This window comes from Solanum dulcamara, chromosome 4 (assembly GCF_947179165.1).
Source record: "Solanum dulcamara chromosome 4, daSolDulc1.2, whole genome shotgun sequence".
Classification (NCBI taxonomy): domain Eukaryota; kingdom Viridiplantae; phylum Streptophyta; class Magnoliopsida; order Solanales; family Solanaceae; genus Solanum; species Solanum dulcamara.
Genome location: NC_077240.1, coordinates 9,859,311 through 10,000,238, shown reverse-complemented (window position 1 = coordinate 10,000,238; position 140,928 = coordinate 9,859,311). Strand labels below are relative to the sequence as shown.

The 140,928-nt window shown below is 33.9% G+C and overlaps 17 protein-coding genes, 3 non-coding genes and 1 pseudogene across 31 annotated transcripts in view; 12 read left to right on the top strand and 9 right to left on the bottom strand.

The window, feature by feature from the left end:
- The window catches only part of LOC129886105 (uncharacterized), a 7,573-nt gene extending 4,033 nt beyond the window's left edge, over window positions 1-3,540 (top strand). For 3 of the 6 annotated variants that reach the window (XM_055960644.1, XM_055960643.1, XM_055960645.1), the window contains exons 7-8: window positions 2,947-3,045; window positions 3,206-3,540. In XM_055960644.1, the coding sequence (XP_055816619.1) occupies window positions 2,947-3,045; window positions 3,206-3,256 (150 nt within the window). In that variant the 3' untranslated portion in view covers window positions 3,257-3,540. Of the gene's footprint in view, window positions 1-2,940; window positions 3,046-3,205 lie in introns of those variants that run through there. The other 3 variants (XM_055960648.1, XM_055960646.1, XM_055960647.1) reach the window with 2 other exon arrangements.
- A 5,881-nt stretch (window positions 3,541-9,421) lies between these two features.
- LOC129886104 (uncharacterized) lies at window positions 9,422-21,064 on the top strand. 6 transcript variants are annotated; one of them, XM_055960639.1, is made up of 14 exons: window positions 9,422-9,686; window positions 9,847-9,887; window positions 12,159-12,250; window positions 12,855-12,909; window positions 14,297-14,476; window positions 15,799-16,477; window positions 16,563-16,647; window positions 17,055-17,142; window positions 17,602-17,786; window positions 19,452-19,584; window positions 19,866-20,002; window positions 20,179-20,253; window positions 20,532-20,651; window positions 20,790-21,064. In XM_055960639.1, exons 3-14 carry the CDS (start codon window positions 12,164-12,166, stop codon window positions 20,913-20,915), a joined length of 1,950 nt encoding a protein of 649 aa, XP_055816614.1. In that variant the 5' UTR covers window positions 9,422-9,686; window positions 9,847-9,887; window positions 12,159-12,163; the 3' UTR covers window positions 20,916-21,064. The 6 variants fall into 6 exon arrangements, with proteins under 6 accessions (XP_055816614.1, XP_055816613.1, XP_055816611.1 ...); XM_055960638.1 differs by having other exon boundaries at window positions 9,777-9,887; XM_055960636.1 differs by having other exon boundaries at window positions 9,757-9,887.
- Window positions 21,065-28,092: 7,028 nt separating this feature from the next.
- Window positions 28,093-34,134, top strand: LOC129886103 (ATP-dependent DNA helicase Q-like 1). Its single transcript, XM_055960635.1, has 10 exons — window positions 28,093-28,312; window positions 28,691-29,088; window positions 29,455-29,715; window positions 30,865-31,028; window positions 31,768-31,864; window positions 31,975-32,018; window positions 32,351-32,465; window positions 32,544-32,897; window positions 33,255-33,479; window positions 33,620-34,134. The coding sequence occupies exons 1-10, from the start codon at window positions 28,123-28,125 to the stop codon at window positions 33,728-33,730; spliced, it is 1,959 nt and encodes a 652-aa protein (XP_055816610.1). The 5' UTR covers window positions 28,093-28,122; the 3' UTR covers window positions 33,731-34,134.
- Window positions 34,135-38,666: 4,532 nt separating this feature from the next.
- LOC129886101 (uncharacterized) lies at window positions 38,667-47,287 on the top strand. 2 transcript variants are annotated; one of them, XM_055960633.1, is made up of 6 exons: window positions 38,667-38,903; window positions 40,136-40,300; window positions 40,408-40,466; window positions 40,586-42,328; window positions 44,272-44,428; window positions 46,201-47,287. In XM_055960633.1, exons 2-6 carry the CDS (start codon window positions 40,198-40,200, stop codon window positions 46,863-46,865), a joined length of 2,727 nt encoding a protein of 908 aa, XP_055816608.1. In that variant the 5' UTR covers window positions 38,667-38,903; window positions 40,136-40,197; the 3' UTR covers window positions 46,866-47,287. The 2 variants fall into 2 exon arrangements, with proteins under 2 accessions (XP_055816608.1, XP_055816609.1); XM_055960634.1 differs by having other exon boundaries at window positions 40,117-40,300.
- An 8,217-nt stretch (window positions 47,288-55,504) lies between these two features.
- On the top strand, window positions 55,505-56,996 carry LOC129884648 (uncharacterized). The gene has a single exon (XM_055958935.1). It carries the CDS (start codon window positions 55,548-55,550, stop codon window positions 56,712-56,714), a length of 1,167 nt encoding a protein of 388 aa, XP_055814910.1. The 5' UTR covers window positions 55,505-55,547; the 3' UTR covers window positions 56,715-56,996.
- Window positions 56,997-62,292: 5,296 nt separating this feature from the next.
- Window positions 62,293-68,586, bottom strand: LOC129886100 (protein disulfide-isomerase like 2-1). The gene is made up of 11 exons (XM_055960632.1): window positions 68,332-68,586; window positions 67,621-67,705; window positions 66,493-66,590; window positions 66,340-66,395; window positions 64,849-64,966; window positions 64,673-64,700; window positions 64,493-64,584; window positions 63,517-63,673; window positions 63,299-63,423; window positions 63,008-63,107; window positions 62,293-62,621 (listed from the first exon to the last, which is right to left on the bottom strand). The coding sequence occupies exons 1-11, from the start codon at window positions 68,484-68,486 to the stop codon at window positions 62,556-62,558; spliced, it is 1,080 nt and encodes a 359-aa protein (XP_055816607.1). The 5' UTR covers window positions 68,487-68,586; the 3' UTR covers window positions 62,293-62,555.
- Window positions 68,587-71,514: 2,928 nt separating this feature from the next.
- Window positions 71,515-81,270, top strand: LOC129886099 (uncharacterized). The gene is made up of 10 exons (XM_055960631.1): window positions 71,515-71,845; window positions 71,948-72,028; window positions 72,127-72,151; window positions 72,547-72,629; window positions 77,486-77,518; window positions 78,279-78,357; window positions 78,479-78,531; window positions 80,258-80,318; window positions 80,526-80,608; window positions 80,780-81,270. The coding sequence occupies exons 1-10, from the start codon at window positions 71,825-71,827 to the stop codon at window positions 80,867-80,869; spliced, it is 609 nt and encodes a 202-aa protein (XP_055816606.1). The 5' UTR covers window positions 71,515-71,824; the 3' UTR covers window positions 80,870-81,270.
- Window positions 71,525-71,596, bottom strand: TRNAP-CGG (transfer RNA proline (anticodon CGG)). Its single transcript has one exon. It is a non-coding gene; the product is annotated as a tRNA-Pro (tRNA).
- Window positions 81,271-81,662: 392 nt separating the features above from the next.
- Window positions 81,663-83,558, top strand: LOC129884647 (pentatricopeptide repeat-containing protein At1g09190). The gene has a single exon (XM_055958934.1). It carries the CDS (start codon window positions 81,902-81,904, stop codon window positions 83,450-83,452), a length of 1,551 nt encoding a protein of 516 aa, XP_055814909.1. The 5' UTR covers window positions 81,663-81,901; the 3' UTR covers window positions 83,453-83,558.
- Window positions 83,559-83,931: 373 nt separating this feature from the next.
- On the bottom strand, window positions 83,932-84,004 carry TRNAA-AGC (transfer RNA alanine (anticodon AGC)). The gene has a single exon. It is a non-coding gene; the product is annotated as a tRNA-Ala (tRNA).
- Window positions 84,005-84,831: 827 nt separating this feature from the next.
- On the bottom strand, window positions 84,832-87,563 carry LOC129886098 (GTP-binding protein SAR1A-like). Its single transcript, XM_055960630.1, has 3 exons — window positions 87,267-87,563; window positions 86,840-86,971; window positions 84,832-85,334 (listed from the first exon to the last, which is right to left on the bottom strand). The coding sequence occupies exons 1-3, from the start codon at window positions 87,393-87,395 to the stop codon at window positions 85,014-85,016; spliced, it is 582 nt and encodes a 193-aa protein (XP_055816605.1). The 5' UTR covers window positions 87,396-87,563; the 3' UTR covers window positions 84,832-85,013.
- Window positions 86,196-86,316, bottom strand: LOC129888177 (small nucleolar RNA snoR83). Its single transcript, XR_008766599.1, has one exon. It is a non-coding gene; the product is annotated as a small nucleolar RNA snoR83 (small nucleolar RNA).
- Window positions 87,564-89,571: 2,008 nt separating the features above from the next.
- Window positions 89,572-97,404, bottom strand: LOC129886097 (dihydrolipoyl dehydrogenase 2, chloroplastic-like). Its single transcript, XM_055960629.1, has 15 exons — window positions 96,838-97,404; window positions 95,905-96,051; window positions 94,636-94,770; window positions 94,438-94,540; window positions 93,327-93,451; window positions 93,096-93,221; window positions 92,942-93,022; window positions 92,237-92,299; window positions 92,088-92,162; window positions 91,935-92,013; window positions 91,744-91,844; window positions 91,177-91,290; window positions 90,898-91,011; window positions 90,536-90,607; window positions 89,572-90,010 (listed from the first exon to the last, which is right to left on the bottom strand). The coding sequence occupies exons 1-15, from the start codon at window positions 97,174-97,176 to the stop codon at window positions 89,963-89,965; spliced, it is 1,722 nt and encodes a 573-aa protein (XP_055816604.1). The 5' UTR covers window positions 97,177-97,404; the 3' UTR covers window positions 89,572-89,962.
- Window positions 97,405-102,098: 4,694 nt separating this feature from the next.
- On the top strand, window positions 102,099-103,543 carry LOC129884646 (universal stress protein A-like protein). Its single transcript, XM_055958933.1, has 4 exons — window positions 102,099-102,339; window positions 102,443-102,549; window positions 102,644-102,762; window positions 103,272-103,543. The coding sequence occupies exons 1-4, from the start codon at window positions 102,162-102,164 to the stop codon at window positions 103,366-103,368; spliced, it is 501 nt and encodes a 166-aa protein (XP_055814908.1). The 5' UTR covers window positions 102,099-102,161; the 3' UTR covers window positions 103,369-103,543.
- Window positions 103,544-104,494: 951 nt separating this feature from the next.
- On the top strand, window positions 104,495-109,815 carry LOC129886096 (histidine kinase CKI1-like). The gene is made up of 6 exons (XM_055960628.1): window positions 104,495-104,815; window positions 104,994-105,689; window positions 106,327-106,702; window positions 107,347-107,923; window positions 108,145-109,141; window positions 109,259-109,815. The coding sequence occupies exons 2-4, from the start codon at window positions 105,648-105,650 to the stop codon at window positions 107,565-107,567; spliced, it is 639 nt and encodes a 212-aa protein (XP_055816603.1). The 5' UTR covers window positions 104,495-104,815; window positions 104,994-105,647; the 3' UTR covers window positions 107,568-107,923; window positions 108,145-109,141; window positions 109,259-109,815.
- On the top strand, window positions 107,777-109,456 carry LOC129888034 (histidine kinase CKI1-like). The gene is made up of 4 exons (XM_055963288.1): window positions 107,777-107,927; window positions 108,245-108,591; window positions 108,929-109,141; window positions 109,259-109,456. The coding sequence occupies exons 1-4, from the start codon at window positions 107,777-107,779 to the stop codon at window positions 109,454-109,456; spliced, it is 909 nt and encodes a 302-aa protein (XP_055819263.1).
- Window positions 109,816-110,500: 685 nt separating the features above from the next.
- On the bottom strand, window positions 110,501-114,227 carry LOC129886095 (calreticulin). Its single transcript, XM_055960627.1, has 14 exons — window positions 114,082-114,227; window positions 113,113-113,220; window positions 112,833-113,025; window positions 112,466-112,724; window positions 112,324-112,380; window positions 112,206-112,253; window positions 112,024-112,110; window positions 111,886-111,943; window positions 111,726-111,793; window positions 111,526-111,621; window positions 111,396-111,443; window positions 111,081-111,110; window positions 110,899-110,979; window positions 110,501-110,800 (listed from the first exon to the last, which is right to left on the bottom strand). The coding sequence occupies exons 1-14, from the start codon at window positions 114,188-114,190 to the stop codon at window positions 110,789-110,791; spliced, it is 1,254 nt and encodes a 417-aa protein (XP_055816602.1). The 5' UTR covers window positions 114,191-114,227; the 3' UTR covers window positions 110,501-110,788.
- Window positions 114,228-118,617: 4,390 nt separating this feature from the next.
- LOC129884645 (pyrophosphate-energized vacuolar membrane proton pump 1-like) lies at window positions 118,618-121,088 on the bottom strand (annotated as a pseudogene).
- An 895-nt stretch (window positions 121,089-121,983) lies between these two features.
- On the bottom strand, window positions 121,984-124,654 carry LOC129886094 (RNA pseudouridine synthase 1). Its single transcript, XM_055960625.1, has 3 exons — window positions 124,242-124,654; window positions 123,048-123,763; window positions 121,984-122,865 (listed from the first exon to the last, which is right to left on the bottom strand). Exons 1-2 carry the CDS (start codon window positions 124,588-124,590, stop codon window positions 123,096-123,098), a joined length of 1,017 nt encoding a protein of 338 aa, XP_055816600.1. The 5' UTR covers window positions 124,591-124,654; the 3' UTR covers window positions 121,984-122,865; window positions 123,048-123,095.
- A 5,667-nt stretch (window positions 124,655-130,321) lies between these two features.
- Window positions 130,322-137,239, top strand: LOC129886093 (iron-sulfur assembly protein IscA-like 2, mitochondrial). Its single transcript, XM_055960624.1, has 4 exons — window positions 130,322-130,677; window positions 131,130-131,254; window positions 131,667-131,775; window positions 136,805-137,239. Exons 1-4 carry the CDS (start codon window positions 130,489-130,491, stop codon window positions 136,868-136,870), a joined length of 489 nt encoding a protein of 162 aa, XP_055816599.1. The 5' UTR covers window positions 130,322-130,488; the 3' UTR covers window positions 136,871-137,239.
- A 1,823-nt stretch (window positions 137,240-139,062) lies between these two features.
- The window catches only part of LOC129886092 (peptide chain release factor PrfB2, chloroplastic), a 4,383-nt gene continuing 2,517 nt past the window's right edge, over window positions 139,063-140,928 (top strand). Inside the window, exons 1-2 of the mRNA XM_055960623.1 lie at window positions 139,063-139,573; window positions 140,205-140,417. Coding sequence (XP_055816598.1) covers window positions 139,169-139,573; window positions 140,205-140,417 — 618 coding nt within the window. The 5' untranslated portion in view covers window positions 139,063-139,168. The remainder of the gene's footprint in view (window positions 139,574-140,204; window positions 140,418-140,928) is intronic.

Genomic DNA, 140,928 nt, shown 5'->3' with positions numbered 1-140,928 from the left:
AGTTTTTAGTGTTGAATTCATTATATTTCTGAAGTTATGGGTTTAACCTACTATTTGTTGCAATTTAGTGCATGTTTTGCACAACAAATTTATGCTCTGTGTTGAAAGTACAGGATTAGATCATTAGATGTACCCGGTGCCGCTATGTTGTCTCCACCACTGCTTCTTAATGCTATTGAAAGAGGCGAATATGCTTCTGGCATTTTATCATGTATTATATTTGCTGCATCTTGTACTTTGATTATTGTATTATTTTGTTTTAGTCACCGTTCAAATTGATTTGTCATGCTTTCCATAGTATTTTTTCATGACTTTTTCATTTTCGTTATTTTCGTTATTTTCGTTTTTGTACTGCTTAGAACTGTTTTTCCTTGAGTCCAGTGTCTATCGGAAATAACATCTCTACCTCCAAGGTAGGAGTATGGGATTACACTAGGTATGTTGTTGTTATATCTTTGGTTGTATCTTTTGTTTTCCTTCCTGCAGCAACAAGGTCCATTGTCTTCTGAAAATACATAATATGTTTGGTTTATTGGTTCGCATTTTCTGCTCTTATTGTTATGATAGATCTCGCCAGTTTTTGATTGTGATAATTGCAATTCTCAAATATTACTTGAGGTGGAATTTTCCTTCTGAAGGATAATTCTGATTTTATTATCAAGTGATGAAGAACTGTTCTTGAGGAGACATGACTGGTTTAGATGATTAGACCATTTGACAGATATTCTCTACTATATCTTGGTAAACTATAATATGAAGTAAAGGAAGAAGAAACCATCATCATCAACATCCTGATACGAAGATAGGCACATAATAAATTATATCTACCTAATCAATTGGGCTGCACAACTACTATTGACTGCCTCCATTTGTCTAGGATGAAAATTTGGGACCCATGGTGTTCCCAAGCACCTCTGATTCAGCTAATTCAAAACCAACCCCTGGAAGAGACCAAGATTTGCATTATGGACAATTGGACTGAAAAGATCAATTACATCTCATTGCGTTCTTGCATGATCATACTCTTTCATCCCATAAGATAATAATTTTCTCCTCTTCTCAATCTGCCTGGAGATCTGTGTATTCTATCTATTTTTTGCCCATATTTTATGCATGAGTATTTGTGACCACTCTATTTTGGTTTCCTGCAGACATTAGATGTCTGCTCTCCTACTATGGATCGACATATTTTACTTTTGTCATTTAGGCCCCTGACATATTAACTTATATTTTTGGTTTCATTTCTCCATGATCTAGTTAATCCTGTCTTTCCCTCTGCTTCCTCTTCCCCATAAATAATGTAAAAATCTATATTTTTTCAACTCTCTAACCCCTTCTTGAACTGGTTGTCCTAAGTGGTCCCCTTCTTCTTCTCTCCTTGGTTCTCAATTTTCTGAACATCGCTAGGTTTCTCCCTCAAGACACTTAGATAATGCCTCCAGCTGCTTACTCAACATTTTGCATTTCTCATAATTGGAAAATTCTGCATCTATGGAGCTATTTGGTGGAGCTTCACCTCTGTTCCGCTTCATACCATGGTAACATAAGAGCTTCACATAGGTTTCCACCAGATACACCACCAACAAGGATAGGTCGATATTTCCTTCCAACTTGGAAGTATTGAGTTTTGGTGGTAAATAACTCCAAACATTCACTAACCAATATCTTCTCTTCATGCTCACTGTCCATCTCTGCCATGTTTTTTTTTTCCCATGCTCATTTTTGTCTCAAGCAGTTTCCTTTCTGATGAAGTCTGTCTAAAGCAGTTTAACTTATCCCCAAAAAAAAAGTTTGAGAGAGAAAGTAGATATGTCTACATCTACTATTAATGGAAGTGACGTTTGTCTTCTTGCCAACAGCTCACTCTGAGTTGTAGGGATAAAAGACCAACACACCCATGGTTGTTGAGGCAGTTTTTTTGTTGGGCTTAAATTTCTGGCTCCGCTTCGAATGGTCTCTCCGAGGTATGACTCTCTGGGAGTTTTGTTGTGCCTCATTTAATAAAATTTCTCCTTAAGTGGCCCCTTTCCAGATCTCTACCAATCGTCTTGTTACATTTTTCCTTTTCTCCTCCTATGCATGTCTAGAATGACTATGAGATTGGAATTTTGGAAAATTGCTCCTTACTCCGCTTGTCTAACTTTCCCCCTAATACCTGTTGCTACATTGTCGGGCTTTGGAGTGTCTGTCAAGGGCGCTAGCGCATACCCCGGGGTGATCATCACCACCTGCACCTCATATCTCGGCACAGTGGCATGTATAACCCGTCTGCTGTTCCATTCAACTACATTTGTTCCTGCGAGGGGCAACCCAGGAGTATTTAGCTTTGCAAGGTGATCCTTGTTGTTCACACGGGATTCCACAGCCCCATGCTACTCGGATCAGAGCCTAAGCTAGTGAGCTTTTGGCTCCTTGACCAGCTGTGATCTTTCCTCCTGTTGGTTTGCTTACTTAAATATATGCATCCTTAGAGTCGGTCAGAAGAGGAGAGCAAGATGCCCATCGGAGATCTTTGTTGTGATGGTGATACTTAATGTTGATAGATAGGTTCTCTTTTCTGTTCATTATTTTGGCGTTAAATACTTTATTGGGTCCAACTCTGTTTAGCCCCCTCTTACTCAAGTTTAGTTAAGCCTGCACCATTTCACTTAGATGGCCAAGGGGTATGTTCACCTCACTAGAAGATTGTATAAATGTAATTGAAAGGGAGGTAAAAGAGGTACTGAGTATTGCGCTTCCCATCCCAAGTTCAGTTTAGGCTTGGACAAATATTAGATTATTAATTGTTTGTAGAAGTAAATGCATATTTCTCTTCCTGCCATTCTCTTGGGAGGAAACATGCATCAATCTTGTAGCTCATTAGCTAACAGATATATAAGTAGCTTTCTTGTATGTACAAGTTCAAATATTTGCATTGTCATGGCATTTACACCACAAAAGCTGTAGGTACTTGAAGCAGGAAATCTGCCCTCCCCTGGTAATTTGCTGCCATCGGTGGAAGACTTTGAGGAAGAGCTTGGTAAAGAGTTGGAACACTTCAGAATGGTAATGGTTTTGCAGTGATGCCACACCAGCATACATTTTCTGCAGCCTATGCCAGTATTCTTAATGGAATCATGCCATATATTCATTATTCTCTTTTTTCATTTTTCTATAGGTTGTCATGCCTTATATTCATTATATCACATGTTATACATTTTGATAGGTGTTCCAGGAAAGATTGTCAATTGCTGTCACTTCAAGCACTTCATCATAATCTGGAAGAGCTGCGAGGAATTGTGAGATGCCTATTCTGGGTTTGCTTGTAAAATGATGGTAAAATCTTGTATTCTGTAAAAGCAACGCTTTAATGCATGTCATACACAAACACTTCAACTGTTACAAGTAAACAGTAAGCAGCATCGTCTTGTCTCACAAGAAGCTAATTCCAGTGTATTCTGTAAAACCCATACTGTAATGCATGTTAGTTATACACACACACATACACGCACTTCAACTGTTACAAGTTACATTAAGCAGCATCGTCCTGTCACACAAGAAGCTTATTCCGGTAGATCCTTACAGTATTCTAGTGAATAGTTGCTGAAATTGTTCTCTAGCAAGGCCGTTGAAACGTAATGTTATTATCTTTTATTTTTCAATTATTTTGCTCAAATGTAATTTTCCTATGTAAAACTAGAAATTGTGTCTGTTATTATCAGTTTACAACTTATGCAGTTAATTTTTGCTGATTAATAAATTGAAGAACAATTGATTGTCCAGAACAATAGCTTGGTCTGATTTCCTAATGAAAGTCTTAAAGAGCCTCGTAACACTTACCTGCCTAAATCAAGCAAGATTCAAGAAGAAATCCATTACCAGCAAGATACGATATGGCTCAGCCAAAAAAGGTGAGCGCCTAGCGTGAGCCTTATTTATTAGTTTAGTAATGGCGAAGATATCGTATAATAAGAAAAGGCTGACTTTTCAGAGTGATCTTTCTCGATTTCGGAACGAAAAGGCTTGGTTGAAGGAAAAATTCGGTGTACTCTAAAACAGCAGCATCAATCTTGCTGATGCATTTTGTCCCTAGAAGTTTGTTTTACTGGATTATGGACCAGTTTTCAAGTTAAATTGTTGAAAACAGAGCGTAGGTAGTAAGTATGCTACTACAGCTTACACACTATAAACGCACTGAATAATATTGTTGTCTGAATTGAGAGGGTAAAATCTGGATAAAGGGCAAGTGAAGCTAGTAAAAAGTAACAGTTAAAATAAAGATAAAGATGGGAAAACCAAATGTTCTAAGGACATCCAGGAATAGCAAATCCTAATATGAATAGTTTATTTAGTTAATAATAGAAACATCATGTATTGAGTTTTTATTGGACCTCTCTGATCAGCTTCATGTTGAATAATGTTAGCATCTTTCTTGTGAAAAGGACAACAGCAGAAAATGACAATCAACCTCAATAGCATTTCCTTTGAGACAAAAAAGTTGGGGTGCAAAATTGAATCGATCAATAAATTGAATTTTAAAAAATATTATTGGGTTGTTGTTATTGAGTTATTGAATTAACGGATTTTTATTGGTTTTATAAAAAAAATTATCGAGTTATCAGTTTAGTGTCAATTTTTAGTATTGGGTTATTGGATAAATCGATAACGTATTAAGACAGTAGTAATGTACTATCATGGAGCACTTAAACTATACCTATTACACACCTAAAAGTGAAATTATTACATACCTGAACGCATAACATCACTCTTATAGTATGTGGTGTATTACACTTGCTGCCCATGTCATAGCCATGTCAGAAATTATATTTTTTTATATTTTTTTTCTTTTCTTTTCTTTTCTTTATTAATTAACTTTTCTTTTATTAACTATATTTTATACTAATTAACTCCTAATTAATTATTAACCACCCATTCGAAACCCCCCCCCCCAAAACCCTAATCGTCTTCTTCACCAAAATGGGGAGAATAATTCTTCTTCTTCTTAATGAATTTTGAAAGAAAAAAAATCAAGATTCAAAATGGGGAGTAAATAAATGTGGTGTAAAGAAGAAGAGGGTAGGTGGGTGTGAAGAAGAAAGGGTGTGGGGGTGATTTATTTTTATTTTTAGTTTTTACTTTAATGAGTTTAAAAAAAAATAAAAAATGAGGCTATTCGGGACAAGGTAGGAGTGGCCTCGGTGGAAGACAAGATGCGGAAAATACGACTGAGATGGTTTGGGCATGTGAAGAGGAGAGACACAGATGCCCCAGTGCGGAGGTGTGAGAGGTTAGCCATGGATGGTTTCAGAAGAGGTAGGGGTAGGCCGAAGAAGTATTGGGAAGAGGTGATTAGACAGGACATGGCGCAGTTACAACTTAACGAGGACATGACCTTAGATAGGAGAGTGTGGAAGACTCACATTAGGGTAAAAAGCTAGTTCATAGTCTCGTTATTGTTCGTTATTAGTAGGCGTATTAGCGCACTATAATTTCCTATGGTCTGATGTCTGTTATTATTTATTACTTTCATTACTTTCTGTATTTTGATTGCTCTATCTTATCTGGGCTGCTTTCGTTGCTTGCTTTTGCTTTTGCTTTTCCATATTGCTTTGAACTTCTTATTCTTATCTGACTTCTTTTTTTATTTTACTGAGCCGAAGGTCTTTCGGAAACAGTCGTCCTACCTTGGTAGGAGTCAGGTCTGCGTACACTTTACCCTCCCCAGACCCTACGTTGTGGGATTTCACTGGGTCGTTGTTGTTGTTGAGTTTTGAAAGAAAAAAAAATCAAGATTCAAAATGAGAGTAAATGGAGGTGGATGCGAAGAAGAAGAGGGTAGGTGGATGTGAAGAAAAATGGATGTGGGGGTGGGGTGATTTTATTTTTAATTTTTTTTTACTTTACAGAATCTGACGCGCTTTCTCGCAGTTTGCATGCACAGAAAAAATGAACCAGGAAGTGTCACCTCCTTAATGATGTCTAACCAAAATTTGTAGGTCTTCTAAAGATTATGGTGCCTCTATAATCACTCATTATTCATATTTTTATATCGTTTTCGATATGCTTGGTTCTATCTGATTTTGGTTTTGGTTCTTGTTTCTTCTCTCTTGTTCTTCTCTCTTAAGTCGATGATCTTTCGGAAACAGCCGTCCTACCTTTCAAGGTGGGGGTTAGGTCTGCGTACACTCTACCCTCCCCAGACCCCCACATGGTGGGACTATGCCGGGCTTGTTGTTGTTGTTGTTGTTGTCAGTTATAGGGGGGTAATAATTTCACTTTTAAGTAGTTTAGGTGTGTAATAGGTCGCCATAATAGTTTAAGTGTGTAACTGACTTTTCAGTACAACTTTAGGGGGGTCTTTATGCCTTTTTCCTAATAATTTAACATAACATTATATCAGTACGCTGCAGTCTTCACATTACTTCTACTTCACTCTAGACCACTTTAGTCTTTATTCAAAACCTAAAGATTAAAGTAAGAACTACGAATTGTTCATGATTGTTTTGTTCTACTGCTTGGTTTTAGTTTTAGTTTTACTTTGTAATTGTAGTTTTTGCAAGTTCGTAAACGTCTGTAATTTGATTAACATTAAAATTTCATATTATGTTTTGGATGTGACATGTAATTGTAGCCTTTGTACTACATTTGCACTTATTGATGCAATTTCTCATTATCTTTCTTGTTTCAGTATATCAAAGCATTTACATGCTTATAGCTTGCTTGTTTACTGTATCGCGCCAAATTGATAGAAAGTGAGAAGTCATATATTTATTGTATGAGCATTTTCTTATTGGGTAAATCGAAAACCGAACTATTAATCGATAAAAAATATTTTATTAATTTATTATTGATTTAACATATTTAAAAATCAAAAACTGATAAATCGAACTGATCCGACCGATGTACACCCTACAAAAATGGTCTTGACTTTACGTGAGTTTGAAAGCCTTTTGTCTAATTCTTCTTGCTCAATGTCATCCAATTATTAGCGACTAAATTAATTAATAAGCCACATCAATAATCCTATTAGTGACATATTTATACATGAATATACCCCCAAAATGCTTTCTCAAATAATGTTGTTGAAATTGAAGGAAAGAAAAAAGAAGCCATTCTAATTGTCGTAAGGCCAACATGTAGTGTCCTCCTCTTTCCATGCATAAACTAATGAGTATGATGATCAATCAATTTACTCTTATCTGTTCCTTGGACCTTTCAAATGAAAAGACTACGACAAAGACATTTTGCTTAAAATTTAAATAGTAATTCTACAACCATTTGACTTAGAAATCTTTCAACCACGTATAATTAATGGAGCTAAAGACTGTTGGCAGTTGTTGCTTACCTCTATCGACGCTACTCTTTGGGTGCAAATATATTGGACTCGCAAATCATTGATATGTAAGTTACATTAGGCAAGTTTGGTGTGATGAACTCGATTGAGAAGATGTCGATAGAACAGGGGTGACTCTTGCTTACAAAAAATTAATGCATATGTCTTAGCCCCCAATTTTAGGGGGCTCAAATTTTTATCAAAAATAAATTGTGTGTTATTTTTAAAAAAAAAAATAATAATTATTTATTACAAAAATATATTTTTAAAATAATATTATATTGTTTTATTCTCCTAACCCCGTTCAAATAGAAGAAATCAAGAAAACGTTGTTTTGACTTCTTACCTTCTCTCCGCTAACACTCACATTATTTATCCCTTTTGGACTCTATTTCTTTAAATCTTTGATAAGTTGGAATAATACTCTGTTAAAAATAAAAATCAATAGTTGAAAAGTCTTGACTGTGATTTTTTTAAAAAAATTCCTCTTTAATTTTCAATTATTATAACAAACATATTAAAGTATGGTATACCAAGTTATCAACTTCTTGAATGAATTTCTATGATTCTATCTCATCTTTAAATAAAGTTTGTCAACTTATCACGTATAAAATTATGTTAACAATTCATATAATAATTATCTAAGTGAAAGAATGTTTTTCAACGTTGAATCGATAAATTCTTATGTAAAACCAATAATTTTAAAAAGGTATTCAAAGAAATGAGTTATAAAAAAAAATAGAAGTAATATTTTGCACATAAAAAGTTAGAAAAATAAATTTTAAACAAATACATACGAAGCTTATTTAGATTTCAGGCCTCAAATTGTGAATTCACTTTAGGCCTCCAATTATGTTGAGACGCCTTGTCACAAAAAATCAATCCACAACCTTCCTTAGTTCCTTATGAATAACACTTGTTGCACCGACTCACCATCCCTACATTATCGTCATTGCTAAAGAGGCATAATTATCACATTTTTGAAAGAAAAAAAATTGTTGTTAAATCTCGCAATTATTATTCAAAATATCTAACAAAGAATTATGCCTATAAATAAAAGATATTTAGATTTTAAAAGAATACTGATTAATTTTTTGAAAATAAAAAAGAAAATTAATCACCACTAAGAGTTTGTTTGATAAGAAGGAAAATGATTTCAATGTATATTTTCTATTTTGTTTTCCTGTTTACTCGGGATTACTAGTGCGTTTTTTTCGTAATTGTTATGCTTTTTCTCCACAAAAAGTATGGTCAATGTTCAAGGATTATTGTAATCTAATAAATAAGCATGAATTCAAATAGTAATGTAGTAATAAACAATATTAGTGTATCCATATATATCCTAGAGAAATAAAGGTGTTATTTTATTAGAATAAATGAATAAAGGGAAAATTACATAAATTTGACCCATTAAGCAAATTATTTATTTAAATTGGATTCAACTCAAATTATTTATTCGGGACCACAGTCTAAACTATTTATCCGTCCGCCCCTTATTCTATTCACTGAACCACTACTTCTTCATCTTTGATACCATTGGAGTATATATATACTGCAATGGTATCAAATAGTAAATGCGAATTAACAATTAAAAACAGGGGGTATAAAAGTAAGGAGCTAGCTGCTTATAAATAGTTTTCAGTTAAAAACGAAGGGAGGGTTATGAAAGTAAAAAATATATCTTTAAAGACGTCACATGGTATAATAAAAATGAGGACATAAAACTTAATAGTCTAAAAATAAATATATATCCAAAGTTAGATGGCAAGATAAATATATTAAAAAAATATGACAAAGGTAACTATAGTTTTTTTTCTAAAGATGAAGGATAAATATAATTAAAAGAGCAAATACGATCCTTTTTCTCTTTGACTATGTATAATAATATTTCCTATTTTGTTCTAACATTTTAATTTTTTACTTGAAGGGAGGAAATCAAGAACTGTGTACTATTCAACTAACGGTCAGGATGATCCGGTTAATTTTCGGCCCAAAATTACACGTCATTCGAAAAGATGCACCTTATATCGAAAACAAGAACAATGAAAAGTCGAAAATAACCCCCCTCCCTTCATTCTCCACGTTATCTGTTACTAGTTGTACCTTACCTCCAGTACAGTCACGTATCCTGCGCATAATTGCGCTACCAGTCAATAGACAGGGACTGCTACAAAAACTAGAATAAACACATTTGATTTCTGCCATTTTTATTCCATTCCATTTATCTTCAATGGCCTTTGCCTAGGGTTTTATGAATTTTTTCTAAAGTTACAAAATCTCAAACTGTAGTATTGCTTCTTTTCTTTTTACTCCGGAAAATACACCGCCATTGTTCTTATTCCGCGTCTCTCTCTATATAGAGAGAGAAATCAGGGTAAAGAGACTGAACTCTGTTTCTTGCTTGCTTGTTTTTCATTTCTTTTACAGAGTAATCTATGAAACAGTGCAATAATTTTGGCTGTAGTGGAGGTTCCTATTGAACCATTGCTGAGACGACAATATAAAGAAGTTGACTCGCTTTGGTGAAATTGTAGGTTCTTTTTCTGCTTGTTGATTAAACGGGAATTCTGAACCGGTGAGTCATGATTAGTTTCATCAATGTCATTTGCTTTTTATTTTTTAAAGAATTTTTTTCTTTTTTTGTTTGATTGGTTACTTGTTTGATGGAACGTATAGAGAGATTTTCATTTGAACTGTTTCACATATGTGTATAAAATTATTCAGCTCTGCTTCAATGCTTGATAAGTATGGGTGAATCCCTTACAATGATTATTTATGTGCGGATGAGTTTTACCAGGACTGATGTTGTTAACTCAGTTTAATTCTTGCTGTTTTTTATTATTATCCTAGTTTGGATCCTAAAACTGCTAAAGGAAAATAAAAGTCAGAAGAAAAGAAAAATATTATGTTGGAATCATGGTTTGGGTGGTTACATGATTTGGGGGGGGGGGGTTGTGTAGGGAAAGCTCCACCTTGAACAAGTTCTGGAAAATGAGCTTATCTAGATAAATTAGATTGATTTAGTGGAAGAAAAGGTAAGCGAAGTGCTTCTTTGAACCAGTTCTTGAAAATGCTCTTATCTAGATAAATTAGATTGAAATCAATGTTTACATGTCTACTTGGTGACCTTCTCCAGTTTCACAATGACTTTATTGTTCTTTATGGTTCCTATCAATTGGGTGAGGTAAAGGAAGCAGATGAGGAGTCAAAAAGGGAAAACAAAAAACTGAAACAAAAAGGCAAAAATACGATTCTCTAGACATTAGGTACCAATCAGGAATTTAAGGGAAGAAAGTTCAGGTACAACTTTGCAAGCTAGGAATACCCATTGGATGATGTCTGCTGAAGAGTATAAAAAAAAGAATGAAGAGAAGAAAAGAAGATGTAACTCTCTTAGTGCTTGTTTGGCTTAACTTATTTTAAGCAACTTATAACAGCTTATAAGCTAAAAAAAAATAACTTGGGCTACCCCAACTTATTTTTTTGGCTTATATGCTGTTTTCAGCTTATAAGCTCCTTTAGATAAGCTAAGTCAAACAAAACCAATTATTTTTTTGGGCTTATTTTAAGCACAAAATGGCTGGCTCTAAGTTGGCGAGCCAAATACTCAAAAAAGCTGAAAACAACTTATAAGTTAATCCAAACGGCTCACTTGTCTTGGTTATAATTGGCTAAATGTAGGCGGGAGAAGAAGAGTGAACAAAACTAAATGTGACACTCTCTAAGTTTTGGGCACCAACTGAGGAGGTGAAAGAATACTAAGACTTGGATTCTTATTAGCAAAGTAGTCATATATATGGGAAATGCAGTTGGACGCTTTCACATGTGTTAGGTAATCTTAGGTATTGTTCCATATCAGAGACTGGCTGCTGCCTGCTACAATAAAGATGCTTAGGATAGTGTAACTTTTTCCTGTCGTATATAAGATCTTCAAACTCCTATTCGTCTTTTAGAAAAGGTAAGAACATTTTTTCTTCATTGGATGTATTGGGTTGGCTGGTTGGGTAGGAGGTCAGCATGAATTTATCAAAACATTTTTTCCCCTTTTTTCTTTAGCTTGTCCTAAAGCTTCTTGTAATTGAGCAAAGGGATCATTCTATATAACTCAGGGTCATTTGAATGAAAAAGGTAATTAGTTACTTATAAAAAAAAACTAAAAAGGTACCTGTTCTGCAAAACTTACACGCGTGATATTCGGCAAATCTGCCAAATATTTAACATTGGGTTTGAGCGAACTCTTCCATGTCAGCATGAACAGAAAAGGTCAATGTAGTGCCACACTATGTACTCAACATCGCCTCAAAGAATCCAAGCAAGGGGAATCCAGAATCACTGTTCGATGAGGTCCACACCATGTATATTTCTAATATACAGTGAACTATGAAATCAACTTACCACTAGACATGAAAGGGTTGGCAGAGAAATGTAATGAACATGTTAGTCTGGTCTTTTATAACATGATGTAGTCATTTTGAACAATGAAAAACAGTTGTCCATGTTTTTCTTACTCAGCAGTCTGTCCAATGTAATTATCAAGAACCAATAAGGAAAACAAAATAGAAGAAAACAGTCTAATAGCTCCTTTAGTTGAATCGTTGCTTAATGATAAAACTTCAAATACACAGAATTAAATTTGCTCTTTTTGTTTAAGGTATACAATGCCAATTTTGTCTGTGTTAAAACATTGAATATGCAACACCAAAACTAAATTTATATATACTTAAAATTTGGCTTATGGAGTAGTTTCAAAATATATCGTACAATTTTTTCATGCAATAAATGTTAAAACTTCCATAAGCTTTGTAAAGATGCACAAGGTTCACTGTTCATGGGTTTTGGCATGAAGGGGTGATGAAGTGTCTTCTTTGGTCCATTCCGTGCGCTTACTTGCCTTGCAAATTGGATCCTCACCATGATGCTTCTAGAAAGCTTAGAAAGGTTGGTACTTTTCCCCGTGTACATAAATTGAAGCATAAAAAGCATTAAAAAAACTTATACTTTTCTTTTTACCGAACGCTTTTGCTCAAACTCTTTTTCAAAAAACCACCTTCCCATTGGGCTAAATTGTCTGAGAGGCCCTTTTGATCTTTTTATTGCTAGATAGATGACTAACATAAACGAAAATGTGAAAGCCTAAAAACATAACATGGACAAAGATCCCTGCTCCCATTGCCAAAGTCATTTTTTTCTCAATTTCATGGGAAGCAGGGTTCTAGGGAGATCGATGATTCAATTATTATGTTTCTTCTTTCTCTCATTTTATTGGCTCAATTAGCCTTTTAAGAGAAGAAATCATGGAAGAGGACATATGGCATTCTTCTAAAAGTTTAGACTAAATGAGCTCCCAGAAATAGTTTGAGATAAGAGTTTTATAGTAAAATAGTTCAAGAGGTTATAGTGCAACTCTAAATATACGTATTTACCCCCAAAAGTGGCTTGATAATTAGAGTTCATGTAGTGTAATTCGGCTATATGACTAACAACTTTTTCTTTTCATCTTCTACGTCTCCCATGACATGCTTTTGTTGATTTGAAAATATAGCTCTCAAACTCAAGACTAGCAAATCCTCTGCTCCAGCTCCTATGCCCAAGTCCAGGTACTCAGATAACAAATAAGGCCCCCAACCATACAATGTAAAGTCAAACCACCGAGCTCATTGAACATGTTCCTCGTTTATTCTACCTGCATATTCTAAGTATATTGAAGCTTTTATTCTCAAATTTCTGATGCTTATAATATCTAGGCTTAATAGAGTTAGAAAAAATTACTACTTGCTCCTAATGGATTAATTAGAGAGTACGACAGATTATTATTGATCTTATTTGCAAAACCTGTGCTTGTTGTCTTTTTTACATGGGTTTATCCAAGAATTTAGTCTAATTTGAAGCTAGAGAGATAACCTATTGAAGTTTTTGGATTTAACTACAAAAATAAAAATAAAATAGAAACAAAAATAGAAGGGTGTGGATATATGACAGCCAATGGTGCTGCAAAATTGACTAGCGGGAAAGTAGTTTTTTAAAGTCCTTAACTATATGGATATACTTCAGAAATTTTCCAGGTTATTGATTTGGCATGAAACATCATATAAAACAAATTTAAATGTTTGTTGCGTATATAGGAAGTCAATGTCTAGGTGATGAATCTACAACTACGACAATTCATTGGAAAAAATAGTTCAAAAGCTACCCCACCATCTTTCTGTTATTTAAATTTGTTTTGACAATGGCCAAGGTTAGCCTATTCGTCATTTAGGTCTGAGTCATCTTTGGTCTATGTCACATGTATGCTTCAACTTCTTTATAGATACTTCAATATACATACAAAGATTGCATATATGTTACATAGCCATAGTTGATGCTAGGACCATGTTCCAGCTAATCTCAACCACTTTACCCATATACTCCAAATATGAGTTTACTAGAGATTTTGCAAACTTGAACACATAATTGATTAGATTTTAATGTTTGAGATAGTGAGAAGCTATATATCAGCTTGTAGCAGCTCCAGTTAACACCAAATGCTTAATGTTGAAGCTTTGTCATCAAATAATGTTGTCATCTGATCTATTTGGCTAGACAATTAAGACCCAAATAAGTTGTCTATAAAATTGGTTGAGCATCAGTTTCTCAACTGTGGAAAAATTGGTTTAGAAAGAACTTGCAAGATTGGGAGGTTACAAAATCTCAAAGCTTGATTGGGATAAAGTTCGAATGTATTGCATGTTATGTATTACTATAGTATTATTTTGATTGCTTACCCGTCCTCAGTGTCCACAATTATTTGAAGAGTTGGTTCTCTTAACTTAAGGTCATCTAAATACGGATTGCTAGTTTCTTTTGGATTGATTTTTCGTTTGTTCCAAAGTCACTTTCTTGCACAAAAGCAATTATATTTATAGGAATTGGGACATTGTGGTGTCCAGCTTACAGTAGGCAATGCTATTTGAGAATATTAATTCTGTGCTTTATTCAAATATGCAGGTTTTTTCTACTTCTGGTTTCTTCAACTTTCTACCATGGGTGTGAATGAAAAACTTTTACACCTGCACAATCAAAATAAAGTTCGACATCCCTTGGCTGTATCCAGGCATGCTTTGTGCGATCTATCCAATGTTTCTCCAGTGGTTTTCCTCTACCTCTTAAAGGAATGCTATGTCTACGGTAAAGTTCTTCCCCACATTTTTTCTCTTCTTAAAAAAATTGCTGTCTGGCTTAGTTTTGATCATTCCATAAGTTTTAGAAACTTTTTTCCTTAAACATTTTACTATTAGATATCTGATTTCTTTTGGTTATTTCTTTGTTTTCTTGCCCAAATGACAGTTGGAACTTTTTTCAGTATAATGATCAATTGATTAGGAATTGATAATCATTTGTTGGGTGCTTAATATCTTTTTTCAAGAATTTGAATCATAACAAGGAGGGACATGTGTTAAATCCTTATATGGTAAAGAATGAAGAACTGTCATCCTACCTCTACTCCTCTGGTCAATGACATTTTCTCTATGCCTAAATAACCACACTGTCTCATGACCATTTAAACATTTCAAACTCCAAACTGGAAGAAAAAGAAAATGAGCCTGACCCATGAATTTTTGTCGTCTTTATTTGAAGTTCTAGTCTAAGAAAACGTGAGATATGTTTATCAGCCACTGGTCCACCTTGTTGATTTAACCACCCTAATGATGTGGATTGGTAATAACTAGTTAGAACTACATTTGGGGCTGAAGTGAGGCAATAGGTACGTTATATCAGCAGAGTGACAGTGCCAGAACATTGTGTTGCACTGCTTCTTTCTTGTAGGCGAAGTCATGAATGATTGAGGCATTGATCCAAAATGATGATTGTGAATACATTATTGGATAAAGATAGGAGAGCTGTAGATATTAAATTAACCATTTTCCCTCCAATGTCATTTGAACAACGTGATGATTTTAAGTGGACTATGCTAGATTATGTATCTGTAGAATTTGATAATCTACAAAAAAGAAATTGTTGAGTTTTTTTCTTCAACACCTTTGGCAATATGAACTATGAAAGATCTAGGTGTGATTTTCGTGTTCATACGTATGACGAAGACTTTACTCCTTTCCTTCATCCAAAAAGGAGTCGAGTCTACGAGTACTATTACTATCTTCTGTGTGTAGGAAGTTCATAGAATAGTTTCTGAGATGAATTAGCAGGTTTATGCTGCTAGAGAACAAAAGCTACATGTTAGTCAAAGAGTCACGGGCTTATTTCTTATGTTAACAATCATTGACTAGTGACTCATTTAGCAGTCATTGCGAAATTGTTGGTAATCTCTCAAGTTTCATTTGGTAAACCTAAAGCATGAAATCTTAGGGCAATGAAAAGGATCATCAATAGCTCTTGAAATAAAAGAAGTGGAAGTAATTTTTGTTTCCCTCTATGGTTGATAATGGTGTAGCTCAATTTGGTAATATTTGATCATTATATATTTTCCCACAAGTTTTTATTCTTAATAGGAACATGCAAGGCGACTGCCAAGTTTCGAGTTCTGCAACAGCAAGCATATGGGTTTTTGCACAATGATCCTCAACCTGGAGCAGCCATCTTTGTTGCGCAGTGCCTGTATGTGTTACCTATATTTGAGTCACACTGTGAAGGATTCAGTCATTTGATAATATCTGCTCTTCGTCATTTCCTGAAAGTGGGAAATGGCATGAATGGTATATACAAAGCTAAACTTTTGGCTGCCAAATTATTTCTTGCCATTGTTGATGGTACTCTGCATCATGAAGAAAGAGTCCTAGTCAAAATCCTTGAAGTTTTTGATGTCAGTCTGTCAAACATAGAAAAAGCTATGTATGACACAGATGAGAAGGGTCACACATGCCAGATGGCTAAGGTATTGGTTGAACAATATATTTCTAGGTTAGTAGAATCCCAGTCTTACATGACTGCTGTTTCATTGTTGGAACACTTCTCTATCCGGGAATCTGGTGAATCTTTTCTACTTAAAATGTTGGATAGCAACGAATACAGAGCGGCAGAAAAGTGGGCAACTTTTATGGGGAAGCCAATCTTATGCACTCTTGTCCGAGAATACGTCAACAGAAAACTGCAAAAGCACGCATTTGATGTTATAAGGCAAAACAATCTTCGGGAGGAGTTCCCAGAAATATATCATCAATACAAAGAAAGGCAAGTGGATTCCAGCCACTTTTGTGTTACTTCACCAGCTAATTTTTATGAAGAGTGCTGACTGAATGACAGTATTAGCTTACAGCAAACTGAAGAAGCTAGCAGAAAAGGGTTGCTGGGATGTTGCTGAGGCAAGGATAAATGATGATCGACAACTTCTTGAGTACCTGGCAAGTACACAGCTATTTTGACTTTGTCAATTGCTAATTGATTTTAGTGCCATTGAATTCGTTGTCAATTGCTAGCTCATTCTTGTGCTATTGAATTGTTGTCAAGATTTAAGTTGTTAGTACTCTTGAGAGGTGCTGTACATAGGCGTCAGAGACATTTAAGCTTCAGATTCATCTAATAAGTATATTATTCCTGGTCATTTTCTTGGTCTGATGAAAGGATGTGGTTGAACATATTCCTTAGAAATTTGAGTTCTTTTTATGTTATTGGGCTGATACTTCAAAGATTAATGTTCATGAGAGACAAGTTAAAAGTACCTTCTGGCTTTTGCAATATGTGAATATGCAGTATCACTTGGGAAAAAATTACATGTGTTGTATTTAATAACCTTTTTTCATGATAAAAGGTATATTTGGCTATGGAAGCTGGTTACATGGAGAAGGTTGAGGAACTCTGCGAACGGTATTCCCTTGAAGGTTTCATAAATGTCAAAGGTACATTGGATTCCTCTGCGTCGTGTTAAGTATCCAGTCTAAGCACTTTTTAAAGTTTTTAGATCTAAAGCACTAATGAGCTATATTTACTGACCTCTCCAAAAAGTGTCAATCTGCAAATGTTGAATCGGTATGAACTACAGGAACTTTGAGTCTGCTAAGATTGTTCTTTGACTATGTTTTCTCATGCTGCAATCCGTGCATTAAATCTTTGATGAGATTCTCTTGGTACAAAGAAGTGTATGCTTTTGTTCTATGATCAACTATTCTGAGATCCACCGAGTATGGCTATTCTGAAATGATGCGGTTTTCATTATGCTGCCTTTTATGTTGCTAGGACTTGGTTGATTATGTTTTTTCCTTCTTTTACTTATTTCTGGATGTTGGCTTGTGGTTTATTTCAGTAGTCAGCTCGAGCAAATTGCTTTTTGTCAGCTTAATTTTTTCTTACTTCTATAGAGCTTGAGGAAAGTATTCCAACACACCGATACTTGGAGCTTGATGAATTGTCAATAAAGGATGTAGTCTGGGTAGATGAAGCGAATGGCTTGCTTGATGCTACATACGACATTGAAGAATGTAAAGTTGTGGGCATTGACTGTGAGTGGAAGCCTAATTACGAAAAGGGAAGCCCACCTAACAAGGTGATTTTTGGATAACAGCTACTTTTTATAAGTAATAGTTCTTCCCACCTCAGTATCTTGCTCTTTTGTTCTTAAAGAGATGGTGGTAAAAAAGTGTGTTTCCTTGTTTCTCACGATCTGAAATCTGAATTTATGACTGATGAAATGTATTGGACTACCTCACAATCAGCTTATTCTATCCTGAAAAGTGAAGATATTTGTGTTGATATATACAGACAACAGAGTAATTACTCTTCCCTGAAATATATTGGACTTTGCTTCTCAGTCATCTTCCTCTCCCTCCACTATATATTTTTTTTGTTGGTGTTGAAGTGGTAAGTTTTTATTCATAAACGGCATTAAAAATGTGTTGGAATTATGTACATTGTGCTAAATGTGTGAAGACAGAAGTATACCCTATCTAAATCTGTAGGGATTCTAGTGGCTCTAAAATAGATTCAACTTCATTTACAAGTTCAATTCTACACTAGAAGTAAAACAAAAAATTGGCTGTTGGCCTTTATCCTCTGGATGTGATTGTGTTTATCATTCTTCTCTTTAAACCTGCCCTGATTCAGCTTCTCAAAAAATCAGCAGTGTTGTTTGGCATGGACCATTTGATTCCGACAAGTTCCAAAATAGTTGCCAAATCTGATCTGTAATTGGACAGTGAAAACAAAGTTGCTTATTGCTTTCTATATCTCCTCCACATTAGTAACACCTATTGCATAGCAAAATACCTCTTTTGTTATCATGGGTCAAAACAGATTATTTGGCAACCAGCCATGTGAAACATGAAACTTCATAAGGAGCTCTTGATCTTTAGATCTGCTTCCATAGCCAAGGCTATGGCATCATCTGCTGCTCGTCTCTGGTAATAATAGCCCAGTAATATGAGTTAACAGCGTAGATGTCTCTCTTTCTCCCTCCATTATGAAGAGGGTTGATAAGAAAATGAGCCTAGAACCCCAATGATCTGTTTGTAATAAGTTTAGCTTTCATGGATTCACCTCAAGTGACAAAGGAAGAATGCATGTGAGTATATCCCATTTTATTCTCTATTCTTTTTGTTTGAATCTATTATTTACTCATATAACTCTGTGGTCATTATTACTTATAAGTCATGGATAGGTTCTGCGCTAATCCTAGTCCCTTTTTTGGTCAATTTCACTCCCTCTGTGATCAGGCATAGTACATAATTAGGTGTTTTATCCATCTCTTTATTTTGTCTTTGATAGAAGGTTCCGAGTCTTCCGTTGAACTGAGTTTAAAAAACCCTTGCTAATATGGAAGTATTTGAGAATGTTAACTTTTTGTCTCTCGTGATGAACAAAGGGGTTTGTCTAGTAAGTAGCCTTTCAATGCTTTTCTGTGCAATGTATCTCATTTTTTTGCAATGTGCTCGGCGAGACAATTTTGGAGCTAGAGGATATTCGCCTTCTGTGAGATTGAATAAAGATATGATGTTTCCTACCAATCTCTTTTTTTGTATAGTCTGGTTTGTTGCCTTTCTGTGCAATAACCTTTCATCCCTTCATATCAAAATGAATAAGCTTTATATTCTTTGAATTGATTGTCCTTATTGTTGGGCACGATGGAGAATACATTTAAAATGAACCGACTTCTGGGGAGTAAAGCAAATGCATGTTTAACAGTATAATACCTTTCTATCTCCCCGTGGGACAGGTTTCCATCATTCAGATTGCTTCAGACTACAAAGTTTATATACTAGATCTCATAAAGTTATATGGAGATGCTCCAGATGTACTGGATGACTGCTTAACCCGCATATTGCATTCTCCAAGAGTACTGAAGCTTGGTAAGAGAGAACATTCTTTTAATCTGTGGGCATTTTCCTGTTTATAAGTCTATTACACCTTTTCTGCTCCAAGAAAGAAAACTAGTTGATTTTCATGGCTTCCTTTCAGTCTTTGCACTACTTATATCGAACAGTATGTGTCCATTAAGGGGGACCACTGATATACCGAGATATTTTTGTATGGAACACATTCCTGCTTTTCTTTGGTATACCAGTATATTTTCGATCGGTATACTCTATTTGCAGACAAAATTCTGCTGTAATAATCTGGTATTTTTCAGGCTACAACTTCCAGTGTGATGTGAAGCAGCTTGCTTTATCTTATGGGAAGTTGCAATGCTTCAAGCACTATGACATGCTGCTCGATATCCAGAATGTGTTCAAAGAACCAAGAGGTGGTCTCTCTGGTCTGGCAAAGGTAATTCGTACATGTATTCTGCATTCCTGTTTGTCGTTGCATGTTTAGTGTTTTCGTATCAATATGCAGAGTATAAATTCTTGTTGGTTTTGTAGTGAAAAGAGATGCAATATTAATAATAAGAACGGTGAATGAATTTTAGTTCTTGCTTTTATTTGATTTCTTTCTTGATACAGAAAATATTGGGTACTGGATTGAATAAAACAAGAAGGAATAGCAACTGGGAGCAACGGCCTTTAACTCAGTTTCAGGTATGTGTACTAAATGATGTACCCTTTATAGTATCACAGATAAAGGGTAGTACTAGTATGTGGAATAGCTTCCCGCATGTATTCATATCTAGTATGGGGATTGCTGTATAAAGTTATACTTGTTGTAGTATGTGGATTGCTGTATTTTTGTAAAGTAACGAGATTAAGAAGCTAGTGGATTTGTCCTTGTGAATAATATGATATGGTCCTTGTGAATTATTGTGGTTTTGGCGCTGTAGTTATTGATAGTAATACCTCTTATTTTTACTGTTATGCAGCTAGAATATGCTGCTCTTGATGCTGCTGTTCTTATCCACATATTTCGTCATGTTCGTGGCTACACACAATCTAGTGGTGACCAGGATGGGCATTCCAAAATTGAGTGGAAGTCTCACATTGTATGAATAGAGTACCTCTTCTTGTTTTTTCCTCTTAAGACGTCTATTTTTCGTCAGGCTCACTATTCTTTTGCTGTGTATTACTTCTATGAATAAATTTTTGTATAATCACTTTAACTTGTGCTGGGTGTTTTGCAGGCTTCCCACACTGATAATTCGAAGATCTCCAAAAAAGAAGCTAAAAGGCGAAAGGCCATGGCCAAGGCCAAAACTGATAAAGCTCCACAAAGCGTCGAGACTAAGGAGCTTACCGAACAAACTTGAACTTAAAGTTTGGAAATAAAGTTGTTATGATACACCATAGTTTTACTCACATGTAAGTATTTTTCTTGTGAGAGACATTTACAGTTTAAAGCCTTAAAACGGTTGCAAGTTTGTGAGTTTCTATAGAACAGCAAAGTTTCAGTTACTAATTTGGTTAAATTAGTTTTGCTTGGTTTTTTAGAATTCTAATTTATTTTTTCTCCTTGGGCCAAAGTATAATTGAAAAGCTATCTAATTTTTATTATTTAAGTGGGGGACGAATATGGAAAAGATTAAATGGAACACTTCAAACTCCCTTTTAGAGATATATATTAAAATTTTACCGACTTTTCACATCTCCAATTTTGGATTTATAAATAACATTGAGATAATTTTATTGTTGCTCCAAGATTCCTCTCAAAATTCCTAACTATTGGCAAATAATATCAAATCAGGGAGATAATTTTATTGTTACTTCAAGACTTTCCTCAAAATTCCTAATTATTGGGAAATAATATCAAACCAGGGACTTGCTGCATTATGTCACTGTATGAATTGAGAACGTCGATTGCTAGGTTCAAAACTATAAAAACTTGGAATCTGTTTAATTATCATTGTTTTTTTTATGCATCGCATTGTAAGAGCGTAATAAAACTTGCCATCAACCTTGATTATTATATTGGTATATACACCAGGTGCAAATAAGTTTTACTCGTCAAATTTCCTTCGCACTCACTTTAATTTGCCATTATTTGTTTTGTTATTCTTTGTCTATCCATGGTCAATCTTTACCCCTGAATGAGACTAAATTTTAGTTTTTATTTTATACACTTTTACCCCCTTAATTAGTCATCAGTGTATTTTCAACCTTCCGTTTATAGAGTCCTCTATATATTTGCAGTCCTAACATGCATTTCTAAAGCCTTAATCTTCTCTCCTCCATTCCTCTCTGTCTCTCTACCACAAAACCATCACAAATTAGTCAGAGAGAGAGAGAGAGAACGAGGAAAGAAGAAACTAATGGAAGATTTCACGTTTGCTCATCGGAGATATGTCAACAGCGGGCAAAGAATGGGAATCATCGATGATAAAGCCTATGCAGTTAATAACGTCTACGTTATTCATGCACACAATAATAATAATAATAATTTTGGGACGATGGATATGATGCGACCATATTCTCAGAAGAATAAGAACGAAATCGCAAAGTCGAGTTATAAAAAAGGAGGAGGAGAGAGTAGTCGGACATGGTACTCGAACCCAGAGTTTAATAGAAAGAAGAGGGTGGCCAAATATAAGATATATTCCATGGAAGGAAAAGTTAAGACATCTTTCAAAAATGGTTATCGTTGGTTCAAAAATACTTGTTCTAGAATCATTCATGGCTTCTAGGCATGTAACTAAATTGTTTCCCTTTCTGTTTATGTAATATTCATCTTGTTGTATTTCTTCATACTCTTCATCTTGTTCATATTTTGGTTATTTTTTTCTCCAAAACGTAATTCCTTTTGTGTAAAATATGGGATGGATTGTGTAATTTTTAATTAGTTTCTATCGATCTTTCACTCATTTAATTATTTTCTTTTGTTGTGTATAGAGATTTTCAATGATATTGTTAAGACAATAAGTTTTTATAGTATATTAAATCAATAATAGAGCGTTTTTAGGATTCTTTTTTGTTTTTATTTTATGAATGAGCACTTCAACGTCTATATTCTTATTCACTTTTTAGCGTTTTTTTTTTTTTTTTTAAATATTTAGATTAATCTAAATGACGAGATCTGTTTCAATCGAGGTTAAAAAATTGGTTTTATATTTATGGAGGTTAGAAGTAGAAAGGGTAGTTGAGATATACTTATATTTGGTATACATATATTAATGCCTCTTATAACAACTAGGACATCAATTCATGATTCATTTGCCTTATGGAAATAAAATGTTTAAGTTCGAAAGCTGCAACTAAAAGTTATGAGAATGAAATATACAAATTATTAAGATGGCCCTAACAATGATGATTATTTGGGTTCTAAACATGATTCAACATTTCCTTTTTCCTGTTCATGTATTTAATTATGTAAATTTTGTTAGCCATACTATTTATTCTTCTTGCCTGTTTCAAAATTATGTCAAAGGGTTGAGTGTAGCATCCTTCAGAAACGACACAACTTTTTTATCTTCACAAGGTAGGGGTAAGATTTGTGTACACTTTTCCTCATCAAATTTCACTTATAAGATTACACGGTGTATGTTATAGTTGTAATACTCTGGAGAGAGGAGAGAAAACACTGATATACATAAGCAACGAAAATATTTTGTGGAGCATAAAACGGATGAGGACATTCAACATCGCCCTCTTAGGGCTATTATTGAAGACTATAGTTATTTGTTGAATGTCAACAAGATAGCTATTAAACATATCTAGAGAGAAGCAAACTAATGTGCCGATCTTTTAGCAAATGAAGAACACAAGCATGATAAGGAATTTGATAATATGAGAAAATGCGCTTAAGAATATGAAGTTTTTTCTCATGATACACGCCTCGCCTATGCGACAATTGCTTTTGAAACATTGCAAATCTTTAATGTTTAATCTAATTAATTATGAACTGGTGGTTAATTAGATGAAGTGATTACCGGGGTCTGTTTGTAATCATTGGTAAATCCTCACCTTTGACTTTGAGGGTAGATAAGTGTGTGATTAGTTTAGGAACGGTTGGTACAACAAATGGAACTGCTTAATTAAGGACTATTAGAGTATTATTATTTTCTTATGGTCACATCATATATATAATTTAAATTCTACTGTGCGAATGCATATTTTTCTAAGTATTATTTACTTTATTACTAGCATAAATTGAAATGCCCAAAAAAAATTGATCGACTATTTTATCCTTCCTACTTAAGTTTGCTGAAGAAAAAAATACTAAAAACAGAAAACCATATCGACAACAAATAAAAAAATTTAATTAATAATTATGTATAATCATAGGTAGTAAGAGTTGATCCGAGTAAGTTAATGATGATAGTGCTCAAAATAAACCACTCGCCTTTCATAAATATCAACATCATTGGATTTTATTGATGGATGAAAGTCATGTCAATTTCATAAAAATTATAGTGGAAATCAGAGTGATCAATTTTAACAAATATTCTTATCGTATTTATTTTAAAAGTGTTCCGGATAAAATGTACGCAAAAATAAAAATGTAATTTTTACTTTTTTTATCAGATTATTGATTAATTTGTTAAAGAAAGTGATCAAACTGAAATTAAAATCAATAATTCGATAATCGTTATAAAACCGACAAACCAATAGAATCATTAATCCAATAACCTTATTATCAATTGGGAAACTAACATAGATATAATAATAATATTTTTTTCACTGGATACTTATAATACAATTATAATACAGTTTTAATATATATTTCAGAGAATAATTTATAAAACACATATAATATACATTTTATTCATAAATAATACATTTATCACACTCTTTAATACACTTGTAGTATACTTTGTCAATTTCTTACAAAACAAACATAATATATTTTAAAACACCTACAATACATTTATATTGTATGCATAATTCACTTTTAATACATAGTAGATTTATCATAATATTGTTATGTATTACTATAGATGGTAATAAATAAAAAATTTGCTAAAATCAGTAATTATTTATTAAAAAATACTCACCCAATTAATTTTTCCTTATCAATTTGCTATTAATTGGAAAAATTATCCATTTACACATGTTACATTACCATATTTACTAATACTCCCAACTAGTTGGAAAAATATCAAAAATCCTTATTTTTTTAACTCTCTCACTCTTTCACTGATACATCACTTTTACCTTATATCAGTTACCTAAATTCACGCCTATTCTTCAGCCTCCTCGATGGCATTTTTTTTTTCAATTTTAGTCCATCTATTACTCAATTTCAAGCATCTAAGTAAGGTATATTCAAGTTTTTCCTTTAATGGTATCTCACTTCATTCTCACCTTCTTCGATTTCCTTTATTTTCTTCTGTAATTTTTTTTACTCACATTGTTCACTGATACACATGAAATTCGCTCCATCTTTTAGTGTTGGTCTCACTCAGTTGAATAAAAATCAAGAAATTTTTGATTCACCGGACGAGGTTAAATCCAAACATTGTAACGATCCATCAGTGATGGATAAGCTCCGTGAGAAATTGAAGTCGAAATCTCAAGTTCAACATTCACCCAAAGAAGCCGACAAGAAGATTGAAGGGGTTTCAACATGCCCTAATCTCCCAAAGGTATGCGTTTCTATAAGTTTTTTTTTAATGTGATTTTTTATGAAGATTTACTGCTCCTGATACATATAATTTTATGTATCAGATTCGTATGTATCAAGCTAACATTAGAATCTGATACATCCTGTTTATTTATTTTTTCTAAATGTCATTTTTCTAAAGTTTTACTGATTCCTGATACATATACTTTATGTATCAGATTCTCATCTATTTTCTGATACATCGTGTTTTTGTATCAAATGCTCATATATCAGGATTTACTGCTTCTGATACATATTATTTATGTATCAGATTCTCATGTATCAAGCTTACATGAGAATCTGATAATCCTGTTTATATAATTTTTTTAAATGTCATTTTTCTAAAGTTTTATTGATTCCTGATACATCTACTTTATCTATCAGATTCTTATCTTTTTTTTGATACATCATTTTTTTGTATTGGATTCTCATTTATCAAACGTTAATGCTCATGATACATCTTGTTTATGTATCAGAATCTCATGTATCAAGATATAATGTTTCTGATACATCGTGTTTAAATACAAAAATTAAGTTGTATTTAATCAGTTTTCATGTCAATGCAAGGAATGAAGTACGTCATCAAGAAGATCCCCTCACACTCCCTAAGATTCGGCACTGCATATATGACTAATTTTATTGATGATTTCAAATCATCAATAAATGATGAAGCTATACAATTATTTCGACAAACCATATTTGGTCACTATCTAAATATGCCACAGTGCAATTTTCAAGGGCAAATCATCAAATGCCTCTTACTTCTTGAGGTCGAGCAAAAAAACAGAGAGGAATTGCATACCTCCTGGTCAAGGAGAACCGATGGACGTCGAGTAATTATTTTTTTTAATTTTACAGTAGTAGAATGTACAATTATATTTTTGCACCAATAGTAAACATTTTTTTTTGGCTATTCAACAATTTAGCAGACTTTTAAGTTTTTCTAATATTTATGTATCATATTTTGATTTATCAAACTTGAATGCTTCCGATACATCTACTTCATGTATCAAATTGTAATGTATCAATATTTACTGATTCTGATACATCTACATTTATGTATCAGAATCACATGCATCAATCTTTTACAGCTACTGATACATATTGTTTATGTATCAGATTGTAATATATCAATATTTAATGATATGCATCAATCTTTACAGCTTCTGATACATATTATTTATGTATCAGATTGTAAAGTATCAAGATTTAATGATTCTGATACATCTAGTATCAAAATCTCATGCATCAATCTTTACAGCTTCTGATACATATTGTTTATGTATCAGATTGTAATTGATTGATATTTAATTATTCTGATACATCTACATTTATGTATCAGAATCTCATGCATCAATCTTTACAGCTCTTGATACATCTACAATCTATATCAATACAATATGTTATGTATCAACCACAATCCAGTTGAAAACTAATACAACAACCTTTAAAGTATCAACCTTAATACGTTGAATGTTTATGTATCCGTTATTCTTATATATCAGATTCAAAATTACTATCAATACCAAGTAACTTACAATGAATATAATTACCAACTATCCATGTATCAATTATTGATATTCAATTACTATTCTGGTTAATTGATATATGTATCAAAAACAACCCATAATGTAAAAAGAACTATGTAGATGTAAGTACATGATCCAAATAGAATGTATCCTGGCATAACAAAATATCATTTCTCTTTGGAAATGAAATTACAACTCTTTCTGTTGTGGCCTTCATGGCCACAACGACTACAAGAATTTGTGCTCATTCTTATCTTCTCACTAGAGTACTTTTTTCTTCCTTTCTTTGGTCTTCCTGCATCCTTTTGTATCTTGGTGGCAAGATGAATTCTTCCAAAATTTCTTTCGGAACATACAAATCTTTCTTATCTAGCATTGAAACCATTGGAAATTCATAAGTATTTGCCAACGCCTCTGGATTGTAGTAATCATAATAGTATGGGTGCATGCCTATAATGTTCTTGCTCTTCAACACTGCAATTGCGTGTGGACATGGTATCTCGTCTAGTTGAAACCTGCCACAATTACATATTTTTCTTTCAAGACACACAATGTATCTTATACCTGACTCATAAACAGAATAAAGATATTCTGATAAAGCAACAACCTACAGTAAATAGTTATCACAGACATGTATCAGCAATGATGTATCAAATACAGAAATGATGTATCAGAACTGATATATCAGGTAATACTGATAACAGAAAATACAGAACTGATGTATCCTATAGTTATGTATCAAGCAACTATGTATCAAGTAGATAACTACTTAAAAAAATAACTGGTGTGTACCTTCATTCTCGAACACTTCATTGTGTTTGATACTAAGATATCTTCGAATTTTCTACCCAAAGTATATTTTGTATAAGTTGCCATTTCCCTATTTTTGCAGTTCCAAGCACCAAACACATCCTTTTTTGTTAGAATTTATGCTCTGTTTTTGAGTTTTCTTTCATAGTCAGATTTGTTTCTTTTTTTAAAGAATTCTTTGCCTTAATTAACATGGTAATTGATTGAAACAATCAATCATAGCTTGAATTACGTTACTACCCATAAATAACCCAACAACATTAATTGTTTTACACCCAAGAACTGATGTATCAGCACAGCAAGTAATGTATCATAAATTTGAAAAAAAAGAGGAAATCGCGTAATTTCATAAAAATGAGGGATACATCGTAATTGAGCCTTTTCAGTATGTGATTTAGGTAAAGTTTACTTATTAATTTGACCCGAAATGGGTCATAGATGCTCCAAGCCCAACACAGACCAGTAGCCCAGCGACTCCAGAACGGAACGCCGTCGTTTAAATAAAAGCAGTGGCATAAAATTTCGGAATACATTTTCATGCAGAAAAAAAAAAAGGTTTTAAAATTGATTCTGAAAAGGCAAATGAAAGCGCGGGAAAACCAACGACGGCCACCGCGACGACGGCCGCGAAAGGCGGAGATTGAAGACGCCGAAGAAATGCAGGACGAAGATCTCGAGTTAGAGAAAGTTAGGCTTATAAGCGTAGCCCTTGAATTCGGCTTTGATGAAGACTCCGCAAAGACGTGCTTGAATCGCCTCGTTGAGCTCTACGGTAAACCCTCCATTTCCCCATTCCTTACCCAAGAAGCCCAGAAATAGTACAATTTTTGCTTCATGAATTAGCATTATATATGCTTAAAAGAACACAAGTTATTGTCTAATTATGAAAAGATTCATACAGGTGATTCTGACTATGTTTGAATTTAGGCTTACTTGATTACATGGTTCTTATTTAGCAGTTTATTGGTTGAGCTATTACATTTCTGTTGGAATAATAATTCAAAGTTGGAGTAGTAATCCTAAGTTGTTTAGGATTTGTTATTTTCGGTATTTATTTAATTAATGTCTAGTTAGTATTTGTTTGTGCTAGTTCATATAGGAGTTTGTTGGTTGAGCTATTACATTTCTCATTTTTTTTCTACTTGTGAAGGTGATGATGGGCGAGATTTCATCAGTGTGGAGCACTGTGGAGATGAATTTCTGGCGGCGCTGGCAGAATCTATGCAAGACACTGAGGATTGGGATGATTTGCAAGCCACTGAATCAGAGGCTTGTGGATCTCTAGCTTATATGTTGGGTAAGGATGCTCGTGACAACTGTGAAGTTGATTGTGATGAGGATTCTAGCCCCTATGTCCATGTTATTGAGGATTCACCCCAACAGCAAAGGCGATCAAAAGCAGTGCTGTTGGATTCTTCAAGTGACAGCGAAGAGATGGGTATTAGCTTTGCAAGCAAAGAGGATTTCCCCTCTACCTCCAAGATTCGTCGTGATAGAATTCACCAAGGCATGACTCCACAATCAGGGTGCCGTACCTCAACGTCGATGGTAGCACTTATTTAGACTTATGTTCTTCTCTATTAACTGTTTTGTTTATTTCTTGAAGTATCAACATTTCTACTGATGTCATCTTTTTCTATTTGGCTGCAATTGTTCCTTTTTTCCCTTTTTGTTTTAGTTTCTTTGTCTTTTTTTCTTTTCTGAATCAAGCGCATGCTTGAAATATGCTGCAGCATCGCATTAGAACAGTGGTATGTTAAATCATCCAGTAAATTATTTCAAATAGCTGAGACCCAAATGAATGGCTTTATGATCTACTGTTAGCTGACATGTGATCACCCTTTACCTTGCTTCTTTCAATTTATCAACTACTGACTGAAATCCTCCTACTCCGTGCTCTGCCCTTGTCGAAAGGATTATACGAGCATGGTTAATGAAGGTTCATTTTCATCTGTCTCTGCTGAAATGGAGTGCTCCTTGACATCAAATCATAGGGACAGAACACTTAGTTATGAAGAGTTGCAAAGGTTGGATGATATTGAACTGGCAAATGTGGTAGTATTTGGAAACAGGTCCTTTCGACCTTTACAACATCAAGCTTGTCAAGCATGTCTTCAAAAACGTGATTGCTTCGTTCTTATGCCAACTGGAGGTGGTAAAAGTCTTTGCTACCAGGTAGCTTTCTTTACTATACAGCTGGTTCTTTCCCTAAGTATTGTCTTGAGTGATGCATGATCGCAAGAACTTCTTGATTCATATTGAACCAGCACTTGACCAAGTCCAGTTTGAAATGTTAGAGCCATAGTTCCATTGCATATAAAGTTGCAGACTTGTCTGCCAAAAGATGAGAATATCGTGTAACTGCTCCTGTTGTTTATGTTGTCACCTTTAGTCATACCAGCTGATGTTATCTTGTTCGCACTTTCCTTATGAGAAATCAGTTACTACTCACCACATCACGCTGGAAAAGGTTATAAGATTATGTGTATCTCAGACGCATAAATCATGTTTAAGGTAAATGTGCAAAAAAATTCACAAGGGATGTCCAGAAAGCACATAACATCTTGCTTGGAGTATGCAATCTTTTCAAATATGGGATGTGGCATGATTTCCTATTCTCTCACCCATCAACTTACCTTGGGATGTGCTGTGCAAAGAGTCCCATGTAATTGGGAAAAATCAGAAAATGATTGTGTTAGGAGAACTGGTCACAGTTTCTTATTGGTGAATATCAAGTACTTAAATTTTCTTTTGATAAATCATAATAACTAATTCTTTGGATATGCCATATTTCTGTTAAAATATATAAGAAGTGTGGTTTGCTCAGCCATCATTAACGAAAAAGTTAACCCAGTCACATAGGCACCATGTTATCCTTTGTTTACACCAAAATGTACACGAGACAGCTTTTTTTTGTACTTTCTTCACGCTTCCATGGAACTTTCTCCTATCATTTTATTCCACAAGACAACTAATCAAAAACCATAGTTTTGTGGAAATATTTCTACCATTGTATGCTTCTTTTATATGGGTTCGCCCCTCTTTACAAACAGAATTTGCATTAGCACTTTCTGTCATCAATAAACTTTTGTTAGCACCTATTAAAACAAAAACTTATGCAGAGAAAGCTTTACTATTACTGCATTCTTTAACTTACATATGCGCACTTAAAAATGGGTTTCAAATGCTTACAGTTTCACCTTTGTCAATATTTTAATTCAAGGTTGGGCTTTGGAACATTATAGTCACCCATCAAATCCTTCTAATTTGACAAGACTCTGACTAATGTTAGCACTAATTCTATTTTCCTTTCCTGCTATGCAGCTTCCAGCGATTGTTCAACCTGGTGTTATGATTGTTGTATCCCCCCTACTTTCGCTAATTCAGGATCAGATAATCACCCTTAACCTCAAGTTTGGGATACCAGCAACCTTTTTAAATTCCCAACAAACTCCATCACAAGCTGCAGCTGTACTACAAGAATTAAGGCATGATATTACTTGTGTATCTTCATATCCACCCCTTTGCTCCTCTAAATTATGGACTTTTACTGATTGCCTTTCAGGAGAACATATTTTGAGAATGACTAGTAATATACTTCTTGAGCCTGCCACAGAAGAAAACTTGTTTTATGGTCCTCACATGACTCATGGTCCATAATATGCATACTCGTGCAAGCCCCTAGCATGCATGTGTTGTCAGGAATACTTGCCACATTTTCAATATGTCTCATCTTGTTACCTTTGGCACCAGAAAAAAGAATTTGCTTGCTTTTCATAACTGCAAGTATGAGAATCTTGGAAGATAGCTCTTGCAAATAAAGAAGAAGTGGGGAGGCCGGCATTCTTACGTTAATTGGTCTTTTGTCCTCATCTCTCCACACACGTTTTCCTTTGGCTATGAAGTAAATCCTAAATGCCTTAAAACTTTTGTTTTCAGTTAAGACCGACTCTAATGGAATAATTTCAGATCAAATGCCCAGTCATGACTATTCCGTCCTTTATTAAATGATTTTACTGATAGAAGCCTTTAAAAGTATTCAAATAGGCTTGTCAACTGAAATAGAATTTTATCTGATCCTACTTCGTGGCTTCTTTAGAAAATATCATCCTAAACCCCAAACTCTTTTCATTGAAAGTTGTAGCATCTTGTAATCCTGTTCCGAAATTCCTATAGTTTGTACCTAACATCATATTCTGAATTTGCATCCTTTTTTCTTACTTCTAGGAAAGATACACCATCCTGCAAGCTCCTCTATGTAACTCCTGAGAGGATAGCTGGAAATTTATCATTTCAAGAAACCTTAAAATGTATGCATAGAAAGGTGAGTTTTTTGTAAGCATATAACACCAAGTGCAGTTATTTTATCTTATTTAAGTCCAGAATATTGCTAAATGGTTTTAGTAAATAGAAATTTTACTGGACTAATTTCAGGGACAATTGGCTGGTTTTGTTATTGATGAGGCTCACTGTGTGAGGTATGCCCTTATTCGAAAATCATCTTAACTGTTTGAAGGAAAAGAGGTCAAAAGACAATAGTGCAGACTGATGTATCAGATGAGGGGACAGGAAATCCATCAAGAAACTAGATACTCTTCTTGTTCTTGATGGCTTAGGTCAACCTTATTTTTTTTTGAATACATAGTTTTGGGCGTTCTTATATGTTTGGTAAAAAAGAATCAAGAAAATGATTGGAAATTATGCAGTCCCTGTTTCAAATGATCTGAGAGAAATAGAAAAACAATAGGCATGTTGTCAATGGTTAGCTGATTTAAGGTATATTTGATCTGTTCTTTTAACTGTTTCTCAGCCAATGGGGACATGATTTTCGGCCAGATTATAGAGTATTAGGATGTCTTAAGCAAAATTTTCCAGATGTTCCAGTGATGGCATTAACTGCCACAGCAACCCATGCAGTCCGTGAAGTAAGACAGCTACTTCAATTTGTTCTTTTGTGAAGTCTGTTTAGTTTTCTTGGTTTTCACAGTTTCTGCACTCTGCAGGATATCTTGAGTGCTTTAAGAATTCCTCGTGCCCTTGTCCTTGAGACCAGCTTTGATAGATCCAATTTAAAGTATGAAGTAACTGGAAAGAGCAAAGAGCCACTCAAGCAACTTGGGAATCTATTATTGGATCGATTCAAGAATCTATCTGGAATTGTGTACTGCCTATCAAAAAGTGAGTGCGTGGATGTCTCAAAATTTTTGAATGAGAAATGCCAAATCAAAACAGCATACTATCATGCTGGTTTAGCATCTCGTCAGAGGGTGGCAGTTCAGAAGAGGTGGCGCTCTGGGGAGGTTGATATCATTTGTGCAACTATTGCTTTTGGAATGGGAATTGACAAACCTGATGTTGTGAGTTCTTGTGGACTATGATGTTTCTCTGCTTCTTTCCATAATATGAGCTCTTTGATGACTGATGATGTTGCAAATATGACTCTTAATCCAATGTCATTGATTAGTGATCTTGCTACAAATATAAAAAACCTATGAGTGTAAGGCATAAGCCATAGAGGTGCAATGAAAGGTTTTTAAATCAATTATTTATTACCTTTTTCCGGATATGGTTAGCCATTTTAGCTCTGAATCTTCTGTGAGGTTATTGTTGTGATAGTCGGAGTGAAAGTTCTTTTCATTTAGAAGTTCCATTGTATGCACTGTTTGACATTTCAAGGAATAAGGTAGGGGATTGATAGTTTTCTATATTTTCAGCGGTTCGTTGTTCACAATACAATGTCCAAATCTATAGAAAGTTATTATCAGGAAGCTGGAAGGGCAGGAAGAGACAACCTTCCCGCTACATGTGTCATATTATACCAAAAGAAGGACTTCAGTCGAGTTGTATGCATGTTAAGAAGTGGACATGGCTATAAAAAGGAAAGCTTGAAGAGGGCCATGGAACAAGCTCGAAAAATGCAGAAATACTGTGAACTTGAGGTGCGTTAATTGATATTCGATAGAGCCTCTGATGCCTTGTGTTGTCCTCATTGTTCTAGCTAACTCTTGTGTTACTGGACAGTCTCTTGAATCATCTCTGTGTTTTAATCTTAATTATCACACTATCCTTAAATTTGCAGACTGAATGCCGAAGAAAATTGTTACTTGAACACTTTGGAGAGTCCTTTGACCAAAATTCCTGCAAGAAGGGTTCTAATCCATGTGACAACTGTCTCAAGTCTTCCTCATGAAGGTTCTACATTTTAATCCCAAGAGAAGGCCGACAATACAAATATCAAACTTCTATTGCTCAACCACCAAAAAAATCCGCCCCAACATGTATACTTGAATGGAGATAGTGACTTTAAAAGTTCTGAGCAGCTACGGTATACATGGTTCAGTTTTGATAAAGTAAACTTGACAGGTTTTATTAGTGACTAAGGTAACTAGTAATATGGTTATCTGATACAACAAGATGCTCATCTTTTCAAGAGGCAAAAGATGCATCTTGGAGTAGCAAGTGCAAGTACTGCACTTATGACTCAAAGAGGTGAAAGCTCTTTCTTTACTGTCATGTTGTATAGCTTTTTTGACAGCTGATACTGTACATGTTAACTTACCTCAGCATTAATGAGAGATGGCTATTTTTGTTGAATGTTTGCTCATCAAAGTCAAATACATATTTGGCTCGTTCCTCATGATCTGCCTTGAAGTCTTGATGCATGAGTATTTGGTAAAAACCGCTTCATATGTGGTAGGAAATAACAACCCCTTTTATCATTTAACTCTTGGCGCGGTGGCTTTTTATTGAATCTCATTCACGTAAATCTTGCCCCTTATTTATTTCCGTCTGTGGCTCTGGCTCCAGTTCTCTTGCTGACTCTGCTGTTTCTTGGATCAATGCAAGAATGTATTTTCTTGTCAGAAGAGTTCCTAGTTTTCATGAAGTGGCGGAGTGAATATTTTCTTTACAGCTGTATGATGTAACCTTGCTAGTTACGTTACTATATATTATTGTACAGATGTGTAGTGGATGGGGTGAATGTGGCTGCTGCTCCTTTAGGCGGAGGTTTCATTTTAAGTTTTGGGTATGAAAAAAACCTTAGTAGGGAGCGCTACCCTCTGAGTGGACACTACTTGGAGTGCATTCATATTAGTCAGGTTCCAATAGACACCAGGAGCAGAAACCAAAAAAAACCACTTATTACTGCGAGACATGGGTCGTGCATTCTGCTACACAATCATTCATAATACAACAAAACAAACCCTTTCTCTTTGGTGTTTTATGATGATTACGGTCCCAGTGAAGGGGCAATGAAGAACCCTCATTTGTTCTCCCATTGTTAGAATCGTCCTGTAAACGAATTATTTGTATCCACTACAAGACCAAATCGTGTTGATTTACTATGGTTAAGTATCAACATTGAAGTTAAAATTAACCATGATTTAGAAATAAATCTCATACAAAAAAAAACACATTTTCTTTGGGTGCATGCATCAGGTGGTATGTACTTCTGAATTCATCTAAATCAACAATTATTCGTCTGATGCGTGGGGTCTAGATGATGAAAAAGAGCTCATACAATTTTGTTTTTCTCTTAATAGCACCTATGATTAAGCCAGTAATCTTGTTGATTTTGTAGCCAAATATACATATGGACGCTTAATTTTGGTACTTGATTTCTTGTTCCTATGACTATAAAAGAAAGAACAATAATCATAAAGTCAGATGATTCAAATGCCGCCAGCTCACATATCAACTTCCTCTTAACTGTGGAATAGTTGTTGATGTTGGCCTCTTGCAGGAACTGCTTTTAATGGTCCTCTCACCCTCTAACCTTTAGTGTTTATTCCAAAATAAAATTATAAATGAGACAGTAAAAACAACCAAGAAAAGCAACACATAGAAAAACATACGTGTATTAGTAGTACCTTATTTGGTACATTTTTTTATGTTATGTATAATTAATGCTTGCAAACATTAGTTATACAATATATTATGTGTTAAGGTGTGTATTACTATTTTTAGGTATTACGAATGCAAGGGGATTTAATGCATGCATTAACATGATTAGAGACCCAATTACCCCTCAATTTTTTTTTTACATCTTTTCCACCATAATTGTTGAGAATATTTTGTAAATAAATATTTTTATGCAATGCATGCTATTTTTAATACATTAAATCAAATAATGCATAAGAAATATTCTATCTATATTTAATGCAAGCATAACTAATACAAGTATTACTAATACATTCTATTTAGCATTATTTTTATGCACTATGCCTTACTTAATACGTCTCAACAGCTTTTGATGTTGCTTTATCCAACCTAGTAACTTCGATTAGACTTTGTATATAAGTTCTAAATTTGCTACTTTAAGTATAAGTAATATATTTCTAATGCAATAAATAAATAGACGACATGTTATGAATTTATTTGAACTTAATAAATTTAATTTAAGCTTTGTATACATGTTAAAACTTTACTAAATATGGATCAAATAATAGATTTCAAACTCACTAAATAAATAAGGTGCATTAAAATTTCAAGTCCAACTTATAAAAATATAAATACTGAATTCACTTCTTAACAATGCAATTGTGAAAAAATCAACAACCACGACAAATTACTACTATTTCTCAATCCCAAGCTGGCTGGGATCGACAATATAAATCATCAATCTCATAAATATTGCCTCCGTCTCATATTTATTTATCCACATTACTAAAAATATTTATCTGAAATAGCTGTCAATTTATAAAATCAAAATAAAATTAATTTAATTTTTTTCATTTTTCCCTTAAATTAATCAATATTTAGTATAAATATTGTTAAAAAGTTCCTCCATTGTTAAGTTTTGCTATTGATGGATAAGAACACATAAATAAAGAATATATTAAAAAGGATAAATTGAAAAAATAGTTTTCTTATTTATGATTTCTAAAATGACGTATTAAAAAAATGAACAAGTAATATGAGGCGAGGGTTAAGGGCAGGGGAGAGGAAAGATTAAATATAAGGTTAGATATAATTATGATTGGAATGGGGATCTAAGATCTTAACATATATTGCCAATGGAATTTAGATTTCCAGAATCTTTTGACCTAATTCACATGCATAATTCATAAAGCCTTTTAATTTCTATATAGTCGTGAAAGGGTCATGTTTAATGCATTGAAGGACATTGATACCTAAAATCCAACCCATACTCATTTTATGATTTGTCAATTTCTTTCGGAAATATAAGGTTAATTAACGTTAAAATATATCTAAGTTTGAGAATTCAAATTTTATAACTTGAAAATATAAAGAGACTACATTTTTTACGTAAAATAAAGATTACTCTATTTACCTTTTCTATCCCCAAGTATTCATATTTCCTATTCTATTGGCTCACTAATTCAGATTGCCGATGAGTAAAATATTTCCTACTATAAGAAGTTGTTAATTTTAATACTTTTATTTTTCACACCATGAGAAATTGTGCATTAATATAATTATTTACACTGTTGTATTTCCACATGGCTATGATATAATGGTCCCCCTAAACCTCATTTGCTGGTTTTGAATGTGACAAACTCATGTTGGACACTTTGAAATATTGCACTGCAATATTAAAGTCACCTTTAATTTTGGGACCTATCATGAATGATGCATCCTGTCACATGAAAATTCAATAATTGTGAGAAAAAAAATTCCCACAATTACTAAATTTTTGTTTAGCTTAATAAGTCATCCCCTAGTTAATATTTTCTCCGTCCAAGTTTATCTATTCAAATTAAAAATTTAAGAGATAATTTATCACTTAATTTCTAATTTTTCTTTAGACATCAAACATTTAAAACAAATTCACATTACAAATTGTCATTAGGTTTAGGAAAGTCAAATTGAATCAAAGCAAATACCTTGGAATTATTGAAGTTTTATATATTCTTTTACATATTGTATTCTCTCAAAAATAGAAAAAGGATACTCTCAATGTTCATCTTTTGTTCAACCTTGTTGGCTCTAGAAACAATAAAAAAAATTAACAAATACCTCCTCCCCCCCCCCCCCCCCTCTCTCTAAATAAAAAGAAAGAAAATCAAAATAATCCCACTAGGAAAATGGAGTATAAAGAGCAAGAAGCAGAGAAGAAGATAGCACTTTTTATATTGCTTTAGTTAATTCAATTTTCAGTCTAATACCTTTGCATAACCTAGATTACAAAACAGTAGTAACTATATAAATTTTGTATTTTTACGTATAATATACTTATGGATTTTGTATATTTTGGTTATATTAGTAAATAAATTTACTAGTATCTATATATAATCAATGTATATATTTTTATATATATCGATCATAATAATAAATAAATTTAGTCAAACTATACATATTAATTAGTTTTCCTTTTAACTTTTTTTACTCATCTCATCTCAAATTTAATTCAATAGATTTTCAATTTTCAGTGAGGAAAAAAATATATATTAAGTGATATCTTTCCCGATCATATAGAATTACCCAATACCTAATCTAACTGGAGATAGTATGTAGGTGCCCCATAAAATCAACTGAAGTGTGCACAAATAAATTCTAACACTATAATCATAAAATAAAAAAATAATCCAATATAATTTATTATTTTTTATTTATAAATCAAACCACACTCCATCTTTTATAATATCATCTTGAATATGTGACCACATCATCAAATAATGATTACCGTTATTATAAAAAGAAAAGAAAAATTACATATTTGTTTATTTGATTATATATTTGTATTTAATTTGTGATATTAAAAAGGAGGGCAAATAATTAAATTGGATGAATCCAAAAAAGAGAATTTTTTAATTCTCCGCTTTTTTTTAGTTGTCATAGTTGTTTTTTTTAAAGTCAAATAATATAAATTTTGATTAACATTTTAAGATATATTTTTTATCATATTGATATGAAAAAAGTTACAAATTAAGTATTTTTCGTATAGTTTTTGAATATCTAATTTTTTATTTTAAAATATCAAATTAATGTAATCTAATTTCTTTAAAAAATAGTCAAATTACTTCTCAAAAAGCACAATATAATAAAAAATTAATTAAATTAACTCTAAAAAAACATAACACGACATAAAATTAATCAAACACAACATGACAAAAAGTTAGTCAAATTAACACAAAGAAGGGTGTATTATGTAACGGTGAGGACGTTGTCTCTTCACTCTAACCTTGCTCTTTAATTTCAAATCCACTCCCCCCTCTCTCTCTCTTTTACACACATACACACATAGCTCCACCTTCAATCTTTCTCCACCATCGCATCGATCATTTTTTTGTTTTGAAAACCCTAGGCTTGTTTGTTGCTTCAACTAAAGTTCAGATCTTACTTTTTATCTTCTTTGATGGTGGAAACAATCTGAGATTTGACTAATTGAAGATTCACCGGTGAGTTTGTTTCAGGATTGTTCCCAGTTGTGTATTTGTTAATCACCCTTGTTGATGGTTGTGCATTTTTATTTGATTAATTTTATTTGTGTCTAGCTCAAGATTCGGGTCTGCTTAAACAATTTGGGTTTACATGTTTACTTTGATGTATTAATTGAATTGTGGGATCTTCGAGAATCTTCCATTTGCTCAAATAAAGTAATGCTGGTCAGAAAGAGTTAGTTTTCAGATTTGCGAAAATTGCATCTTTTAGCTGGTTTCTCGAAATGCTGTGTGTGTTTGGTATGAAGGATGATGCTTTCCTGTAAAATAGTTTCCTTTATGAAATCATAAGCGATTTTGATACCTTGAGTTGTGGGAAAAATTTTTATACGAGAAAAGAGGAGATGACTTCTGTTGCTTCTGAGAAAATCATTTTCCTTTTTTGGATATCAAACTCTTAGAGATTGATTGGTTGATGGGAATGATGGAATAAGGATGTCCTGGTATTTTATTCAGTATTACTTATACATCGTTTACTAATACATATATCACTTATATGAGAATTTGTTTTAATTACATGGGATGTAATGTGGAAAAATAATATAGACAATTACTACATAACAGTGCTTTTTTTAATTATTCATCGCATGAAAATTCCTACATTATTATTATCTTTTGATAATTGAGAAATCTTCAAGGGCCAGTGGTGCATGGTTTGAATCGCGATAGATAATGGCCCGCTTCTCTGCTTGAATACTAGGATTTTGTCTCTGCTAATGTTCGAACCCGTGAACATTTGTCTAACCAACACATTATGTGTTGCACTATTACCACTAGAGCAAAGCCCTGGGCGTCAATTCTGACACTATTATTCTCCGCGTAAACAAATATGTATTATAATCTTTGTGTAGCTAAACCGTAAACCAAACAACACCTTATATCATATAATTTCAACAATAATCAACATGTAGATATGAATGTCAACTTTTAGTACTCAAACGTACAAGAATACTATCAGTATACCCTTTTTTCAGCTTATACAACTTGTATATGCCACCTACTTTTACGCCCAACCAGACATCACAGAAAATTTTCTATGGAAAACATTCTTCTCCATTCTAACACACTCTTAAATGGAAGTTGTGTGAAGTTGGTTGCAAAGTCTTTGTTTCCTTTGATTACTTGTTTGCTTCATTCTTTGTAAAACATCTGGAACCTGATGCCTTGAAAGTTTCCATTTTTGACAACAGATATTTGTCTGATTTTGTTTGCTGATAATCCACATGGGAGCATTTTTCTGTTAAATGAGGAAATGGAGGTTGATAAGAGAACTTCAAAGGGCGGCTTTCTTCAGCTATTTGATTGGAATATCAAATCTCGGAAGAAGCTTTTCTCTAACAAGTCTGAACTACCTGGTAACTCTTTTTCTCCTTGGCTGTTGGCAGTTGAAGGCCACTTTTGTTGTGACTGATACTTATTGATGAATATTTTGCTTCCCATGTTTCTGTTATTGTGGCTGTAGAAAACTCTAAACAAGGAAAAGAAAATGCCAATGGATCAGTCAATTTAAGACTTCAGCAGGTAACTTCCTTGTTACTTTGCTCTGCTATCTCCTCTCAAATAATTCAAGACAGCATCTTTATGACTGTGTATCATATCTTTTGGTCTGTAATTTTGATAATTTGTATATGTTATTGAAGGCTCATGATTATGGTCCTGGTTCCAACTCCAAGCAGAACTATGACTTCTATAATGCTTCATCAGTAGCTGAGGATGAAAGTTATGGTCAAAAACCACCTGGAGTTGTTGCACGTCTTATGGGTTTGGATTCTTTGCCAACTTCAAAAGAGTCTGATTCCTATTTTAATTCATCCTCTGATTGTCACTCGTTCAGAGATTCTCCATATCTAAGTTTTATAGCTGATTTCCAGAATGAACATCATATGGTAGTCGATGGTAACATGCGAAATAAATTGGATGGAATTAAGAGAAACCCTGTTGAAATAAGGCTGCAGAAGGTGCAGAGCCGGCCTATCGAGAGGTTTCAAAGTGAGGTATTGCCTCCAAAATCAGCTAAACCTATTCCAGTCACTCAACACAGATTGTTATCTCCTATCAAGAGTCCTGGGTTCATCCCTCCTAAGAATGCAGCTTACATAATAGAGGCAGCTGCCAAAATTTACGAGCAGAGTCCTCGACCTGTGGCCAGAGAGAAGGCGCAATCTTCTGGGTCTTCCTCTGTCCCTTTGAGAATACGGGACTTGAGCGATAAAATGGAGGCTGTTCAGAGACAGTCTAGGATTTATGAAGCATCGCACAGGCCAAAAGAACAAAATTTTGTAAAGAACGTTAGAAGGCAACCCTACGAAAAAGGCCAGGTTCAATCAGATAATATGCGTCAATTGAGGGCTTCTGAGGTATCAAGAAGAGATGTCTCCCAAAGTAAGGGGAAGGAGAAGTCAGTTTCACTTGCAGTTCAGGCAAAGACCAATGTTCAGAAACGAGAAGGGAAGGAATCTACTTCTAGTAAGAACCCATTGAACCAGAAAGAACAGAATGAGTCTAAGTCTGGTCGGAGGCGGCCAAGTGTAAAAGTTGGGGAAAGAAAACATTCACTCAACCGGCCTTCTGATGTGCTCAGGCAGAACAACCAGAAGCAGAACTCTGCATCTAATAAAGACGGGGAGAGTTCGAAAACTTCAGCTCCCTACCACAAAGAGAAAAAATCATCATCTACTGGTAACATGTCTAGGTCAACCAAGACTGTAAGTAGAATTGTTGTAAATACCACAACTGCTAGCGGAACTGCAAGTATTGTAGGAACTGATGTTGGAAAGGACCTTTCATCATCTAGGGACTCCAGAGTGAGGTCCTTTACTGGAAAGAAACAGCTAGTCAATGGAGATTTTGGTTCTGATGGATATGGTGCTGACAATATGATGAAGAGTAAAGATGAGAGGTCTATAAAATGTAATTTAACTATTGAAGGATGTTCCAATTGGGATACAGCTGACAGGAAAAATGGGAGTGATGTAGTGTCATTTACGTTCACCTCACCCATCAAAAAATCAATGCCTGGCCCCACTTCGTCAAGTCCTGTTTTGGAAAAGAATAATGCTTTGTCTCTCTTTCCAGGTTCTTCTGATGATCGGACTGATTCAAGAACATCAAAGATATCTTCTTTAGGTTTGGATCCCATTGGTGTTGATTTGGGTATTCTCTTAGAACAAAAGATTAAAGAATTAACTTCTAAAGTTGGACCATCTTGTGAAGATCTCATCAAAACAGGGGCTGCTTCTAGTTCTGCCAATACTTCTGAAGATAGTGTGTCCATTGTTGCACATAGGAGGAAACTTCAAGTTGATTTGCTTCATGAAAAAGCAGGTGACCGCGGTCACTCTTCTGTTGATGACCTCCAGTTTACTGCAACTCTGATGTGGCAGGTATTTCTGAAATTCTCTTAGCTTCAAAATGCCAATTTTATGACTAACACACCAACCCACCCCCAAACAAACTCCCAGATAAATAATAGGAACAGGTAAAGCAATGAGAAATTGGAATGTAGATGATGATTATATGCATAAGGAACTTTTTGACCTAGCATACCACATTTTTGTTAGTGTATGAAAGTGGTGCATATACTAGTTCCTCAGTGAAAAGAAACAGAAGATTTCCAAGTCATGTATCATTTAGGAAATTACTTATGAATTGTGGGCGAGGTCAGGTGCTTATGTAGAGGTACATCAACATAATAAGTGCGTGTATAGCTAACAGGTGCCTAAATGTGGAAACGTGTCATGACCACTTTTCATGAATAATGGCTTGGGTTAGGAACTCTTTGAAGTTGAGCCGTCCAGCTTCCTTACCGAGTGGAGATCCAAGTAATAGAACTTTGGTGTTTTTATTTCTTTTGACAAATCATATAGTTTATTATTTTAAAATAGCAGTCAAGCTCAACAAGAGACTGAAAATAATTTTGGTGTTTCTTTATTTCTTTTTATTTGACAAGTCATTTAAGGGTTCTGAAAGGATTTTCGAAGTCATTATTTTTACCTTTGATTACTCAATCCAATAGATGACAAAAAGGGTTGCCGTAGACATATAAAAGGCTTTCTGTGTTGTAAGCCAAAGAGGTCTGGGGTCTGCCCCCCCCCCCTCCCTTTCTTTTTTCTTTTGTTTAGTTCAAACGACTGAATGCCAGATTTAGATTTTCTGACACACATAATTAGAATGGCTTAGAAATGAAACAACCTCCAGGAAAATGCCTTTGGCATTTCCTCTGAACTGAAGATCTCAACGTCTTTCCCCCATGTCTCTCTCAGATATCATGACCATGGCATGCCAAATTACCCATTCATAGAAGCTTTGATGTCAATCTCCCACTTCTCCACTTACTTTTCTTTTTTTCTTTGTTGTTTTCTGCAACTTCCAGTTTCCCCCCTTAGGACAGTTATTGCACTTGATTCTGCTGATGTGACAGCATGTTGGTCCTTAACCCAAATAAAGAGGAGCATTGTGGTAGGTTAATGGCCAACATAAAATTAGTTTGACTATGATAAATCTTCTGAACTGGGAACATGAGGATTCTCATAGTTGCATCCTACTAGTTTTAGATTGTGGCATAGTTGATTAATTGATATCTAGTTGTTAACAAGTATTTTGTCCAAGATTTCATGCCATTAACACTTGTTTTTTAAGACAGTCATCATTCAACCAGGTCATCTATGGAATGAAAACTTAATAAACTGATGAGTTCGCAATAATTTTTACATAAAAAGTTGACAATTTATTGTGTAAAAGTATTGCGGACCCAACATTGGTTACTTCTCAATGAAACTCTAACTCAAAACATCTTTGGCCTGTTAGTTTGCAGTCTAACCTTAATCCCACTTCAGACTATAAACTGCATTGGAATCTTATAAATTTTATCACTTCTGATGATATGATTCTATAATCTTTTGGAAACCATGCACTTCTTTCTTTTGATAAAGTAAATCCATGTGGACTTAGCAAAGAACAAGATAGTGGAAGCAAAATGTCCATACATACATGATACAACTAGTTGGAATTACAGTTTAGTTATTGTTGGTACACTTGCATTATGTCTGATATCTGACGAAGTGCCTTTAGTATTGGTTATGGAGATTATACGTCATGTAGGGTTAAGTGTGAGGTTTAGATAATTCTTAGTTTTAGTATCCCTAATTTGTCCTATTGTACAAATTATTAAGTATTGGAATGAAATGGGCGAAGATGGAATAAAATCGGTGTTGAGAATTTATATGCAAACCTATTCCTATTTCTGTATTATTGTTGTACTAGTTTTTCTTAGAAAGAAAAAAAACAGCATGATGTACGACGCTGATCTTATCTACATCAATTTCAGGGCTCAAAAAAGGTAGAAAATCCTAAAACTGCCGGCAGCTTTACTTGTGAAAGAGAATTTAGTCTCCTTTGTTCTAGTCTGGCCTCAAGTTTGGAACCTTCTATCTCAGGAGGCAGTTGCAACTCCTTGGATAGCTACAGAAGTTTAACGACTGAAGGTAATAATACTGATCTTTAATTTCCTCCTATTTCAGATTGTGATGATCCATCTGTTGAAGGGTTGGATCGCATGCAATTGAAGTGGTAGTCATGTATATTATTGACTTAGCTGAAAGCATTTATTATTTTTGTCCTGGAAAACTTTTGGTGCTATTTACTTCACTCTTCTTTCCAAATATATTTCACCTCTAAGTATATGTACACGTAGAACGAAAAAAGAGAGTCCGGCTTCCCAATCAAAAGGAAAAAGAGCCCAAATGACAATTTTGCTGAATTTAGGAATGACTTTTCACATAAAAAGTACATGTGCAGAATGGGCACTTGTTTTAAGTTTTAAACTATCAAGATCAAGATAAGATCTGGTTGATCTTTGTGTGTTTTGTTTTGACTTTCTGTAATAAGTCATTTCGTATTATTTTTAATCTAAAAAAATAGAAACTTTGCCGCTTAGGCTAAATATGCCCCAAGCTTGTTAGATAGATAAAAATGGAAAACAGGAAAAACAATTGGGAAAACAACAGTAGGATAACCTTAAGGTCACATTTATTAGAGTGATAGTGTGGGATAAGATAATTTTATATTTTTGCTCCTCCCATCTGGTGTTTGATAATCACATGACCGGACAAACTTTGCTAAAGTTCTCTTTTATCAATTCCATAGATAAAAATTATCTTCCTGCTCTTCAGATGGGATTACTTGTCCCCTATTTGTAGTCTTTTTTTGGCTAAAACTTTTCAGAGGTAATGAATGCCTAATTAAATGGAAAAGAACCCGTGGCTTCTTTTAGTAATAAAATAACGGATAAAAGATGGGCTGGCTGGATACATGTTTTGCACTGCTAGCATCTATGTTCAACTATTTGCCTCTACTCTGTGTTGTGAAGTTCATATTCCGATCCCTGCATTAAATAAGTATTCTGCAATTTAGAGTTGAAAGATTAAAACCAATACAATGATGTAATGATTTCTCCTTCATCTGAATGTGAAAATAGAGTCTGAATACATTGAAATCACGAAAAACACAAAAGGTCTTAGATGTTGGAAGTTTGGATTTACCTTGAGTTACCTAGTATTTATGGGTTCAAGTTCTCTCTCTTAACTTTTGTTTGGATATTTCCTAATCATAAACGTACAGCTTTCTTCTGCATTTCAAAAAGGCAAGTTTAGTTGTGGAAAAGTTTTCTTACTCAAGAATTAGCATTAAATTCAGCAATTTCATGGAGTACTGTGCTTTTTCTTCTTTTTATGGTTCTACCTTGTTCCCTTCCTCTGTAAGCAGACCTTCTGAATTCTCTGTGCACTCTTTCGTCAGATTTCTACACCTATATTAACTACTTCATTGTGAGAGCGGAGTTCACCAGATCAAATTAACTCAATTTTGTAAATATTCTTTTGATCAGTGATTTTGTAAGCATACATTAGTCATGGTTCTCTAATTTGGTTACCTAGTGTTTGCTTCAACAAATTAATTATAGGAAGAAGGTAGTTTGTCTTATTGAAATGTTGAATAAGAGAAGGCATTTCATAAGGTTTAACTGAAAATCATAAAAGTGCAAGCGGTGCACTTTGACCCTCAAAACATATTTCTGTTATTCATTAAATGAGATGACTCTTTCTTGCAAGATCAGTATAGTAATTGCTTATGGACTTTAAAGATGTTGTCAAGTCAGTACATTGAAGCATGAAATGAATGTTGTCCATTAGCAGTATATTTCCATCTCCCTCGGAAAAAAAATCAATTAAATCCTGACTGGTGAAACTTTATGATTCAGGGAACAAGTACCATCTGTCTGATGTATCTCAGGAAATGATGAATTGGAAAACCTACATGATGACTCATTTGGTAGAAGGTGATGCAGAGTTATTGGACTCAGCCTCTTCAGTTTCTCTTGCTGGTGCAGGTGAAAAGGATTTAACTACATCGACTTCCACAAATTTCAGTGAATCCCCTTACTGGGAGTTTACATATATTAGAGATGTAATCAGAAGTTCAGAGTTGGTGTTAGAAGATTTTGTGCTGGGTGAGGTTCAGAGTATTATTGCTCTCGATCTTTTTGACCAGTTGGAGGATCAGAATACTCGAACTAATAAAAATGCTGAAGACCAGCTGAAGATTAGGAGAAGAGTGTTGTTTGATTCGGTGGTTGAATGTTTGGAATTCAAATGTAAACAAAGTTTTTCTGGAAGTTTTGAATCTTGGGCAAAGTGGACAGCGTTGGTCCAAAGGAAGGAGTGGTTGGCAGAAGAAGTATATAGAGAGATTGCTGGCTGGACAAGCATGGAAGAATTGATGGTGGATGAAGTTGTTGACAAGGACATGAGCACACAACTCGGGAAATGGACCGATTTTAGCTTTGAAGCCTTCGAAGAGGGTGTTGACATTGAGAAGGGGATCCTTTCATCTTTGATGGATGAATTGATCCATGATCTAATGTGAATGAATCCTCTTCTGGGTTTAATTGACATGAAGTTTTATACTTTAGCTTTGCTACTTTACAGCTTCCTTGTGCATGTTCTTTTCTTATTTTCTTTTCCCCATGAAAGGTGGAAATCTTAATTTAAGCAAGAGATCAGTCGCACAAGTGATTGTTCATATTTATGCTCTTAGATAGTATCATGGTTTCCATGATAGGAGGGTGCATTATCCTTCGAATGCAAATGTGCGATGAGAAGCTTTTCTGCCTAAGTTTTTGCTGATTTTGAGTGTGATATTGATAGGTGATCCCAAAATTAGTAGAGCATGTTGTGGGTTTGAGCTCAAACTCAGCTCTTATGGCCTCTCTTTTACTCTATAAATGCACTACTGCTAGAATTTTTGGAGCACAAACATTTCTATATCAATGGATGATTTAAACTGAACCATTTTAAGTTTTACTTTTTAATTTTATATAGTATTATTACTACTATTTAGAAAGAGTTAAAACAGTGTTCTTTCTTGCACATTTAATTTCAAAAAGTATAAATAAGACATGATGATTTGAGTTCACAATGACAATGGGCTTCAGAGAGTCGTGACACAAAGGAAAACCAGAAAGGTGGTCCTACTTGGGAACAGCCGTCCACTTTGGCCGCCGGCGAGCCTCTGACAAAGTAACGTGCAATCCCGCACCCAACCTCACCCTTCTGTTACACTGAATCTTCTGAAAGAGAAGCTGACAATGACTTCTGTCAAAAAGCCCAACCACCATATTCTAATCTAAAATAGTAAATCATTGTTTCATGTAAGAATAATTGAGATTCCTATGTTAATCAGTCATCTCGAATTTAAGTTTGTTTTAGCCCCTCCCAGTAAGGCAGTAAGTCTACGTGCAAGCTGGCTAACAAATTTTTCACCTAGATTGTTAAAGACATTATCCTTTCATTTACACAATCTTATTTTTAACATGTTTTTATGTTTTACATATTTCTTTAAACTAGTTGATAAGAATATATATTAAGTAGTACTTTTTATTTTATCTAATGCTTTGTAGTAAAAATTTATGTAGATTAAGATTGTCAAAATTATTTGGACCAAGTGTACCCTATTTGAATGTCATGAAATTCTATCTTGTACTAATCAAAAATAACATGTATTCTTGATTGATAGTGACTAATTAGGAATGAGTCATTTCATTTATCTCTTGTCAAATTAACATAAATCCAACAAGTAGATGAAGTATATATATGAACATAATATTGTTTAACCACCCCCACCACCCAAGTCTGATGGACTCCTCTCTTAATGACATCTCACTTATCTCCATGTCATATATTTCTTCTTTTTAATTTTTTTTTATAGATATAATTATCTAATGTCCAAAATTTAGTTTACGATTTTTCCAAAATTGTACACTGTAGAATTTATTCAATTAAAGGGAAACGTCATTAATTAATTATCAAGGATTTTTTAATAATTTTTAAAATTTAAACTCGAGATTTCTAATAAAAAGACCTTAGTCATCATACATCTCATCACATTTATTGATAGTAACATAATATATGGAAGGGGATGTGAAGAATTTGGTGATAATCAAACCTTTTATCTTAAAATATGAGATAATTAGAAGATTTATTTTGCAACTATTCTCTATATATGTATAGTTGTATACTAAGAGATGGTGATTTTCATATCGGATTTCATGAATTTGACTAATTATTAATGAGCATTTTGAAGTGAGCTGAACCTAGAAGACTAACATCGAATGATGGACATTTAGCTCACTCAAATCAACCAATTGAAACATTAACAAATCTACTTTGGATCATTGTGTTTTGAAGATTCTTATTGTTTTTGTCGAAATGCCTTGGCACATAGACAAATGGCAGTTTTCTACTTTCTAATCAAGCAACAGATACTACAAATAACTTGACAAATTTTTAACCTCACTGATTAGATCTTAGAACTTGATTTAAGATAATGGGATGTGGTTATTTCTCAATACTAAAATTAGTCGCATCAAATTGTAATTGTGTAAGATAATGTGGCTCTTAAAACAATCGTGTGGTTCATTCAGATCTAATATTTTAACTCAAAACATATATTACTATATATTCGATATTAAAATTCAATTTATTAAAACTTAAATTCAGAATCGACCTCGATCAAAAGTAAGGCTACAAAATGATTTTGTAGATAATAAAGATCAAAACATATATACGACCATGAATGTAAAGATTTTGTGCAAGTTTTTTTTTTCAACAATAGTTTAATTTAATGAGGGGTTTGTAATTGGATGTATAGTCCATAATTAACAATGTGAGATACATGAAGAAAACTTGTAGCACATGCAAATAGATCTCTCATTAATTACTATACTAAATACTAATATTTTATAAGAACAAGTGGATAAGGAGAAGCATGTATGATGGGATTTTTGATAGTTAGAAAGACTCCATACTTTGCCAAACACTTCATGTGCCTTCTTTTTGTCATTTGCGTATGGAAACTATAATATTTAAATCTATTTCACACCCTAATAAATATCACATGCTCCATCCTTCCATGCTTTTACTCTCTCTTTTTTTCTTTCTCCAATTCTTTTTGGTTTATCAGGATATTAAGTGAGAGAAAAATGCCTATCAAAGTAAAATTTGATATATTCTACAGAATTATTATAAGATCAGCTATATTTATGCAATGTTGAGCTGTTAAAGTCCGACGTAATCACAAAATAAGTATTGTAGATAAAAGTATCAAGATGAATATGTAATCATACAAAATTTAATAAAATAAAAAATCACCATATAATACAAGTCACAATAAAGGTGCATGAGAATAGTTTTCTTGAGATGATTTAATAATGATCTGTCTTGACCTAGAATATCTTTTAAAATGATATTTAAAGCATAAATCTAAAGTAAAATAAAATAAAATCATTTGCTAATCCAAATAGCAATAAGTTTCGGGACACATTTCCTTTTAAATCGGCAGATTAGTATAAGTCTTTGATAGTTTTGGAACATATAAATAAGGAGATTATTTTATAAAGGGATAAAATTTGGAAAAAAAATATATATGCTACAATTAAACGTGTCGAGCACTGATTCGCTATGACAAATCCTCTTCACCAACCTATGATATAGGAAAGCTGAGAAGGGGCTCCGTATTCTGTAATGTGTTCATATTAATTAATCTTATGCAGATTAATTTTAATAGAATTAAAATTGACAGTTTATAGAGTATGAGCCCGTTTGGATTGGCTTTAAGTTGGTCAAAACCAACTTAAAGCCTCTTTTCAGCTTTTGGACGTGTTTGCCTAATGCTAACTTTAAGTCAGAAAATTCTTAAAGTCAGTCAAAAATGAAAAATTAGGATTCCTAACTTTTTTTTTGTAAGTGCTTAAAGTCATTTTCTTTGACCATGAAAATTACTTTTATATCCCTTATATTTTAATTAAATTTCCAAACTACCCTTTTTATTCTTTTAACCCTAAAATTCACATAATTTTCTTCATTTAAGCACTTTTATCCAAACACTCAACTGCTTATTTATAAAAATAACTTTCAGCACTTTAAAGTTCTAAAAGCACTTCATACATAAAAGTTACTTTTTTTAAGCCCATCCAAACGGGCTCTATATTGTTTCATCAATGATTAATTATTAATTACACTAATTAACCTTATGCCTCGCGTTGGCTGCCTTAAGTCAGAATCCTATGGAGAAGGCCTTTGTTTACCTCCTTCTCGACTCTACGTATACCCCCCCCCCCCCCGACACACGCACAACTAATCTAAGGCCTTGTTTGCCTAATCAATTGAAAATGAAAAATATCTAATTAATAAACGGTCTCTTTACCTCTAAGTTAGTAATAAAATTTGCCTGCACTTCACCTTCTTCACACCCTACTTTGTGCACCGGACATGTTGTTCGTTATTAATTTCAACTACTAGGAGTTGATATCATGAATAATTTGTGGACATCTCGATATATACATAAAAATATAATATTACACAAAGAAGCTGAAGAAGATTAAACATGTATTATATGTACATAAAAAAAAATTATATGTAAACAACATATTTCACCAAAGAGAATTCGAATAAATCCTTCTACCGGCTCCGAACCCAGAAGGGAGTACTACAAACAGTCCTTTAACAGAAAACGTGCATGCACGAAAATGGATACGATCTGACGCGAGATAAGGTAGGAAGCAGGGTAAGTATGGTGAGGGTGCATAACAGAGGAACAAAAGACCTCGAAACTATAGGCCACAGGGGAACGTGCCGACCTCTGTTATTTGCAGGCTAATATTTGTGTGGTCCATTGTACTTTTTTTCCCAATTCCCTAAGTATAACTTTATTCTATTCTATTTTAACCCCCTAAACTCTTCTCCCTATGCTCTTTTAATCCTTTTTTTTTTTTTAACCTTTTCATGCCAATTTGCCCATTTTTGTAAGTCTAGACTTTTTAGTATATTTACCATATTTAACCCTATCCCCAACCATAAACCATCATCCTCAAAGTCATAAACAAAATATTTATGCTATTCCCAATTACCCCTAGAGGCTAGGGAAACTAGGGTTCTAAAATCAACCAAAACAAGGTTATTGCTAGGACTATTGGGGTAGTAGTTAAATAAATCTCCAAAAGTCAAAATCCATCTCAATTGAACATGGAAAATTGATCCTAATATTTCCCCTTTGTTTTTCCTATTAAGAAATGTTGTAGTGCTAGAGCAATTTGGCTTGATTATAGATTTGATGAGTTTTTATTACCCTTTTTTTTTAATTGAAAGGAATTTATCCATTGGCCCAAACCCTATATTTGGCTAAGAATTAAGATGATACAAAAAAGAAATAATTAAGAAAGTGGCAAGTTAATGATCAACTTGTCTTGAATTCTAAATCTTATACTATAATATAGTATAATCTTGATGTAAAACATGTAGTAGTATTTTTTTGGGGTTTTCCCCGGTGTTCGAATCACGCACTGCAAGCTCATTCGGATATCAGGACTCGAATCGATACCTCTGATTAAGGTTGAAGCAGTCCTACTACTGTACCACAACCCATATTGGTCATATAATAGTATTTTAGTTTGTCATGTTTAACGGCCAATTAATTATTTTAATTTTTTTTGGAAGTCTCAAATTTCACACTCCGTCGTTTTTTTTTTTCTTATTGCAAATTTTCAATATAAAAATAAGATCTGCGTATATATATTTTTTCCAAATTTTACTTATAGAATTATATTAAACATGTTACTGTAATTACGAATAATATTTAAATTTATCTGAATTGTATTATCAATATATTCTTTTAAAGTAAAACTCCTATTATGAAAGACTTATAATATTTTAATAATCTATAATTTCCATGTAAACGAATGAGTGTAGTTGAAGTTTAAATTTCTTAAATCAACTTTTTGGAAATCAAAATTAAAAAAACATTTAATAAATAGCCAATATTGCTATCCCAAATGCAAAGAGTATATAATAAAAGAGGAGTGGAAGAGACAAAAGGGAGGACTATTATATTATGTATATTTTTGGAGAGGAGCAATAATTTAGGCCTTTTGCTCATGTTGGGACATGGCATAGCTAGAGAACTTGCAATAGTATGGCACAAGAAGTGGAATGACCTTTGCAAAACTTTTGGAAAGCAAATATCAACATTTTATGGATCTAGTCTAAATATATTTCTTAGTATTCTTACCATCATTTGCTTTTGTCTTACACATAATAATTCATACCAAAATTTCATGCATGCTAAGAGATCACTAAAATGTTGCTTCTTGATAATATATGTGTTCATCATGAAGTAAAAAAAAAAGACGAAAAAATGATTATATTTTAGACATTCTAATTAGTCAAAAAGAACTCTAGTCCCCTTGACTATATACTAATGATGATACCCCAAATCTAATCTCATTGACTCAAAAGCACAAGAACTACAAAAGTTTCATCATGATTCATGTATTGCTTTGAGATATTGCAACAATGAGTTTCTAAAAGTGTGTGCAAATATTATCTTTAATTTAATCAAGTGGTGCTTCCTTTGAACACAAGAAACCAATTATTTTTGTTTATGCTAAAAAGATAGAGACATTTAAAAAAAAAAAAACATCTTTTAGTATTATGCTTCATTAGTGTTACTAATTAAGACTAGAGACTGAAAACGCAACGTATTGCTTTATGTAATTTAATCGAAAATACTAGTTAGAAGATTATGAGTTTTTCGTTAGTGGGAGTGGTTTTGCATTAATCATGGTTCATGTTGGTTGGTGAATTTTTTTATAAAATGGATGATTTTTCTAAATCCTAACCGTCATATTATTGTGGAGAAATCTATAATTTTCAACACACAAACAATTATAATTATGCGTTAAAGATAGGAATTAAAATGAGAACAAACTAATACACTAATAAGCTAATTAACATCCCTATGAACGATCCAATCCAATAACCAATTTCTAACACTTTAAATCATTGAAAATACAATTTTCTCAATTAAATTTTTTTGTTTAAAATGTTAAATGGATTCTTAATTAACCAGATCTTTGTGCAAAAAATACTACCACTAGTACATTGAACAAAGTATGACTTGTTCGAGATTTACATACATTTCAAACAATCTACTTATTTTAAAATCTTTTTTTTTTTAATTAATGTTGACACGTTAACAACTTTTACTAGAGAACAAACATTTCAACCATATCGTTCATGCTTCAACAGAAAAGGAAATCACAATTATTATTATTTTCACCACCAACTTTTCTTCTGATTCCATCTTGCAAAAGTGAAAAGTAATTCACGGACACTTACATTTTGCCTACTATTAATTTTAACTTATTTTGTGTTAGGATCAAACGCTTATCATTGTGCCAAAAGTTATAGCTGATAGCAAAGGCTTACACATTATTTTTTAACTAAGTTCATCACACAAGCGTCATGTTCGATTGTGACTCCGATTCGGATCATCCTAGCTCGTCGTGGACCTTGCCATAGGCAGAATGTTGGCATTACACAATACTTTGATTATTTTTTTTTTTTAAAATCTCTTTGATAGCTGTGGAATGTCAAAACTAAAAACAATAAATTTAATTTCTATTGGTTGGAATAGTTTTTGTTACTTATATTGGAGGAATAAATATTATTTTCCTTTTAATCTGTGCGTATTTCTTAAAAAAGGCATTGGCGGTGCTAGCTCCCACAAAGAGTACTACTGTATATAATTTTCTCTAAATGTGAGTAATTTAATTATTTTTCTCCAAATCAGTAATTTACACTTGTCATTAAGACATTTAATTAATTAACGACAATGGGTCGTACTTTTCTACTCCCTCTGTTTTTACTTACTTGTCAAATTTTAACTTGACACACATATTAAGAAATAATGATTGATATAGTGAGTTTACTATTTTACCCCTATTAATTGATAGAATTTTAAATATATTTATTCACTACATTTTTCAAAGACATTAAATCAATGTTAACAATTTGAGGCTATAATAGAAAGAAAAAAATTATTTTTTCCTGATTCGTCAAAATTGATAAGTAGAAAGAAAAATCAAATTAAGAAATATTTGACAAGTAAATAAAAATGGAGGGAGTAGTATGAAATGTTTAACACTTTCTTTCAAAGGAAAATTCTCACAAATTGGATCATTCAAATGACAGAATTATTTTTACTCTGAATTAGCACACTGTAGTTTTTAGCATATGCAGATTATATTACAGTGAGATTCTATTATCCAAACTGATTATTACTCATTTTTATTTTGAGAAATGAAACTCTTTTTTTAAAAGAAAAACTCAAATACTATTGTTTGAGTTTTGAATAAGTTTTTTGAAAAGAAAACATAAATGTAGAAACATCCGTGCAGAGCACTCAATTAATGCTCATGCCTCATGTAAATTTATACTCTCTTTTATATGACTTATTTTTTTGAGCAATCTCATAAAAAATGATATATTTTTATATTTAATAATAATTTAATTTTAAAATACTCAATTATCCTTAATAAAATAATTATAATCATACAAATATTACGACTTAATTTAAATCATAATTTTTTTAAAAAAATATTTTTTAAAATTTCTTATAAATCAAACTAAGTTATATAAATGGAAAGGAAGGAAAGTATAACAGTTATTCGTAATCACATCCCCTCCATCAATTACTATGTTTTAAAACAGGTGTCACTTTTTTGAAAAAAAATATCTGATCTCAAAACAAATAGTATCACTCTAGGAATTTTAGTTAAGAATCAATACTCCTACTATATTTTTTTTTCCTAACTATACTCTTATACCTCCAATATTAACGTAAATTTTGAGAATGTAACATTTATTTTAGGACGGAGGCAATATATTCTTTGTTTATTTTTATTTTTCATTTTTAATATATTTTAATTTTTTATATATATTTTATTTTTAGCATTAAATATTATTTTTTAAAACTTAATATTCAACATCAATTAATAGATATAATATAATAAAATACTTATATCAATGATTATTTTTTTTAATAAATCTGCTAAATTAAAATGTGACAATAAACGATAAAGGAAGTATTATTTTATCATGAAACTCCTGAGCTGCTACTCCTAGGGGCATAGTCGTTATATATGTCAACATTTAAGGTCATTCTTTAACGTTATTCACTTCCCAATAAGCCCCCTGCTTCTCTCTATTTTTTATGCACACATCACTACCCATTCCCAGCACAAACCCTTCGCAGAAAATTATGAAACCTCTCGGAAATCACTCCTCCGCCGTGCCGGAATCCGAACCTGAAACTGGTTCGGCGGAAGAGGTCGGCATGTTTTCAGACGATATTGATAGTTCTTGTTCCACTCCATATGTTAGTGCCCCGTCAAGTCCAGGCCGTGGTCAACCACACTGTGGCTTCTATTACAGTGCTCCGGCGAGTCCTATGCATTTCGTTTTGTCAACTACTAGCGTGAAGAATGCTGCTAGCACTTCAATTTCATCACCTTCTGAAGATTTTGACTTCTCCGCTAGACTAACCACCGAGGGCGGCGGCGGCGCCGATGGATCCATGAGCTCCGCTGATGAGTTGTTTTTGAACGGCCAGATCCGGCCGATGAAGCTGTCCACTCACCTTAAACGTCCACAAGTCCTAGCACCATTGCTTGATCTCGAAGAAAATGAGGAAGAAGAGAACAGTTTTAGGGGAAGAGATTTGAAGCTGCGGAGTAGATCACTGAGGAGAAGGACTAGATCCATGTCACCACTTCGAACGACGTCGTATGAATGGCAGGAGGATTATGAAGAGGAAGAATTGGAAGTAGTAATCAAGGAGAAGAAGAATGAAAATGAAGAGATAAAGCAAGATGATGAAGAAGAAACTTCGAATGAAACGACTCCATGCCCTTGCGGATCTTCTTCGAGGTCTTCTTCAGTCGGAAGGAGTTCAAAACGATGGGTATTCCTGAAGGAGTTTCTATATAGAAGTAAAAGCGAAGGGAGAAACAATGGCCACAAGTTTTGGAGTGGGATATCATTTTCACCTGTAAAAGACAAAAAACTTGAAAAAATTGCAACCAACAAAACTCCAACTGACTCTGCAAATACATTTGAAACAAAAAAAGGTAAACAAAATGGGAATACAAAAGAAGGGAAGAAGAAGCATGTGAATGGAAGTGGGATTGGGAAGAGAAGAGTACCTCCATCGCCTCATGAATTGCATTACACTAAAAACCGAGCTCAATCAGAGGAAATGAGGAAGAAAACTTTTTTGCCATATAGGCAAGGCCTGCTTGGATGTTTAGGGTTCAGTTCAAAGAGCTATGGAGCAATGAATGGTTTTGCAAGAGCTTTGAATCCTGTTTCTTCAAGGTAAAAAAAAAAATTGTATATGTAATCAATTATTATTTACTACATCTATCATCCATCCATCTTGAGAGAGGAGAGATATTTTTAAGTTGATTGTATAGATTTTTATTTCCTTGTTATGGTGATGTTTTTATGGTATTCTGTTCTCTGTGTATGTATTAATTGATGGCAAAAAATCCTCTAAATGCTTGATGATGGGATTTTGTTTAGCCATTCATGGAAAACTCGTATGGCATTTTCTTGTTAGATTCTCCTCCATATTTGCTTTTGCAAAAAAAGAGTTTCATGAGATCATTTTTTTTCTCCCTCTATGTGGGGCTCAAAGAAAGAGAGAGGCCACCTTTAGCACTCCCAATGAGATCTTTAGTTATGGCAGATTGCAGCACTAGAATACAAATTGCTTAGCTAAGCAGTTGGGAGAGGGTAGTTAATATTCTTCATGACTCCTCATCCCTGTTATTCCAGTAGATTTGTCTTTTAGTTTTATACTTTTATCAGATATCGAAAAATACTGATTAGTTTTAATTATTGAATTATATAAATAAACAAAAAAAAAATCTCCATCAGTATATATTTGAAATATGTACCATTTTTAATGTGGATTTCATTATGATGATGGGACAAACTTTCATAATATTACAAAAAAAATGTATTTAACGGGCTTCAATAATGGGTGGTTACCATTTAAAAGGTTTGTTGGAATCCATGAGCCTTTTATTTTTGTAAGATGTGTTAATAATGTGGTGTTGTGTTATTGGAAGGAAGGGTACAAAAATCATTTTGGGTAACGTGTGGAACTTAAAAGGTTTGTTGGAATTATATGAAGTGATAGGACATTAGATATACTCATGAATGCGAATTTGCATTATTTACACCATGCCCATTTTTCTTAAAAACTTATGATGATTTGACGCACAACCCTCCTTTTGGCAGCTAAGTAAAATAGTAGAGAAGCCCCTACACACCACACCAAAACCCATTGCAAAAAAAAAAGGGATACTGTTGCCTTTTGTCAAACAATAAATTGAAGGTTGAGCTGTTCTTGTCTGTATCTTCTTCTGTAGGCCAGCCTAGTTTACCATATGCACTCTACTGATTAAGATGGTTGATTTCAGAGATATACCCCATACTTGTCTAATTGACCGCAAAATTCATAAAAAGAAAATGATTTTTTTTGGCACTGTGTGATTTTTAACATATTATAATGTTTGTGTCCTCTGTGAAATTTATGGTTCTAAATGTTAAGATTAAAATGAAAAATATTTTTTTCAAATTCTAGAAAAAAGATACTTTTAAATTCATTAAAAAAATACGTTTGCACTAATTGAAATATATGAAGTAGAAAGTATCGAATGAAGCAAAATGTTAGGAATAACAAATATCGAATGGAAATGACCCGGTAATCAGTAACTTTTTTTAATAAAAATAGGAGTTTTTAATTTCAAATTTCAATAACATTATTGGTATAATTCTATAAAATGGGGTGTGAAAGATAAAGTGTAGTAGATCTTAAAAATAAAGAGGTTTTCGATAGACGTTCGTCTCAATTAAAAAACAATTCAAAATAGTATGAAAAAGAAAATATCGAAAATGAAGAAGTTATGACAAACTATAATAGAAATTATGATAAATTATTTTAAAGTGCAATGAAATTAATGTAAATATGGATAAGCTGGCGCCTGGCTCTAAAACCACTTCTCTTCTTTATTATTATTATATATATAAAAAAAAAAACTAACATAAAATACCACTCAAAAGTGAAAAAGAAAGAGATGGCTAGGAAGTGTGTGATGTATAATGACCTAAGGTTGGGTTTGTTTTTCCTTTTTGCATCTAATAAAAGTGATGTTGAAAAGGTGTTGAAGGAGCAGCTTTTTGTCTCATCTTCTTGGAATATTTTATTTTTATATGTTATAGACTATAGTCTTGAAATATGGACAAAGCAGATCTGGATGAAAATTAAAAAAACACACTAGGGAAGCTTTGTTAACTCATTCTCATGGGGTCTCTTTGTACCTAGATGTTGACGTAAAGTAGTTTCACATTAAGCAACATACTAACATGGCATTTGGCTTAATCTTATATCTGTTGTCAATGTAGCATACAGTACTTCGTTTCTATCATACTCTTTTAATGAAAATTCTGTCTCGTCACTAATAATTTATGTGGCGTTCTTGATCTATATTCAGTTGATTTACCGCTGTTTTACTTTGCATGTTTTGGATAGACGGGAATCCTTATATAGCGTTTTTGTAATAGTTACTATTTTGATTTTCTAATAGAGTTATTAGTTCCACAGCTTAGAGAGAGTTATTCTCGATTTGTTTGTTCCAATAGCAATGTGTTTTCGTTTTTCTTTTACTTAGACCCAATTTTTTACATTTGAGAGAATCTGTTGTTAGGTATCAGTTTCATAATTACCCATAAATAGTTCAAAAAAAGGTATATTAAATGAAGTAGAATATCTACTCAAAATCTTATCCTTGACTGTTATCTCTATGTCAGTGAAATAGAGATGATATATATAGTTGTTGGAGCATAGTACTCGTCATATTATTGTTACATATGGTCCCTGCAATGTAACACTAATTATGATTCTACAATAGTACCCTTTGTTTGGAGATAATAAACAACTATTTTGGGGACCATTAGAAAACCAAACACCCCATACTTGTCTAAAATCTTGAAAAATTAAATGGATAGAGACATAGCTGAAGTTATAATATATATGATCAATACATAAAATAACCTGATCTTACTCTTTCTATGTTTTAGTAAGATGTAAATGCAAGTTCTTTGATGATAAATATACTCTCTCTGTTTCAATGTATTTGTCTGATTTTGATTTGATACAAATTTTTAAAAAGTAAGAAAGACTTTTGAATTTGTAGTCTGAAACATGTTAGGCGGAAAGCTGAAATTAAAGAGTTGTTTAAGAAGGAAAGACACGTTGTTCTTTTTTAAACCGACTAAAAATGAAAGTAAGACAAACGAAAAAAATTCATTCTTTGTTTCTTGAAGAAAATTAGGTGTATAAAATTTGGAAACTACCTTTTGATAGATTTTATGTATCAGATGAAAGTGCCAGTTTTACTTAGGTTTCTTACTGATCTTTTAATTTTTTGGACTGAATAAGTGACCAGAAATTAGCTGGAAAAATCTGGCAGAAAGGGCCTACTGCATTATATTGTTTGATTCAATCGTCCTGTTTAATTTTTTGTTTTCTTCTAAATTTACAATGTTCATTATGGTATATTTACAAAGCCCAATCAACAAAGAAATAATTACTTAAAAGAATAAAATGAAACATGTTGCTTCGGGGCTTTGTTTTAGTGATAAAGACGCAACTCGTCACCTATGAGTTTAGAGGCATACACGTTACGAGTTTAAACTTTACTGCAAACAAAGTCTGATATTTAAGTTGGGAAGAGGGTAAAAAGGCGGGTCATTAATTACTCCAAAGGAGTTTCAAACATGTGCACCAATTGGAGTCGAATCAGAAGATGGAGAGAAAGAGGGCTTTGTTTTTATAATCTTTCCCAAATCGATTAATAAAATTCTTCATATCCAATCCCGAAGGAAATGTATGACAAATTTCTATATATGGTGCTATAACAAACAGAAAACTCTATCCATTAAGCAGTTTGACTTGTACTGGGAATTCCAAAACCAGTAACGTAACTGAAGTTCTAAATTGATTAGCTTCATTTCTATATGAGGCCAAAATAGAGGCCTGCATAATTTTTTTTATATTTAATTTGATACTACAAATAAAACAAAGAATTATGATATCTTAATCACTTACAAAATGAATAGAAGAAAATACCATTTTCCAGATCTCTGATAAAAATGAACGTCCATATAGTTAACAACGAAATGTTTAGCATATGCACGTACGGCATGATGTGTGGTAGAAATAAATTTTAATTCTCACGTCAATATTTACTTATTCTTAGAAAAACTAATAAAACGAAACGATAGTGAAACCATATATTGTGTGTGGTTGCAGCCTAAATGGTGGAGAGTGAAAAAGTCACATGAAACTGAGAAGTACGAAAAGTGGTCTGGGCCCAATTAGTGGAACCTGTCGACTAGTACTAATATATACATTTGTTGGTTACCTCTTTTCTTTTTTTCCCCTTACCGAACAAGCAAAGAGGTGAACTCAACCACTGTTGCAACAACAACATATTCATATTCAGTGAAATATAATCTGAAGAGGGTAGAATGTACGCAAATCTTAATTTACTATGATTAAGTACCACATTAGTTGATTAATGAAGTGAATGTTCTCTTCAACTTGATTCTTTTATACCATAACCAGACTTTCACTTGATCAATAATTATTGCAGATGCCTTGATAGAGTATTTATATAAATTTGTATATTAATCTTTCTGATATCATTTTATTCAAAGAAAATACTCCTCTAAGAATTACATGAAATTGCTGATAAAGAATTTAGTCCACTGGGTCAAGATGAGATATTGGAACGGGTCCCAATCTCAGCTTAAGACTTTTGGGCCTTATTTCACTTCAGTTTTCAGTTGTCCAACGTTCACTGAGTGATACATAGTCTTGGCAACTGGCATGGTGAATAAGTTGGCTTTGGGATTTAAAGCATGTTATGATGCTCACAAATAATCTCAGGCAAAGCCAAACTGTAATCACATAAATTGACCAAAAAAGAATAGCTAAATATGTAAGTGCTCGTCACATCACCTATACAGTACCCTCTTATCCCAATCCCCTTAATGACATTAATTATGATAACATACTTCAATCTGAAGCACAAATTAATTGACCAATGCCGACCAACAGAAAAATTATCCATTTGAAATATGTGAACCAATAAAAGCAACAGTTTTTACTTGTACTCAAAGGTCTACATGTATTTCTGGTATAGTATTTGTCCGAAAACTTTGAATCTGCGGATATTCGAACCAAATAGAGAATCATGTTTTAGTCCAATTCAGAGCATGGCAATAAATTCTCCGTAAAACATCAATTAAGCCAGTTTGTTTATCCAATTAGTATGCAGACAGTGGACTCAAGGGGAAGACACAGGAGGAAGATCACAAGGGGAGTAATAGAGAGTAGAGGCACAAAAGAGAAATCTGACCAATGGATGGTTACTATTACTTTCGTAGTTTTCAATTTTTTTTGCTTTTGAGGTAATTGGACAGGGGTTTGGAACGAACAAGTATAGCAGACATTGATTTAAACCAAGGTAGTGAATTATTCCTGGCACTTAGTTTAGGAAAAGACATCTTTACTGCATATTGTATGTGCTATATGAGAACTCTCCCCACACTAGAATCATAATGATGATCAAGTTTTCTGCACATCATAGTGCAGAAATAAGAAAAGGCGCAGGAAGATCCCACTCTGAAGTCTGAACCCTGTAATGGTTATTACAACTACTATGCCTCGATCTCAGGCAAGTTTGGATCTACAATATGAATTCTCACGAGGTATGTCACTCCATTCAAGCCCCTCTCGATCCAACAACAATAACAAACAAGACAATGATGCAGACAGTTGAGTGACTAATTAGGGCTTATAAAGCATCATAATGCAGTAGAAGTTAGAAGATTAATTTGCCGTGATGATAATACTTCACTAATTATTTGTTCAAAAGAAGCTGATAATCATGACTGACGTAAAGTCTAAGTTGATATAGCTACTGGTCTAAGCAAAATGCCTAAATAGATCTGTGGTGTCCAATACTTCTTAGTACAAAAAAGTACACGAGAAGATAGACCAGATAATGCAGTTCTCGACCTTAGGCAAAACTCGCGTGATACCAAGCCAGGCAGTATATCACAAGCTGCAACACTAGCAAGGACTTCATGCAAATGTCGCCAAGATGTTCTTCTTGAGGGTAAACTCATCAGCCTTAGTGGGGCTGATAGACTGTAGAGTAAAACATACAAAAGAGAAATCAGCTTCTGTCAACAGTTAAAAGCAGGATTATCAAACAAAACAGTTCTAAGCTTTAAATCAGTAGATTACTAGAAGTCTTTTATCAGCATATTACGGTTATTAAATTCCAATCGAAGGACACAACTAGCAGAGTAATGTTGCAATTTATACTCCATAATTCATCCCCATTCCTGCTTCACCACCTTTTTACACCAAGCACGGGAGGATTATTGACAGGAAATAGGAGCAACACCCAACTTGTGCCAAGTGATCAAAATTGTGTGGGACACAGGAAAACAGAGATAAAGCAGAGGGAGCTGCTGCACATTTTTATGATGGATAAGAACAAGCAGAAGAGGAAAGTTGAGTTATACTACCTTGGCAAGCATGCGTTCTAATCGCTGAATCTCATTGTTGGCGTAATCAGCTCCTTTTTCCATGGAACTTTTGGCAGCCTTTAGGTAAATCTTGCCATACCTAGAAAGACAATATAGTAAGGAATTGAGAAAAAGGCACAAAAAAAATGTTCACCAAAGACGAGTCCAAGTGCAGAACATCAGTTCTTCCTGCTTGCTACTCAAGTAACATAACAATATAACCGGAACCAAGCTACACCTCAAAAATATAAGGTAAACCTATGACGAATATACATTTCAACATAAGTTTACCTTGCGGCAGAACCCTTCAGCTTTCCAGTTTCATCTTCCATCTTGCTAAATACAGCTTTTTTTTCCTCATTTGAGGCACTGACAAATTCCTTCACTAATGTATCCAGTGATTCGATGATACCTGCCTATTGCCATGAGGTACAAAGGTAAGTTAAAAGGCAAGGACAAAATAATGTTATAATGTTGTAATTTATCACTTTATTCAGCTGTTGACTAACCTTTGAAGTAAATTGTCCTTTTGAATCACGGCTAGTGCCACACTTCTCATTGATGAAGTTGACAAAGTCATCTACGTCTCGGCCACCATCATAATCTTCACCGGCTTTGTTCCCCTTTGGGAAGAATTTCAGTGTGGGATAGCCACTTACACCATACCTGGGTTGGAAATATTTTACATCATTATGATGCATGCGCATGCAAGAATGTACAAGAGAGATCGAGAAAGAATGGAAGGGAGGACTTTGTTTAGCTGGACAGAGGAACCAAAACAGTAACAGAAAACGGTAAATTCAGAACAGAGAAGCATATATCCTGATACTGAGGGAATGTAAAGTTGGGGATGAACAATTTCCACAGCCAACATACTTCGGAATTCATAAATGAGGAATGAACGAAACTACCATTTTTGAGGAAAAAAGAAAAATACAATGACTTAGAAAAAGAGAAAATGCAATGACTTTGTCTCATCACCTCTCTTTCTATTCCTTAGTTTTTGGAAGTTAACTACACTACTAGCTGGAATATGGCTTAAGAATTGCTTCATGTATGCTATTGGGCAGCCATATTTTCTTTCCCCAGCCAGATGCTGACAGGGGCACACAACACAACTCATATTTCCTGATATATATTGTCTATCATCACACCCAAAAATAAAGCCTCCATTGTTGCCTCTCCAATATACTCCTTTTGGGATAAGTGGGATGGCTATGATTACATTCTAATATTAGACACAAATTATTGTTTTAATGAAAATATTATGAGGGTCCAAGTAGCTGGAGTATCTTGAAGAATTCGCAGGGGATGGTAGATTCATGAAGTTATTCTATAAGTTTATACACACAAAGACATTAGTGAGGGGATGATGATTGAGGAGTCATTACAAGAACTTGACGGCTAGTTTGACCTTTCAATAAGGTGGTGCAAATAAGCATTTTAAGGAGTGCAATGTGACATTAGTTAACAAGTAGAACTTACTTCTCTGCAAGATCCTTGTGATTATCGGCGTCAAGATTTGCAATAACAACATCCTCCTCTTGTCTGAACGCTGTAGCTACCTTTTCGTAAATCTGCATTCATAAACAGACAGGAATTCAGATCTCTTCACATACTAATTTAGCTCTTAGAAGTTTCAGCATAAGACGTTGATGCACTTACAGGAGCAAGGCTTTTGCAATGACCACACCTACAGAAAGTAAAGCATAAGTCAGAGATGCAGATGGAGAAAAGATGATCCTTGGCTCACTGAACTCAGAACCAGCTATATTGAACTCCTAGCACCTCTAGTCTATTAAAGATGTACTTATTCCAATCAGATAATCATAAAATTTTACCATGGTGCATAAAATTCAACCAATACATCCTTGGTCTCATCCAGCACAATTTCATCAAAGTTATCTGAAGATAGCACCACAACGCTTGACGGGATAGATGCAATCTTCACATTAGTCCCTAAAATAGGATAACAAAAGTGTCAGAACTGCATATTTGATATAATCCATTTGAAGTTCTGGAGATATTTGCCTTCACCATTTTTTCTCAAATTTAAAATACCACTTATCATCATCCTCACCATCAACAAGTAATATCGATTAAAAAGGACGCTAAATCCTCTAGGATTGAAAAACTAGCGGACATAGTACTTACATAATTCCAAATTAATCTTCAGGTTACACTACGCATGAAAAAATCCAAAAATATGAGTTTATTGACAGTTCAAGTAACAAGAGGCAAGATCACAAAATTAGGTAACGTTTAAAGTTTAGAAGAAATGATACACACAACAATATTTTTTAAAAACGAGATGTTTTCCCCGGAAGTGCAACATAGAAAACTGAAGCTTTAAGTAAAACAGAGTATCACACATCCTTCCCTTCTATAAAAACTCAGAGCTCTATTGTGTGTGTATCACCAATGAAACTTAAGACAGTAAAACACAGTACTGAAGCATAACACGCAACTTCGAAAACCTATTCTCGCCTCACACTCTAACCAGAGAAACCAAAGTTTGTATGTTGAAAGTTACATGTCAAAACTCATTATCCAAATAAAGGAAACATAAGCTATTCAGAAGGGAGTCTCAAACAGATTTCGGGAATCCCTTAACCATAGTCTAGGTAAATTGATTTTGGCCATATGGAGCACACTGTACAGCGTCTGTCACATTCTGAGAACAATTCACCAACTCACCATTAAACCCCACCTTCCCCTCTCCTTTTCTGAACTAACAGGAGGTAATGAACAGATTTCCGTTACAGAGAATATGAATATCCTAAGTACTTGATGTTGTTGGATAAATAGTATAAATCCTCGAGTAGTAAATAATCGGATATGGTTCAAGGAAAGCTGACCTTGAGGAAAAGGAGCTTAACAAAGTGAGCTTCACTACATGCAGAGTGACAGAGAGAGATTAAGACTACAAATATAAAGGTGTCAAATTATATCTTCAACCATCTTAAAGATTTGACAACATCATGTTCCCAACCCAAATTGTCACTCACACTCGTACTAACAGAGCTAGGAGATTTCAGATATGGATGATTTTTTTTAAGAAAGGCAACATAATTTCAGATATGGATGACTTCTCATCAAACATTCAACCGTTGTTACAACACAAGGCATAAAAGCTCAGATAGATCCATGACAGAATGTCAACATAAGTAGTGGCATATCATATCCTGAATTGGAGTCTATATAGGGAGGAAAAAATGAACAAACCCCTGAAAGACATTAAAAACACAGCAAAATTCACCACATACTTATATACACAATCAGATAACTCATTCTACTGGAAAAAACTCAAGCTGCAAAGGCAAGTTTAATACCTGCTTCGCTGTTCACAAACTCGGCAAGGGCTTCAGCAGATCGTGCACCTTCGTATCTGCAACAAGAAAAATTGTAAGAAGTAAGGCAAAAGAATCACAAAAAAAAAGCAATCAAAAACTGATTTGTAAGAACGCAAGAATTAATGAACATACTTTTTTGGCTCCAGTGATCCCTTTGGAAACCATTGGATAGTGGGGTAACCTTGAACCCCATATTTGCTGCAAACGCTCTTATGTTCATCACAATCAATCTACAGGGAATTGTTTCTAAGAACCATCACAAACTTAACAAAACAAAATTTGAAAAGGAGAGAAAAATTAACTGAAAAGAGACTTAAGTATTTGTCCAAACTAAAAATAAATAAAAAAGCAACGAAGAGAACTGTATGTTAGCATTTGGTCAAATTTTCATTTTCATCATGATCGGCTTTTCAGAGAAACGAAAATGCTGGCAAGTATGTTAAGATTTCTATAGAAGGAAACCAATAGTTACAGGTAATTCTCAGATCAACCTCTAACCAATGGTATGTTGCAAGCAATAACTGATGGATGATTTACACAACTGTTGCCTAATTGCAACAGCTACATTGAGCCATCAGATTATGTCATGCAGCGTACTATTGTACCAGCTTAAAACAAAAGAGAAGAAAAATTCCATTAACTTAGGTGAAACAAATTGAATTACAAATCAAAATTGCCTTTGCTAATACAAGTAAGGAAATAAATGAACACAGTGTTCCATCCAATCCAAGTAAACTTGAATGACAACATTCAAGTTTAAATTTGTCAAACCAAATAATCAGTGCATCACTATCCAAAGGAACTTTTCCCAAACTACACCACCACATGAAACCAATCAACATAACCTTCTCTTATGGGTGAAACAGGGATACACACTTCTTTTGTCCTTTCCTTTTTTTTAAATTTTTTTCTAAACTACATTCCACCCCACGTTGTGGGATTTCACTGGGTTGTTGTTGTTGTTGTTCCTTAACTACATTCCAATCAGATAAAACCAAATAATCAACTGAATCAGGCACAAATCACAACCATCTACTTGGTTAAGTTGCTCAAAGTTCTCCGCAAAACAAAATGCATGAGTAGTAAACATAGGAGGCATTCATCAATTTCTTTAAGGAAATAGAAGTATAATACATTGAGGAAAGAAACACAAAAAGAGAGGGAAAACTATTACAGCCTCAGCCGCATAAAGAGCTCCATTACATATGATTCCAGAACAATGAAAAGCTGAGAGGGCAGTTTATATTCAGAAGAACTAACCTTTCCGATCAAAACAGACTTTGCTTTCTTGAAACTTGCACCAAGCTTTTCATACTCTGGAGCAAGCTTTTTACAGTGCCCACACCTGCCCATGGCCCATGTATGAACCCAATTAGTACACATCATAGCCTAGAAATATTCGATCTCATAGCAGACTTACATATTTAGCACTCACACATCTAGTTATTAAAAAACCAACCAGAACTCCATATACAAAAGCAAGATTTGCACCCATATAACATTATACTCAGATCAATCACATATACACTCCTAAGATATTAGTTTAGGCTCAATATATTGCAATAATAGTATCTATAATTACAGTAGCAAATAACATATTGCTATATCCAATCATCAGTAACTCTAACGCCTAAAAGCCTCAGGAAACAATAAACTTAAATCATTTTGCAGATTTGCATAAGGCGCATACGATCAAATGGAACTAAAACAACTCTATGAAACTAACAAATTAATCAAATCGATTATATTACGAAGGAGTAACTACAAATTAGCTATTTCAAATCAAATCCAGATCACACTGTCTTAGATCAAAAGAATCACAGATCTAATTACCGAAACACACAATCAACGTCTCGTTAACAGATTAAGCATTCACAATCCACTGCATCCATCAAAATTCGCAAATTTCTAAATCAAAAAAAGATAATATAGCCACATTATTGGTAAATAAAATCACAGAGATGTACGAACCAAGGAGCGTAGAACTCAACGAGAGCAGCGCGATCTTGACCGATCTCCTTCTCGAAGTTTTCTTCTGTCAAAACGATGACGTCATCTGCCAAAGCTGAAAAGAAGAAGAACAGAGCTAAAATTGCTAACGCGCTACAGATCTGTGATCTCGCCATTTTTTCTTTTCTAATAGCTTCTAAGCTCCTATTCTTGTTCTTGTGAGTTTTTCAAAAGAAGGGGAAGAAGAAACAAAGTATAGATTGAAAAATGGCTCCGTCCTTTTAGTATCTATAGAAAACGTTTTATTATATGTATTTCTATTTTCAATAATTTATATACAATTGTTCAAAAAGATATTACTAATACAGTAATCTTATTTATTTTTGTTTGTCAATTATATATAGAGAGAGATTAAAAATAAAAATATTAATTGTTTATTCTCCAAATAAATATTTAAGACTTATATATTAATAATTAATATTAATATTATAATATATATATATATTCTTACTTATTTCTTAGAAAAAAGTGCAAAGCCAATACCTGTACATACAGATACAATATAATTTTTTGCCTTTGCGTAGCTTAAAATGGGTTTTTCTCTGGAGTATTTCGTAATTTACAAGCAAATTTTAGCTATGGCCCTTTTTTTTTTCTTTTGTGACAGAATAATGACCATTATGGTGAAAAAAATGTTGCCGAATAACAAATGAGGCAAGTCTTATGTGTTAATTAATTTTTTTAATTATTCTTAAGACCTTGTACAATAAAATGTATAATAAGAGTTTCTCAAAAATATGATAATTGAGTGGGTAACATAGTTAATGTTCAAATACATATTTAAAAGATTTAACTTTATCAGTAATTGAGCTCACAAAAAAAAGAAGAGGAAAAATGTGAATAGGAGTAGGAGAATTGACAAATGGCAATGAAATACCGAAAAGACGCAAGAAAGATATTATGTTTTGAGTTTTGACGAATGAGACTCTTCTTTGTCTGTGACATGTTCTAACAAATAAGGCAATGACACGTTGATGACACTTGGGCCTTGGTTTAATATGCCAAACTGTCAAATTATGTATAGTGTAATAACATACCAAGTACACCAACTGCTACCACTCTCAATTAGTAAGTAATACTTCATCCTCGTTATAACTTGTCTATTATTAATTTGATATATCCCCACAAGTTGTTGGGGGTAAAGGATAAAAATAAATAATTTTGGATAAAAAAATAATTTAGGAATAAAATTTTATTTTTATTTAGTTGTTAAGTTTGGAATAACTTATTCCGTCATTTATATCATAGTGATGAAATAAGTTATCGCATATACATAGTGGATAACTTATCTCAAAATAGCTAATTCTAAAATAATTAATCATAGGATAACTTATTCTCAACCAAACGACCCCCTTAAAGAATAATATTAAAGTGACAATTTAATTATATTACTTTTTAACTATGATAAATTTAATGCATTGAAAAATGACTATAGTTAGGAATATACAAATTAAACCGTCAAGTCAAATCAAACAGTAAAATCAAAAAAATGAGTTGTGATTTAATTTGATGTTGGAAAAAAAATCGATCACTCTTGTTTGATTTGATATTAAAAATAAAAGTCAAACCGAGCTTAAACCAAACCGACATAATATATATAATTCTAATAATCTACATTATTAATATATCTTAAATTAGTTTATAGTTTTCAATATTTCAAAATTGGGCTTGTAAATATTTCATTTTGTATTTAATTTAACCTTTGGTCTAATAAATTCAACATATTAAACATTAATATTTCAATGAAAGTATTTTGTACTCGTGTGAATTTTTAAGTCTTTTTGAAGATTCCTACTCATTTAACGTTTTTCTAGCCTGTCACACAAGTAAGTGAAAATATATTTGATCTCTTTTTAATAACTACATAATTCTATGAAAATAAAAAATAAAAAACAACTAAAATCAAAAATCAAAAAAATCGACTTTGTATGTGTTTGATTTGATTTGTAGCTTTAATAAACCGACACAGTGGTTAGTTATTTTACAGTGAAAAAGCAAACCAAACCGACCTATATATGTAATCCCTAATTATAGTTAATAATAAGGTAAAATTAAAAACTAAGTGATAAATTAACTTTTGATTTTCTTGACAAGTAAAAATAAATTTTTATTTTTAGTATAGTGGATAAGATAGATATTTATTTTTAATATAGTTGATAAGTAAATGATTTTGTAGCAGTTCAAGGAAAACAATATGAATTTCGCACAAATATGTTATTTGAGATTTTATCATTCAATTAGGATCAATCTAAATCACCCTACCATATTACATATACAATTCAACATAACAATTATTAAACATAGATTGGGGGATATGGTTGGGTGAGATCTTTCTATTCTTAACTAGATTCTTTGTGTTCGGCCGTTATGCATGAAAAAAATCATGTTGAGAGCACAGCCTTTAGAAATGGTCCTTGCAATGCGCGAATACAAAATAGTCGCCCTTATGGGTTGCAATGTGCGAGTTCTGAATATAGTTGGGCTTCTTGGGCCTACAATGAGTGAATCCAAAATAATCAAATTTCAATATGTATACCAAACACCGGGAACTGGAGACCTCAGTTTCAAGTTATAGGTAAAGATCTTATTGGGAGTGTTCCCTAGAAATAGGCCCTAAAATGCGCGAATTCGAAAGTCAATCTTTCAGGTTACAATTTGTGAATATAGAATAGTCGGACTTCCAAGGAACTGCAATACATGTATCTACTATTGTAAGATTATCAACATCGGGTGGAAAACCCCAAAAAATAAAAGAGAAAAAGGCCTAATATATCCTTTAACTTTGTCATTTAGAGCTGATATACCATTCGTTATAAAAATGATTCACATTTACCCCTATCATTATAAAATGACTCACATATACTCATAACATTACAAAATGATTCACATATATTCTTAGCGTTACAAAAGTGCTTCACATATACCTTTTAATCTAATGGGAGGGAAAGAAATATTTTCTTTTTTCTTTTTTATTTTTAAGAAATTCATATAAGGATATATATGATTTTTTTCATCATCGTTATTTGAGTTTCTTATTTTTATTTAATTTTTTTCTTTTATTCTTTAGTGTAAGAATATGAGGAAAAAAAGTGTGAATGGAAAAAGAGAAAAAAATAAGGATTTTTTTTTTTTAAAATTCATGCTAAAAGAGCGAGGGGTGTTGCGAGAATCGAACTCACGACCTCTCGCACCCGAAGCGAGAATCATACCACTAGACCAAACACCCGTCGGTTTATCTTCTCCTAAGCTATTTTATTTGAACGCGAACAAAAACTCTCCTCCTGTTGCTCCTCCTTCTTGAAAATTGATTCATCTCCTTTGTTGAACACAAAGTCGGACCTAGGGTTGTTACAATTTGATATTCATTCTCTGTGATCGGGCCTTGTAATTCTCTGTCGATTCCACAACTTGTTCTGAACTAGCGGTTCCAGCAACTTGTCCAATTCCAGAAGCTATGGATCAATCCAGCAATCATGTACCTCAGCTCTCCTCTTTATCCCTCTTTCACTTTTTTGCTTTTGTTTACTGCTCTAATTTCATTGATGTAAGTACTTGCTATCTTTAATGGCGAATGCAGGTTGTTGGAGTTGATAATACTTCTCGAAAAAAGTTCGACAGAGATGAGATTTTGCAACGTGCTCGCGAACGCGAAGAACAGGTCTTCAATCATGAATTATCTTCCATCCTTTTAATTTCTTCTTCATGTTTTAGTCATTTACTTGATAATTGACATGGTTGATTCGCAATTTGGTGCAGGAGGCTGATGGTCGGAAATCCAAGTGTAAGACAATATCATAATTACCAGTATTCATTTCGGAATATCTCTGTAACTCTTTAGTTGTTTAACTTGAGATTCTGTTTAGTTGTCTTTTTAGTTTGGCTAGAGACCTGTATGTTAGTGGACAGATACACGTGACATTCTTTACTGGAGGAATGGAATGTGCCATAACGGTGTAGGATGAATATAGAAGATTGATATAGTTGATCCCAAGTAGTTTGGATGGAGGTGTAATTAGTGTATGATATATGATTGGTGTAGCTGACGCCAACCAGTGTAGGATGTGGGTGGAACTGTTGATGAATTGACTGGAGTTTTGCTTAGCGTTGTATCCATAGAGCATGAAAGTTGAATCCCAGAGTTTTACATTATTGAAAATATAATCAATTTTTGTGCAGCAAGAGGACCTCCAGTGCAGAGGAAGCCATTGAAACCAAGAGATTATCAAGTGGACCTCGAATCTCGTTTGGGAAAGACTCAGGTTTGCCACAATTGCTTTTCTTTCACAGTGTCGTCACTATTCTCTGTTGTTATTATGATGTTTTCAACTATCAGTTAAAGTTGAAGTTTTTTTTTGTTGATAAAAAGTAACTTTGTATTATATCCAGAACAGTACTTAGGTAGTACTGAAACCATATTTACAAAAGGGACTCTAGAATGCTTCTATCTCTATCTATAATGAATTGAGTACATCAATAATTATGTGTGTGAGAGAGAGGAACATCTACGACATTAACAGAAGTTTATGCGAGTTCTCAGCTCTTTTATTTGCACTGACTGTGACTTACTATTCAAACTTTGAGATTTTGAGGTGCTTTTTGTCATCTAAATTTCATTTGAAGTTCTGTAGCCTCTAGTATGATGAAGCAAACATCAGTCAAACCTTAACTCATTCATGTTTGTAGTGAACTATAAGCTGTAATGTCTAGTCCCACTGTCGTGGAGAAAGGTTATTAATTCCAAATATTGCATACAAGATCACTATTGTACTAAATAATAAATGTACTCTTCTCCTCTTGTGTGGGTCTGTGGAAATATATAAGAGGACTGTGGGACTAGTTTCAGTAACATGTAAACTTTAAGGTGGGGAATGAGATGAAGACAATAGGTTTGCTATATGTTTAAATATGGCATACTACTCTGAAGGAGGAATTTCTCGAGGTCTATAACTTTCTTCTTTATCTTGACAATACCAGTGCCCCTTGTAGGAGGAATAACACTTAAGAAATTCCAAGGACTGTCAATGCTGGGGAATTGATTGACTCCTTATGTTAATGATTGGGAACCAGGAAGAAGACAAATTATTTGGTGGAGTATATTTTGGTACATATAGAACTGAAATCTTCACAGTGAAGACATGTTATAGAATGTAGTCCAAAACTGATGACAGGAACATGGTTTGGGCAACTTGGCCTTGGCCAGTGTTATGAGAAACTAGAGACCTTCGTAAAGTTGCATGTGTTGGGTGGATTGGCTCTCATAAAGCATGTCTACAGAATAATATGTTCCAGTAGGGGTTATACTTTGTAGTAGGCGCCGATGTGTGAAAAGGAAATGTGAAGTGCAATTGTTTCCGTTTTACATTTTCCTGTAGTAACTGAAAGGTGGAGTATGTTTTGGAATATCCTCGATGTTCAGTGAGTGATGCCAAAGACTTTGAAACTAATTTTGAATATCTTATGTGTGGAGTACTATGGTTCCATTATACAAGAACAAGGGTGAATATCAGTGGTGGAGATGAGGGTGAGGAGAGGAGTGTCAATCTCAGAGAACCAGTTCAGATTCATGCCGGGGTGGTCGACTACTGAAGCAATTCATCTTATGCGGAGACTGGTGGAGAAATTTAGAGAAAGAAAAAGGGATCTCCATATGGTGTTCATTGACCTTGAAAAGGCTTATGACATAGTTCTGAGGGATGTTCTCTAGAGGTGTATGGAGGCTAAAGATATCCCGATGGTGTATATTAGGGCGATAAAGGACATGTATGTTGGAGCTTAGACTCGGGCTAGGACGGTGGGAGGTGACTCAGAGCATTTTCCTATTAATGGGACTACATCAGGGATCTGTGCTGCGCCCTTTTCTTTTTGTCTTGGTGATGGATGAGATGCCAAGGTCTATTCAGGAGTAGGTTCCATGGTGTATGCTATTTGGGGATGACATAGTTTTGATTGATGAGACTCTAAACAGAGTTAACGATAGGTTGGAGGTTTGGAGACAAACGCTGGAGTCTAAAGGATTCAGATTGAGCAGGACCAAAATAGAATACATGGAGTGTAAATTTAGAGTTGCGATGGAGGAAGAGGGCATGGAAGTGAGGCTTACCACTCAACCCATCACCAAGATAGAAAGCTTTAAATATCTTGGATCCATCATCCAGAGTAGTGGGGACATCGATGGTGATATAATGCACCGTATTGGGGCAGCGTGGATGAAATGAAGGCTTGCCTCTGGAGTCCTGAGTGATAAGAAAGTACTACCTAAACTTGAAGGTAAGTTCTACAGAATGGTGGTTAGACCAGCGTTGTTATATGGAGCCGAGTGCTGGCCAGTAAAGAACTCTCATGTTCAGAAGATACATGTGGTGGAGATGAGGATGCTGAGATGGATGTATGGACACATTAGGAGTGATAAGATTAGGAATGAGGTTATTCGGGAGAAGGTGGGAGTGGCACCTGTGGCTGACAAGATAAGAAAAGAGAGATTGGGATGGTTTGGGCATGTGCAGAGGGGGGGTGTCGATGCCCCAGTTAGGAAGTGCGAGCGGTTGGATTTGGGGGTTATGCGGAGGGGTAGGGATAGACCGAAAAAGTATTGGAGAGAGGTGATTAGACAAAATATGGCGCTACTCTATATCACCGAGGACATGACCTTAGATAGAAAGGAGTGGAAGTCGCGGATTAGGGTAAAAGGCTAGTAGGGATAAAATGGTGTCTGGCCGTGTGCCGGTTTAGGGTGGTCATAGGTCTAGGCGTGCCTTTATAGTTTGCTATTACTATTGCCTTGATTATCACATTAGTTTGCTATTGTTATTGTTCTTGTCCTATAAAATTTGCATCGCTATCGTTATTGTTCTTGTTATTGCCTTTGATTATCACATTATCACATTACTTTACTATCATTATTGTTCTTGTTATTCGTTTTTTTTTGTACTTCTATTCCATATATATTGTTCTTCTCTTTTACTTGGGACAGTGACTTTTGAGCCAAGGGTCTTTCGGAAACAACCTCTCTATCTCCATGAGGTAGTGGTAAGGTCTGCATACATCCTACCCTCTCTAGGCCCCACTTGTGGGATTCCACTGGGTATGTTGTTATTGTTGTTGTTATGTGTGATGCAAAGACTTAGAAATTAACTTTATAGGGATGCATAACAGCCACTTGGTGGACTGTCCCACCATCTATCTTTTGGTTTTCTCTCTAAAGAAGGGGAGAGACAGATGTTCTGAATCAGGAGAAAGACCCTGTTAAATGAAAGGTTACGTGTATGCAGCATTTATCCTTTTGGTGCAGCATTAATTTTGTTCATGAGATAGATGAGATGATGAATTTTGTTAGTTCACATTGTAATTTAATGGGGAGTGCAACTAGCACTCTTTTGGTGCTGGGTTGAATGAATTGACCATTTGATTAAATGTGGAGAGGAACAGGGTAACTGCTGATACTACTTGGAAGGGTCCCTCTTTATTAAGAGAACTGTTGTCGATATAGTACCATAAAGCAAATGTCATACATGACACTGTGGAAGAGCTCTCATACTTGAAGGTTGAAAATAACAAGTGTCCTAAATCAATATGTTCCATAGAAGAGGTTCCGTTCTGTATAATTATTTGTACTTTATTCACCTCCTAGGAGTGAAATATCTTTACTCATCAAAGAAATGGGTTTAGTTCCTACTGTCTGCTTGTAGCTGCAGAAAGATAGTTTACACTTCTTTGGTAATTGAAGGATCAAATGCTTCTCACTGTAAGCATGCACTAGTGAGAAAGAGGTGTTGTGAGGATACAACATTCATCTTTTATATTGATGCATAGATATCTTATTCTTCTGCTGTGGGGAGCACAGGGTAGAGGATATGACATATTTAGTTGAATTTTTGGGCTCTATGAGCGTGAAGATGTAGCAGTCATTGTAATGTCTTACTTTGCATTTCTTGCAGTACCTTCTTGGTACTTGCTTTAATAAAATTACCTTACCTTGTCAATAAAACTATAAGCATGCACTAGTTTGAGAATCATACATAGTTAATTGAATGATTGATTGCTGAGGAACAATCGAACGAAGCCAATAAAACTTGGGAATGAGACATGCAATCTTGTACCAAGTCCACGATCAAGCCTTTTTTGGGTGTAAATTAAGCTGCACTTAATTTGTACGGAAATTATATATATATTTTTTATTTTTGTCTCAAAAGTGTAGCAACACATGCTTTAGCATTGCAGATAGGTCTTAAGAAAGAAGGATCTTATGAGGGGTAGGGGGTAGGGTTAAGCGGAGTAGTCTCCCATTGCTTTCGCAAACCATTGTTTTCAGAAAGATGAGTTTCCACGCAGCTATGTTTATTTGAAATATGAGCAGTTATGTTATGCGTTGCGTGGTGATAAGTCACCACCTCATGAATCCTTGAAAGCCTTAATCTATGTAACTAACATATACTTGTCCCCCAATAGATACCTATTTGGAAGTGGCACACAAAATAATCTCAACATGCTGACCGTACGAACTGAACATTCTAGAAACTTTTGGAGAATGGCACTCATGGCCTTTTAGGTCTTAATAAAGTCTTGTATGTACCTTCATTTGCATCCTTTTTTAGTGAAGCTGAATTATATGGACTTGGATATCTGTTGGGATTGGCACAAGTTAGAATTTTGTTTGTTGATAATACGACATATGGGTTTTCCTTCTTATGATTTACTACTGGGATATGTTTTTGCATAATTGCTTTAGTTTGGGTTGCCTTTATAGTTTCTCTTTCTCTAGGTCAAGTTCTAATAGAATTAACAGAGAAAACAAGTGCGTCATAAATCTGCACATGATTATCTCCACGAAGCCTAAACATTCAAATATGTTGAAGATGCACCCCAAATCAATCTTCACAAAACCCATCCCTGTTCTCCAAATTGTTAGAGCAAAAGAGGATATGTTTTCATGCTTTCGATCTCCTCTCTGTTGCTTCTTTTTTTCTCCTGGTGTCTTGAATGTCATTGCTTGCAAATGTGTTTTTTTCTTGTAGTTCCTGAATTCAACTTGTTGAAATAATTCAATGTCAGCACGTGCTTCTCATGTATTTCAATGTATCCATCGATTTCTTATTTGTGTGTTATCCATTTCTGGTAGGTGGTTACTCCAATTGCACCATTAAGTCAGCAGGTATTTTCCACACTTTTTCTTATTTTCATATTAATTCCTAATTGCACCGATGCAATTTTCTTTCTTCTGTATTTGTTATATTTCAACTTCTTGTTGTCCAGCAGCAAGGACATGGTCCAGATATTGGATTAACGAGTATTGCGTCAAATAGATGTGCAAATTCCATGAAATTATCTTGTAAATTGGAAAAATCCACTTTTTTTTCGACTACTAGTCTTCCTTCTTTGGAGTTGCTGACCTGTAGAGAATGCAGTTCCCCAGCTACTTTTCTACCCTTTTAAGCACTACGCTAGAATATTTTTTTCTTAGAGCTAAATGAATGACAATACTTCAATTGATTTTGTTTGTTGAAGAATTTATTCAATTAAGAACTGAATGACAGATGGCTCCCAAGCCATAGTGTTGATTGTGATATACTTTTGTTTGTCCATCACCTCATGATAAAATCTCGTGTTTGCATGATCCTGCTGCATAAGTGAAATTTTAAATTATTTTGTGAACGTTGGATCGTTCATGGATCACTTGTTGTCAATCAGATGTAGTCGGGCATATTTGGTCCTTAGAGGTTTTTGCAATACATGCTCCCATAGATGAGAAACTTGTGTTCTTGATAAAACACTTGCGTTACAACTTCTTGTGCATGTTACAACTTAAACCACCTTAATGTGTCTTGCTTAGTGGTCACTAATATTTATGTTTCTTTGTTAAGGTACAATATTATCTCTTGTTACATATAAAGAAATAATTTGTTTCCATGCAGGCTGGATACTATTGCCCAGTATGTGAATGTGTAGTGAAGGATTCTGCGAACTACTTGGACCATATCAACGGGAAGAAGCGTATGTCATATTGATACCTATTACGTTCTCACTTGTTGCTGCACTTTACCCCTGTTGGCCTTTTTTCTTGCTCAAAACTGCTTCAATTGTTTTATACTTATTGTTGCATTTTTTTTTCCAGATCAACGAGCTTTGGGTATGTCTATGCGGGTGGAAAGATCCTCTCTAGAGCAGGTGGGCTGAATATAATCTATTGGGAAGGAAGTATTGTTTCTGTTCTGTATTGATAAGTAACAACATCATTCACTAGGAATATATGATATATTGAAATTTAGTTTAACTTCAAATCATAAGATAAATGCGGAAAGAAAAAAGAGAGAGAGAAGGTTAGAATGGCATGCCGACCAATTTAGTGGGGCACAGACCTTACACAATTTCAGTTTTTAAGAACAAAAGTTAAATTAAAAATGGATAAAATGTGAAAGAATATAAAAGCAATTTAAAATTGCGTAGAACCCAAAATAAACTTTTTTCAGAAACTGATTTAACTACCTAGGTGTTATAAAATTTGTGCACAATAATAACAGTAAAGTTACCAAATTCTTAAATATAAAGTACCACATTTACAAATTGTAGAAAAAAGGAGAATTTGAAAATAAAATGACATGGGCGTCAGAGTGTAATCCAGGGCAGAAGTGGGTATACAGCTTACAGTATGAATATCTCAAGGCATAAAGTGTGCATGGGACTGACGCCATATATTAAGCATTAGCCTCATGAGACATAAAGCTCGCATGGTTGTCTCAGGGCATTTTAGTGCTGCCTCACCCAAAGGCGAGTTTGGGGTGAGTGTGAACTTTGTCTTTTAAAATGGTGATTCCTCCCCCCTAGCAAACTGAAGGAAATATCTGGACTTACATTAGGATATTGAGAAATTAAAAACGAAAAAAGGGATTGATGTAGGATTTATAGGTATATTCCTTCTTCGAAAGTGACTGATGTCCAGTCAATTTGTTTGTTAAGATCCTGAGTACCAGATGTCCAGATTTTAGAATTTCCTTTTCCTGGTGCAACACTACCTCTCTTGAACGGATACATGTTTTCAAGTTTGTAAATTTGCTTAGGGAAAGAAAGGATGAGATGGCCCCTTGAAAAAATAAATTGTTCATGCCTTTGAAAAAATTGTGAGTCTGCAAACCTTTTTTTTTTTTTTTGTGAGAAGGTAATAGATTTGAAAGTCTGCATTGTATTCTGGAGTTACTTTTGTCTTCGCCATGATTGTATAATGGTTTTGGAACATAAATCTTACGGGCAAGTGAATGGGTTCTATGGCACAAAATTAATGATCTTTGTTGCAGGCTTAATTCATTCTTTTTATGGGCTTCTCCCTTCCCTCCATTCCGAAGTACCTGTAGATTGTCCTGTGTTTATTCTTAAAGAGTTTACTTCTTTATCACTAGGTGAAGTTGACCTACAATATCATGTAGCTATTTATAGCAAGCCTGAATATGGTAACATGGAAATAGGGTAAATCACATGTTATAACTGGTTAAATTATGTTGATAGTGTAAATATTATTTATTCAGTAATATCAGTAAGTTGAACCCCGAAATAGAGCGTGTGGGAAGCATGAAGGATTTGACTAAAGTTGAAATTTGTTTGGCAAGTATCAATATAACTGAAGGACTTGACTGTCTTGTGTGGTAAGTTAATTTTATACATGAGATATCCATTTTTTAGGTGAATCCAACTAATTTCTGAAGTACTTAATTCAAAAGAAAAAACTAATAGTTATTTCAGAAAAAAGTTGCATATTGGTTGTGCTATAAGTGGGCACAGTGAAAGATTCAGTATATCCTTGCTCAATGTTTTAGACTCTAGATGATAAACATATCTGGCTGAATTTCATTTTCAACTCCAATTTCTTTCCTTCAATAATTTCCGATTTCTTGATTCTCAGGTCCAACAACGATTTGAATCGCTCAAGAAGCGCAAAGATCCAGGAAGCTTTACCGTGCAAGGTAGAAATCTAACTAGTGAACAGTTAATGCTTTTATAGGTTATGTACCTTATGTAGTAATAGCAAAGATTGATGTGGTTTTCCTTTTTCCTCTTTCACATTTCAGTTTGTCACTGATAAAAAAAATTATTCCACATCTGCTTTCTTAGGTAAAAGGACCAGGATGCACATATTGAACTGCTATGACCATCTTTCATTTCGTTTGTAGATTTTGATGAGCGATTGTTGAAACAGCAGCAGGAAGAGGAAGAAAGGAAACGTTTACGCCGAGAAAAGAAGAAAGAGAAGAAGGTTTGTAGTTCTGTGAAGCTTATTTTGGATATTAGACTCGGAGCTGATACCATGAGGCAGATTTTTGTCATATACTTGTTTCTTTATCCCTTCCCCTCTCCCTTATACGGGAGTGCTTTCTCTAACAAAGTTTTGTTGATGGTTGCTTAAATGATCTGTATTGATATCCAGAAAGAGAAGGCCTCAGAGGAGGAACCTGAAATAGACCCTGATGTTGCAGCTATGATGGGATTTGGAGGTTTCAAAACTTCAAAAAAGTGATCGTCTTGGCCATGAATCTCTTGCGAATATAGCTTAATCTGGGGTAACCTGCCAGAGGCTCGTATTTTACTTTGAAAAGGTCTAAAATGTGAGAGAGAGATTCCATTTTAGGTACCGTAGTAGCCAGGCAGTTGAGTTTCGTCAATCTCATGTTTGTTAAGCTAGCCTCCAGAATTTTCTCTGTGAATGATTGTAACCATGGGGTGGAGTATAAATTCCCTCTCCAATTGTTCATTGCTGAGTGAAGTGTCCAAATCGTTCTGCATCATTGCTAGTTTGAAGAATATGGTATGAAAATTTCTAGAAACTGTGATTTAATGGGTAGTTGACATTTTTTCGTTTCCCTTTGATATTATGTAAATAAATTTATGGGTCAAGGAACTTTTCATTGCCTGGCGAGACATACATGAGGGGACTGAAGGATAAACAATTCTTGCTATGGCGTTTTTGAGGTTGCATGCATTTTGGAAATACTCTTGTACAGATCTTTTACGCTGATGTTTAGATTTTCAGATTACAAAGCCTTTTGAAATGAAATGTTCACAAATTATTTGTATCGGTTTGGTTTGAACAAAAGTTAAATGAGAAAATAGGAAAATGTACAGGAACCCAATGGTGGCTAATGGTCAATTGAGTGGATAAAAATCATGGGTGATTAAGTTCAATATCTTATCTTAGCAAGAGGGAGAATATTAAATGATTTCTTTTCATCTTCTTATGTTTTGGTGAATTCCGTTATTTGATATCTATGCTGATGGTACATTGTATGTATCAGTATGTGAGAGGTAAAAGCTTACTCACATCTGATGTGTTAGAAGAATTCCATATTGATTGCAGAATGGATTGATGGTTGAACAATGCTTTCCTTGTGAGCTAGCTTTTTGGTCGAGTTAGACACATGTCATATTTTTACATGGCAGCATAATTAGGTTTATCTGGGCTCCTGATTCAGGCTTCAGTTGAACCTAGATGTGAAGGAGGTGTTTGAATGAGTTAGCTATATGTACCATATTTTCAGATGACTTGCAGGCGATGGTCTTTGTCAAACAAAAGAGCAGTTCCCCCCAAGGTTCAATTCTACTGTACTATCTCAATCACTCTCCAGTAGCTGTGCTCCTTCTTCTTCATATGAACAGAGTGAGCCGAGAGGTTGAGCGGAGGATTCTCCGGCTGCTCCACGGCCAAAAATCTCGAACCGAACTCACTCAAATCCATGCCCACATCCTTCGCCACCATCTTCACCATTCTAACCAGCTCATCTCCCATTTCATTTCCATCTGCGGCTCCCTTAACAGAATGCTTTATGCATCCCTCATATTTCAACACTTCCAAAATCCCAACATCTTTCTCTTCAATTCCATGATTAAAGGTTACTCCTTATGTGGCCCTTATCAAAATTCTGTTGCCTTCTTTTCCACTATGAAACGACTTGGCATTTGGCCTGATGAGTTCACTTTCGCCCCTTTGCTCAAGGCTTGTGCTAATCTTGAGGACTTGGAATTGGGCCAAGGAGTACATAAGCATGTGCTTGCACTTGGGTTTGGCAGATTTGGGTCGATAAGGATTGGGATTGTTGAGTTGTACTCTGGATGTGGGAGGATAATGGATGCGAAGAAAGTGTTTGATGAAATGCCTCACAGAGATGTGATTCTTTGGAATTTGATGGTAAAGGGCTATTCTCAAAGTGGAAATGTGGATATGGGACTTGGGCTGTTTAGGCAAATGGATGAGAGGACTGTTGTTTCTTGGAATTTGATGATTTCCTTGTTAGCGCAAAATGGGAGGGAGAAGGAGGGTCTAGCACTTTTCCATGAGATGAGGAATGGTGAGTTTGAGCCTGATGAAGCTACTGTTGTTACTGTGTTACCTGTTTGTGCTCAATTAGGAGAACTTGATTTGGGAAGGTGGATTCATTCTTATGCTAAGTCTAAAGGCTTCTATCCCAATCTCGTATCCGTTGGCAATGCATTGGTTGATTTCTTTGGAAAATCTGGTGACTTGGATACTGCTTTTACAATATTCAAGGACATGCCTAGGAAAAATGTAGTTTCTTGGAATGCAGCGATATCAAACTGTGCTTTTAACGGGAAGGGTGAATTGGGAGTACAATTGTTTGATGAGATGTTAGATGAAGGTCAGAGACCTAATGATTCAACTTTTGTAGGTGTTTTAGCATGTTGTGCCCATGCAGGTTTGGTCCAAAGAGGGGGAGATCTGTTTGATTCTATGATTGCTAATCATGGTATAGAGCCAACAATTGAGCATTATGGATGCATGGTTGATCTTCTAGGTCGTGGTGGCTGTCTAAAGGAGGCTCATAAACTGGTGAAAACCATGACAATGGAACCAAATGCTGCTATATGGGGTGCATTGGTTAGTGCTTGTCGAACTCATGGTGAAATGGAGCTGGCTGAATGTGCACTTAAGGAACTTATTAAACTTGAACCTTGGAATTCCGGTAACTATGTATTGTTATCCAATATTTATGCTGATAGAGGAAAATGGGAAGAAGTTGAAAAGGTGAGAGTGTTGATGAGGGGAAATAGCATTAAGAAATCACCAGGACAGAGCACAGTTGTTTGATCATTTGTTGACTTCATTATATGGCTAGTCCCTTAGCTTGCATCCTAGACTATGGGTGTTTGCATTTTGCATCAAGATATGGTCCCTTCGATGAACAGATCTTTCTAATTGACCTCTTTTTCTGCAATGAAATGTCAATAATCCCCAAGGTGAAAGAAACATATTGAAGGGATTTTGATCTTCTTTAAACTTTGAATGCATGAAAGTGAACTGAACTCATAAGTGAAAGTCATAGTGGCAAATGTGTAGTGTGGAGACAGAGAGTACAAGAGAAGGAAAATGTGTTAGGTGTGCAAGTCACCAAATCTAGGTTCCATTTCCCGTTTCTTGTTGCTGTAATTCTCTTCAATTGATGTAATAACAAAGAGAGTATAAAAGATAGATAAAAGATCAAATGTTTTTTTTTTTCTTCTTTTGACAAGTGAAGAAATGGGCATTTTCTTTCGTTTTCCTCTTTGTTGAATAACAGTAAAAGGAAGTGGAGATGCGGGGTATCGATCCCCGTACCTCTCGCATGCTAAGCGAGCGCTCTACCATCTGAGCTACATCCCCAGTTTACTTTCTTATGTGCAATATTATTTTTAACCAAAAATATAAACTTATATTCACAAGTCAAATTGCCTTGTACAGATTTGTGAGATAGGCTTTTAATAATTCTTGTACCTGAATATTCTTATTGGATACTTTAAGGAAGCAGTATACACAGATTTTTGGTCGGAAAAAAGCGCTATTTATATCTTGTATGCAAACATAATCTCAAGAGACGAAGAGACACATATACTTTTCATTGTAAGTCTTCTGGTGGGTAGTTTATTTGGGACGGATGTCTTCTAAAGAATAACAAAAGTGTGCGAAGGTAGGCAACCAGAAGAAGAGGGTTCAGGTTACACGAACTAATCCTTTTCTCTCAAATGTATGCCATTTTCGAACATCATGTAGGAGTATCTCGATCCTTTTGCATCACCTTCTGAAAGGGTAGTAATAAGGGGATTTGGGTGGCCTATCTCTCTCCTCAACGCTTTAAAACGAGCTAGAAGAGGAAGAAAATACACAATAAAAGTCTCATCCTTTCAGTCGGCAAGCTAAAGGAGTTAAACTGGAAATTTTACAACCTCAGTAAGTACAGGAGATCACAACGAGTAACTTGTGCTGAGAATAGGATAAAGGTTTAATTACTGGTTTACCAACCCAATATATACAAATAAGCTATGTTAAACTTTTGTATATATTAGCAGAAAGCTGCACTGGTGATATAGTATATATATTACCGTAACAAGTTAGAACAGCAAATACTCGACTTTTTCTCTTTGGAATATCCAATAGAGGAATAAATAAGAACACTTGAAGCAGCAAAAATGGAAAAGAGTGAATAACAGCTATGAATAAAAAGAAAACTGTAGACTAGAAATATATAATAGAACGCTGTTTTTTACTGTTTCACTGAAAACCTGGAGAAAAAACAGAAACTATTTGGCCCATAGAGATAAACAGACATTTTCAACTTATCCAGTACAAAAATAAGACTTAAAACAGAATAACAAATCTCACTTCCTAGACCCGATTACTTGATGTACTGAGACATCCACCTGAAGCCTTCCCCATAACCCATTTTGCGGACTATGCTGCACATGAACACCTCAAGTGGACGGACATTGGAGTCTGCCAGGTTTACCTTCCCCTTGCCAGTGGTGACACCTGTTAGCCCCAAATGGTAACGCAATTCGTCTTCTGAGGCAGCATAAGGGATGTCTATCTTGTTACCCAATATAAGAAACGGAACAGTGGCCAAGGACTCGTCGGAGAGGAGAGCATCCAGCTCTTTCTTAGACTCGGCAAACCTTTCTTTGTCATAGGAATCCACCAAGTATACAACAGCATCCACCTTCAGAAAAGTCGCATGTTACAATATGCACAACACCAGAACATTGTTAAATAGCACTTTTTACTTCATAGAGAAGATACATGATCAAAATTTCATTTTCTAATTCTAGATTTTGCAGGCAATTACTTTAAGACTAACAAACATTATTGCATATGGAGATACGTGTGCCATGCATTTCAGCAGTCGAAATACCAATTTAGGTCAGGTCTGACAAAATCTAGTTATGGTAAGCAAAATATAAACACTGGTCACTAACAAAGGAGTTGCATCTGTGATTCCCTCTCTGCTGTTTCCGTTGAAATATCATTATTAGAGATACAGGTTCATAAAGCTTTAAAAATACATCACTGCAAGACAAGTGAAATAGTATATACTTGGCTATCTCGCATAAAATCTATTCCTATATCTGAAAGCTAATCTGCAATTACATAATTTCTCTTTCATCTTAATATTCACCAAATAAAGGTGATCTATGGATAATTCAATGTCATAAAACGAATTAAGTGAATGTCAATTCTGAAAACTGTACCACTAACAATGACAATGGAAACAATTAGTGAAAATTTTGTATAAGAGGAGATTTAACAAGAAATAGAGCTGACTTTGTTCCGATAGAAGATCTTAGGCTAGTCATTTTGAAGGATACTCGACAATTATAAGGAAACAGAACAGAAAGCAACCGGGAAGAGAAATTATTCACTGTCTGCTTTACACATTGCAGGTGAAATGGCTACAGCAAGTCAAAAGCTGCTCTCTGGGTGGCTAAAACTTAGAAACCAAGGGGTCTATCATACCTATATTTTCCATATAAAGATTCAAAAAGATTCCTAAGCGAAGTTCTGCATCAACGAAGATAAATATAAGTGTATGGAGAGGTACTATTGAAACACCCCCTGAAAAACGAAAGGTGCTATCATCGAACTCCCAATATCAATATATGCCTCCCATGAATCAAATAAGCAGATAGAAGTTTATTTGGGATTATGAAGGCAATAAATTACCTGCCTAGGAAAAATAGTTAAGAAAAGTTGCCTTAATCATTATAATTGTAATAATACATGAATATCAAATTAACAACTAAAGCATCGAGAGTAACACTATTTCCCTGGAAACAAAGAGCAGTTGATGAGAGCGCAAAATGAAATTAGCAATAACAACCTGTAACATAGTTGATAGAATTCTCTCTCCAGTAAATAATTAATCATTTGTTAAACGCTGAACCAGTCTCCAACATTAGTGGACAAGAAGATTAAATCACAATTGATTTGTCAATTTTAAGACCATGTTAACCCATGAAATCTTATTGAGCATGCAAATGGCATCACTCGATAATTTCTTGAACACACAAACACTAACAACATATTCCTGTAAAAATGATAACTTTGCAAGTATGGAACCAAAGAGCACCACTCAACCAATAAAGATCACCCTAAGAAGCAAGTAACACACCATTTGCAAGTCAAATATCAAAATTAAGACAAGAAGAGAAACAAATAGCAACATACCTTAGCATAATAATCTTTCCAAACACGGCGAGCAATCTGATGACCACCCAAGTCAAATGCTTTGAACTTGATCTTTCCAATACTAAGCTCCTCTGACGTTGGGTATTGTGTTGGCTGATGTTGAACCAATCTCTGCCACAATTTAATAACCCTCAATCTCAGATTCAAGATTACAAGTAACCAATAGCAAAAAAACAGACCTTTAATCAAACTGCTAACTCTTTCCTCGTAAAAATAAAGATCCCATAAATCCACATCAGAGAATTCAATTTCATGTGAAAATTGGAGAATTCAGAAAAACAGATGAAGCTCCATTTCTTTATCAATTCTCATACATATAATCACATCAAGATATGTAAATTAAAATTAAAACGGCGCAATTATATGATAAAAACATATCTAATAGGGGAAATCAGGGTTTTGAGACCTCATCTTTCAACATATGGAGCAAGGTGGTCTTTCCGGCATTATCGAGACCCAAAAACAAGATCTTAGCCTCCTTCTGCCATAAGCCAAGGGTTGCCAGAATTCCATAGAACCAATCTACCAAGAACATCGTTGATCCGATTCGCTTTTCCTCCGATCGGAATCAAAGCCCTATGAATTGATGTAGGGTTAGCAATCTGTAAGAATTGATTGAAGGAGAAGTGCTTTGATGTCTTCTCCTCCTCGAAACGCTAACACCTGGCTGGCGTACAGAGAGAGAATTGATGGGGTAAGCTTTGCTTTTTGTCTTCATATATAAGTGGCCAACCCTAGTCAACCCACATGCCACCCTTTGTGAACTTTTGTGGATGTATTCTATATGTATTATACGTATGTAATTTTAAAAAAAGACCTCCACTTTTATTTGTCCACCATTTGAAGACTCAATATTTTCACTTTTATTTGAGACGCAATGCTAACATCAATTCATAAGTATTAATAAAATTATATTAATTATTCCTATATTTCTTATAATCCAAACTATATAAGTAAAAATAAACAGAAAAAAGTACAATACAATATACCAAATTGTTGGCTACCTGAATTTTTCATGTAATCCCCTCCCCTAAGAAATACTTCTTCCGTGCAAAAAGAGTGGTAGGAGAATCAACACATCTTACTTTTTGGTGTAAATTGGATCACCCATTTCTTTTTTAAAATAAAAATAAAAATCTATCTTTACACAAAAAAGTAGTAAACATTTCATATCAATATTTTATTTTACTTGCTTATAAGTGTCTTAAAGCACACAGACTCAGAGGTGGTCGACATGGCTGCTTTCTCAGAAGGTTATTTTTGGTATAAAATATAGCTGCTACTTAAGAGTTGTGTAAATTGATGCATTGAAAGTTGTGTTTTTATCCAAATTGACGAGAAAACCAACTGATTTCTTTTGAATTCCTCATGTTCTATAAATAGTGCTACTTTTATGGGTTAACTTTTACCCTTACTTTTTAATACTATTACTATAGCTCAGGTATATTTTGGTAAATATATCAAATTTGAAGATTGTTTAATGACAAGAAAAGGTCATAATGACCTGACCATATTCACTTTCTCTTTCCCCTGCATTAAAATGTTTATGATATTTTTGAAATACACTTAGGTGGTTTAATCATAAATTTACAAAAAAAATTAGTTGTGAATTTGGTGATTCTGTACATTTTTTTTATTATTATTTTTTATCATTATATATTTAAAAATTATGTAAAAAAATACTACAAATCATAATAATTAACAATTTAAAATATTTAAAAGATATATAAAAAATTTGATTGACTTTTAAAATTCTATCGGTACCATATAAATTGAATAACATATATTATTAATTATCAGAAATGACTAAAAAAATACTATAAGTCACAATAATTAACAACTTAAAAATTTTAAATTTTATTAATATTTCATAAATCAAGATAGAGGGAGTACCATATCTTATTTGAAAATGATAGTAAAAAATATTGTAAATCACATTAAAATATTTAAAAGACATAAAAAAATTGATCGACTCTCAAAATTTTATAGGTGTCGTATATATATTAGGACAAAAGAAGCAACATATATTGTTGAAAAATTATGTAAAAAATGTTATAAATCACAATAATTGATAATTTAAGATATTTATAAATCATAAATTTTTTTAATTAACTCTTAATATTTCATTTATATAACATAAATTGACACAAAATAAATAACATATATTGGGTCGTGCTGGCACGGGCTCCAATATCTAGAGCCCGTTTGGATAGACTTAAAAAAAGTAACTTTTATGTATAAAGTGTTTTTAGAACTTTGAAGTGCTGAAAGTTATTTTTATAAATAAGCAGTTGAGTGTTTGGATAAAAGTACTTATGATGTGAATTTTAGGGTTAAAAGAATAAAAAAAGGTAGTTTGAGAATTTAATTAAAATATAAAGGATATAAAAGTAATTTTCATGGTAAAAAAAAATGACTTTAAGCACTTTGAAAAAAAAAGTTAGAAATCCTAACTTTTCATTTCTGACTGACTTTAAGAACTTTATGGCTTATAGTCAGCATTAGGCAAACACGTCCAAAAGCTGAAAAGGGGTTTTAAGTTGATTTTGACCAACTTAAAGCCAATCCAAACGGGCTCCTAGTCTATATTTAGAGTAACAGAATATTTTTTGTTTCGACACATCAATATTATGTCTAATGACGAAGCAGGTCCTGTTTCCGCTCCTTCGTCTTTCTAAGTTGCTCTTTTTCCCATCATTATATGAAGCATATTTTGCACAGCGCATAATACATTACACCAACTTTTATAGGTTAGTGTTAATATCAAGATAAATGTCGCATCCCATTTCGTTGCTCAATGTATGAGTGAGTAATTGGAAGTTGGAACTAATAGGTTACAATGTCCTCACAAAAAATTACTTTCCAAGTGCAACCTATATATACCACAAGTTTAAACGCTAACAGACTACAAAACAAAATTGGTTCTACGCCAAATTCATTTAGGCAACTAATGTATGTGCGCACTTGTAGAAAGGTTGAACAAGAAACTTCTTTCTAGACTACTGCACAACACAATATGTGAAAATCGAGCCAACAAGCGCCAATCAGAAACTTATGCAAAATCCTATAAATTATGAATCCATCACAGCGGCTCCTTGAAACTTAAGCTGCAACTGGCTCAGCAACTGGACTAGAAGTGTTAGCTTTAACCTGCCATCCAAAATGTACATATTATTGCAAAAGTTGAAAAAATCCTTCCTTTCTAATTGTATATGACTCATAAAAGACAACGGGAGAGGGGGTGAACAAACTATCCAGTATTTCTTTGTGCGGGATAGTTTGTGAGAATAGATGATCTAATATACCAGTTAAAAATGAGAGAGTATGTCAGTTCACAACCTAAGGAGGATTTCCTCCCTACCTGCAATTTTTACATGCACATGTGTGAGGGACACTTCTGCAAATACCTGGTAGCCAGCTTATGACTTCCAATTAGAGGACAAGAAGATCTAAATACACTAAATTTAGGGATTAAAGAATAAGCCAAGCTTCAATGGTATTTTGAGAACCCAGGATATCCCACCGCCCTCCAGGGCATCTTGACAGGAGATGACTGTAATCCTTTCTTTTATGTGTGTGGATAATTAACGGTATTCTAATTCATGGGGAAATGAACTATGTTATTGTCTAGAGAAAACTAAAATTACCCGCAAAAACAGAGAACCGAGAGATTACCTTTGCTGCCTTAAAGAGTTCATCAATCACTTCAGACAAGGTTGGATGCGCATGAACAGCATACTTTATGTCCTGCAAGATGCGAAATGATAAAGCAAAATGGGATAATGTTGCTAAAAATGTAACTGGCATATATTTTCTTTTACACGAGAATCATGATGCTGGAATCCAGCTGAAGATCGCAATGATTGCAAAAAAGAAATAGAATTTTGGTACTGAAAGAAAACATGTCCCTTCCATCATAAACCTATAACCAAATCGGTTGAAAGTCTTTCCAGGAACTGTTTATTTTGTGAGGGTAATATGCAATGGCAGGTAATGTCTACTTGTATACAGAAAATGCAATGGAAGTTCATGTCTACCTGTATGCGTGTTCCCAGAGCTATGGCGTTGGATGCTTCATGAATGAGGTCAGCAGCATGCATTCCAAAAATGTGAACACCTAGGATCTCCCCATTGTCGGGTCTATATATCAACTGCATTGGACAAACATTTCAATGAAAAAAAACAATCCTACTAGTCTTGGGAAACTAGAGACAGACTAAAACCACCAGAAAACTAAAAACAAACTGCAAGAAGTAGCTCCTAATCATATAGAAATCCATGAAGAAAAATCAATTAGAAAAGATCATCGTGTCCACCTTTGCAAGTCCCTCCCCTTCATTTTCAGCTAGGGCTTTTGTGTTGGCCTTGAAACTAGTCTTGGCTATACCAATCTCAAAGCCCTCCTTGTCAGCTTTTTCTCTGGCTTGAGGCTGCAAGATTGCAAGAAAATGATAAAAACCCATAACTAAAAAAGACAGATTGAATGTTAACAAGCTAGAGAAAAATGGAATTTCTACAATAAATACAAACATTCTTCAGTGAGTTTGCATACAAATCAAGTGTATGTAGGTGCATAAAATAGGCATGCTTGGTGAGTTCTAGCATATTTGCGTACAAATCAAGTGTATGTAGGTGCGTAAAATAGGCATGCTTGGTGAGTCTAGCATATTGTATCAGATACAAGCAGACCCATCAACCCTAACTTTTATTTAATATATGCTGAACATCCTAAAAATGCAAAAGTATTGTTGCAGTAAATTTGCCTTCTGGTGCTACATAACTCATGAAATGAGACATATTTAAAGAGCAAATAATCCAGATGCAACCAGTAAAGAAAGTGCACAAGGAAACACCGATTATACACCAAAAAAAAGTTACTGTACCTCTGTTAATCCGACCATACTAATTTCAGGATGGGTAAAGCATGCAGCTGGAATACTTAAATGGTTCAGGACATGGTCCTTTCCAGTAACTTGCTCAACAACTATATAAGAAATAAGGTCTAATGTTAAACAATTACAGGAAAACTTGCTCGATGATAATCATAGCAGTTGGTGACACATGAGATCATTACCAGAGATTCCTTGTGCACTTGCAGCATGTGCAAGCATCATTTTTCCATTTGCATCACCAATGCAATACAAGTGAGGAACCTAGTGACCACAAAGCCTAATGAGTTGAAAGAAAACTGTCTAGAGTACGTAAAGAGAACATTAATCATGCCTACCAACTCTCCGCTGGCATCAATGACACGCATGCGACTATCAACAGGAACAAATCCACGTTGTGTTTCAACATTTATCTGTTTATAAAACAATAATATGAGATGTCATAACATTTATAAAGTTAGTCTCAATAAACATTCATGCCACTAACATTTTCCAGGCCAAGTCCTTGCGTGAATGGAGCCCTTCCGGTTGCAATTAGAGCAGCATCTACCTGCAGCAGAATAAAATAATTTGGGAACATATAAGATGCTAGTGACAGGAATTGTGTATGAAGAGTATGTAAGATGTGGAAAACAAGATCTTAAATCTGATTAAAGGGAACAAAACAAAGTTTTTCTCCTTCTTTTGATGTTCATTAACACTACTCAGAAAGACCTACGTGCATAGACTCTTTTTTCCTCTTGCATAGTCTTAAAATGATGTGTTGAAAGAATGTTGATTTAACTGATACAGTTTACTAGTAATTAAATTATCCTATACTACTGACTTAAGCTATGCACTTAATTTACTCGTATAACAATCACAATGTGCTTATCAAGTGTATATCTTGCAATGAAGTACCTATATGACTGATCAATCCAACAGTTATTGTTTTTCAATAAACAAGTAAGTCCAACAATGCTAAAACTTAAATGATGAATGAGACCTATGATGTTGCAGAAATACTCAATAAAGGTACTTTTACAATCCCCAGACTTCAAATTTATCAATTTGTTTATTGTTGGATATGATTTAGAATTTATGATCTTAACCAATAACCATAATCTAAGACCAAAAGGTTAAAGCTTCCATCCAAAAGCATGAATGTGAAATAACAATGTTAAACTCTTTTGGAAAAAAAGCAACAACTTACTTCCAATGTATCCTTCAGTTCCTTGGTCTTTGCATCAATAAGCTCAATAGTCACTGGTTTTCCATCCTTTGCTGGAGTTATCTGAAGAAGGTGCAATAAAATTCAGATAACTGGTTGGCACGTCGGGATGCAGGCTACTATTTTCATATATTACCTTGCTTGCAAATACACCTGTATGATAATCAATCTTTCGAGGATTTATGAGGACTCTCTGTGCCAATTTCCCAATCTCAGGATCAAATCCGGGCATGAGCTGATCTAAAGCCTCAACAAAGGTAACCTACACAGTTATCCAGTGGTCAGCATAGAAAGACAGATTATAAAAGAAAAGATTGATGCTCTGTTGCTATAGATACAGTCTTGCAGAAAGTATAATAGCCTTTACCTCACTTCCAAGTGCCGTGTACACATCACTGAATTCTAGTCCAATGTAACCACTTCCAACAATAGCAATCCATTGAGGTACAAATTCCAATTTGAGTGCATGATCACTTGTTATCACTGTCTTACCTGCAAAAGAAAGCATCGGTATCATTAAATGATGCAAATTCAACATAAATGTAGACACAATTACATTTCTTTTTATAACAAGAAATCCCCGAGGGCTAGGGGTGCACGGTTCATAACTAGGTGGATAATGGGCCCGACCCTATACTCTTCTCCACTTAAAGGCAGGGTAGGGTTTGCATCCGTGACATGCGCCTAAACCAACACATCACACATTGCACTCTTACCGCTAGACCAAAGCCCTGGGGCTGTATATACATAATGGTCTTTGATGCTTTGGACAAGAAGAGAACAAGAATGACTTGGCATGACAAAATCTAATGCTAATTCTGTTCTCTTGATGAGGATGCTGATTCTTTTGTCTTCGAAATAGCTTCTGGTGTTAAATATATGTGTGTGCTATATCTCATGTCTAAATCTCTACCAGCAATTCAACATAAATGAACTCAAGTAATTGTAGGAAAATTAATTCCAAATCTTGATGCAAAACATTCTTTACAATGTCAGTCAGGTAATGTTATACCACTTGTGCAGATGACAATTGAGCATTGCCAGACACATCCATAGAGCTACCGGACAATGAGTGAACAAACCCTTCCGCCGAACAAGTCTAGGAGTTTCGTACCTAATCTTTCATAAAAATTAAAAAGTGCTTCCAATGTATATGCTCAAGAGTAGTAAATAGTAAAAGCTAGTCTTACTAACACAAGTTTTTATCTCAAGCACTGAATATGCTACTCACAAGTTCATAGCATAAAAAATGGATCTATAGAACTTCCACTTCCAAAAAATCTTAAAATCTTCATCCCATCAATTGATGTTTCACAAAATTTAAAACTCTGATGTCAAGAGCATTATGAAAATAAACATGAAGCAATCAAATATTACAAGCTATTCTGCAGGCTTACATAAAACAGACTTGCAATTTAATAATTCAGTTGTTTATTGCGTTGTGCACACGCAACAATAATAAAGAGGAAAGCACTTACCATCAACCTCAATGCCTTTGGGCACCAAGGGGACAGACCCAGTAGCAATTATAATATCCTTTGCTGTTATTACAGTATCTCCATATTTGACTTTTTGTGGACCCTGGAAAAGCACAAAAAAAGCTTCACCATAAGAATCCAATTGGTTACAGACAAAGAGGTTAGTAGATAATAGTAATCTGTAAAATATAAACGTACCAAAACGGTCCCAAAACCTGTCAATATATCCACACCAAGGGATTTCATTGAATTGGTCAAATTACTACGAATCTTGGAGGCCAAATTATTTGCATGATCAGCAACACCCTGTCTGTCATATCCCGCGGCAGCAACCTTACAGTAAAGATAAGTGAAAGACTTAAAAATGAGTGAAAGACCTGAGTTAAAAGTTACATTAGGGGGACCCTCAAGCTTCCTTTCTAGATGCAAACTTCATTCAAACACAATAAGTAGGTACAGAAACACGTGTTGATTGTTGTAGATTACATGAATTATTTTTTCATCCACTTTTACTCCTATATCCCTGATTTTTAAATGATTTATGAATGTCACTGTTATAGGAGTTCAGTGATCACTGTTGCCCTATATACACCCCCAAAAAAGAGAGGTACAAAACAACCATTATTCATGTTCTGTATTTCTCAAATATTAGGGTAAATACAAACAATCAGACTTTCCAATTTTGACTTGTGCTCTGTGTAATACAGGTTTAGATACGAGTAAGTATCGAGTACGCTTATGACATGGAAGTACAAAAAGCTTTTGAGATATGGGGATCAGATACGAACTGTGGTACTAAGATATATGCAGTTTTTTTCACATTTTTCATTATATGTTTAAAATAAAGATATTATAAGAAGAACTTATTACTAACAACTGTCAACAAAAGCAAAAAGTAAGCACACACGTTCTGTCAGTTGTTTAAATTTAAATAGTATAGGCTATGAATTGAAGTCATCCAACATCCTTATCAAAAATCATTTGATATTATATGGAAGCATCAAAAACATTAGAAACAAGGGGTGTATCTCTGAACTTAGTCAATAAAACCACATTTTTTTGTTTCAAATTACATTTCGGCTGAAGTATCCAGGTTGATCCATCCCAATGCACACAATTTCTGGGTGTCATCTTCAAAATAAGAATGCTCCCGAATTAATAATAGCAATTAGATATGAGACACATCATACCCAGTGCCAATATGAAGTTTGGAATTAGTACTATGTTTCATAGTTTTGCTCCTAAACTACTTCATGTTGCATCACCTCATGAAGTTTACGTGTTGTGATTATGCAACAAAATACTCAAATGATCAAACAATTATGTTAACAGACATGCTATATCAGTACCCCATGTCAAAACCTAAACATGTTAGGTAGGTTTCTAGGAGCAAGAAAAGAAACACCTGGAAATCAAAAGACTTCATTTGGTGTTCATTAGGCTTCTGGGAGCACGAACAAGAAGTACCTGTAGACCAAAAGACTTCATATGGTGTTCATTCTGAAGCTCCCGCATGCGACCACTCACAGCAAGAAGGGCTTTGGAAGGAACACAACCCCTATTTACACATGTCCCTCCAACTACGTCCCCTTCAATGATAGCAGTTTTCAAGCCCTGCAAAGAATTTTAAGTAATTATGCACACTATTAGGTGGAAAAATAAATGGAACCATCCTGTTAAACCTAAGTTCCCATCCTATACAGGCTTTGACGATCTCACAATTAAATTGCATAGAGTCATAGAAGTGAAAGTGATGTTTTATAGGAGTTCACTCTACAATAAGCATCACCAATGTTGTTAAAGGCTCACTTAAAGCGCGCTTAAGCCCCAAAGCTCAGTGAAGTCCAGCTTGTGCTGCTTTCCTCGCTTAATTTGCGCTTTAGTGTAGGCATCAATCTGTTGAGGCCTGTACACCTTCATTAACGGGTTTAGGCACAACACCATATATAGCTTAATTATATTTTTTCCTTTTTTTTTGTCCAAATAACTTGTGTTTAAATTTTACATTTTCTAGCATTACATTTCTACATTTTATTTTTCTCCCTTGTGCTTTTCTTTGCTAAGCCAGCGCTTAAAGATCCAATTTTCTACAAATGATTCTTCATTAGTAACAATGCAGTTATATAGAAAATAAAGCACCTACTCCAGCTAATAATTCCTTCTATTGCTAGGTAGAAAGTACTTAGTTCTAGAAAAATATAGAGTACGGATAAATAGAGAAACCCAGCTAAACAAGTAATATCAACCGAAACAGAGCAAGGTAGCTTCGACTTCAACTTATCGGAATCCCCTGAGTGCAAACGGTTTAAAGTATTCAGCAATTAAACATAGCATGGCACTATTGGGCGAACATGAGTATACTTGTACTAACACAATTAAACGACACAAAATTAGATTTACCTTCTCGACGGCATGAAGAGCAGCACCATGACCACCAACACCAGCTCCAATGATAACCAGATCATAATCAAATCCCTTAGAAGGAGCTCCGTTTCCAGCCGAAGAAGCCACGATTCTGTTGGAACAAAGACGCCTCCTAGCATTAGAGGACTGGAGACGATGCGTAGAAAAGGACGAATTCAACGAATTGAACCCAAAAGCCTCCCTTCTAAGACCGCAGAATCGAAGTGATCGCGGATTCAACAAATGGACATTGGCATTGGAAACGACGGCGGCCGAGGAGTCCGATCTGCAGATCGTGGATGGTGAAGAGAGCGATAGAGAAATTGAAGATTGCATTGTGATTATTAGGGGTTTTGTGTGGAGATTGAAATGTGGGAGAGCAGGGGAAGAAGATAGTGAATGATGAGATATACTTATAGTGTTTGAGCTTTGAGAGCTCCGTTGGAGGTGGCGGAGTTAACTATGAGAGCTTTTCTGTGTTGTGTGTTCTTTTGTTGGTTGGATGAACCAACTACTTATTCCTCCGATTAATTTTAAGAAAATACATCACAAAAGGTTGGACCCAATTATACTTTTTGAGTTGATAAACCAAAAATATTATAATTTAAAAATATTTATATATAACCTAAATAAAATACCATGTGACACAGAATTGGAGATTAAGAGAGGCATATTTAACACAAAAGATAATGACACATAATTGAAGACGAGTATAAAACAAATTGAATACGTCATGGTTTGATTCACAGTCTTGTAGTTCTCTTTCCACACCCCTAATTGTTATTTTTTTAAAAAAAAAATAAGTGTAAAACACATGTAAATTATCTCTTTTTTTTTAGTTTCACATCTAAATTATTGGAGTATGAGTTTCATACAGAAACTATCACTTATTAGTTTGAGAAACACACATTTTTCTTTTATTCTACTTTCATCGTGATGTGTGTGCTACACTCTCTTTCATTTTTTTAAAAATTATCACATCACACTCCACATAGACAAAATATTTTACCTTGATAAAAATTAAATAAATTATTAAAATTAGTTAAAATTTTATTTTTTCCCCAATCCAAAAATCGGATCCATTCTTTTTTTAATAATAATAAAAAGTTAAAAATAAATATTAAAGTATTACTATGCCCCACTCTCCAAAAAAATAAAATATATAAAATATTTTTTTACCCCACTCCACCACTTTTTCTCACCATACTACCCCACCGCCCACAATTTTTTTATTTTATTTTTATTTTTTAAATTTCTTTTATAAAAGTTTTTTTAAAAAAAAAAATCTTCATCTTCCTACCTACGCACCACCCTCAAATAATAATTTAGATATGATATTTAATATTTTTTTAAAAAAAAATTCTACTCCGCCCCACCTGACCCTCTGCTTCCTTTTTTTTCTCATTTTGTGTTAGTTACATGCACATAATTTTAGTAAAGTATTTTTTACTTGTCGCATGACTTTTTTTAAAATAAAATATTTTATTCTGTTATATTTTGTACGCAAATAGAAAAAATATTTCCTATGAACATTTCTAACACGAACGAAAAAAATAAAAAAAATAATAAATAAATTAAGAGCGAAGGGTTAAATGGATGGGTATAATTTAATTTAAATAATAATAATAATAATAAGACTTTTTTATGAAGGAATGGGGAAGAGGAGAAGTATGAATTTTTTAAAAATATTTTATACAAGAAATTTAAAATAAAAAATAAAAGGACTAGGGATTGTCGGAGTGGGGTGGGGTGGAGGTGGTGGAGTGAGTGAGAAAAATATTTTAATTTTTTTTTAAAAAATAACTTTTTTAAAAAATAATATTTTTTGGGGGATAGAAATACTTTAGTTTTAACTTTTAACTAATATTAATATTTTATTTAATTTTTTATCAATATAGAATATTTTGTCCATGTGGCAAAAAAATTTCAAAAATTAGAGAGAATAAAGAGAGTGTATTACACACATCACTGAAGTGTGTTTCTCAAATTAATAAGTGATAGTTTAGGTATGAAACTCACACTTTCAATAATTTAGGTATGAAACTCAAAAAAAAAAAATAGATGTGTTTTTGATATTTATCTCTTAAAAAAAACTAAACTATCTATTTTCCGAAAATTCTTGCCCTTCTATGTCTTGTATCTCGATTTTGTATCATTTTGTTGTTATTGATGTTTTTGTTATTATTGTTGTTTCTTATTTTATAAATTTATTTTTAATAATTTTTTTATATTTTAAAAATATTTTAAATTATTAATTATTATAATTTATTATACTTTGCATAAATGTCTGCAAATATATAAAATTTATTTTAAAAAGTTACATAATTTATGTTTATTTTAAAGCCTAGGGTTTAGGTCCAAACCTTAATAAATTAGTTCCTCCACTATGTGCACACAAGAATTTTGCAAGTTCCTCTACTATTTGCACACGAGAATTTTGAAGCAGACATCTTAAAAACTGATTATGTTAAGAGAATTAACTCAGATTATAGTTATTCCTGGGGTCGAAATGTGGCACAAACAATTACTAATCTATCTCAGCATAAAGGATGTGGATCGTCCACTTTTTAAGCCGTTATAAAATTATCATCCTTCTCATTAAAAATAATGCAATTATTAGGTAGTAATTTTAAGAAAAAATAACAATTAAAATTTGCGGCATCTCGAACCATTCAACACAAAATGCAAAAAGCCTATCATCTGAGGACAAAACTTAAAATCAGACCTTAAACTTTTAAAATCTCAAAGTAATCATGAGCTCCTAGATTTAAGTTATCTATAATTTTCTCGAGGTTTTCCTCTATTCACCCTCTATTCCACTTGATAGACAAATTTATTTCACATCGTCCCCAAAACCAAACTTTTCCAATCACACGAGCTACTAATAAAGGAAAAAGAAATAAATTTATTCTTTAAGTTATATCAAAAAGTCAGCCACATATTTAAATTATTACGGTAATTTATTATACACTTAAATTATCTAAAAGTAAAACTATTACACACTTAAACGCATAACACCACTCTCATAGTATGTGGTGTATTACACTCGTTGCCACTTGGTGCCATATCAGTGCCACATAATCATCACGTTAGAAATTATAATTTTTATTTTTTTTTTGCTTTTCTTTTATTAACTATATTTTATACTAATTAACTCCTAATTAATTATTAACTATCTATTCGATTTTTTATATTCTTTTCTTTTCTTTTTTTTATTAATTAACTTTTCTTTTACTAACTATATTTTATACTAATTAGCTCCTAATTACAGTAAAACCTCTATAAATGCATATGCTTAGGACCGAAAAAATATATTCATTTATCGAGATTATTAATTTATCAATAAATGCATAAAATATCTATTTATCGATAAATAAATATTTATTATTTTAGAGAGTATTTTGTAGTATGTGTCATAAGAAAGAAAAAAATATTTAACTAAAAAGTGTAGTCTTTGCATATTTATTATTTAAATCTAGGAAAGCTAAACGAATTTAGTGAAGTTTAATGTTTCTAATTGTATTCATGTATATAGAATATGAAGAGATTTTATATTGACTATAAAAGAAAAAAGCTCGATGTTTAAAAATCATAATTCAAGTATAATGTCTTTCCATTATTTGAAAGACGTACAAAAATTATTTTTAACCAATAAAATTAAAAAAATGCAATATGTGAGCAAAAGAAAAAGAATCCAACTATTAGCCAAAAAGATTTGCAAGCATGGTGAAATATTCTAGAAATTGTGTTCGCTCTTCAAAAGGTTAAGAATGACATTAATTTTGGTTTTGGTGGAAAGAAAAAACAATCAACTATAGAATCATATTTTAAAAAGAAATAGTTATTGGTATGGTATTATTGATTGATTAAATATATATAAATTTTTGATGTATTCTAGTAATTATTACTTTATATTTTTTCTGGACCTTTAATACTTTATTTTAAATTATTATCTAATGCATTTAGTGAGAATATTACTTTAATATAACTGACATAAATCGTGATCGGAGAAAAATATTCATTTAGCGAGATTATTACTTTATCAAGGTTTTACTGTAATTATTAACCACCCATCAGATTTTTCATATTTTTTTTCTTTTCTTTTCTTTATTAATTAACTTTTTTTTATTAACTATATTTTATACTAATTAAATTCTAATTAACTATTAACTACCCATCAATTATCAACCACTCATCCAATTTTTTATATTTTTTTTCTTTTCCTTTCTTTTCTTTATTAAATAATTTTTCTTTTATTAACTATATTTTAAACTAATTAACTCCTAATTAATTATTAACTATTCATTCGATTTTTAATATTTTTTTTTCTTTTCTTTATTAATTAACTTTTCTTTTATTAACTATATTTTCTACTAATTAACTCTTAATTAATTATTAACCACTCATCCGACCCCCCCCTCCAAACCCCAATTGTCTTCTCCACCAAATGGGGAGAATTATTCTTCTTCTTCTTAATAGATTTTGAAAGAAAAAAATCAAGATTCAAAATGGGGAGTAAATAGAAGTGGGTGTAAAGAAGAAAATGGTAGGTGGTGTGAAGAAGAAATGATGTGGGGGTGAGGTGATTTTGTTTTTTAGATTTGTTTACTTTAATGGGTTTTGAAAAAAAAAAATCAAAATTCAAAATGGGATTAAATGGAGGTGAGTGTGAAGAAGAAGAGGGTAAGTGTGTGTGAAAAAGAAAGAATGTGGGGGTGATTGATTTTTTTTTTTACTTTTTTTTTAATGATGTGTTTTTTTTTATGCCACGTCAGTTGTAGGGGATAATAGTTTCACTTTTAGATAATTTAGATATGTAATAAATCGTTATGGTAATTTAAATGTATAACTTACTTTTCGATACAATTTCAAAAGAGAATTTATGTTTTTTTCCATTAATGATTTAATCTTTTCTAAAAATGCATAAAAGATAATTTATTAGACTTTCATACATTGGCGAAGATGGTAGGAGTAACGTTTTTCTATGTCCCACTCCTTTGATCCTATGCACAATGAATACGAAAGTTTTTGAGGAAAAAAATGGAAAGAAAACAGGGCAGGATGAGCACAAAGCGTCAATCAAGTGGTCAAATTGAACTACTCAAAACAAAAGATCCATCCAGAATTCCAAATTAAAAAATCCCAGCTAGCAAAACCACAAGCCGCCAACAGTTTTTTCAATCCACCGTCTGCCACCCCTCTGGTCCCTTCAATTCCTCAGACTATAAATATTGATTCCTTCACTTTCCTAAAATCAGCTAAAAAAATTCCAAGTTGTGAGTTCTGAATTGAATTATTATAGATCGTCAATCAAACAGAGGATGGCTGACGTGGCAGCAAAGAAGCGCAAGATCTTGGTCGCCGTAGATGAGAGTGAGGAGAGCACCTACGCCCTTTCATGGTGTATAGAAAACATAATCGCCGGAAATTCCAATGATACCGTTATCCTTCTCTACTCAATACCACCTCGAGCTGTTTACTCTTCCTTAGACGGAACAGGTGAGAAAGATCACCCTGAAGGTAAAACTTCACTATGAGTATTTCATTATTATGTGATTAAATTTAATTGAATGGGGGTTTCGTAATTTTGTTGAAATCTCAGGGTATTTGTTTTCATCTGATATATTGGCGACAATGGAGAGGTACAGCAATGATGTAGCACAGTGTGTTATGGAGAAGGCGAAACGAGCCTGCAAGGACTTGAATGGGGTTGGTTTCTTTTGGTAGATTTAGTGAGGAATGAAGGTTAAATTGGTCATTGTAGTAGAGAGATAATGTCTGTGTGTTGCTGCGTCGTATACAGGTTAAGGTGGAGACGATAGTAGAACATGGTGATGCAAGGGACGTGATTTGTCAGGCGGCGGAGAAGTTACATGTCGACATGCTCGTCATAGGAAGCCATGGCTATGGTGTCATCAAGAGGTAGGCTTTAGTTCAATGTTCCACCCTCATTTTTGCCCGATTAAATCCGTATTTGTGTCGAAAAGTCGAATATATGAGTTGAAGTCTTTGGGTGTAAATTTGAGGTAATAAAAAAGATACTTATGGTTTTAGTAGTTCATTTTATTTGTACAAATTAATAAATGCAATATAGTGTATACCAAGGAAAATTAAGATAGTGTATTCCATATGCAAACGAAAACTAAGATTAGAAGTGTAGAATGGAATCAGTTGCACGTTTTTATTAATTGAAGGTTATAGATACTTAGACTAACACTAAAAGAAGAATTAATTCTTTTTTGTTTAGATATCGGCTTAAACTTTGATAGTTAAAATGAGTTGGATTGACCTAATAAATGAGTGGATCAATAATTCCTTCAAATTTGGAAGGGTTTGGCCGGCCTTTTGGGGTTGTGATTTAATGAACTAATTTTGCCACCTTTTGTTTCTAGGTTATTAATTAATTAATCAATTGTTGATATGAATAACAGGGCATTTCTTGGGAGTGTGAGCAACCACTGCGCGCAGATTGTGAAGTGTCCAATTCTGATTGTGAAAAAGCCAAAAACTGATGGCAGCAGCAAATAGATTTGTTGTACGTTATGGAATTTGTAATTGTGTGTTTAATATGTAAATTAAATAGGCAGGGTGCGGTGATTTTGTTGTGGTTTTTCCCTTTCCCTTGCTTTAGGTACTTTTGAATTAAACTTGCTTAATAATTGTATGATTGCCTTTTCAAATGTGAGAAGCAACTTATTGTCTATTTTAGTGTAATAACTACAAAATATACAGTTACTACTTATGGTAGTAGAGTTACAACTTATTACTTACAACTACGTTCAAAGTTGCCAACATCAGAGCAAAACCTAATCGTATTACTAGTATGATAAAACTTTAGTTACATTTAATATTTATATTAAATCAATAAATATATAATATTTGTATTTTAATTATACATGTATGGTTAAATGATGTATTTTCTTCTACTACTTAATGTTAAGTTTAAATTATTTAATTTGATGTAAACGACCCAAAATAATGGGACTCCCTTTAAATTAGCTGGAGTCAATAAATTGGGATAAACCCAAGACCTAAGGAATAACAGTGAGAAGTTTAGACGTTGTACTTTACAGTTTACATGGTCATCTCAGTCAACTAGAATTCTTATTGCTATCATCTTCCCAAACCAAATCAACTATGAAAACAAAAATATAAAAAAAATTCTGTATGTTCGACGGTTAAATTCTCTTATAATCGACCCCCTCCCTCCTTTTAATTAATTTGATCTGCTTTATTCCAGAATTGAAACATCACAATGAATTTGTATTGGTTAATGGACTATATAATCACGTAACTTTAAATATTTTCTGGAGATATTAGTTTTCTTTGATCAATAGTTATCTATAAACGATTTACCGCGTGTTACTAAATATCTATAATATTTGATTGAGAAATTGCTATAGGAATCATAAACTGCAAATCCTCCTAAATATACTTGTGTTTATATACAACGGGAGTACACTATGCAACGGATGAAGCTTTGTTCCTTCAATATACTACGTCATGTTTTCTTCCTCATTCTCCTTGTAAGTTCCTTTATTTCGATAATGTAAGTTTTGACTGAGTTAGAATTTTCAATAAAAAAAGTACCAAACACCCAAAAGGCAAGTGAATTCAATATCCTAATTATGATCGTATAATTTTCTGGCTAACAAGATTCAGATGAACCCCTAGCTTCACCCCTGGTTGAAATAATATATATACCATGTATTAATATATGGTTGTTTGTTTTCTTTCTGAAATTTGATTGCAGGGGTTGGCAATATACATTTTTATGAAGTTGTCAATGATGAGAAATCATAGTGAACATCACGTGCTCTTGTTATCAGAGGAATTGAGAAGTAAAACATTTGCACAGATTGAACATACAGCCAATATGTTTCTGCCCTTAAATTACTCAGCATCAAGCTTGGCTAGAGGTCTAACTTCATATCTCAATGGAACTCAATTACCCTTCACCACTATCCAAACTGAGGTAAATAAATTAGCATCAGTTTCCTCAATTTGTTAATTTCTTGGTGACAATTGCATTATATGAAAACTAGTTGAACTATATTGTATCATTTGGATACTAATTATTCAGCTTTGCACTAGCCATTAGTACAAAGGTAAAAGTACTCATGATGTATTGTTGGCTTGTTGGTGATGTGTAGGTAGCACCGTATTTGTTTCTGGCACTTTCAACAATTCCATTTGTATCACAGATCTCATATTTGGGACAAAATAGGTTGATGTATTCTTTTTACACTGAACAAGGCCATAATGATGACCAAACTTTTGCTGTGTTTACCAACTCTTCATTTGCAATGTGTTATAGTCAGCCAGTGAATCGCGACACTGGGATGCTTTATGGGCAACCATTGGTTGTTGATGCAAAAACAGTGGGCCTCAAAACTCTAGGCTGGTCTAATCAATCTTCGAATGGAACAATGGGGTATGCATCTCAGTCCTCTATTGGTTTTGGGTTGAACAAGGCCAAGAGGGAACTATTTTTCAATACGGCCACAATGGACGGAAGGGCTAAGATCTCAGTGGGGTTTCCTGTACAATAAGTGGATGACAGATTTTCTGCCTTAAATTTGTATGGCGCAGATTTTTACCTGGCGAGTAATAATGGTCAAGTAATTGTGGACACAAAGATTCCTCATACCAGCATACATGTCAGCATACATGTGTATAATGGTACTGTTTCTGTGCAATTCAAGAACTTGAATGGTACTCGCCAAGATTTGAGTGGCAACCCATCTTGCAAGCTTGGAAATGGTGAAAGGGGACACTTTGAAGTGAAAATCAAGGAGAATAGACACATGTTCTACTGCTCTGTCATTGAAATAGCTGGACTCAAATCGGTATGTCTCGACAAATTCCTTTATATGTCAACTTTTTGAATTACTGAAATCTTTATCTGCAGAATATCCCCTTGTAGCTACTATGTTGCAACTTGTGTTTTGGTTTTAAACCATGTGTTTTGATCAAGATATGTATTGAGATTTGTCTAAACTATCATATGTTGTTTGTAAGAGTCGTCCCTTAAATCAAGGTTGTTAAGTAGTACTCCCAGCGTTTCAATTTGTCTTTCTTTCCTTTTTAGTCCTTTGAAAAGAGAATGTCTCTTTCTTTTTTGGCAACTTTCTAATTCTAACTTTCCACGTGATATCTTTGAGACCACAGGATTGAAGGGCATTCTGATACATTTTCTATATATCTTTGATTTAACACCACAAGATATAAATTCTTCTTTACTTTCTTAAACTTCTTGCCTTGTGAAACCAGCCAAACAAATTGAAACGGAGGGAGTATCATTGATTAATTACTGACACATTGAATGTTAAAACGGACGAATACTGGAGAGACTAAAGATTAAATGAAACAATGTCTAGACTAATAAAAGATTTAGATTGAATAATGGATAAATTACAACTGGAGTAGCCTACAACAGTAAAAAATGAACCTTCAAAATATTAATTGGCTTTATTTTTCTTTTAGGTGTACACTGTGGCGTTCAATGCTCAAGGAATGGGAAGTGATGTCCATAAACATAACAAACAAGCATATTTGTTGCTTGTGCTCATGTTTGTTATAGTAGTAGTCTCATTATGTGCTTTCATTATCATAATCTTCAAAGCTGCAAGGAGAGATATGTTCTTGTGTGCTGCTCTGATCAAGCAGACGGAATTGACTAATCAAGCAGAGAAGAAAAGTCTAAACAAGAGTCGGGCATTCGCATCTGTAAGTCACGACATTCGTAATGGTTTTGGAAATATAACTTGTAAGATAGACAATTGTCTTGATGATGCATCCCCATTCCCAGAGCTTGCATGTAACCTGAAGCTCATCAATGACGAAACCATGAACCTTTTAGGTATGTCTTATATATGCTATAGTTCTATATTTTTCTTATTTTTCCTCACATGAATAATTTTGTGTGGGTAAAAAAAAAAACATGACTTATACCTCACCGAACTTAAGGATGGGTCATTTGCAAGATATTGAAGCGTTTGAGCCTGTTTAATACTCAATGAAGTCTTGTACTAAGTATTAAATGTTAGTATATGCAAAAAGAACTGTAGAATAGGCTATGATGTGCTATAATTGACAAAATCGAATTTTTGTCAGAGTTGTTAATCTACATGCACAAACTTTCCCTAGTAATAAAGGAGAGGTGATGGATTATATATAATTTGACCTTTAAAACAGTGAACAATAATCTCTCTCTAATAATGAAAGAAACTTTTCACGAAAAAACAAGTAATAATGCTCGTAAACACTGTCATTTGTTACCCTCATGCCAAGTGATAAATCCATCCAGTAAATATGTGTGGACGCTCAAAGTTAAAGTAGTAATTAGCAATGGTACTTGTTTGGCTTTCCTCTAAGAAAATTAGTAACTAGATAAGATTACCTTAGAATATAATGTACTGTTAACTTTTGACTTGGCCTAAGTTCTCAATATATAGTCACCACTAATATAATTTGTAGAATTCTGTTTTGCTGAAAATGTTGCAGACATATTAAATTCTGTTCTGAACTCGAGCAAGATGGAAGCTGGTAAAATGCCACTCAAGTTGGAAGAGTTTGATCTAGCAGAACTCGTCGAGAATTTAGTTGATTTGCATTATCATAGAGCCATAGGGAAGGGAGTAGATTTGGTACTTGACCCTGCTGATCACTCTCTTGCAAAGTTTCGGTTGGTGAAGGGTGACAAAGTGAAAATTATGCAGATATAAAGTAATTTGGTTACAAATGCTATTAAGTTTACCTCAGAAGGCCACATCTGTGTCAAAGCTTCTGTGAGGAGACCAAGCAAAGACAATGCACTTGTTGTTTGCAATCAGCATAGTTCATTGAATTGCTGGACAAGATTGTGCACCAAGCGAAAATGTTGTTGTGATGCTTCGAATGGATTTCCATCCATTCAAAAGAGAATCCTAATTGCATGGAATACACATTTGAGGTGGATGACACGGGTGTTGGGATTCCAAAAGATAAACAAAAATCTGTCTTTGAGTACTTTGTTCAGGTGAAAGAAGAGTCAACTTCTGGAGAAGGTTATGGCTTGGGACTAGGCATTGTTCAATCAATGGTGAGTAACTTCACTCGCGTTTCTGTTTTGTTTCATTCAACAATTTTAATATTATGCTTATCGGCTAATTTGGTGAAGATAAATCATTGGCTATTATATTAAAATTTTGTTGAACTTGACTGGATTGAGAGACCTTAATAACACTTAAAAACTCTGGATTGGCCAAGTATTGAGTTTTTTAATACTCGAAATGATGCTTATATGAGCTTGTCATCTGGCAGGTGCATCTGATGGGGGGAGAGATCAAGATTGTTGACAAAGACGATGGATAAAGAGGCACTCGCTTCCAATTCAACATATTTTTGACTACTTGTGATACAGAATCTGTTGAAGCTGAGGAACAAGAAAACAATGAGCAACAGCATGGTCTTATTCGAAGTTATCTTTCCCATCACTTGGGAATGCAATTTCGGTTGTCTCCACCAAGATCAGAGGGATTTCATGTTGTCCTATTCTTAACTGGAGAAAAAAGGAGAAAACTTTTAAGCAGAGTGATTGACAACATGAACATAAAAGTTTCAGAGGTGAGGAGAACCAATGAACTTGCTCGGTTGCTCGATAGAATAAAGGGAAATTTGGACCTTTCCTCCAGTTCCCTTGAGAAATATGCGTTAACCACCGATGATACAAATGAAGTGGCTTCAGACACCAAGGACACACATGATCATGTCATCCCTCATTGCCAAGGTCTAATTCTAATGGCTCATCAAACGTCATACTTGTAGTTATCGATTCTCAGGCTGGACCTCTCTCTGAATTGGTCCATCTGTGGTTAGCTTCAAGAAAGATTTACAGAATCTTACTTGCAAGGTTGTCTTGTTGCAAGATCATAATAGGTCACCGCTTCTTCCTCCTTTTGATTATGTTTTTCCGAAACCATTACATGGCAAACGTTTACATGAAGTGCTTAGACTTCTATCTGAGAATCGAAACAGTGCAATCCAACATGATACCTCAACTAAGTGACAACTCAATGAGATTGTGATACCTGATGGTAACAAAAAGAGTACTAGCAAGGACTTAAAAGGAAAGAAAGTTTTGGTGGTTGATGATGCGAGAGTACTGCGCATGTTCACCTCTAAGCTCCTTCGAAAAGAAGGAGCAGGTGTTGATGTTTGTGAGAATGGAAGAGAGGCCTATGAAAAAGTTTTCAAATCTTTGAATGACATGAAGAATGGTGTTGACAAAACCTATGATTTTAGAGTGATGGATTGCCAGGTAAACATTTCTACAGCCTGCCTACCTCTTTTCCACATTACTAATTCTTGCAAATAAACGTCCTAAATTTTGAAAAAAAAATTCTGCATAAATAGTTTGCGATATTTATAAATGTAGATGCCAGTTATGCATGGGTATGAAGCAACAAAGCTAATACGCGAGGTGGAGAAAAGGCATGGTATTCACATTCCCATAATTGCAGTGACTGGCAATGATATGAGTTCCCATATTACAGATGCTGGAATGGATTTTCACTTGACTAAACCTCTAAAAATTGTAGATTTGTATGCTCTCTCATTGCCTAATTTTGAATAGAACTTCTAATTCAGCCAAATCCATTTTATCTGGTGGTCCTTAAATGGAGGAGGATGTCCTGCGACCTTTTCTCCAGTTAGAATGAAATGTTACATGGACACTGATTTTTATGGACAATGACTTACTATAGTCTTTAGTACTGTGGCATCGTTCTTGCTTTGGTGTGAATGATGTTGGGCATGAGATACCCTCCGGTAGAGTTTACTCCAGTTTCTCTCAAAGGAGTGGTCGATGGGGATAGTACTATCAAATTTAGATTTTGATGCTTAATTTGTTTCAACTATTGGATAATTTCAATTGTAGTACAAAGAACAAGTTTGATGTTTTTAACTAAGTTTGCACACACGTACGTTCTTGCAACTTTTACTCCTCTAGTGCTCGTTTTTCCTGTAATTTTCTTTTGTTTAATATCAAATATTTAACTGAGATTAATAATCACATTGACAGGATTCCAAAGGAGTATTGGATTGTTTCTTATTTCTTTTTCTTCCTTTAATCTGTTAAAAAAAAGTAATCCTTTTGAGGTTGGATGAACCTATTGTATGTTGAAAGAAACAACCCCATGTAACATCGAAGAGGATGAATAAGGAGAAGTAAGAATCGTGAGTGCTATTGGAATGATGTGTAAATTTTCTCTAAGATATTTTTTCCAATGTTGCAAAGTCCTTTCAATATAGTAAGTCTTGTGTAAATTTAAGTTATTTAGTAATAATTTAAACTACTTTCAACCTTGAGAACGCAACCATGCACAGGCTGCTATAGACAAAAATTAACTCGATCTATATACAAAACTATATCTTAAGTGACATTTACTTTGCAATGAAATCCCAATGATTACTTCTGGGATAGTATATACTCTACAGCCGAGTAAAGCTTAAAGATAGCAGTGACAATGAAATGGTGGCATAGAATTAAGTTAATTATCAAGTTGAAATAGAGCTCGAAAAATTTTCAATGTTACACTTGAACAACAGATTTAAGTTTCTCAGGTGCTTCAGGCAATAAAGTACAGTAGCGTAAAAGTAAATGAGTGAGCCAAGGAACTAGTTAAATAGAAAATTAGGTAGAAATTCACTAGTGTAATTTCAACACCATTTAGTTTAAAATTCTACTCAAAATCAAACATGTATTCCTATTGGCCTAGTCCCAATGACATCAAAGCAATCAGCCATATAAGACTTCATGCACCCTCAATCTCCGTCTTTTCACTAAAAATGGAAAGGGGCTAATTCACTAATAGAAAGGGAAAAAAACGAAAGGGGGAGGGGGGAGAAAATCTTCCGGGAACTGCCAAGTAGCTTCTTTGTCAGTTTGAATCAAAGTTCTTGGCCCTTACAGTTCATCCTGTGAAAAAAAGGGGTACATGCTGTCAGATTGAGAACCAGAAGAAAAGAATCACAGTCATCTCTGTTTTGAAACTTAAACAAGTTGGCAATTCTTACATGTGCGTCATCATCCTTGGAGTCAGACTTGTCATCAGCATCATCTGAATCAGCCTCATCGGCCTCGTCATCTTCCTCAGCCTGGAAAAACATGTTTACAACATAAGGGCAAGGCAACTAGGAAGAATGCAGCTTACTGATGGAGTAAGGAAGGGTTTTTCAAAGAAAATTTAGAGGCTTACATCAGAGTCAGCTGGAACATTCTTTGATTCCTGCATAGAGAACTAAATTGTGTCAGAAGTAACCAAAAACACACAGGAAAAAGAACACAGGACGAAGTTATTGCAGATACAGAACTAGCATAAAAAGAGGATTCTGAACTACGAGAGGAAAGGGGAAAATGGTGCATGCTTATTAGCTAAGAACTGCTTAATTTGTATATCAGTTTAATATTGACATATAAGAACTTATTGTGGAATACCTTGATAGCAAAAAAAAAAAGAGAGATAACTTGTGCAAATAAATTAATAAAGCACCAAGAAAAAGTTAAATATTACCTCCTCCTCTTTCTTCTTTTCTTCTTCCTCAAAAGCAGCCTTTTCCGCCTGCATAATTAAGATAATATTAACTACTAAGACTCAATAATTCTATTATGACTACCCTACGAATAAGGATGGAACCACATACATCCTTCTGCTTTCCCCATGTTTCCTCAGCAATTGACTTGGCATACTCGGGATCATCGCATATGACAACATTGTCAAACAAGGTTCCAGATTTCACCTGCAAAATATATTATGCTTGTGTGAATTAAGTGCAAATGCAGTAGGAAAGAAATTGTTACCGGTTTTCCAGCCAGATCAAACAAGAAAAGGAAAATTTCTTACTTGCCACAGCTCAACTCCAACATACTTCAATTTTGGGAAAACATATAGATCTGGGTCGTCCTTGAAGTCTAGAGACAAAAACAGCATAGATATCAATAATTGTGATATTAAAAGTCAGCTAACAAAAATATACAAACGTATTATTGACAACTAAAAGGACCTGGGTTGTCAATCATAGGAGCCTTCCACTTCCCCTTGTAGTTGGGGTTCTTAATTTTCTGAAAAGATGAAAGACTAAGCATTAGGCACCATTATTCAGAGACAAGTCATTCAACTCAAATGTTTAGACTCCACAAACCTTTGCCTTCCATGGGCCCTTGTACTCAGGATTGGGGATGGTTGGGGCTGTCCATTCACCATCTTCCTCATCATCCCAGTCCTCTGGCTGCAAATTTAAAAAGCCCTCAGTAGTAAATAAAAATTACTCTATATTACATACATTAAATATAAGACTTCTATGATTAAATCACAATTGGTTACCTTCTTGGCTTCAGGATCAGTTATCTCCTCTGGGATGTCATCATAGCCCTGCAGTTATTACAAATTGAATTAATTGATTGTAAACAAACAAACCACTCAAAAAAATTACAAAGGATACCTCAGGCTTCTTATCCTCAGGATCGTCAATGAATTCCTTCTCATCCCAATCTTCAGGCTGCAATAAACATGTAAATAGATCATTAATACTACCAAAACGATAATATCGATTGACTCTGAAAATGTGATGCACTGGGAATTACTTTCTTGGCACTTGGATCCTTGATCTTCTTTGGGGGGAGAAGGTCCCAGTCAGAGTACAAGCTACCAGACTGCTTCTCCACATTGTCAATGAGAATGCTGTATGAGGCATCAGGGCGGAGGATGAAAGTGTAGACATGGGTCAGTTGATCAGTCTCACATGGGACTTCCTTCTTGATTAAGTGGTTTGTGTCGTTATAAGTGAGAATAGCATGAACTTTCTTGGTGCTGTAGCCACAGATGTCTGGTCCAAACATAATACTGCATGGAAACATATATCAAAATCTTCATTCATGAACTATGAAACATTTTTCAAAAGAAAGGATATTTTTTTGGTAAGGAAAGTAGCAAGAAAATATTATGTGCAACCTGTAGGGAGTGTCACCGCCAAATTTCTTTTGGTCAACATCCCCACTAAGTAACTTCATGTACCCACCACCACAGTCAAGCTTCTGCTCATGCTTAACAGAGAACTGGAACACTAAGTTTTTTCCCTTATTACTAAATTCAGGGAACTCAGCCGAAATGGCATAGAACCTGTAGTCTTCACTGGTCTGGATACCTGCAGTAAAGCAGAAGTAAATAGAAGTTAATATTTATAGCTTATAGCTTGAAGTAACTACGCTCTCATTAGTGAGAGATTGCAGACCTTTGTCATTGGCGTCTCCATTCCACTTCCCAGAGGTGTGATTCCACTCTCCGGCCATGTTTTCATCTTTCTTCCAATCAGATTTCACCCACCTGCTTTCCCAGCCATCTAAAAGTTCAAGAAGCAAAACTTATCAGCCTCCCAGTGCCCAACGTAGGAGAATTATTTTACCCATTTAAACTTCACACTAATTCAGTAACTTGAGGCAAAATTAATGTATTCAGTATCAAACGCTAAGATTGATTGCTAATTTAGCCAATCATATAGTTAATAGATGCTAACTATTTTGATTTCCAGTCAACAAATTAACATAAATAGATCATTTGCAATAAACTGGCCAACAAACATGGAAAATTAAAACAATACAAGACTGCAATGCTCTAATTATACTAGGAAATGTCAAGAATTAATTTTATCCATGTAATACTAATAATCATGATCTTTCTTTCCAAATTTCATTCTGTCTAAGAGAATAGATAGATCCAATAATAGTTAGTCAGAGTATTAAGACATGATTTTTTCAATTATACAGTCAACCGGATAAGATCTAACAATCATACCAATTACCAATTATTCAAAGTACATGAAGAAACTTCCAGTCCCATCGCAAGAAGAATAAACGCAAATGGAGTATGCTCTTTCAGTGAGACAATGTAGATACACTCGATGGCACTCAGATGCATCAACATTCAATAAATAGAATTCATAATCACAAACATAGAATGCAAAAACCTAACATGTCAAAACAACATTTCGATCTACATCTATCATCTTAAAATTAACAGATCTACTCCGAAACTTCAAAAGCTTCTATCAGATCACACTAAAAACATCAATTATGCTCAGATCCTTCACACTCCTCGTCATTTTCCACAAATTCACTCCAAAATCAAATGGATCACAAACATTGATCCAAATGACAGCAATCAATTGACGTAAATTAATCCAAAAATGGATAAAAAAATTTACCATTGAAGCTTTCCTCGAAGAAAACTTCGGCGGCGGCGGCGATTACGATTAGAGAGAATACAGCAACGAGAGGGAGAGAGCTAGGGCTTTTCATTCGTTGAGTAACCATGGCCACTATTGTGTGAGATGGAAAATACTGACTCAGAGATCTCTGACGAATGCTATTTTATACTGTGGAGAGTTAATTTCCGTAGATACGTAGGGCAGCCTTTGGGTTTAATATGACATGGAAGAAATAAATGATGTGGACGAGTAAAATTATGCCATGTGTGATCAGAGTGTCATTAATTTGACGTGGCTGATTCTTATTGGTGAATTACACGAGTGAGAGTGACCATAATTACATTGGCACTTGTACGATGGTTTTTCCGAAATAACGAATTTACCCTTCTTTTTTTCATTTTTTTGGCTCTCGTAAATGAATGTCACACAAATGCCGTGCAAATAGTATTAACCTTCGAATTTACTCGTCCGTTCCAAAATAATTGTCAATCACTCCGTTCCAAAATAGTAGTCAAATTTATTTTTTAACAGTTAATTTAATTAATTATATATTTCAAAACTAACATTCTAAAAATATATAGTATTATAAATTATAAATAAATAAATAAATTATTAGTCAAAATTCATATTGTTTGATGCTTTAAAAAATATATTTTGGAACCTATGGAGTATTGTTTTTAAATTTTATAAGATGGTTTAATTTAAAATATTTAATTACAGTATATAATTACTCTTGTACAGTCAAAATGACGTTGAAATTTCTTTTTTTTTTCTGTTTTTGGAATTCTATTTACCTTTTGAGGTCGAAGTTTAAAAAAGAGAAGTCAATTTCTGAAAAGTCAAATAGGATTATAAGAACCCCCAAAGTTCATTACTTTTTCACATTATTTCTTTTGAAATTTGCAAAAAATTGAAAGTGGATGAACTTAGATGGCAAATCCCCAAAAAAAAAGGTTATCGTTATACTTCTAACAGTGACCTTTCTTTGTCAACAACATTGTATTGTACATCACTGCAAAAGTTGAAAATAAAATGTGTATTTCTGCAAATATTTCTCACATAAAAGAAGATATTTCAACTTTAAAGTTAATGTATCTGTTAGATTAGCATACGGTTTAATATAAATACCAAGTGTATGTAAGAAGCCGATCTCCGAGGAACTCACTTAGAATTTCTTATTCCATTTTTTCTTAGCAGACAAGAAATTCCTACTAACAAGATAGAAAGTAAGTTTTCACTCACTATCAAACCGTTGTTACATCTCTAATATTTTTGGCGTAATGAGGTCCCTCTCGATAATAGGTTTTGAAGGCTTTAGCTATGCGAGTCTACCACTACGCTCCTTTGTTACATAATTAATGATAAAAAAACTTGCCTTGTTTAATCTCTTTCGAGATAAGGGGGTCCGACTATAATTATTCAAGTACAAATACCTCACTCACTCGCTTCGAAATTCTAGATAGGGAGATCCCTCTACATGAAAGCGATAATGAAGTCAAACCGTATAAACTATAAAGGCGAGCAACCCTTATAGCAATAGCAAACGGCCTACTTATAGCCTATCACTTCAGAATTTTTGGGGGTATGCTCCCCTTTTGAATCAAACAAAATAAGTAGCAGAGGCGTTCAAAAATCTGTCTCTTCACACCTCATATCAAGATTAAGGGTTGCTTGTCAAGCTCGCCTATATATAATAATAAGAAATTTAATAGATTGTTGAGTTAGAATACCCAAGCAGTGTTATTTGAATACTTGGTTAAAATTTTTTTTGAAGAAAGTCAAGTACACCAAATGCGTGTGATAACTAGAAATTCACAACTGTAAAGAGTCCTGAGTAAAGTTGTCACGGCCTCGGAGGAAATTTATCAGAAGCCAAAAAAAAGACCCTTTTTACATAATAAAGAGGAAAAGAGCCAGGAGAACGTCGAGACGCCATCAGTTTGGAGCGCGACCTTCTTTTTGCACTATTACGGATATGAAAATAATGATCAAAATCTAATTCAATTGTCAAATGCTCCTTATCGGAAATAGGTTTGACTATCAATTTCAAAGGAATTGGACCGCTCACAATAGTTCTACCTATAGAAAGGATCATCAAAGAGGAGACAATCCAGACGCTTTACGCTCAATCATTTCGGATAACGCTTGCATCCTCTCTATTACTGAGACTGCTGCCACAAAGTTACTCAATGCTTATTCTAATTTATGAATTTTGAAAATGTAGGTAGAACACATACTTTTTTCAAGAATATAATAAATGGCTTAATTAAAATATTTTATTAAATATCGAAGACTTGAAATATTCAATTGAAACATGAGTTTAATTTAAATATCTAAATAAAACATTTCAACAACTTCAAAAGATTGATTACGTATTAGGCCAATATAAATTTTGTCATTCTACGAGATCTGCTTCCATGTATATTATCATTTCCTCTTTGGCTCCTTTTTCTTTCATCAACCTTCAAGAAATGGAAAAGGATTCCACAATTGAAAATCCTACGATTATTAAAAATTCGAGTGTTAATCGAATGCAAGATGTTAATGAGCACATTGTATCAATTGAATCCTTTACTAATGTGTGTTTCTCGAAATAACATGTTCAAATTAATTTATGCACATTTTAATTATTCATAAAATTTTCTAGATAGATTAAAAAAAATCTTTCAAAAAAAAATTGATTGAGATTTCAACCTTCTCAAATGTTTTAGTAAGGTGACCTCTAAATTGATTTACACATTCTGCCGTCCATCATTACAAGCAGTGGGGCAGGCACGGAGTATTCTTGTCTAAGGAGTATTAATTGATAATAATTTATTAAAAATTAATATTATGAAAATATATATATTTTTAAATATCTAAATTTATAGCTTGTATATGTTAAACTTTTTAAAATAAATTTTACTGAAAATTTTGACTCCATCACTAATTATAAAAAAATGTGTGTTGGGTACAAAAATTTCAGTAAGAATAATAATCACAAAATAGAACTCTAGAAAGTTCTCATGTTATAAAAAACATGCACCAACCCATGTGGTTGGTTTCTGACATATCATAAGTAACTAATATTTTCTCAATTTTAATTGGCTTGTTCTTTTTTTTTTAATTATTTAATTTTAATCTTATACATGATATGTTTAAAATAATAAAATTAAAGATATTTGGATAAATTTAATATATATATATATAAAAAAATAATAATTTAATATCATAAGATTTAAAAATTATTTTTATTTTTTTAATTTTTATGTCAAATCAAACTAAAATAAACATATTAAAATGAAGTGAGTAATAAAATAACGCATGCCTGCTCAATTTTCATGGTATATACGTTACAATATGTGTAACCTTTTGTTCAAAGCAACCAACTTTTGGGTGGAATTATTAAACAAGTATTTCCTTGATCAAGATCCATTTTAATTTTTTTTTAAGAAAGAGGGGTTGAGTAAAGGTACCAACTACGTTTTAATTTTTAATCCATTTTTTGCAGAAGTTCTATTGAGATCCAACTTATCTATTTTAGAGTGGAAATTATTTTCATTATCCAATATGAGTACATTTTAAAAGGACAAGTGGGTCGGCACTTGTCTTTCTTTACGGATTTTTGAATGAAATGGTTGCTTTATTTGGAAGATATCAATTTCAGTCACTCCCTTAATTAATTACCTAGATTTGTTATGATTGTAATTTATAGATTACCAATTCAAATCAGAATTATAATTTTTCTAGCTCAGTATATAATATACGAACCTAAAATGTTGAACTTTGCGTTTTTTAATTTTTGATCAGTTTATTACTGCTCAATTCTCGTTTGTTTTTCCTTTGTTTTCTTTTGACATTTTCATCAATCCACTTAAATAGTTCTCCTTTTGTTTTATGTTTGGCAGTCCGGTGCATTAAATTCTCATTATATGCAGGATTTAGGAAAGAATCGGACTACAAGAGTTTTATTGTATGCAATCTTATCCTGCATTTCTGCAAGCGGTTGTTTTCACAGCTCGAACCTGTAACCTCATGATCATATGACCCTTTTTGTCTACTGAAAACAATTCCTCTACCTCATAAAAATAGAAATAAGATTTGTGTCCATCTTACCCTCGAGATGTTATTTTCGTTGTATTGGGCCAAAAAAGATGAGAAATGGCATACGCTAAGGAATATGCTGTATTCCGCTCAACTTGCTCACCTACTTTTTTCTCAGTGTTTCCCAATTGTTTTTTCATTTTTATGTTACTAAAAGAAGATTAAAAAAAGTAAATCTGGAGAATTAAACTTTTCAAAACAAAAAAGCCTGTATACTTAATACACCTTTTTATTGGAAATTAAATACTTCTATTAAGAAATTTTGAAAAGCTTAGCCCCAGTTATTATTAGTTTGGTAAGCTAATTACCTATACAATAACTTTCCCAAGAAATGTTGACTTATTGAATTGTTATTGTAAATTCTCTCAAATACGTGAAAAATATAAAAGTACAACACAAGTTCAATGAGAATGTAGAACTGTATGTTTATTGGGAGAAATATGGTTTGTACACTTCTGGTTCATTCTACAGTAACTTGAAGAGGAGTCCCCCCATGAGTAGCAAAGAAAGGAGCAAACACCAAAGATTCAACAGCCATGAGCTTGATGAGTATATTCAATGATGGACCAGACATGTCCTTTAGTGGATCATCCACTGTATCTCCAATTACTGCAGCCTTGTGAGCATCTGATCCTTTTGGTCCTAATGATCTAGCATGTTCTGTTGCACCAGCCTGCAAAAAAGGCGAAAAAACGTTTTCATTGAAAATGACTTCCGTCATACCAAACACATCAGATTAACATATAATATGTTGAAGTGCTTGAGGCCTTACCTCTATGTACTTCTTGGCATTATCCCATGCCCCGCCCGTGTTTGAAGCTGAAATAGCAACCTAGAGACATCCAAAAATGTGAAATAGTTACTATAAGATTGCGAATTTTAAGAGACATGAATGGATAGATGAGGCACTAAAGTTGAACTTGAACATCAGAAACGAGAGAACCAGCGAGCACACCAGCTAGTGTTTCCACTCCAAAAAAGGTACCAGCAATAAGAGGTGTTAACATGACCAAAGCACCTGGTGGGATCATCTCTTTGAGGAAAGCATCTGTTGAGATTTTGACACAAGTTGCATATTCTGGTTTTGCTGTTCCTTCCATTAGACCAGGGATACTGTTGAATTGCCTGCGAACTTCTTCAACCATTTTCAGAGCTGCACTTCCTACACTCTTCATTGTCATGGCTGAGAACCAATACGGAAGCATTGCCCCAACTATCAACCCAATGAAGACCCTCCCAATCATCTCCATAGTACAGCTTAAATAAGTTGATAGAGACATATAGAACTAAGAGGCCATTGGAAGCAAGAAGGAATCCCATAACTGCACCAGAGCGGAAAGCTGTTACGAACGCCTTCCCAATGCTTTCCCTTGCTTCCGGAGTTGTTCTTGCATTGGCATATGTTGCGATTTTCATTCCAAGGAAACAGAGAGGGCTGAAGTTAGGCCCCACAGAAAGAAGGCAATGGTAGTGAAGATAGCATTGGCTAAAGCTGGTTTGCAAAGATTTTCTTTGTTGAAAGTGCAAGGCTCACTTTCTGTGCTGAAACTTTTTACTGATCCAAGGAAGAGAAAAATGATTGCTCCAAATACCACCATGATTATGCCGAGATATTTGTACTCCGTAAACTGGAAGGATGTTGCCCCTGCCAATGTTTGACATAGTTAATATAAAAGTAACAGGACAAACCTGACGCTTCTTTTAGTGGTAACTGGAAACCTGTTAGTATGTTAAAAAATGCAAGTTTCTCTTCGCATCCTTAAATCACAATGAAGATACCTCAGCATTAGGATTTTTGTTTTGTTTGTCATCTGTCGATCAATATGAAAAACACTAAATTTGAAAAATGAAAATCATACTAATTAGATTACAAGACAATAACTATTAGAAGATCATGGGACACAATTATGTTAAAGATGCAGTTTTATGAATTCTGATACAGCAATTCAAATGATCTTCTTGATGAAGACAAAATATGGGTCAGCCTTGAAAACATCCATTGTAAAGGACATCGAAATGAAGGAGAAGTTCATGGATAGTAAAGTAACTATCAACATACATGGAACCAATAACAGATTAATAGTTATAGCAATAGGGGAAAGGAGAAAAGGTTCATGCTTTGCAGTCAATGAAATGGTTGAAAATCATAGGAGATCATAGTTCAAATCCCAATGCTTGAGATCGGCTATATGAGTACTCATTGTTCCATTTTAGTTCAACTCATGTCATCATTATTCTAAAGGGTAGGTGATTTCGTCTTATCTATCTAAGCTTTGTTGAGCATACCTATATTGGTGGAATGTAGCAAGTGCTGGTCAAACAATTGAAGTGCGCGCCAGCTCACATAGATACCATCATTAATTTACGAAAAAAAGCAAGAAGTGCTTTTTCTTGTTAACCATGTTTAAGCACAGGAAAATGCATGACCAAAACAATCATCATAAAGAGAACAAGAGACTACCTTCAGAAATTGCTTTTTGAATCTCAGAACACTTGGCAACAACATCATCAGAATCAATACCTTCTTCTTGTTCATCTTCTTCAATCAACTTGTCATTGTATTCACTTTCCAATTCTGACCCACTGGAGACTCTAACCTTTGAGACCAAAAACCACTGAAGCAGAGTAAATCCAATGCCAATAAAAGCAGCTAAAGGTATCAGAATCTGTGTTAAGGCCTCCCTCATCAACCCCATCTCTCACACTTTTCAACAGCAAAAACTTTCTTGAATTCTTCACTTTCTTCCCTCTATATATAAGCCACAGCAAAAAAGGTGTGCTCAGGTTTTCTGGCCTTCTATAGGAAGTTTTAATGTAAAAATGTAAATACTAAATCTATGTAGCTTAGCATGCAAGGAAATTGTTGAAAAGCTTTAAATTAGTTGGTTTGATTTACCGTTTTGTTTGAATTAGAAAAATTACTTCAAAAGACCTGCCTAGGAAATACCTCATGTAAAGAGCAATTGACAATTAAATCTAATTAATCGAGATCGATAGGATTCTGTATTTTTCAATTTACAAACTTTGACTAACCATTGCTTAATCATGAGAATTTTGACGTCTCCTAATTTTTTAGATGGTTTAAACTAGCCAAGAGTCAATCAAAATGCCTCACATATATATTATACTCTTTCAAAATTTCATTCGTCGAGCCCAAATTACTTAACTAATAAGGTGCTTGTGTAAAAACAAAAAGGTAAGTTGTAAAGTTTAACTTTGTGATTAACGTAATTAGGTTCAACTATGTCAGTATAAACCTAGCTATATTGCACCCTCTTAATTTTTCAATCAATTTTTAAATATATTTTCTTTTTAATTAATCATATTAATATCGCTACTACTACTACTAACATTTCTAATGTTGCACGAGAATTCGAACTCCAATTTTCCTGAATTCAGCCATTATGGAAAAACCAAATTAAAAAAAGTATAGATAGTGCCTGTAATTTCTTGTAGGGTTCGTTGAAGTCAGAGACATTCTTGTTAAATAAGGCTGAATTGTCTTACGGGAAGAGTAGTTACCAATTAAGATTTAAGGGAGGAAAAGTATGAATAATCAAGGTATTCCTTTTGCTACCAACCCTCCCCCCAAAAAATAATTAATAATAATAGAAAGTCCTTGAGATGGTTTGGTGACTTGGTCATGTTACCAATCCATAAGTGTGAAATCATGAAATTGAATTTGTTATGAGGGACTGTTGAACTAGCGACTCATGTGTACGAGCTAATAACTCGAAGGCATTCGGTCTGTTTTTTGAGCAAGAATCAAGTTAGGTTGCAAGGCCGCAATAAGCCCAATAGAAGAAAATCATAAGCTTGAAGAAAAGAGGAAAGAACCCTTGAATGATGCATACACCGCTTTAATGTTTCTTATCCAACACAAATAAATGAGCAACATGAATCATCACATAGTACTCCTATCTCTCTGGAGCACAAACTACCACAGCATGCTAAATAAGAACAAGGAAGCTCTGGGACCATCACAATTTTATGCACATATCCCCGTTTCCCAGCAAAGATGACATAGCAAACACTAATAACAAGAAACTCCCATTAAAAATGCACTACATGAGATGCAACTGTTATTGACGTGAATTGCAATGTCCTCCATAACGATTAGCATAAAGGGCAATGGCTGAGATGGCAATAACATCTGATTGGAAATCATTTTCGGTGCAGCAGCCTGCAGCTCCTTTCCCTCCCTCGTCCAACAACTAGCAGATTAACATACAGGGCAGTTACTGAAATGTCAATAACATCTGACTGGAAACCCTTTCCGGTGATGCAGCCTGCAGTTGCTCTGCGCAACTCTCCCCCCTGTTGAACAACTTGCAGAGTGATGCCAGTGTATTGTCATTTGCCTTTGCGGTACAATGGAAGAGAATGAGAACATCTCCGTAGATGCTCCACATAATTTAATTTCATATTAGTCAGTATGCTCCAATTTAGTTGTAGCTGTTGCATAAGAAAATTCTAAATAGTAGATAGTCAACAACTATCGAGCTTATTTTTCTCAAGTTCAAAGCCAGATAAATAGCATATCGTCAGCAACTTTATCCTCCAAGAAAAAAAAAAACTAATGTCAAACTTTTTCCATCTATCTGAACTTTGGTGGATAGTCACCAACATTTTTGCAGGTCGGAGATAGCAGGTACCCGTGTATTAGTCTGGGTGTGCCCAAGTTGATCTTGACACCAGCTTTATCCAAAAAAAATAAAAACCATCAACAATTATGAAGTATATTTATCAAAAGTTAGAACATGAGTGATGAAACAACAAATAACTTATCAAACTTTAAGCATTGTCAATAACAATTTCAAGAAGCAAAAATTAAGAGGCAAAAGAACTACTATCAAAGTTAACTAAGGCTAGGATCTTACCATTTGCTTGAGAGAGCTCAAACTACTATCAAACTGCAAGCTCAATCATTACTCGAACTGAGACCTTAAAGATTGAATAGCCCAGCAAGGTGGAGGTGCCTGAAGCAGGGTTGGTTTCCCAGTAATAGGATGCTCAAAAGATAAACTTTCCGCATGAAGTTCATGACCATCATATCTGCTTCCCTTCCACTCATAGACACCTTCATATCTTACATCTCCCCGTATAGGAATTCCAAGATACTGGCAATGCAAGCGAATTTGATGCGTTCTTCCGCTCCGAGGGCTCGCCCTGACCAAAATCTCATCTTTCTTTGAGTCACAACCAATGACAGATTTCTCTTGAACTACGACTACAGCTCCATCTTTTTGTAAGTCAGAAACCTCTTTAAAACACGCAAGACCATTCACTGATAATACTTCAAAAGAGGTCTCCATGTCTTTAACGAGTGATCCACCTGGCAGTTTTCTTCCCGCATCTGATGCAGCATAAACACGCCAAGCTCCATATTTTGACCGTCCATGACCTGATTTTACAGTTATCTTTTCCCATTTGGGAGCAAGCCCAACACAGAAAGCCAGGTATGTTTTTCTTACTTTATGGTCTGTAAATGCTTTTACGAACTTAGCTGCTACTTTGTGTAACTTAGTAATCAACATCACACCACTTGTATCACGATCAAGTCTATTAGCTAAATGAAGCTCGGAAACATTAGCCCCTGAAGATATTGCAAGTGGAGGTGAAAACATAAGGAAACCTCACAAGTATCCAAGTAATGTTTATCTTAATGCATTTCTTAACTTAATCATAAGATTAGTAAAATGCTTAACGATAAAAACAACATAAGATGATTAAAATGTCTGTTTACAGAACAACTTCTAGACATCGTGAGCTTCATTCCTCTCTTTTTTCGAAACCATCTTTAGGTGTGTAAAAGCCTCTGTTATAAGAGTTACACCAATCAAGCAAGTGTTTAGTCCATCCATAGGTGTATATTAGTGTATACTACGACCTTTGAACTACAAACAAAAGAGCTAATACCATCAGTTACTCCGTCTATAGAAGCCTAATTACTCACTAAAGTTAGAATTATATATATTTTTTTTAATCCAATTGTTATCAATGGGTTAATTTTTCTCCACTTCCAACTCCAAATATTGCAGAAAACAACCAATTGTACATGAAAGAACTCTTACCGGTGTCATTGAGTAAATCCGGGAGTGAGCACAAAACGCTCTCGCAGTAAATTCCTTGAGGCTTATTAACCGCAATGAGCCATTCATCTTCGAATATAACATGGCTTCTCGAAAGAGAAAACAGAGCGGATTTTGTAGAAGCCGTTAAGGCTCTATTCGGCTCTATGTCCTTAGATAAGGCAGGCAATGGCGGAGATAATGGTACTGGGTAATCTGTGGTTGCCGCTGAGGGAAAATCAAAGTAGCTTTGGGTCGCCATGGAGATGAATCGACGGTGGCGGAAGATTCTGGTAGAAGAAACGAAGAAATTTATCAAAGGGATTTGGAGGAGAGGGAATTTTACTGACATTTGGATCTTCGGCCCTAGGGGTTTAACCAATATTCACGGCGTGCTTATTTGGGCACTGCAAGCGAGTTTTTTTTTAAAAAAAAAAAGAAAGAAAAATAGAAGAAAATAGTTTTTTTCATGTAAAAATGAAAAAAGAAATATTAAAAAAAATCATAAAATTAATAATAATAATAATAATAAGTAACCTATAAAAACCAATTTTATCCATTTAAATTATATTTAAATTTTGTTTTTTAAAAATCTATACTGATATGAGAGAAAAGACAAATGTGTTTTGCTTTGTTTTTCTTCTTCTTCTTTTTCTCCTTTTCCTCGCTTATTTTGGGATTTGAGATTATCGAATTTTTTCCATGCATAAATTTTAAATTTGAATTGATTTTGTTTTGTTTTACATGAAATAATAAGTTCATAATAGTTAAAAAGCTCCAAAACACATGAATGTAGTTAAAAAAGTTTTAAAATAATGACAAATCAATATTGTTATAAAATAGGTTTAATTTGTTAGATTTGTTGACGTTTTTAATTATTTTATTATCATAGAAAGTGTTGGAAGATAAAAATTAAAGACTATTCCTAAAATAAAAATATTCTTGCGAACAACCCTTGTCGGGTTATCTAAGTTAATTATTAAACTAGTTAGATAAGTATTATTGATTTCTATTAAATCAATTAGCAGTCCTTAGCAATTCGGATATTTATTTAACTAATAAAAAAATTGTACTTTAAACACATGAATTCATATGCTTTTAAGTACTATTATTAGTGTTTATGGTGCATATTTATTTCAAAAATCATAGTAAAATTTTTTAAGAACCTCAAAATACTATCTCGCCATTTAAATCAACCTCAAAAAGATGAGTCCATATAAACTTTGCAGTAGCATTCTCTTGAATATGTCCTTACTAGCAAACTACAGTTTGAACAACAATGCAAATTTGCAGATCAAAGTTGATACTTCGGAACTCTGATGCCTCGTCGAAAGGAAAAATAAAATTTAGGAAATAAGAATAGTGTTATAAAACAAACTAAACTTAGCAAATTAATAAGAGATGGTACGAGAAAAAAAGAATGGAGAGAATTTTAATGTATTTCGAAACACACTGCAAATGGCTATTTATATCCAAAATGCAGCTGAAGATAAGGGAGAAAGAAAGGATAAGCAACAAAGTGGGGCCATTATATGGAGCATCCACTATCAAATTATAATATAATAAATAGGCGTGTTTTGTATCTTACAATTTCATTTCTCTCATTTCGTTTTCGCACAAAAACCCATTTATAGCCAACTGATTTTACACCTTCAGGGTTTTGGACTACAGGTCCAAAAACCTCACGTTTAGCAAGTGAGTCTAATTCTGATTGAATTACATTTTGTCATTCTGACCAATCATATCTACGTCGACATTCTTCGATGGATTTAGGCTCAAGACTTTCACTATTTTGCATGAAGTTAAGTGCAACATTATATGCAAAAACATTATCCATCGTTATTTTTTATCGATCTAAATTTATCTCATCACCGGTAGAATTTATTGAAAGGTTTTCATTCACTTGAGTCTCGGGTTCACCGATTTCTTCAGGAATATCAGGATTACTCAAATCTTGACCTTCTTCAGGAGGTTCTTTTGTAGTATCATCTTTATTAATCCTCACGCTTCTCTTTCTAGGATTTTTATCCTTTGAACCCAATGGTCTACCACGCTTTAGGCGTGTTTGGAATTCAGAAGCTGTGATACTGGTAGATGATCATTTTGGGATATCAATCCGGATAGGCACATTCACTGCGGGGATATGTGACTTAGTTATCCGTTTCAAATCAGTAAATGCATCTGGCATTTGATTTGCTATGTTCTGTAAGTGGATAATTTGTTGTACCTCCTTCTCACATGTGCGGGTACGTGGATCAAAATGCGATAGTGATGAAACTTTTCACGTAATTTCTCTTTCGGGATCCTTTTTCTCTCTTCCTAATTGCGGAAAAGTTGTTTCATCAAACCGACAATCTGCAAATCGAGCAGTAAATAAGTCTTTCGTCAACGGTTCAAGGTGGCAAATTATGGAAGGTGAGTCAAACCCAACATATATGTCCAACCTTCGTTGAGGGCCCATTTTGTACGTTGTGGTGGTGCTACAGGCATGTATACCGCACAACCAAAAATTCATAGATGGACTATATTTAGCTCATGACCAAATACTAATTGTGACAGAGAGTATTTATTATAATTTATCGGTCTGAGACGTACAAATGCTCCTGCATGTAAGATAGTATAACCCCAAACAGTAATCGACAATTTTATTTTCATAAGTAGAGGTCTTCCTATCAATTGTAGACGCTTAATAAATGAATCTGCAAGGCCATTTTGAGTATGAACATGAGCAACGGATGTTCAATTTTTATCCCAATTAATAAGCACTAATCATCAAAAGTTTGGGATGTAAATTCTCCAGCATTATCAAGGCGAATAACTTTAATTGGATAATCTGGAAATTGCGCCCTTAATCTTATTATTTGTGCTAACAACTTCGCAAGCGTCAGGTTACGAGATGATAAGATGCACACATGAGACCATCTAGATGATGCATCTATTAGAACCATAAAATATCTAAACAATCCACTAAGTGGATAAATAGGTCAACATATATCCTCATGTATACTCTCTGAAAAGCTAAGAGATTCGATGCCAACCTTCAGCGTTGATGATCTGGTAAATAATTTGTCTTGATAACAAGTAGCAATGAAAAAAATTCATCATTCGTAAGAATCTTCAGATCCTTTAACGGATGTCCAATTGAATTTTCAAGAATTCGTCTTATTATTATTGATCTAGGATGACCTATTCGATCATGCCATGGCACAAATATATTTAGATCAGTAAACTTCTGGTTTACGATCAAATGTGCTTCAATTGCATTAATTTTTACATAATATAGGCCAGACGACAAAGTTGATAATTTTTTCAAAATATATTTCTAGCCTGAGACACTCTTGTTTATATTAAAATATTCAATATCTATTTCATTTAGTGTGTCAACATGATATCCATTTCTGCGGATATTTTTAAAACTTAACAAGTTTCTTGGAGATTTAGAAGAAAATAGTGCATCTTCTGTAACAATTTTTGTCCCCTCAGGCAGAAATATAATAGTTCTTTTGGAGCCTTCAATCATTTTTGAATTACTAGAGTAACATTTGTTGTTCTTCTAAGCAAGTACGAAAAATATTTTTTGTCTTTAAAAATGACATGAGTCGTTCCAGTATCAATTACACAAATATTCTCGTAATTGATCATTGATCCAAACAAAAATTGAGGCATATCTATATTTTTCTTCAAAAAGAAATAAAGTAAACATTATAATTAAAATATGACTCATTATATAAATTTTATTTATTTTACATGGATTAGAAAAATACAAACATATTATTTAGTACAGACAAATAAAAAAGAAATTATTTAAATGTTATTAGGCTTATCAATATTCATATTTTCTTCTGGAAAATTAAATAAATCAGCTACATCCAGATGCATAGGCTCAATATTATCTTCAGAGATAAAGTTTATCTCTAGCTGAACCAGACGTTTTGATGACCAGCAGGTCCGTGAGCAGTGGCCCATATTTCCACATCTATGACATATACTTTCTGAATTTTTCTTTGGTATAACTTCTGACTTTTCGCTCTTCTTTTTATATTGCTAATCATTTTTTGGTGTCAGCCGAGCATCATGATTATAATTTCTTTTCGACCACGACCACGATTGGGCCATGACCCCTCTCTCGTTGGTTATAGTTTGCCTGATTCACTTCAAGGAGTGGCAAAGAACCAACGGGCCGCCTATCATAATTTTTCATTAATAGTTTGTTGTGGCGTTTAGCAATAAGAAGCTGAGAAAGTAATTCAAAATATTTTTTATAACGCTTTTCGCGATATTGTTGTAGGAGCATATTCGTGGATAGAAATGTGGAGTATATTTTTTTAAGTTTGTCTTGCTCAATGATTTTTTCTCTGCATAAATTTAACTGTGCTATAATTCTAAATAAAACAGAATTATATTCAGTTATATTCTTAAAATCCATTAGTCTCAGATTAAGCCAATCACGATGTGCTGTGGAAGGATGACTAACTTCAAGTGGTCATATTTTTCTTTTAAATTCTTCCACAGTTTAAAGAGGTATTTTAATGTGAGGTACTGTAATTTTTAACCCCCCGTCAAGATGGTGATGGAGAAATATCATGGCTTTGACACGATCTTGACTAGATGACATATTGTCATCTTTGATAGTGTCTACCAGATCCATCGATTCTAGATGTATTTCGACATCTAGTTCCCATGATGAGTAGCATTTTCCAGATATATGAAGAGCAATAAATTCAAGTTTAGAGATATTTGACATTTTAAAAAAATAAAATTCTTACCATTTTGTTACCTTTTTAAAATAGCTCAAGTGATGGAGGCTCGTGCTAATAACGTGTTATAAAACAAACTAAACTTAACAAATTAATAAGAAATAGTACGAGAAAGAGAGAATAGAGAGAATTTTAATGTATTTTGTGTGTTTTCTTACACACTGCTAATGGTTATTTATAGTCAAAATGCATCTGAAGATATGGGAGAAAGAAAGGATAAGCAACAAAGTGGGGCCCATTATATGGAGCATCCACTATTAAATTATAATATAATAAATAACGTTTTTATCTACAATTATAAAGCTGTTCTTTATATAATTAGCGATAAAAAATAATTTACATATGATCTTATTAGCTTATTGATTTAATCATTAACTAAAATTTTAATTGAATCGATAATTCAATTAAAAAAATTGCAAAACGTTAGCCTAATAACCCTGTAACACGAAATCATAACACTTATTTAATTCGATTTATCAATTAAATCGATTTTTACACACTTAATATAGAAGGGCCTTAATTATATCAATAAATATACTTTTTGTGATTTTTTATTTTAAAAATAATCAAAACTCTATCATTTGCTGAAAGTTTACAGCCACACCTCCAATTTTCAATTTCTTTAAAGACAAACACACCTTCATTTTTCTCTAAATTTTCAAGAATCCCCATGTACTTATTGGGAATGAAAAATTCCATCTTTGATAGAAAAGTTGTGGATTCGTCATTTTGTTGTATCTCAGGACTTGTTTGATTTTCTTGGAAGTTCTTTTTAGTGTTTCCATTTCTACTTTAATCCCTCGATCAAGTATTTTTATGAAACCTCCTTTTCGAGGGTATCTTTAGTTTTTATTTTATTTTGACAAAAGTATTAAAAGTTCTCTTAAATTTAGTGTGAATTATTACTCTCATTCTCAAATTATGACACTTTTAAAAACACTTCTTTACTTGATTACTAAACTTAAATATATTTCAATTTTGCAACGTGAGTGAAATACACACCCTAAATTTTATCCAAACTTAGGGGTGTTTTCAACATTTTTCTCAATTTTTTTATTAAGAGCCTCATGCTCCTACTACAAGAGTTTGAGATCACTTGCTATGTTGTGTAGCAGATCGAGGGTGTATTTAAATTTAGTTAATCAAGTAGATGAGTGTTTATAAACATGTCAATAGTTAAACATTTTTCTCAAGCATGATAATAATTCAGAGACGAAACTAATAATTTGAGTCAAATTTGAATTCTTTTATTTTTATTTTGGGGAAAGGTGGAGTTGAACATTTTCACAGATATTTGGCTGTGCAATATTATCGGAAGGTACGTGTCGGGCACAAGTCGAAAACGGAGCTCCAGATTCGTTTCCATTGAATTGACTCGGGCACAAGAAAACCAACTTGTCATCTTCAATTCATCCACGAAACCTTCATTTCTTCCAGAAAAAATCATACCGATTTCGTCAATCTCATCTTTTGTAGATGATAAATTTATAGATATGTTATCGTCTTCGTCGTCGAATTCGATGATTCGTCGTGTAGTTCCGTTCTTCACCACCCGGATTCGTCAAAATTACCGACTTTTGAATTCCTCAGCTTCTGCTCTGTCCCAACCACAATCTCAATCTCAATCTCAATCTCAATTAGAAGCTCCAGATTCTGTTGTTATGACTGAGAACTGCGTTCGTGTAAGTTTAACATATCTCTCCATCCGAAGTTTTCCCCTTTTTCTGCTTAAGAAATGTTCTGTTTTTTTTTAATCTGGGATAGACTTTTTGCGACTTATGTGCAGTTGTAACAGAAATTTTCAAGATTCTTATGTTGTATCTTATTGAAACATTCGAGATGTGACACGTTTATGTATAATCAGTTAAATTTGTTCAGTTGTTCTGTGATAGATTGTTAATTTCCAAGTGAATAATTCCACTTGTGAAAGGAATTTTCTGGAAAATGGATTTTTTTGGGTACTTTAAATAGTGGTATATGTGACTATGTGAGAGCATAATCACTTTGACGAAGACGACATTCAAGTTTTTATACTGTTTTATAAGGTTTGATGTCGTACTGTTTATGTATGAATTGCTTGTAAAATTAAGCTGAGACAATTCACTAACTTGGTTCGTTTTATATGCCTGAGTAGAGGATTAAAGAGTTGCAAGCTGGCGAACATAAAGAGAAGATGCTCCGCTTGAGTGTTGAAGCTGGTGGTTGTTCTGGGTTTCAATATGAATTCTCTTTAGATGATAAGGCAAATTCGGATGACAGGTTTGCTAGCGTTTTCTTGTATTTCATATCCTATACAATTTTGGGAGTATTATATCATGCTTTCTTTAGTTTTAGAGAGACCCCTATTTGTCTTCCCTATATTGTCTTAAAACAAACTATTGAGTATTAGAATGAAATGAGGCTGAATAAAGTGAACTGGATGTAGAGGGATTATATATCTAACTCCAACTAGTTCGGGATTGACACGAATTTGATTGATTGATACATCCTGTTCTTGGCGGTCCTTAGGAATCTGACAGATTTTGAAGCACGAGCTCAGCATCCTACTCCCCCATATCCCCCCCCCCCCCCCAAACCACTTAAAATACACAATAGTTTCATATGCTGCTACTGTTAACATTTGTCATTATGTTGCTTATTTTGCTGTTTGTTCATTTCTTATATTTTGTAGAATTTTTGAGCATGATGGAGTTAAATTGGTTGTGGATAATGTATCATTCGATTTTGTCAAAGGTGCAACTGTTGATTATGTTGAGGAGCTGATCCGCTCTGCTTTTCAGGTCTGTAGAAGTATCTTTTCAGGACATTCACTATTGCTATTTACTTGCATGTCAGATACACATGCTTATTGATGTTCTAGACTAACTGCATGATGGATGCCGCTATTCTATTTTTCTGTTTCTGTTTGTCAATGAGGCAAGAATTAGGACAGGTCATTAGCTCAAGCCCTTAGAGACTTGCCATTCTAAAATATGGGGAAGTATCACTGACCACTCTACTAGCCTGGGGTAGTAAATACTAAATAGAAGTTTTACGTTCAAATAGTTATTAATCTAGAAATCTCTAGGAGTCTTATAAACTAGAAATTCATTTAAAAATGCATGGAATAATGTTTCAGAATTCAACTGCTTTTGGAGGAGGAAAAAAAATCAGTTGCTACTTTTTAAACAAAGTATGTTGTGTTCTTTCACACTTGGAACAAATAAGTTGCACCACATGCTGCATTGTAACTGTGGTTGCTTCCTTAATGGAGGGCCAAAGAGTGCTGGCATGGCACTTCTCATAGATTAGGAAATGTATTTATCTATTATCTCATTTTTTTGGTTTGTTCTCCTGTGAGTTTAATACTTTACTACCTAGAAAATTAAATTAAGGAAAAGAGGCGACGATTTGAGTTATGAGGAGATTTCAGTTATGGCTTTGATTACTACCTACAAAACTGAAATAAGGAAAATTTCAAGGAAAAGAGTTGACGTTTTGGATTATGAGGAGATTTTATTTATGACTTTAAGTACTACCTACAAAACTTAAAATAGGAAAAGAAATGAGAAGATTCAGTTATGGAATATATAGAGAATCTCATAAACTGGGTAATTGATGAGCACATTGGTTTTATTTAATCACATTCGATTGTAGTTTGCTTGTGAAAGGGATTTAGTTGAGGGTACACTGTGGAGTAATATGACATATTTATCGCGTTCCAGAAAAACTATTTACTTGTATGATAGATTACAGGAACTAAACGTTTTGGGTTATGATGAGACTTTATGGCTTTAATTACTACCTACAAAACTGAAATAAGGAAAATTTCAAGGAAAAGAGTTGACGTTTTGGGTTATGAGGAGATATCAATTTTGACTTTAATTACTACCTACAAAACTGAAATTAGGAAAAGAAGTGAGGAGATTCAGTTATGGACTATATAGAGAATCTCATTAACTGGGTAATTGATGAGCACATTGGCTATATTTAATTACATTCCAATTGTAGTTTGCTTGTGAAAGGGATTTAGTTGAGTGTACTCTGTGGAGTAATTTGGCATATTCATCATGTTCCAGAAAACTATTCATTCGTATGAAAGATTACAGGAACTAAATCTGAGTTAAAGTTCATTTCTTTTTGTCCCGAGAAGCAGTGGCTCCTTTTCATGAACTGATATTTGCTAACCGTATGGTAAACTTGAGTTGTGATGTGCCACACGTTATTCTAACAAGTCAGCTTGGTAAGTTTTCTATAGTGATTTTACAAACTGTAGAGCCTTCAATAAATCAATAGAGTGGATATAAGTCAAAAAGAGTCTACTTCTTCCTATTTCTTTGTAGTGGAATGTTAAGTGCGTGAAGTTTTTAGTTTTGACTTCCTAGAAGTCTTTAGATTTTAAAATTTTGTATCTCCGGGCTTTAACAAGTTGTGTGAGAAACCTCGAGAATACTATTAATTTAAATGAGAAGCATGATTAAAATGGTTATTCAAATGACTAAACCTGTTGATTTTATAGAAGACTTTAAATCTAAAATTTACATGAAATTATTCTGTCCAGACATATATTGATTATCCTAGTTCTTTTTTCAATCAACTTAAAATTCTATGCAACTTTTCAGCATGCAAACCCCCTTTTTTGGTGGTTTTAAGCTCAAATAATACATAGGGAAATTAGCTTTGAATTTGGCTCATAATGTTAGAATTAACCAGAGGTGGTACATTCATGTAGTTACTTTGCTTCTGATACAGAGATTGTTCTGTATGTATTTGGAAGAAGGGAAGGGAAGAAATGAGACGATGGAAAAATATAATTGAGGAGGGGGGAGGCGAAAAAAGAAATTTCGTTTGATTAGCTTAGTCGATATTATAATTACAAACATGAATTGATATTTATACAATATGGACAAGTATGACTTTATATTTGTTAGTTTAGATCAGTAAAATCCAAATATGTACGTATATATAGTCCTTCTGGTTAAATCCAAATTCATACCAGCATTTACAGATTTCTAAGCAAAAGCCAAAGGAGTACTCTATTCTTCCTTCCTCCCTCCCCTCCCCTTTCCTTCCTTCATTCAATCATTCCTTACTTACTTACTTAATAGTCAACATTGATTTATACTCTTCTATTTGTGACTCAGTGTTTAAATTATTGTATGTTGTGTTGATTAGTGTCACCTTATACATTTGACTGATAAATCATACCTGTTAATATTTGTCTTTTACTGCAACTGATGTTTTCTTTTCCTCCGTCACATGTTGCATTAAACATATAGTGTGTAAGTGACATACCAAATGAAATTCTATCTACATTGAATTATATCTGATATAAAGAGCCACTATTCAGGTGTACCAATGATTGCATATATCCTACTGCTTTATGTGTAAAGATTAAGATGTTTCCTCTTTAATTATCTGTTTACGGATTAAGGATTTTTTCTTCTATCTCAACAAATTTCAAATATATCATCTAATTGTAAATTGATTGATTTAGGACTGCGCAAAGTGCGAACAATGTTACTAGTAGATGAATAAAATGAAAGGTTGGGGAGATCCTCTCTCATCTTACCTATTTGTTCTGCTAATGGAAATCCTTAGCACAATGTTGAGAAAAGCTGGAAGGTTAGGGTGGATAGAGGCCTTAAAATAGGCAGGTTAGATCAAGAAGGTATGATACTTAATCACATCCTGTATGCAGATGGCTCTCTCCTATTTTGTGAAGCTGACAAAGAGCAGATGCTATATATGAGAGGAGTTCTTTTACGCTATGAAGCTGTTACTGGACTGAGAATTAACCTAGTAAAGAGCAGTATTTTTAGCATTAATGCTGATGACTGTGTTGAGGAACTCACAGATATCGTGGAATGCAGGTTACAAAAGTTCCCACCTCTTATTTGGGGCTTCCATTAGGGGGGGGGGGGGGGGGGGAAAGTAGGGATAAAAACATTTTGCAAGGGGTTATTGAAAAGTGTAACAAAAAGCGAATTCCTTGGGAAAAGCAATATCTATCTCTTGGGTGTAGGCTTACTTTGATCATAGTGTCTTAGATGGAATTCCAACATATACTACGTCTCTGTTTTTATATGCCTGCAACATTGGTATTAAGTTGGATGCCATTAGAGGACAATTTTTATGGCATGGAAATGCAATTAAGAGGAAAATTCGCCTGGTTAAGTGGCTGGTGGTCACTGAAGACAAGAAGAAATGGGGAATGGGAGTGAGAAATTTGAAGTTATACAATAAAGGTTTGATATTTAAGTGGTTATGGAGATACAGGATGGGAAGTGAAGTTTGGCAAAATATTCTATTTGCTATGTATGGAAATAAGGAGGGTTGGACACAAAATCCAGTTCAATTGAAACAGTGTGGGGAGGAATTTGGAAGAAAATAAGTAAAAATGTGGGATGAATTCTTACAGTATACAAAGTTGGAGGTTGGCAATGGTGCTCGAATCAGGTTCTGGATAGATATTTAGAATGAGAATGAGAGTTTGAAGAATAGATTCCCAGATTTATTTAGATGTGCATTAAACAGAGAGGGTCATATTGCAGATTTTGATTTAACTTCATGTTGGCATGTCACTTTCAGGAGAAGTCTGAATGATTGGGAGTTGAGTAGCTTCTGTCAATTTCTTCAGCAACTGAACACATGCCAAATTAATCTGAATAGAGAGGACGGATTAGTTAGGGTTAACAGCAGGGACAAAATGTTTTCAGTAAACAATTGCTATAAAATTCTACTGCACCAGCATAGTCAGGAGGTTCCAAATTGTCGCTGGAAGATGATTTGGAAAACCAAGGCACCGGTGAAAGCATCCTGTTTTGGGTGGTTAGCAGCTAGAGATGCTTGTCTTACACAGAACAAATTGCAAAGAAGAGGTTTTCCCTGGTGCAGTAGATGCTATTTCTGCAAAAATGAGGAAACTGTTGAACATATATTCCTTTATTGCAGCTTTTTAAGACAGTGCTGGGAGGTTTTTCTTTCTATTGTGGGGGTATCTCTGGTTATACATCAGAAAATTAGCCGCCTGCTTTTGGTCTGGAAGGCTCAGGGGATGAAAAGAGACTTAACGCTGATATGGAGGCAATTCCCATCTATTGTATACTATGGACTATTTGGTTTGAAAGAAACAAGGCATGCTTTGAAGGGAAGATCATGCAGATTTCTGGAGTCTGAAGAACAAATGCATTAAAATCTTTTCTTATGGTGTTCTTGTAGTACTCTAGATTGGACGGATCATTACTTGGATTTTCTATATGTCTCAGGGGGTAATATGCAGCGTGACTGTTGGAGTTTTATGTAGTTATGCTTTGTAGTTTGATTCTGTACCAGCTTTGTACCAAATTAATAAGATTTTACATATAAAAAAAAATTATCAGCAAAAGAAGATCTCATAATTTTTTTGGAGAACATGTCTAAAATGACTCTGACATTATTTTTATTGCGCCAGACACCTTGATTGAAGTTTCAGTAATTGCCTTTAATTGGGAATAAGGAGTTAATATTTGGATGTTATTTTGGAGGAGATCTGCTGAGAAAGCTTCTTAGACTTGACATATAAAATTGCAATCCTGCAAGTTTAATGGTAATATGGGATATTAATAGTATAAATTTGTGCAATAGACTACCACATTCTCACATGAAATCTTTCAAGACCATGTGATGCTTACTCCCGCTCTATATCCAATTTTTCACATTGCTCCAAGACTTTTCACCTGTTTAAGTTTTAATATATCTTTTAGTTGGCACTAGAACCATTTTATTTTCTGTTAGTTCCTCCCTTTCGGTTTTCATTTAACTGCTTTTGTGCATGTTTACTTTCTGCAGGTATCTACCAATCCAAGTGCAGTGGGTGGGTGCAGTTGTAAAAGTTCCTTTATGGTGAAGCAGTAATTTGACACTTCTGTAGCATTCAGCCCGGAAAATCAGCATTCCTCTAAACTGGATATGGTTTACTGCAAGGCCTAACCACTTTATTATATTAGTCCATCTGGTGTCTAATATCTATTCATCATATTCTTCTACCGTTAAGGCAGCAAGACCTGCATTATGAGAATTTATACCTGAGAGGCCATAGATTCTTTATTGTACATGCCATTTTTTTTTTGCCTTGTTGGAGCTGGTTGGAAGTGTAGAATGTGACTGTTAAATTAGGTTGTTGAGTAGGCTGTTGTACTGTAGACAATAATTCCAGTTGAAGATATGGTAGTTTTGGCTGGAGACATTGTACAAGGAATTTTGAAGTGAAGGGTTTAAACAGAACACATGTTCTCCTTATAGTTATTGAAATAAAGGTCCGAGGCTGTGGGAGAAGCATATTATATAGAGTCCCCATCAACTACGCTAGAAAGTTTTGATAAAACAATAATTTGTTTTAGTTTTGCTGTATGATCTTTGACAGCTATGCTCGTTGAAATTGAAAATACTGAATGTTGATGTATACTGCATTTGTGGAGCTTAAGGTGGTAGGATTTGCAGTTGACGACTTTCAATTTCTTAACTAGTAGAATTAGAAAAAAAAGTGGGAGGATTCTGTTTGTGGTTTTTCGTCTTTTGTATCTCAGTTACTTTGAACTCACTCTTGTTGATGCAACAATGCTCATATGATGGTCAAAAAGTGGTACCAAATATTGGTGGGAATTCCCAATATGGAGGAATGAACTACCTTCCACCTAAGTAGTAATTCTTAGCCATTATTTCTCAGTTATCTGAAAAACAAAGTTGTCACCTCTCTCAAGTCCTCAAAATAAAGAGTAACTTAAGTCTAGGTTCATCGCAATGAGAAATATAATTTCAAATTGTATTACAAGCCCAGAACCATAAGTTAGGAGGTTATTTTTGTTATAATGGCTCAAAAATGCTTTTTATTTTACCTAAACATCTAAAGTAAGCCAATTTGAACAGGTTCTAAGTAGATCAAGTTTAATAAGAAAAGATGATTGATTAATAAACACTAGCAAATCTTCATCAAATTAGTTTTACACCTTGTTTGGATGGTTGTTACCGTTATATTGTATTGTTAGTTCAGATACAATATTTGTTTTTATTGTTACTTAAATTTTATTGTATTGTATCATTTAAATTCATCGTTACCGATAACGACAAAAAGTCTCATTTTGTGTAACGATCGATTTGGTGCGTCGTTACATTAATATTATCTTCTTATTTTGTCTTTACTTATTATTTAACAATCTTATTTTATCCAATTCTCCCTTTCATGGTAGCTCTATTCCGTACACTATTTTTCTTATAGGTTTATTATTCAAATTGTTGATGTGTATGTAACAACGAAGAACGATCTAATCTATCCAAATGTTGTATTCATTAAAATAATATAGTACGATATGATACAACACAAAATAATACGATACGATAGATTATGAAACAATACGTAACAATCATCCAAACAAAAGTGTTAGCACAAGGTTTATAATGTAAAATAAAAAAAATCGCTCTTTTAAGTTTGGAAAAATAACACTTATACCCCAAAAAGAAAAAATATTTATCCTTAAATGTCTCATTACTTTCATACCCTTTTTTATTTTAAAATGAAAAAAAATATTTTAAAATTCGCGCGTTGACATGCACTACATGATACCAATAAGATATCAATATACCGACGGAGTATCACAGAGGATTAAGCTCAGTCATATATGATATCGATATGGTATCAATATACCGACGGAGTATCACAAAAAATATATTTAGTAATTTAGATTTTAATAAATAAGATTGTGATTTTAATAATTTTCTCTTAATTATTTATTTTTATTTCTTAAAAAAAAAATCCAATCTTATATGATACCGATCAGGTATCAATATACCAACGGAGTATCACAGAGAACTAAGCTCAATCCTATATGATACCGATAGGATAATAATATACCGATGGAGTATCAAAGAGGATTATTTCATAACAATGATGTTGATGTCAACATGATATCATGTGCGAAATTAAAAAGAAGAAAGTGGGGTGAAAAAATAAATAATTTATGCTATGAGTCTATTAAGAATAAATAATTTGAATTGAATCTAATTTGGATAAATAATTTCACAATTTAGTTTATTTTGTGTAATTTTCCCTTTAATTTTTGGAGCAATAACGGCGTGCTAAGCTTTTGTCTTCTGAAACCTGAATAGCGTTTAAACCCTCACCTAAACCCCTCTGGGTTCGTCAAATCGGATGTAAAAATGTCGTTTTTAATATTGGGAAGAAGATCAACGCAGCTCTCTCGATTCCCCACACGTAGACTCCTCTTATCTTCTTGCCCTTTTACTTCCCTTTCTCCTCAATCTCCTAATAATTCCATTCCCAATAATAGATTATCAATTTTTCATTATTCTTGGTACAATTCATCCAATAGAAGAAGAAATAAAGGGTTCGCTTCAATTTTCAATGGAAATACAAAAACCCCATCAGGGTGTGTTCGGTTTTTGAGCTCAGAGGTTGCTGTTGAGCCGATTACTACCGATGGGCTTACTGTTGAGGGAATTATTGCTAAAAATTGGAATATACTTGATGATAGTGAGGAGGATTGGAAAAGCCATGCTTCTTCCATTGCTCAGTCTATTCATCTTATCAAGAAACGCCTCAGGGTTCGTTTTCGATTTGTAATTGCAGTTTGAAGTAGCTATTAAAAAAAAAAAAAAAGAGAAATTTGTGATATTTATGACAAAATTCTGATCTATGTGCTTATCCAATGAGAAAAAATAAGTTTACTTTATGAAGATGATGTGATTTTTATGGTTTATTTTTTCTGTTTGAAAGACGGGATTCTATATTTTTCATCTGATGTGGAGATAACAGTGGTGCTACCACAAAAATAATATCTGCACCGATCGGAGCTTCACATAGTTGGTCTCAAGCCCGGACAAAGGAGGAGTGGGGTGGGGTGCGTAGTTTGACCCCAAATAATCAAACCTTGATCTGAATTTGTTAATTGATATATATGTAATAGCTTCAATATTATTGCAGGATATAAAAAGGATGTAACTGAATGATCAATGTTACTATAAACTAAAAGCAATTTATAGTGACTGATAACTAACATAACTAGTCTGACAGAAGACTCTTTGTTACATTTGGCCATGTTTAGGGGTGTTATTTTTGTTCTTTAGATTGAGATAATCATTTCTCTGAAATAATATATTACATGGTTCCCTTGGAGAATCTTTTAATTCCATTTTAATGAGTTAAGTCATTTTTTTTGTCTTCTACTATTTATAGTGGAAAAGGCTGATTGATAGGCTTAAGGTGCTGTCCACTCAGCTCAATAAGGCAGATCTTTGGGATGACCCTGTCCATGCTGGGAAGATCAGCCGTGAACATGGTTCTTTAATGAATAAAATAGAGGATGTTATGGCAATTGAACAAGAGTTGGTTGAACATATTGACATGATTAAGCTTGCCCGGGAAGAGAATGACCCAGAGTTGGAATCGGTGAGCTTTAATATTTTTTATTGCTAGGAATGTAATCCATTACTCGACGTTCCTGTTTATACTTCTTTTTTGTTTAGTATGTTCCTGTTTTTTACATTATTCCACTTGTTTCAGTTTAGTTTAGAATGGTGCAAATCTCAAACCCAATTCTTCCTCTCAAGTTCAGCTTTTTCAGGCACATCATTGAAGTTATATCAGTACTTTCATTTAAATAGCAGTTAGTTTTGATCCTAGGGGTTCTGCTTAATTGGTAGTTACCTCTTTTCTTAAATGCTTTAGTAGTAACTTTAACTAACAATCTACTTCTTAGTAATTATTACTTGGAGCTGAAATGCAAGAACCAACAATCTGTCTTGTTTGGTATGACAAATAAAAAGTTTGTAACTCCATCTTCTGTATAAAACTGTCTAACTGGTTTGACCAGAAGGGAAACTGGGTGTGTTGAAGTTTTTTGGTTTTTTTCCTTCCAGGAATAGGTAAGAAATGAGTTTCCTTGCATTCTCTTAATGCA

Bases quoted from the DNA above. Each gene is read 5' to 3' on its own strand.
- LOC129886104 (XM_055960639.1), top strand. From the start codon at position 12,164: ATGAAGTGTCTTCTTTGGTCCATTCCGTGCGCTTACTTGCCTTGCAAA. The intron at 16,478-16,562 runs GCAAGTGGATTC...ATTAGCTTACAG, and splicing joins TATCATCAATACAAAGAAAG to CAAACTGAAGAAGCTAGCAG. The intron at 17,787-19,451 runs GTGATTTTTGGA...CCCGTGGGACAG, and splicing joins AGGGAAGCCCACCTAACAAG to GTTTCCATCATTCAGATTGC.
- LOC129886103 (XM_055960635.1), top strand. From the start codon at position 28,123: ATGAAAGCGCGGGAAAACCAACGACGGCCACCGCGACGACGGCCGCGA. The intron at 29,716-30,864 runs GTAGCTTTCTTT...CCTGCTATGCAG, and splicing joins GTAAAAGTCTTTGCTACCAG to CTTCCAGCGATTGTTCAACC. The intron at 32,466-32,543 runs GTAAGACAGCTA...TGCACTCTGCAG, and splicing joins CAACCCATGCAGTCCGTGAA to GATATCTTGAGTGCTTTAAG.
- LOC129886101 (XM_055960633.1), top strand. From the start codon at position 40,198: ATGGAGGTTGATAAGAGAACTTCAAAGGGCGGCTTTCTTCAGCTATTT. The intron at 40,467-40,585 runs GTAACTTCCTTG...ATGTTATTGAAG, and splicing joins TCAATTTAAGACTTCAGCAG to GCTCATGATTATGGTCCTGG. The intron at 42,329-44,271 runs GTATTTCTGAAA...CATCAATTTCAG, and splicing joins CTGCAACTCTGATGTGGCAG to GGCTCAAAAAAGGTAGAAAA.
- LOC129884648 (XM_055958935.1), top strand. From the start codon at position 55,548: ATGCACACATCACTACCCATTCCCAGCACAAACCCTTCGCAGAAAATT.
- LOC129886100 (XM_055960632.1), bottom strand. From the start codon at position 68,486: ATGGCGAGATCACAGATCTGTAGCGCGTTAGCAATTTTAGCTCTGTTC. The intron at 67,706-68,331 runs GTTCGTACATCT...GGCCATGGGCAG, and splicing joins GTTGAGTTCTACGCTCCTTG to GTGTGGGCACTGTAAAAAGC. The intron at 64,585-64,672 runs GTAAGTGCATCA...TTATGAATGCAG, and splicing joins ATTGCAAAAGCCTTGCTCCT to ATTTACGAAAAGGTAGCTAC.
- LOC129886099 (XM_055960631.1), top strand. From the start codon at position 71,825: ATGGATCAATCCAGCAATCAT. The intron at 72,152-72,546 runs GTAAGACAATAT...ATTTTTGTGCAG, and splicing joins TGATGGTCGGAAATCCAAGT to CAAGAGGACCTCCAGTGCAG. The intron at 78,358-78,478 runs GTATGTCATATT...TTTTTTTTCCAG, and splicing joins CCATATCAACGGGAAGAAGC to ATCAACGAGCTTTGGGTATG.
- LOC129884647 (XM_055958934.1), top strand. From the start codon at position 81,902: ATGGTCTTTGTCAAACAAAAGAGCAGTTCCCCCCAAGGTTCAATTCTA.
- LOC129886098 (XM_055960630.1), bottom strand. From the start codon at position 87,395: ATGTTCTTGGTAGATTGGTTCTATGGAATTCTGGCAACCCTTGGCTTA. The intron at 86,972-87,266 runs GTCTCAAAACCC...AAATTGTGGCAG, and splicing joins TCCATATGTTGAAAGATGAG to AGATTGGTTCAACATCAGCC. The intron at 85,335-86,839 runs GTATGTTGCTAT...ACTTTTCTGAAG, and splicing joins GGAAAGATTATTATGCTAAG to GTGGATGCTGTTGTATACTT.
- LOC129886097 (XM_055960629.1), bottom strand. From the start codon at position 97,176: ATGCAATCTTCAATTTCTCTATCGCTCTCTTCACCATCCACGATCTGC. The intron at 93,452-94,437 runs GTAAGTGCTTTC...TTTCTTTTGCAG, and splicing joins CAAAGGCATTGAGGTTGATG to GTAAGACAGTGATAACAAGT. The intron at 91,291-91,743 runs GTACAGTAACTT...GCAATCTTGCAG, and splicing joins GTATGGTCGGATTAACAGAG to CCTCAAGCCAGAGAAAAAGC.
- LOC129884646 (XM_055958933.1), top strand. From the start codon at position 102,162: ATGGCTGACGTGGCAGCAAAGAAGCGCAAGATCTTGGTCGCCGTAGAT. The intron at 102,340-102,442 runs GTGAGAAAGATC...TTGAAATCTCAG, and splicing joins CTCTTCCTTAGACGGAACAG to GGTATTTGTTTTCATCTGAT. The intron at 102,763-103,271 runs GTAGGCTTTAGT...TATGAATAACAG, and splicing joins GGCTATGGTGTCATCAAGAG to GGCATTTCTTGGGAGTGTGA.
- LOC129886096 (XM_055960628.1), top strand. From the start codon at position 105,648: ATGTTCTACTGCTCTGTCATTGAAATAGCTGGACTCAAATCG. The intron at 105,690-106,326 runs GTATGTCTCGAC...TTTTTCTTTTAG, and splicing joins AAATAGCTGGACTCAAATCG to GTGTACACTGTGGCGTTCAA. The intron at 106,703-107,346 runs GTATGTCTTATA...AAAATGTTGCAG, and splicing joins CGAAACCATGAACCTTTTAG to ACATATTAAATTCTGTTCTG.
- LOC129888034 (XM_055963288.1), top strand. From the start codon at position 107,777: ATGGAATACACATTTGAGGTGGATGACACGGGTGTTGGGATTCCAAAA. The intron at 108,592-108,928 runs GTCATCCCTCAT...GGTAACAAAAAG, and splicing joins CCAAGGACACACATGATCAT to AGTACTAGCAAGGACTTAAA. The intron at 109,142-109,258 runs GTAAACATTTCT...TTATAAATGTAG, and splicing joins TTAGAGTGATGGATTGCCAG to ATGCCAGTTATGCATGGGTA.
- LOC129886095 (XM_055960627.1), bottom strand. From the start codon at position 114,190: ATGGTTACTCAACGAATGAAAAGCCCTAGCTCTCTCCCTCTCGTTGCT. The intron at 112,111-112,205 runs GTAACCAATTGT...TTAAATTTGCAG, and splicing joins CTGATCCTGAAGCCAAGAAG to CCAGAGGACTGGGATGATGA. The intron at 111,111-111,395 runs GTAATATTTAAC...TTCTCTATGCAG, and splicing joins AAAAGAAGAAAGAGGAGGAG to GAATCAAAGAATGTTCCAGC.
- LOC129886094 (XM_055960625.1), bottom strand. From the start codon at position 124,590: ATGTCAGTAAAATTCCCTCTCCTCCAAATCCCTTTGATAAATTTCTTC. The intron at 123,764-124,241 runs GTAAGAGTTCTT...CAATATCTTCAG, and splicing joins GGATTTACTCAATGACACCG to GGGCTAATGTTTCCGAGCTT.
- LOC129886093 (XM_055960624.1), top strand. From the start codon at position 130,489: ATGTTATCGTCTTCGTCGTCGAATTCGATGATTCGTCGTGTAGTTCCG. The intron at 130,678-131,129 runs GTAAGTTTAACA...ATGCCTGAGTAG, and splicing joins TGACTGAGAACTGCGTTCGT to AGGATTAAAGAGTTGCAAGC. The intron at 131,255-131,666 runs GTTTGCTAGCGT...TATATTTTGTAG, and splicing joins AAGGCAAATTCGGATGACAG to AATTTTTGAGCATGATGGAG.